Source organism: Amia ocellicauda, chromosome 5 (genome assembly GCF_036373705.1).
Source record: "Amia ocellicauda isolate fAmiCal2 chromosome 5, fAmiCal2.hap1, whole genome shotgun sequence".
Taxonomy (NCBI): domain Eukaryota; kingdom Metazoa; phylum Chordata; class Actinopteri; order Amiiformes; family Amiidae; genus Amia; species Amia ocellicauda.
In genome coordinates, this window is record NC_089854.1 from 35,307,677 (window position 1) to 35,411,944 (window position 104,268).

The window sequence follows — 104,268 nt, forward strand, 5'->3', positions numbered from 1 at the left end:
AGGATATCGGTCGATTGAAATAAATAAATCAATGTATGGATTTCAAGTCTCATGTTTTGAGGGACGTGCGATTGGCTGCTGACTGCAGGAAAGTCCACCAGAGCTGCAGTCGGGTCCAGACCCTGGAGAGGACGCCGAGCCGCAGAGGAGCTTCCCTGAGACGCTTTCTGACAGTTTGTGCAGAAGCTCTTTGGTTGTGTCAACCCCCAGTGTCATCAGCTTCTTTAGATTTCTATTAATTATAAAATGTTTCTTCAACCTGAACATGGAGAATACATACAAAGTACAAGACAGTAAACAGAAGACATGCATATATTGTCAATTGTAATTGTTTATTTTAGAATCTAGACTCGTTTACACTGAAGAGGCCGGCCCTGGGCAGCCTCAAATTTAGTCCTGCTTCTTCCCTGACCCAGTTCACATTTGAGGATTTAGGAGACCTAAGTGCGTTCACATCCGCAGCTCAAAAGAAGACAAACTAAATGCATTTTCAGTTCCCTGGAAAAACTACCAATTCTCTAGACTGCACTTTTCTCTGGACAAAGAACATCTTGATCGCTTCCTTTCAGATCCGTTGTGGTGGCGTACAGAGCCAGAATGATCACAATTGTGTTACTGTCCACATATTTAAGGACCTAACTTTATATCCTTACAGACAGTGGCGATCGAGTACTTCCTGTGCCTTTTTATTTTACCTTATCTTCCATCCGAATTATAAACATTTCTGCATCGTCCCAGTAGATAAAAAAAAACAATAGAAAGTTTACCAGCTACACAATTTATGTTTTCTTTCTCCTACCAAATATGATTGAACTCTTAACTTTACCTTAGTGGACAGCACTATGCAATTTCAGGTGCAAATGCAGTGTGATACAGTGAGGGAAAAAAGTATTTGATCCCCTGCTGATTTTGTACGTTTGCCCACTGACAAAGAAATGATCAGTCTATAATTTTAATGGTAGGTGTATTTTAACAGTGAGAGACAGAATAACAACAAAAAAATGCAGAAAAAAACGCATTTCAAGAAAGTTACAAATTGATTTGCATGTTAATGAGGGAAATAAGTATTTGACCCCTTCGACTTAGTACTTGGTGGCAAAACCCTTGTTGGCAATCACAGAGGTCAGACGTTTCTTGTAGTTGGCCACCAGGTTTGCACACATCTCAGGAGGGATTTTGTCCCACTCCTCTTTGCAGATCCTCTCCAAGTCATTAAGGTTTCGAGGCTGACGTTTGGCAACTCGAACCTTCAGCTCCCTCCACAGATTTTCTATGGGATTAAGGTCTGGAGACTGGCTAGGCCACTCCAGGACCTTAATATGCTTCTTCTTGAGCCACTCCTTTGTTGCCTTGGCTGTGTGTTTTGGGTCATTGTCATGCTGGAATACCCATCCACGACCCATTTTCAATGCCCTGGCTGAGGGAAGGAGGTTCTCACCCAAGATTTGACGGTACATGGCCCCGTCCATCGTCCCTTTGATGCGGTGCAGTTGTCCTGTCCCCTTAGCAGAAAAACACCCCCAAAGCATAATGTTTCCACCTCCATGTTTGACGGTGGGGATGGTGTTCTTGGGGTCATTCCTCCTCCTTCAAACACGGCGAGTTGAGTTGATGCCAAAGAGCTCGATTTTGGTCTCGTCTGACCACAACACTTTCACCCAGTTCTCCTCTGAATCATTCAGATGTTGGCAAACTTCAGACGGGCCTGTACATGTGCTTTCTTGAGCAGGGGGACCTTGCGGGCGCTGCAGGATTTCAGTCCTTCACGGCGTAGTGTGTGACCAATTGTTTTCTTGGTGACTATGGTCCCAGCTGCCTTGAGATCATTAACAAGATCCTCCCGTGTAGTTCTGGGCTGATTCCTCACCGTTCTCATGACCATTGAAACTCCACGAGGTGAGATCTTGCATGGAGCCCCAGACCGAGGGAGACTGACAGTTATTTTGTGTTTCTTCCATTTGCGAATAATCGCACCAACTGTTGTCACCTTCTCACCAAGCTGCTTGGCGATGGTCTTGTAGTCCATTCCAGCCTTGTGTAGGTCTACAATTTTGTCCCTGACATCCTTGGACAGCTCTTTGGTCTCCACCATGGCCAAGACCAAAGAGCTGTCCAAGGATGTCAGGGACAAAATTGTAGACCAATTGGTCTGCCTACACAAGGCTGGAATGGGCTACAAGACCATCGCCAAGCAGCTTGATGAAAAGGTGACAACAGTTGGAGCGATTATTCGCAAATGGAAGAAACACAAAATAACTGTCAGTCTCCCTCGGTCTGGGGCTCCATGCAAGATCTCACCTCGTGGAGTTTCAATGATCATGAGAACGGTGAGGAATCAGCCCAGAACTACACGGGAGGATCTTGTTAATGATCTCAAGGCAGCTGGGACCATAGTCACCATGAAAACAATTGGTAACACACTACGCCGTGAAGGACTGAAATCCTGCAGTGCCCGCAAGGTCCCACTGCTCAAGAAAGCACATGTACAGGCCCGTCTGAAGTTTGCCAACATCTGAATGATTCAGAGGAGAACTGGGTGAAAGTGATGTGGTCAGATGAGACCAAAATCGAGCTCTTTGGCATCAACTCAACTCGCCGTGTTTGGAGGAGGAGGAATGCTGCCTATGACCCCAAGAACACCATCCCCACCGTCAAACATGGAGGTGGAAACATTATGCTTTGGGGGTGTTTTTCTGCTAAGGGGACAGGACAACTGCACCGCAGCAAAGGGACGATGGACGGGGCCATGTACCGTCAAATCTTGGGTGAGAACCTCCTTCCCTCAGCCAGGGCATTGAAAATGGGTCGTGGATGGGTATTCCAGCATGACAATGACCCAAAACACACAGCCAAGGCAACAAAGGAGTGGCTCAAGAAGAAGCACATTAAGGTCCTGGAGTGGCCTAGCCAGTCTCCAGACCTTAATCCCATAGAAAATCTGTGGAGGGAGCTGAAGGTTCGAGTTGCCAAACGTCAGCCTCGAAACCTTAATGACTTGGAGAGGATCTGCAAAGAGGAGTGGGACAAAATCCCTCCTGAGATGTGTGCAAACCTGGTGGCCAACTACAAGAAACGTCTGACCTCTGTGATTGCCAACAAGGGTTTTGCCACCAAGTACTAAGTCGAAGGGGTCAAATACTTATTTCCCTCATTAACATGCAAATCAATTTATAACTTTATTGAAATGCGTATTTTTCTCCATTTTTTTGTTGTTATTCTGTCTCTCACTGTTAAAATACACCTACCATTAAAATTATAGACTGATCATTTCTTTGTCAGTGGGCAAACGTACAAAATCAGCAGGGGATCAAATACTTTTTTCCCTCACTGTATCACACTGCATTTGCACCTGAAATTGCATAGTGCTGTCACACTAAGGTAGTTCAGAGTTCAATCATAGTTGGTAGGAGAAAGAAAACATAAATTGTGTAGCTGGTAAACTTTCTATTGTTTTTTTTTATCTACTGGGACGATGCAGAAATGTTTATAATTCGGATGGAAGATAAGGTAAAATAAAAAGGCACAGGAAGTACTCGATCGCCACTGTCTGTAAGGATATAAAGTTAGGTCCTTAAATATGTGGACAGTAACACAATTGTGATCATTCTGGCTCTGTACGCCACCACAACGGATCTGAAAGGAAGCGATCAAGATGTTCTTTGTCCAGAGAAAAGTGCAGTCTAGAGAATTGGTAGTTTTTCCAGGGAACTGTGAACACCAGGACTAAATCTGAGGGGGTCAGGGCCGGCCTAGTAAGTGTGAACGAGGTCTTTGATGACGTTTGATCAGGGCACCAATCAGTTCAATTGAAATATGAATCAGGGCAGCAGTGGACTCTATAGCCTCCAGTGCACTCCAGTACACTAGTCCAGATCACGCTCTCTCGTCCCTCGCCCTGAACAGGTGGGAGACGAAGTCTCGGACCCGCGTCCACTGGGAGGGTGTTGTGGTTGGGGCTGGTGTCTCCGCAGCCCCCGGCACAGAAAGAGGATCTGTCCCCCCCCCCAGCAATAACTGATGGGACGTCCGCAGACTCCTCTCCTCTCAGCTCATGGTCCGTCGTCTCAGGAAAATCGCACTGCCCACACTGGAGAGGAAGGTACGGGCGCGCTTCCATATGGAGGGGGTTGTGGCCGGGGCCGCTGCTCCTGGCTGCGTGGCCGGGTCCTGTGTGCAGACAGGGCAGAGTCTCTCAGTACGAACGCCACAGAGCAGAGGAAGAGGATCATAATCCATCCATTGGCTCAATCAGTGTGTCCTTGTTTATGCAGCTCCAGGGCTGGACTGCTCCACTGTACGTACCACAGCGGGTGCCGCATGCAGGCTGGCGGGCGACACAACCAGGCAGGCGGGCGTCACATCCAGGCAGGCGGGCGTCACATCCAGGCCGGCAGGAATCTGCTCCTCATCCTCCATGGTGTTGTGTAGTAACGTGTACCTGGCCTGAGAGAGAGAGAGAGGGGAGTTAATCCAGTACAGCAGAGACACTCTGACTGACCGGACACTGCAGTACATGAACACCGCAGAGAGAGAGAGAGAGCACTGGATGCCCAATACAGAGGCCCCTACCATAGGGGTTAGTTAGTTCAGTTTGATTCATAATAATTAAAAAGTAAATGTTTATGTATACTACGATTGTATTTATTCTGTAATACACTTTATAAAACATTGTGATTCATTTATTGTTTCCCATATATATATATATATATATATATATATATATATATATATATATATGTCATGTTTAATTGCTGTAATTGCTGGATATCTGTCAGTCACGACAATAAAGCAGCTTAAATATGAGAGAGGGACAGACAGTACAATGTACCTCTGTGTGGGTCTTCCTTCTCCAGCCTGGCACCGTGAGCGCCTCTCTGGCCCGGTGCAGAAACGTCTTCTTGAGGATGACCTCGGTGCCCGAGATATAGAATTGCCTCCAGGCATCGTCCCACTCCGGATCCACCTGCATGTGGATTCACACTTATTAGCACGGAGCTGTGTAGTAGTCCTTGCAGCGCATCAAGTCGTATTTGGAAATCGGTTCGCATTGCGGTTGCGCACAAGCAGCGAAAACCTGCGCAAACCTCAGCAACACGCAGATAAGAGCCACTGACTCTGTGAAGCGACTTCAGAGACTTTTTCTCTAAGATGGGGTTTTTGCCAGAGACTGGCAGCTACAGACAGCAAACTCCACTGTAATGAGATCTCAGTGACTGAGGCAGCGCACACGGCGCATGCTCAGTGTCAGCCTCTCAATCTGTGCTCGTACAAGCGAGCTGCCCGGGCTGCCGGAGGAGGAGCTTCACTCGGGCCGAAGTGCAGTCTCACCTCGGAGGGGATGGGAAGCGTCGCGGCCACTTTCTCCAGGGCCAAGTTCCTGATGGGGACCTCAAGAGAGCCCTCACAGGCCGGGCAGCGGCGCAGCTTCGGCCGACACTGCTGGCAGATCAGATGCCCGGCCTGGCACTGCACGATCGGCGGCATCACGAAGTGGAAACAGGCCGGACACTCCAGCAGGTCCGTCACTTCCGCCGCCTGGGCCGACAGGGCAGCGGCGGCTGAAACGCTGCAGCGCTAATGCAATGCAGGAAAAACACATCAGTCATTAGTGAAGGAAACGGAGCACAAATAGCGCCACATCCAAGCAGCTGTTTTTCCACAATAAATCAACAGGAGTCAGAAAGCGCAGAGCAACATCCACGAGTAAGACAGAGACAGAGCGATGTTTTCCGGATGACGAAGCTGCAATCAGAGGCTGAAGCCCGGACTCACCTCCTCACAAGGCAGGCCGAGCACCGCAGCCAGCTTGTCCATGGCCAGGTTGCGGGCGCTGCTCTTCAGGCGGCTCCAGCAGCCCGGGCAGCGGCGCAGCTTAGGCCGGCACTGGCGGCAGATCAGGTGCCCGGCCCGGCACTGCAGGATGGGCGGCTGCACGAAGCCGCCGCACTCCGCGCAGGAGAACAAGTCCGCGACGGGCAGGGCGGCAGAGGCGCTGCGTAGCGTAGCGTAGTACTGCAACAGCAACAAACACCGCACACATGAGTATCATCGTCATCATCATCATCATCATTTCTTGGCAGACGCCCTTATCCAGGGCGACTTACAACATAAGTGCAAAACAAAGTGCACAAATACAGTTAAGTAAAAGGCATCAGTCAACACAAATTCAAAATAATACCGTTTTCAAATTGCAATGTCCAATGTACACAGGTGAGTGCAGTAAGTGAGGTCCTACATCCTGGACGGTAACAGTGCTGCGGAGATGTAGCTCACAGTCAAGGGCTCCGGGAAAGGGAGCAAGGAGGAACCGTATCGAAACACAAGAAGCATAATAAAACTGCAGCGCCATCTAGCGGGGATAAAAGCACTAATACACCCAGCACTTCATTAGCAACACAGCGACACACCAGTGAAGGACAAACTCACAGCTTTCTCTCTTTTTCTGTAATTCATGGATGAACCAGAGGATGGCAGTCTTTACGCTTCTTCCTTCGTCCGCAGGTTTAATCCGAATGAGCAATAGAGTCTTCAGCGCGCTATAAGCCGGTTCACCATGGAGATACCATTGTGACGTTGCCTGCACACTACAGAGGGGCGTGGATAACTACACAGGACGTTGCCGGCAGCTCGAGGTCATGACCCCTGGCCTTGGCCACGCCCATCTTTTACCCTTGGGCAAAGGTAATGGAGGCCATCGATCTTTAAATATCTGCTTACAGATCATTATAATGTCCATACAACTATTTACAGGCTGACCAGTCGCCCCAGTCCTGTCCAGCAGGGTCCATTTCCCTGCAGGGGGCGCTCACCCCATGCCTCTGTCCCGTTATGCAAATACCGGTAGAAGCCCCTCTGTGCAGCTGTGTGGCCAGGAGACAGAGAGGACACTGCACTGACAATGGCTTCTGCCAGCATTTTCATATATATATATCGGTTTGTTATTGGATCCATTCATTTCTTTTTCTATGTCTTCTGGTAAAAAATAATGGCATAATTGAAAGAGTGAACATGTTAAACTATGGGGCGCCAAATCTAAAACAGTGCACACTTTTTTTCCAAGTGTCTTTTTTCACACATTTAGTAAATACTTAAGCCGTTTTTTTCCACATTTATAAATATTTCGTTTATTTACATAAATACTTAAATAAATGCTATAAATCTCCATTTTTGAAAAATAAATATTTATCGTTTGATTAAATATTTAACTAAATCCTAAATCTCTGAGTCACAAAATAAATATATAGTTTTAAAATAAATATTTAGTCTAAATATAAATGAAAATGTTAAATATAAATATAAATGTTAATTGTAAAAGTTAACGAAGTACAGTAAGAGTTACTAACATTTAGGACAGAAAGTACCCAGTCACCGCTGGGGAGACAGAATGGGATTTTAACTCATATTAACCAGTACTTCGTTTAAAAAATATTTCAGTTCAAAGGCAACTTTAAAATGTTGTCCAATCTCACCGGTTACTAAGGAAACTGTGGAAAGCCTACTAATAAGCAATGGGTATTATGCCTGCAAATTATGTCAAATGGGGCAATGAAACCTGCAAAGCTTTTGTAAATGGAGAGCGTGGATACAACTCAAGAGACAAGCAGACCCCCTCTTTCATGAGGTTTACAAATCGTGCAAGGAGACCTTGAGCCCCCGAGATGCACCCACACGCTTTGAGCAGCCAAGTTATTTTTGTTGACTTCTGTGTTGACTTGAACTGTGCGAGTTGACCGGCTTGCAGCTTTTGCCTACCTCCCCCTGGGATCCTCCCAACAGGATTACTACAAATCAGACCTTAGGACTGTATGAGAGAACCGTGCGTTTTATATTGCAAGCATCTTCCACTTGACTGTAGTTCCCTTGGAGCCTGGGTGGGTTGAAGACTCATTCGGATACCATATATTGAAGGAGAGATTGAACTGTAACTGTCACTATCCTCCTTACTTGCAGCCTGCAGGTTTTCTGACAAAAGTTTGGTCCCTATTAGGAAGGGAAAACTCAACGATAAAGTCACACCTACCTGTAGTGGCTGTGCGCTGACTGTATCTGTAAAGGGGAATTGTGTAAATGCTTTTCTTATATTTCTTATATTAAAGGAAGTTAGGTTAAACTAATTTATCTAACACAGTGTTCGTGCCCTGACTGGAGCTAAACGACGTCCCCTCTTTATATAAAAAATAATAATACAAAAATAGGGGCAACACACTACACCACCTATCGCCCACTAGGTGGCGACAGCAGTGCAAGAACAGCTCCACGCTTTTGTCGTGCCGTGTGAGCTGGACGCTGCGCTCTTGCTTTGTGACGCAAGATAACGCATGTATTTCAATAGAAGGGCCTGTCTCCCTCTGCACCAGAGGAAGAACTAATTAACTTCATTGTTAATTTGAATAGGCACATGTTTTTAATAGTTTCTTTTGCACAAGTCTGCATTCATGTTTTGAAATGAAACCAAGTACACTAAGCTGGGGTCATACTACACGATTTTGTGACCCGATTTTGCGGACGATGGGCAGCTCACACTTCACGGATGATTTGCACCGAATTTGTCTAGTGCACACTGCGCGATCACAGTGTCAAACTCTACAACTGATCTGAAATCCTTTGTCATGGGGAGCTCCGACACTGAGGGGCCGTTCAATTCAAAACTAACACAATCAATCGTATACCAAAGTGGATATATTGTATACCAGATACAAAATCATAAACCAAAATGTATATATCATGACAAAAAATATAAATCTTACACTGAAGTGGATATTTCGCATACCAGAAATAATTGCACGTTGCACAAAAATATATACTAAAGTCACATGGGGGAGGCCCTGAACTATGAGACGCACACGCGAATCTAATAGACAAGCTGTGTACACGCTTTATTAATCCCATTATAATTGTTCGTTCTACTCTGATACTGTTAAACACAGGGAAATGTGTGTGTGTGTATATATGTATATATATATATATATATATATATATATATATATATATATATATATTCAAAAATGTAATACAAAAAATCAGTAATAGGTAATAACATCCACACATCAGGAACCCAACTCGAACCACCGCGCCAACAGGAGGATTCATTTGAAACTTGATTTAAGTAGCTTACAGCAGACAGGTGTCCTGATTAGTTGTATTTTGAATTATTGGAATCTCTAATTAATGCATTAATTAGGAAAAAACAATGTGTCATATTTATATAGCTTATCTATATGCATATGTACTCTATACACAGCTGGATAGTTACTTCAATCTAGACTATAGCTAACACACAATGTTGCCACAACATTGCAGCAACGTAATTTGTTTGTTTGGGTGATATAGTTAATATAATATAAAACGAAAAATAACTAACATTCTGTATATGCATAAATGTTGTGACAGACAATTAATTGGCAGTTTGATCAATATATATATATATATATATATATATATATATATTTGTGCAACGTGACATATTTTTTCTGATATATATATATATTTTGCAGAATTACATTTTTTCTGTTACATGAATTATCAATTTTGGTATATTTTGTCTGCTATATGATATATCAATTTTGGTATACGATTTCCATTTTCTGCTATAGGACATATCCACTTTGGTATATTAATTATTTTTTCTGTTAGTTTTTAATTGAACGGCTCCTCATACTGACACAGCCTCTAGAATCACACCTGATCCATCGAGTGAAAAGGTAAACATGGACGTGGACATTTACAGAGCACGTTTGTGTAGGCCAGATGTGTGCTGCTCCACCAATGGGATCAGGGGATTTCTGCAGATCTGTGCAGAACTGCTGAAATCTGCACAACAAGAACGCGACTCCAAGCCACTGTTGCTGTTTGTGTGCGTCTGTGCAGACAAACACAAACAGAGAAAAGATGTGTGTGAAGACATGCCTGGAGAGGCGAGAGCAATATCCTGTATCTCTGTGTGAGAGCTGGAGGGAGCAACAGTCACAGTCTATATGATATGCACTTATCAGCTTTTACAATCTAGGATGTAGGACCTCATATGGTTTACTGTATATATTGTATACACTTGTGTAAATTGAAATTTGTAAAATGTATTATGCCTTGAATTGTACTGTATTATTGCAATTATATTTTGCAATTCGTCCTGGACAAGAGCGCCTGCTAAAAAATAAATAAATAATAATCATCATGGCATTGTAGGTATCGATAAATTACAGAAACTAATTGGTATTTGAAAATATTTTCCCTTTTTTATACTATTTGTAAATAACCTGCCCGGAAACAACCATTGTTCTTTTAATAAATACGTATGAAAATGTAATTCTCCTGTCATGTTTAGTCTTGTTTATTTTCTTCTTCAATCAACTCAACTCTCATTGGCTGCTACCGGTCTCGGTGTGACGCTGATCACGTCACCCTACAACGATCGGTGGCGATCGAGTCGTAAATATTAAACATGTTTAATAAAATCGTAGCGGCTCCGACCAGCTTATGATCGGATCGGAGGGCGAGCGATGCATCAGCATCATCACTACACGACCATCAGTGGCGGGGACACGCTTGGACCAGGCTGCCTGTCGCGAAGATCTGTGCCGATTTGTCAGGAGGACCAAGTTGGGCTTACAATCATGTAGTGTGACATAGGCATTATGCTAGGTGTACACTACACGATTTTAGTTCTGATTTGCCTGTTTCAGACTGTTTTGAGGTCTGCGACAAAAACCCCAGATTGGAGCCAAATTGGCGCTCATTCCCGTCACCGACGATTGTTCAGTATGAGCAGTTCAGAGACGCGTCCTGAGCAGTCTTGAGCCATCCCGGATGCCCCCATATTTCCCAGCGTGTTTGAAATGCCCGGGACACGATCAGGGTGAGTGCTGTGCAGGGAGCTCGGCGGCAGGCTGCAGCCAATGAGAGAGCAGGGACAGTGGTGAGGTGGCGGCCATGGGCTGCTCTCAGCATTTCATAGTGAAAAATCAAGTGTAAAGTTTCTAACAGTGGTATCTGTATAATTTCATGTGTAGGTTGCAGTGTTATATATATATATATATATATATATATATATACACTCACCTAAAGGATTATTAGGAACACCTGTTCAATTTCTCATTAATGCAATTATCTAACCAACCAATCACATGGCAGTTGCTTCAATGCATTTAGGGGTGTGGTCCTGGTCAAGACAATCTCCTGAACTCCAAACTGAATGTCTGAATGGGAAAGAAAGGTGATTTAAGCAATTCTGAGCGTGGCATGGTTGTTGGTGCCAGACGGGCCAGTCTGAGTATTTCACAATCTGCTCAGTTACTGGGATTTTCACGCACAACCATTTCTAGGGTTTACAAAGAATGGTGTGAAAAGGGAAAAACATCCAGTATGCGGCAGTCCTGTGGGCGAAAATGCCTTGTTGATGCTAGAGGTCAGAGGAGAATGGGCCGACTGATTCAAGCTGATAGAAGAGCAACTTTGACTGAAATAACCACTCGTTACAACCGAGGTATGCAGCAAAGCATTTGTGAAGCCACAACACGTACAACCTTGAGGCGGATGGGCTACAACAGCAGAAGACCCCACCGGTTACCACTCATCTCCACTACAAATAGGAAAAAGAGGCTACAATTTGCACAAGCTCACCAAAATTGGACAGTTGAAGACTGGAAAAATGTTGCCTGGTCTGATGAGTCTGGATTTCTGTTGAGACATTCAGATGGTAGAGTCAGAATTTGGCGTAAACAGAATGAGAACATGGATCCATCATGCCTTTTTACCACTGTGCAGGCTGCTGGTGGTGGTGTAATGGTGTGGGGGATGTTTTCTTGGCACACTTTAGGCCCCTTAGTGCCAATTGGGCATCGTTTAAATGCCACGGCCTACCTGAGCATTGTTTCTGACCATGTCCATCCCTTTATGACCACCATGTACCCATCCTCTGATGGCTACTTCCAGCAGGATAATGCACCATGTCACAAAGGTCGAATCATTTCAAATTGGTTTCTTGAACATGACAATGAGTTCACTGTACTAAACTGGCCCCCACAGTCACCAGATCTCAACCCAATAGAGCATCTTTGGGATGTGGTGGAACGGGAGCTTCGTGCCCTGGATGTGCATCCCACAAATCTCCATCAACTGCAAGATGCTATCCTATCAATATGGGCCAACATTTCTAAAGAATGCTTTCAGCACCTTGTTGAATCAATGCCACGTAGAATTAAGGCAGTTCTGAAGGCGAAAGGGGGTCAAACACAGTATTAGTATGGTGTTCCTAATAATCCTTTAGGTGAGTGTATATATATATATATATATATATATATATATATATTTAAATTTGTAAACAAGCTAACTAGTTAAAATCAATTAAATGAAATTCTGTACCATGTTACTTCCCTATAATGATATTCAACAATGGAAATAAATAAATCATTTGATGATAATACAAAATTATAAACTATGCCACAGCAGGCATTACTCAAGCTTTTTAACATAGTTTTAAATTAATATTATTATTACGGCATTAGCGACAATGTAGTGTCTGAGCCAAGTTAAGTATACAGTGAGCAGCTGTCTACAAAGTTAATACACGGGTTCACATACACACAAAGTTCATGTAAAGCTTCTTTAAAACTGAACATACAAATCAAACTGATTCCACTTATGTAATTATAGTCAAATTATACTAAACGGAAAGATTACAGGATATTAGTGGTAACTGTTTACTAAAAGTGAAAGCACTGCAGCTCAACTACATTATTATTCAATGCAATTATGAATATTAGCAAAGTAACATTTTAATAAAATACTATCGCAGCATTTACTATTCATAGCAGAATACTTAAAAAAATAACTTACCTGCCTTTTAATTGTTTGAAAGTCGCTGGATGCGTTTTTTGAGCTTGTTTTATTTGAAATGTGCTTGGTTGGGCTTTAATTACACCATGTAACAATTTATGTATTTATTTTGTTCCTGGGTAGTAAGTGTTATTTCCTAATTGCTTATGCCTCAAAAGTATGAAAAATGGCTATTATTCCCCACAAACTTTGCTTTTGTGACCAGGACAGTGATATTTTGAAATATACCTATTTTCCAGAACATTCCAGACAGATTCAGTGCTGAGTAAACTTGGAGTAACTTCTAGAACTTTCTAGAACTTTCCAGTAATATAAATAGTAGTATAAATACAGGGGCCTTAAGCCCACCAGTTCAGTTTAGTTCCAGCTGCCTAAGTGGATACATATCTGCATTTTTCTGAAAAGGCATCAAGAGGCTACAAGCAGACGCATTTTGCTATGTCTGCAGCCAATTTATCAAGACAAGAGTGAAAAAGCACTCAGTGGAAGCATATATATATATATATATATATATATATATATATAAATTCATTTTAATTCTTTAAGCTTGGTCCAGATTAGAATGTATATTTGAAAGTCCAGTGTCCATTCAGTATTCTAAGGCAAACCTAGAAAAGTGTTATATACCTGTATATTTCTATTGACATAATAAATAATTATTGTTGCAATAAATCTTTGCTGATTTCACATGCTTGAGTGTATATCTATTTTAATCTGACCTTGGTATGGTTTATAGTTATTGCATTAGACTACTCAATAAACACAGTTTATTAACTTACTAGTTATTCATTTTTAGGTTTATTGATGAACTACGGTATTGTTAAATATGAAAGCTGTGAAATAGTGTGGTGAATTAAAGACTTAAGACGTGTTTGTCCATAATGTAATTAGAAACAACATCAGATTGTCTTTAATCCACCAATACAGTCAGGTCAGACAATTAGCTTTACAGCCCCACACTATATATTTATCATTAAAATAAAAATATGCCCTGTTTAAAATATTATTATTATAATATTTGTATTCAGATTTTTACATGAAAATAGTACTGGTCTCAAACAACATAAAATTACTTATGAAAATTAGAACCATTTATGCATTTAATTCAGGTTTATCTTTCAGCAGGTTCTCATTGCTATGGGAAACCATGATTATATTTTCTGTCAAATTTATAAGACATTTGAAAATGCTTAAAGAATCTCCCAGCAGCATTTTCATAAGGGGTGCCAAGGAAGGAGGTGATTCCAGTTCCTTTTATCTAATCTCTGTTCTACTAAAATACATTTTATTTTACTGTAATTGCAGTTAAAGCAATGTGTATTTACAACATGCAACATTATATACTGTTTATTTGTACCCCTGTACAGTTCATAATGAATAAAGTATGTAGTTCCTCAGAAACTAATTCCAGTTTGCACTTCAGTTTGCACACAAGATTCACTTTTACTCTCTTCCTCTTCTGCAAATAGCTATCACAACATGCTGAAGATTATGTAATGATGTGTTATTACATCAGAAGTTTTATTACTGGAAAGAATTAAATGGGAGGTCTTAGACATTGTGTCCTTGCCAAGTTATCTTACAGATCTACGCTTATCTACAGTTAATACAAACCTTTGCTGAATATTACCAAAATTAGAAGAAACATGTCAGATGCATGTGAGCTGACAGGCAAGTGGGCACTGCTATGTCAAATAATTAATCTGTGGACGAAGGCATAAGAAACTTGGAAAGTCAAGTAAAGGTGCTCTACAATATTTAAACAGATACTGTAAATTCATTAAATAAAATATTGAATTTCTTTTAATATATTATTTAATTTAAATATATTTATTATTATTGAGAACATATACTGTGTGTATGTGTATGTGTGTGTGTATATATATATATATATATATATATATATATATATATATATATATATATATATACACACACACACTACCGGTCAAGAGTTTTAGAACACCTCAATATTTCCAGTTTTTATTGAAATTTACACAGTTTAATGTCTCTATGTCTCAATGAACAAATAAACAGTTGGAGATAAAGAAATCATGGAATCGTTTTGTTTAACAAAATGTAACCCCTTAAGCTGATGTCATGCCTCCCGCATGAATTTCCCCAAGTTCATGCCAGATGTCACTTTTTCTCCCTTTTTTGTCTTTTTCTCCTGGCCCTTTGTTCTCCGTTTCCCCTGTTATTGGTTAATTGATACTGATTATCCCATTACCCTCCACACCTGTCTTCTGCCTTCCTGGCTCATTAACTAAAGGTATTTTAACGCTCCTTTGTCCCAGTACCCTTCCAAAGTCTTGCCTTCTCTTGTGAGGTAGTATTTCCAAGCATTTGTTCCTAGTTTAGCTTGCTATGTTACTGACCTTTTGCCTCCTCTCTTTGACCATTGTAGTTTGGATATCCCAGGTTGTACTGTTTGCCTGATCCTACGACACCACGCCTGTATTAACAACCTTGATTCCTGTCTCTGTCTACATTGCCCAGTTAATGAGCCCTTGAGCTCTTGCATGTCTGAGTAGACTTTCTTGCCCCACACCTGGATTCACAACCCTGGCCTCAGAAAACATTACAGCTGACAGACCCCCCTGGTACCCTTAAAAGGGTGCCAAATCCATGTGCTTCTCTTTAATCCCACGTGTACTCTTCACTGTTGTTTGCCAAGTGGCTGAGACTCTCAGCTTTCTAACAATGTGAAGCATTCTCTGAAGTGAAATTTTTGTTTTTATATACAAATGGGGGGTGGAGGTATACATGGTCTGAGTAGGAATACAAAATCTCAGAAAATATTGACAATTATGAAATATTCTGGAACCAGATAGTCTACTGATCAAAACAAGACCTTCCACGTTTTGGTAGAAGCAACACACACCTGTAGAGAGCTCATAATGTCAAGATGGAAAACTCTGTTTACAGTGTACTAATTCACAACGATTTCACATAATTGGATCTGAACTTCTCTGTGTTTGATAGAATGACAGCGGGCTCCATGGAAACTGTAAATCAGATGTGTTTGAGAATGAAATGCGCTGGCAACCAAGAGAATAAGCTTTCAAACGATGTGTGCATTGTAGGAATACAGTGTAACTTCTATGCACAGGAGCTGCACGTAACACTGCCAAATAATGCTTAAGAGGGTGTAGTAACACAGTATATAACTCTGAAATGTACATTATTTTTCAATGTTTGGTAACCTAATCTTTTTTTCTTTTTAACCTCTTGCAGTTTACCGCTTACCTTTGTACCATTTCAGGTTATTCACTGGACTCGAACTGCTTAAATTTCAATAAAACTGGAAAAATGGGGGTGTTCTAAAACTTTTGACTGGGTGTGTGTATATATATATACACCAATCAGCCATAACATTATGACCACCTGCCTAATATTGTGTAGGTCCCCCTTTTGCCGCCAAAACAGCCCTGACCCGTCGAGGCATGGACTCCACTAGACCTCTGAAGGTGTGCTGTGGTATCTGGCACCAAGACGTTAGCAGCAGATCCTTTAAGTCCTGTAAGTTGTGAGGTGGGGCCTCCATGGATTGGACTTGTTTGTCCAGCACATCCCACAGATGCTCGATTGGATTGAGATCTGGGGAATTTAAGCACATATATATACACAGACGTGCTCACATTTTTTGGTACCCCTCCATAAAAAATGAAAAATGCACAATTTCCTCCGAAATAACTTGAAACTATTGGCATCCACCATTGTTTATTCCATATTTATTAGACATCAGACTTTGCTTTTGATTTAGTTTTTCAACATAATATTGTAAATAATCAAACAAATGAAAATGGCATGGACAAAAAATGATGGGACGCTCAACTTAATTTTGTTGCACTACCTTTAGAGACAATCACTGCAATCAAACATTTTCTGTAGCTCTCAATGAGGAATAATTAATCTCTTTTTAAAGCTTCTTTGCTTTATTTTATGACATACCAAAGGCATGCAAGTATACATGATGCAATAGCTTTTAATTTCATCACTTTTCAGGAGGAATGAAGCATTATTCAATGAGCTGTAAGGGTACCAACAAATCTGAGCACATCTGTATATATGTATACATGTATATATATATACATACACATACATACTTTGTTAAACTTGTTCCTAGTCAGATGGACCGAGAGTAGCCTTGAAGGCTCTTTTCCTGCATGATTGATAAGAATGAGTAGAAACAGCAGTAGCGGTAAACTGTAAATAAGTCCAGTAAATAGATAATCCGCTTGATTCAATACTTTGAACTAATATATATATATATATATATATATATATATATATATATATATATATATATATATATATTGTTGTTGTCAGTTGTTCGCAGACTTTTCAAATGTGCAAAGAACACCTGGCCATAGTGTCAAATTGTTTCGGGAGTCCTGAATTGTTCTTGATGGGGAAACCAATGGGGAAAAACACAACACCCTGGCAGAAATGGTCCTCTAGCCCTTACCCCCCTTGCACCTCCTGAGATGGTTTTATATATTTTTTTACCGGGCTGTCTGTCACTGAGTGAATCAATGACTGCTAGATCCACTGACCGCAGGACAAAAACACAGTGAGACAACTCAATGACCCAGTCAACGCATGAAAACACAGTAGATCTCATCCACATCCCAGGCCTCAATTGGGCAGAGAAGGCTGGCATGCAACAGATGGGTGGGACTCATTAGCATATTAGCAAAATATTTATTTAGCAAAACCCAGAAAATTTTTTTGTATTCAAAGCTAAATATTTCGTGTGTGAGCTCGAGATATAAGAATTAAGTTATAAATTTAATTAATGGCTAAATATTTTGTTTGCAAAACCCAAGAATTAGATTTTAGATGAATATTTATTTATACTGCAAAAGTTTATTTTTCAAAACAGAAATTAGCATTAATTTCAGTATTTAAAAAATACATAAATATTTATAAATGAAGAAGAAAAAGCTTAATTATTTCTTAAATGTGGAAAAAACTTAAAATCTTAAGCAATTCATGAATAAGCATGAAAAAATAAGAGAATTGTATTTTTCTTTTTCATTTTTCTTTTACATATACACTAATCTTTTTGTGGTGTAAATTATAGGTGAATTGGTTCAGTGGTGGTTTTTCAGATAAGTGTGTTTGGTTGGGGAAACAAATCGAATCCAATTAATTTAGTATAGTCAGAACCTTTGTATCTCACATTATAGATCTATATAAGGGAAACTGGTACTGATTTTGTTAAGGTGTGAAAACTTGCTAAATGTCTGGTTTCACAATGACTGCAACACCTTAGATGTATATGTCTTTATACTTGTACAAATTCTGTTACTTTTTAATTGTGTTCAGTCTGTTTAATAGAAAGTTGTACCAAGCCAAATGTTTATCTCAAAGAACACTGGTCAAGGATAAAAAAATAAATCTCCAGATTCTTGTAAAGAAAGTATCTAAATTTCTGTTAATTATTAAAGATGAGATAAGTTCCAAGACTGGATTTATGGATGGGAGTGATCAACACAGCTTTAGAGTTTCTTAGGACAACCTACAGAGTACATCTCAAAGAGGCAGGACAGTCAGTCTAGAATCTCTGAAAGGACTCTCCGTGGCCACAACCCAAGCAGCAGGTAGGAAATCAGAAATGGAAATGGGTTTTGTACTTATTGAATATTACTGAAGTTCACACAATTGTATTAGAACAATGTTATTGTGCAGTAGATTTAATTAAATTCATATTATTAGTTGGACTGTATTTTTTGAAGTTTGGTGAATGCCAATTCAGTTAACATAGGGGGGTGTCTACTTTTGTCATCCAGTGTTTTCTATCCATTGATTTTAGTAAAGAGACTGAAAGGTTGTGCTTTAAACAAAATTCACTGTTTTTCAGAACCAGGTACTAAAAATACATTCTAGCTGTAGTAGTCTTATACTCTCTGTTTGATTAATGCTTCAGACAAGGACAATTTGAGTTTGGGATTAAGAAGTTTAAGAAGTTTAAGAAGACTTGATGTTGTGTATGAACCCAGATGCTCGGGCTGACATCGTTCTTTCTCCACTCCTGCTCAGTTTCAGAGGCAAGATTCAGCACTTCAGCACTGCGGAGACATCCTCTCCTTCCACAGCACTACCATGATGAGGAATCCCCCCAGCCAGTACATTGTGGCCCGGCCACTGTATTCAGAGGACTCCTTCAAGGAAGACAATGAGAGAGTGCAAAGACGACACAAATCCTTACTGAATCACGTGAAGGAGTATTTTAGGCAAGACCACTTATTAATATTTTACTTTAGAATGCCATTATGGTAGAAAAAAATGAAAAAACTTGGGAATTGTACAGTCATTTGACATCTGTACTCTTCAGTAGATGTTGCCAAACTGAGGGAGGACGTCTTCAGTTTTGCTTCTGAAGGTTTTGTCTAAGGCTATGGAATACTGATTAAAACTTTTTAAAATAACTGGACCTTAAAATTAGTAAAGTTTTGTCTTAAACTGTCCCAGTACCACTGTATATCACAAATCGTCAATCCAGGCCTTGAACCTCAGTCACTTAACAATTACTAGCACACAATATTCTGTGTATTGATTGAGGGGTTTTAAGTTTCTGTGTTAACCTCATGAAAGCAGAATGTTTTATTGAGTATGTGATCTTTAGAGACTGAAAAGCCCATCTTTTTAATATTTTAGCTGTTCTTCAAAAAGAGCAAAAAATGCAGGTTTGTCCCTGTTGCCTATCATTGGCTGGATCAGGATTTATCGCATCAAGGAGTGGCTTTTGAGTGACATAGTGTCCGGCCTGAGCACTGGACTTGTGGCTGTTCTGCAAGGTAAACAAGATGAATGTGCAGATTATATTTTTGCTTTTATTAATGTATAGCTTAATTTCCCTTATCTCCTATCTCCTGTTTGAAGTGTAGTCCTCCTTTGTCTGTGGTTTACAGAACAAAACTCTTCAGCATAGGAAACTGTTTCCTTTTTTTGTATATAATTAGAGATTCCTCCACCACACTAAGATATATATATCAAAAATGCTCACTCCTTTCTGAAACCATGTATTCTCTCATCTTCAATATGACTATAGTCAGTTGTGGCCATTGCAAAGTAACTAAACCCCACTTTCTGAATGCATGTTTAGGTCTGGCTTTTGCGTTGCTGGCTTCTGTTCCTGCTGGTTATGGGCTGTATACAGCTTTCTTCCCAGTTTTGACTTACTTCTTCTTGGGCACTTCAAGGCATATATCAGTAGGTAAATATACATCCTTTGCTGTTTTGTATGAATTGTATTGCCAGTGAAAATAGCAAGGTTGTTTCAACTCAGTTCAGTGAAAAGCATATTACATTCACATCCTGGGGAACATTTATGTGAATCATAGTGGGACAGTTTAAATGTTAAGTTCACATGCTGAGAAAGGATGAGGAACAGCCCAGACTTCTAGTGTTTTATTTAAATAGCCTAACAAAGATTAAAGTCAAAAATTAGTTCTAATAAAGGAAATATAAATAGACTTTCCTATAAAATGTCACGGAGCTCACGAATTGTCCATAGTGTACTGAGCCTGTCTGCCCTTTCAACATTAGATATACTATGTGCAGAGAGGGTCTGGAACAGCTCAGGCCTAGGGTTTCCTTCAACTAACCACAACAAGATAAAGGCAACATGGCTGTATTAAAGGAGACATGAAACACGTTTTCAGAGGGTATCTTGAGGCTGTTGTCAACAGAGTCGGACTGTACTGAGGAGGCTGTTTCCTTAACACAGGCCCCTTCCCAGTGCTGAGTTTAATGGTGGGCTCAGTCGTCATGAGGATAGTGCCAGAAAATGGGACCCAAGCCAACATCACCGCCTTCGAGGGACTGTCTCTTCAAGATAAGCAAGTGATGGTGGCAGCCTCTGTGACTTTTCTAGTAGGAATCTTTCAGGTAAAACTGATTTACCACTCACCTGACACGTCCCGTCCAACCCAATTATAGACTATCCCTTGTAAATTCTATGCAGCCTATGTTGATGAAGGCTACAAATGCATCTGCCATATAAAAATCCATGATTTCTGCTAAAAACGTACTTTCTCTTAATTAGGCTGCAGGCAGAACCCGTGCCCAGAGCCTGTCAAACACCATGATTTCATACACAATAATAAAATCATATTAATAATGAGTCATAATTGTGCCAGCACAGCTCAGCCTTCTCCTCCTCTGTTTCAGCTGGCACTGGGTCTGCTCCAGATTGGGTTTATTGTCATCTACATGTCTGACACCCTGGTGTCCGGATTCACCACGGCAGCCGCTGTTCACATTCTGGTTTCCCAGTTGAAATTCATATTAGGATTAACTGTTCGTGGGGAAAATGGAGCCTTTGCTATCATTAGAGTAAGTACAATGTGTTGGTGGCCTTGTCTGTGCAGAGTGTCATATATTTCTTCATGTAGTGTTGAATGACTAGATTTAATACCAGGGCAGAAATGACAATAACATTAAGTATAAAATTATACATTTTAATTTAAGGTATTTAAAGGTATATATGACCAAAAACAAAATATATAGTTTGTGTAGGGCATGGTTTTCAAGTAATCAGATATTGTCCGGTCACCGTGACATTAGTTTTCTTATTCGACACAGTGTTCCTTAAAAAAATATTGATTGCCCTGAAATAGTTTCTGAAAGGTTTCAATGTGCTGAGCTATGGTCTGGTCTGGTCTGGACTTCATCATAATTCTTATAGCGTGGTTTTGGAGATTGTAGTACCCTTACAGTCTACAATCTAAAATTAATTAAGTTAATACGTAGGTTTGACACTGGTCAATCAAAACCTCCTCCTGATTGCTTGGCCAAGGGCTGATTGATTTAGGTATTGATAATATTGATAATAGTGGGGGGGGGGGGTGCTCTGTCGTCACATGCTGCTTTGCTATAAAGTGTCTTTCTGTCTGATATTCTTTGTCAGACCTTGGAGAGCATATTCTCTCAGATCACCAAGACAAACATCCCAGACCTGGTTACCTCCATAATCATCATGGTTGTTGTCTTCATTGTGAAGGAGCTTAATGACAGATTCAAAGCCAAGTTGCCAGTCCCCATCCCCATTGAAGTGATCATGGTGAGTGTTTGTGTTGGCTTGACCATTGGGAGCCTCTGGTCAGGGAGAAATACTACACAGTGTAGTGCAGACTAAAACAGTATAACAAGTGTTACTATGAACTGTGGAGTGTATTTTTGCTATGCATTATTATAGAAATGTCACATACGTCTCTTTCTGTTGTTGTTGTTGACTAAGAATCAATTACATTTTTCAGACTGTCATAGCTTGTGGGGTGTCCTACGCATTTGACTTCCAGACCCTATATGGGGTTAGTGTTGTTGGCAAGCTAAAAGAAGGGTAAGCAGGTTAAGAAATACAACTATTGAAAACAAAAATCTAAAGACAAAGGAATATTTTAATAATGCTGTACATTCTCTTCTCTTTTAAGGTATGAGTCCCCAATGGCCCCAAATTTAGAAATCTTACAGCTCAGTGTCATGGATGCCTTTTCCATGGCAATTGTGGCATTTGCAATTGCCTTTTCTGTTGCAAAAGTTTACTCTGTTAAACATGATTATCTTATCGATGGCAACCAGGTAAGCTTTACTGCAGTGTTTGAAACCAGACTTAAGAAAATGAAACTAAACAAACGAATCTGTTATATATTTAGAAAACAGTAACCCAAAGTAATTAATGTTAGTATGTGGCTTCAACTCTAAAAATAAAACCCCACCACTGTTAACATGTCCCTGTATTACATACATACTGCATATTTAACCTCACTGGTAACCTGAAGGCTTCTGTAGGAACACTCAAAGAAACAACACAAATCTCTCTTCCTGCCGATTCTGTCAGTGACTTTGCCTTCTGAATCAAGTCATCACCCTGAGTTCAGGTTTCTCACAACCCACATTGTGGGTTTAGCTTTACCACTTGTGCCTCTGGCTGCCCCTGAAAGACCTTCACATTTAGTTATATGACCCAAGAATGTTTTTTTGATCATAAGTTTCAAATTGCATGCATCATAAAACAATACGTAGTAAAACACAATGATCCAAATTATGCCCTGTAATGACTAACCCAGCTATAAAGGCAGAAATACAGTAAAGGTAAATTATTATAAAAGAAAAGGTTAAAACACTGTGGTTGTTTTGAATTATGCAACACAGAAAATCAAGCTTCCTGACCTCGGTTTTCTTTTAATTGTTTTGCATTTTTCTTGTACTGCCTCACTCTTACGCAGATGTTTCAAATCCTGGCACCCACACCGCACACTTGATTGCTTTAGTGTTTACTTAACATACTTTAGAATACTATTAAAAAACATTGTATTACCTTACTATGCATTCATTGTGTGTTCATTTTGTTTCACAGGAATTAATCGCTTTTGGTGTCAGTAATATATTCGGTGCAAGTTTCAGAAGTTTTGCAGCTTGTACATCTCTTTCAAGGAGTGCTGTGCAGGAAAGCACCGGCGGCAAAACTCAGGTATAATACATTCGCTATAGACATCTTGAAACTTGAGTTACCTGCTTCCCACCCCCATAATGCACTAGCTTAATTCAACAACATGGTCAGCAAGAACAGTTATTTAGATGATTAAGAGAGGACTTGATAGAAATAAGATCTGACAATGGAACTGATAAAGGCCATTGTAGCTGACTTCACCATTTTCAACCATGGCTGTGGACAAGAGGACAAGAGTGGAAATTAGGAGGAAAGGAGAAAATTAGGAGGACGACTGAAGACAGAAAGCGCTTCTTTACACAGAGAATTGTAGGAGTCTTGAACCAATTTCCCAGCTGTGTCGTCGAAGCAGAGACCCTGAGATCACCTTAAAAATACATCATGATTAGATCCTTGGTTCCGTTCAAAACTGGTGTGTAATTAAATGAGCCTGGAGGATGAAAAGGCCTCCTCAGCTTTATAACCTTTGTATATGTTCTTATTTCGCAAAGGACACAATCCAGTTAAAAACAACACAACAAGAAAATGTTTCTCTTCCTACGCTGCTGTCACTGGGCAGCTCTCTCTCAGGACATCTTTCAGTACTTCAACACTGACGCAAAGTAGATATCTCCAGATCAGGACTACAAGCCTGTGGAGAGGAGGCCAACCAAGAGGTCTTCACCCCTGTGATATCACCACAGTCACCCAGGGCCATCTCTGGAAGGAGACAGATTGTTGTCAGAATGGTTGGTGGCTTTGGAGTGTTTTTTTCCTGACCCTTGCTCTGGTGACCCCCTGAAGACTGACGTTTCAAAGTACAGGTCTGCCCTTCTGCTGCCTTTGGTTTTCTGGTTCCTGGCCCTGGCAGTGGTGGTATTCCTGTGGTGATTGTAAGATGGGGCAATGGTGGGGTATTTGGCATGGGCTGGTACAGGAGATGTTTCCCCCCCATCTCACTCGTGGGCCAGGCTGAGACAGTCCTTTTGTACCGGTTCTGTAATCTTCTGACATACACTGCTGTGTTTTGAGCTATTGTAACAGACACACAAAACATGAATTCTAAAAACATTATTTTCTTCCTGTTTCTGCAACTCAAAGACCACAAAATGGAATTGGACAAAAACTGGGAAAAACAATGCAAACAGAAAGAATATTCTTTGACACTCCAATCCGTTTGGAAATGGCAAGCTTCGCCCCCCCTCCTGCAAATCAAATGTAAACTCTGCCAGGAACCCTAACCTGCAGCTATAACATTTATGAGATATATGAAATCAGCCTTTGGAGGATACACTTGTCTTTTACTATAACATTTAAAAATGTTAATATTTTATGGGAATTTTACAAGAGATGAGTAAGTCACGGAAGCAAAAAAAGGAAGATATGAGAAATTATATCAGTTTATGGTGTCATTTTTTCAAATGTTTCACATCAAATAAAACACCAATATAAAACATTGACATTTTATTTTCACAGATTGCTGGTCTCCTCTCTGCTATGGTGGCAATGATTGTCACAGTGGGAATTGGCTTCCTTCTAGAGCCACTTCAGACGGTAATCTGACATTCCCACACTATAAATACATAAATATATTTCTGAAAACTTTATATATATATATATATATATATATATATATAAAGTGTGTGTGTATGTGACTATGTGTGTATTATGTTATGTCTGAACAGATTTTCACCTGTGTAGTGCTGTCTGGAATGTGTGTGTATGTGTTTTGTCTTATATTTGAAGTACAGTTTAGCTCTGTCTGTATTTAGTTTAGTTATTTGTTTAGACTTAGCTGCTCAGACTTTAACTGCTTATAACTGTGTGATTGCAGTCTGTGCTGGGAGCGTTGGTGGTTGTCAACTTGAAGGGGATGCTGATGCAAGTCAGAGAGATCCCTTATCTTTGGAAAAAGGACAAGCCTGACTGTGTGAGTATTTACAGCACCTGCAACGCCAGTGTGCTGAACAACGAGATCCCACACCCCCAGAAATATAACACAGCAAATTAAGCATCAGTATCCGCATATTTTATCTCAGGCTGTGGACTCAAGACCATTAGAGCACAATGCAACAATTCACAGAAAATTAACAATTCACAGATTTCTATAATGCTGCAGGAGAGCAGAACATCTGATTTTCTTTCCTGCTCTTTCCTCATTCAGTTTTACGTTATTTAAAAAAAAAGATTATGTATGCATAGGATTCAAAAGTGTGACCCAGAAACTATTCTTCTTGCTCGCAGATTGTCTGGGTGGTTACTTTTGTTGCTTCCATCTTCCTTGGGCTCGACCTTGGACTGGCTGTTGGGCTGGGAATTGAACTTCTTACTGTTGTCTTCAGGACACAGTTGTAAGTATGAATTCTTAAAAATAATATTATACATTTTATTTATATAGCATTCATTTAAATCAGTGAGTCAGTATGACATGCCATTTAAATACCAATACTGAACAAAACAGAGATAACCGTGAATGAACTGTTACATACCTGAGAGATAAGTGTTTGCCACCTGACTGTTTTACAGCCCACGCTGTTCCGTACTGGCCAACATCAAGGGAACAGATATCTACAGGGACAGGAAAGATTACCTGAGTGTAAGTTCCTCTGAGTCTCCTCTGTGTATCTCCATCTTACCATTCAACCACCTAGTGATGTGCAATCAATTACAACTGTACAATGCTGAATTATCACCAACTTGCATGTACGTCATGGATTAAATAAAAGTGATAAGCACTTCACAGACCATGTCATTTTGCAACTCCTTGTGCTATTAGTGAGCATAATCACACTTAAGCAAGAGGGCGTAACTTGAAGAGCAGAATCTTTTAAAAATAACTAGGCCTACAATTCAAAAAGAAAGCAATTCTGTCTTCAGGCATAGATAGAACTAATATGGTGAATGTTTTCTTAAAACCTACATGATAGAATATAGTTTTGTTGAAGTATGCAAAGCCTAATGTAGAAGGTGACAATAGAGAGCTTCGTCGATGCAACTACCTTGCTGTGTATATTTAGACAGCCAAATCACAGTGCTACAGTTCATTTTGTTCTTGCTTTATATTCCTTATATAGAAGCAGCATAAACAGGTCAAATGCTAAAGAATCCCCAACCCAGACAAAAAACAAACAATAAATCAATAAAATAAAAAAAACGATATTTGATTTGAGGATTTTCAGCCTCTAACCTGGAACACCAGCAACAGAGAAGCGGCTGTGGTCCTGATGCTTTCCCTTCTGATTTCTGTCTTTCAGATTTATGAACCAGACGGCGTGAAGATCTTCAGAATCCCTTCACCGATCTTCTTTGCCAACATCGAGTTCTTTAGGGACAAACTCAATGCTGCGGTAAGATTGTCTGATTATTAATCCTCAGTGAACTGATTAGTGATCCAACAGCCATAATACGTTTTCTGTGATGTTGCTTCAGGTGGGATTTAATCCACTCCGGATCTTGCGCAAGAGGAACAAGGCCCTGAGGAAAATAAAGAAACTTTTGAAGAATGGAGAGCTGCAGATAACACCAGTGAGTTCTTAATTGCATCTCTATAACCTAAACCTTGAACTCCAGCATAGTGACTGTAAAACTGTTGGATGGAAACACAAGTCCTTATCCATAGCTAGTACAAGTCACAGTTCTGCATTAGGTCGCAACATAGGTTATATTGTTTATTACTCTTTTAAGAGCCTTTCTGGAGTATTGAGAAATATCAATTTAATAAAGCTTATCAGCTAGAGAGATAACAGTGCAATAAAGCCCTAACTATTTGTTTCTTTCCTGATATTAAACTCCTTTAATAGGAGCAACTAGATGTTCCATTGGTTGAGATGCCTGATAATATTTAATTGGCCAGAAACTATATTTATTTTCAGAATCTCCTATACAAAGAAATGTCTTTCCACAAAGACAATAATCTCATAAAACACAATCAGATTAGAATACATGGTTCGTCTGCAGCTCTGCTTTGCTCACATTTTGTTGAAATTGTTGAAGTCAAAGAAGATATAAAAGGAATTGATTGTTATTATTAATGTGTTCACTTCACACAGTGGAATCTCAAAATGAAGTACATTTTTTGACCTAAGGGTGGGCTGACTAAAATGTGAATTAAAATTGGAAGAGCTGCTGTTAAATCTGCTTAATGAAAGCTGGATATAGCACGCAGAGGTGCTATGTATATATGTATATGTATAAATACCAACAAGATGGGCAGTGAGAAAAATGTACTTTCCCTCCCCTGCAGAAAGGTCTGCTATACACTGGATCAGCTCCCATTGAAGAGTCTGAAGACGAAAGCAACATGGAAGATCTGGACCAGCCCACAGACTTTGCCGGCCTGCCTGTTCAGATCAACTGGAACACTGATCTCCCCGGCAACATCACAGTCCCCAGGATTGACATACACAGCATCATCCTCGACTTCGCAGCAGTTTCGTTCCTTGACATGTCTGGAATTAATGGCCTTAAAATGGTAAAATGAGCTATGACAATAACTGAACTGAAACAATGAGGTTTAAGGACTGTAAGAGCCATGGTGTTTGGCAGCATGCTTGTCACTGCAATGGGTCCAATGGTGAGGAAGGTTGGTAGAGAAAATGATGAAAATGAATATGAACAGAGGTTCGGGCAACAGTTTGCGCTTGTGTTACAGTGAGGGAAAAAAGTATTTGATCCACTGCTGATTTTGTACGTTTGCCCACTGACAAAGAAATTATCATTCTGTAATTTTAATGGTAGGTGTATTTTAACAGTGAGAGACAGAATAACAACAAAAAAATCCAGAAAAACGCATTTCAAAAAAGTTATAAATTGATTTGCATGTTAATGAGGGAAATAAGTATTTGACCCCTTCGACTTAGTACTTGGTGGCAAAACCCTTGTTGGCAATCACAGAGGTCAGACGTTTCTTGTAGTTGGCCACCAGGTTTGCACACATCTCAGGAGGGATTTTGTCCCACTCCTCTTTGCAGATCCTCTCCAAGTCATTAAGGTTTCGAGGCTGACGTTTGGCAACTCGAACCTTCAGCTCCCTCCACAGATTTTCTATGGGATTAAGGTCTGGAGACTGGCTAGGCCACTCCAGGACCTTAATATGCTTCTTCTTGAGCCACTCCTTTGTTGCCTTGGCTGTGTGTTTTGGGTCATTGTCATGCTGGAATACCCATCCATGACCCATTTTCAATGCCCTGGCTGAGAAAAGGAGGTTCTCATCCAAGATTTGACGGTACATGGCCCCGTCCATCGTCCCTTTGATGCGGTGTAGTTGTCCTGTCCCCTTAGCAGAAAAACACCCCCAAAGCATAATGTTTCCACCTCCATGTTTGACGGTGGGGATGGTGTTCTTGGGGTCATAGGCAGCATTCCTCCTCCTCCAAACACGGCGAGTTGAGTTGATGCCAAAGAGCTTGATTTTGGTCTCATCTGACCACAACACTTTCACCCAGTTCTCCTCTGAATCATTCAGATGTTCATTGGCAAACTTCAGACGGGCCTGTACATGTGCTTTCCTGAGCAGGGGGACCTTGCGGGCGCTGCAGGATTTCAGTCCTTCACGGCATAGTGTGTTACCAATTGTTTTCTTGGTGACTATGGTCTCAGCTGTCTTGAGATCATTAACAAGATCCTCCCGTGTAGTTCTGGGCTGATTCCTCACCGTTCTCATGATCATTGAAACTCCATGAGGTGAGATCTTGCATGGAGCCCCAGACCGAGGGAGACTGACAGTTATTTTGTGTTTCTTCCATTTGCGAATAATCGCAGCAACTGTTGTCACCTTCTCACCAAGCTGCTTGGCGATGGTCTTGTAATCCATTCCAGCCTTGTGTAGGTCTACAATCTTGTCCCTGACATACTTGGAAAGCTCTTTGGTCTTGGCCATGGTGGAGAGTTTGGAATCTGATTGATTGATTGCTTCTGTGGACAGGTGTCTTTTATACAGGTAACGAGCTGAGATTAGGAGCACTCCCTTTAAGAGAGTGCTCCTAATCTCAGCTCGTTACCTGTATAAAAGACACCTGGGAGCCAGAAATCTTGCTGATTGATAGGGGATCAAATACTTATTTCCCTCATTAACATGCAAATCAATTTATAACTTTCTTGAAATGCGTTTTTGTTGTTATTCTGTCTCTCACTGTTAAAATACACCTACCATTAAAATGATAGACTGATCATTTCTTTGTCAGTGGGCAAACGTACAAAATCAGCAGGGGATCAAATACTTTTTTCCCTCACTGTATATGATTACATGAAAAGAGCAGTAAATATATTACATTACCTAATTTAAGAGATAAAAACTGCTTTCGCCACAAATATGATAATATCAATAGGAGGTCATAGAGCAATGTTCAGTGTTTTACTTCAGTTTTGTGTTTCAAGTCATACAAAAGTGTTGACTGGAAAAACATTTGGTGTGAATTCTAATTGAAAGTGTTGTGTATTTTACAGACATTGAAGGAATTTACACGAGTTGAGGTGGATGTCTACATTGTAGCATGCGACTGTAAGTTTCTATAAATGAGGGTGTGACAGATTATGTTCTGTTTTAATTTTCCGACAGAAATATCAAGTTATATGTGATTATATAACAAATTACAACAATCCTGCAACATGTATTACCATTGCTTAAACTTTCATATTTGGAGCATACATTCAATTATTGCAAAATAAAACATTTGTCGGCTATGATTTATCCTTCAGAATTAAACTTACAGAATTAATTTAAAACATTTTAATAGCAATCTTAGATGTTTAAGCCTTCTAATTTCTGATGGTGCAATAATCAGTCGTGTCATTGTGAAGCTGTTTGATTGTCGAAAATGAACTCTTCTCTTCTTGGATGTAGGTTATATTTTGGACAAACTACATGAATGTGGATTTTTTGACAATGAGATCAAGACCTCAATCTTCTTCTTGACCCTCCATGACGCCATGCTGTGCATCCTGGAGAAACATCCGGACCACACAGAGGATCTGAAGGCATCGAAGGTATGGCACCCAATAGTACTGAGTCATGTGATATGCTTTGCTGTGCTGTTTTAGGATATATTAAAACAGTGCCAGTGATTTAATTTTAAATCCCTCATTTTTTTTCTTTCAGAATAATTATCACAGCTTCAAAGTCAGTCAGGGCAGTGGCAGCTTGAGAAAGAGAGAGAGTGAAGTAAGTCACTGTTTTTTTTTTTTTTTTTGCTTTCAGGGGGGTGTATTTGTTAACTAACATACAGTACTGTGCAAACGTTTTAGGCAGGTGTGAACAAATGCTGTAAAGTAAGAATGCTTTCAAAAATAGACATGTTAATAGAATATATTTATCAATTAACTAAATGCAAAGTGAGTGAACAGAAGAAAAATCTAAATCAAATCCATATTTGGTGTGACCACCCTTTGCCATAAAAACAGCATCAATTCTTCTAGGTACACTTGCACAAAGCCAGGGATTTTGTAGGCATATAGTCAGGTGTATGATTAAACAATTAAACCAGACAGGTGCTAATGATCATCAATTCAAAATGTAGGTTGAAACACAATCATAAACTGAAACAGAAACAGCTGTGTAGGACAAATAAAACTGGGTGAGGAACAGCTAAACTCAGCTAACAAGGTGTTAGACAACTGAAGACAGTTTAGTGTCAAAAGTCATACACCATGGCAAGACTGAGCACAGCAACAAGACACAAGTTAGTTCTACTGCATCAGCAAGGTCTCTCCCAGGCAACGTTGATGACCGTAGACGCAGTGGTCGGCCAAGGAAACTTACTGCAGCAGATGAGACGCATCATGCTTACTGAAATATCTGGCTGTAGCAGAAGGCAGTTTTTCGAAGGGCTGGAGAGCAGTACACGAATGAGTGTCTGCAGGTAACAGTGAAGCATGGTGGAGGTTCATTGTAAGTTTGGAGCTGCATTTCTGCAAATGGAGTTGGGGATTTGGTCAGAATGAATGGTCTCCTCAATGCTGAGAAGTACAGGCAGACACTTCTCCATCATGCAATACCATCAGGGAGGCATCTGATTGGCCCCAAATTTATACTGCAGCATGACAATGACCCCAAACATACAGCAACAGTCATTAAGAACTATCTTCAGCGTAAAGAAGGACAAGCAACTGAGGCTGCCTAAATCCACAGATGAGCTGTGGTTAGTTCTCCAAGATGTTTGGGACAACTTACCTGCCGAGTTCCTTCAAAAACTGTGTGCAAGTGTACCTAGAAGAACTGATGCTGTTTTGAAGGCAAAGCGTGGTCACACCAAATATGGATTTGATGTAGATGTTTCTTCTGTTCACTCACTTTGCATTTAGTTAATTGATAAATATAATATGTTAATATGTTAACATGTCTATTTTTGAAAGCATTCTTACTTTACACCTGCCTAAAACTTCTGCACAGTACTGTATAAACATACTAATATTTGTGTTTTCTTCTGTTCACAGGTTCCAGACCCTGAGACGAAATTTTAAAATTCTGACAGAGATCCCAGCACTAGAAAATAAACATTTGGACAATCCTTCCTGTTCTCCTATCAATGAAAAGGCAGTATGAGTTCTAGGGACACTACAGTTTGAACAGCTTATTGATGTGAGTGCTACTTCGCATTACTCAGTTTCACCTTTCTTCAAAAAAGGAGACCATTAGGGAAGCTGAGCTTGATTTTGAGTGCTGACTAATTATATTATTGAGACTTCATACCTTTACAAACAATTGGCAAAAACAAAAACTTATTACAACTTATTCTTGGCAAAAGTTTTACATAATATAAACTGGAAATTGCAAGGTAGAGCAAACCTGATTTGAACTAGATAAACTAGGGTCAGAGAAAAAAAGCTTCAGGTCACACCTCAAATATTCTTCAACCAAGATGAGATGTATTTCATTTTCATTGTCCTATTAAATAGCATTTTGTCTGAAAATGTTTTGTAAATAGGGAAGATTTATTTTAAATACTCTTTTTTTTAAAGTGCATGATTCAATTTTATCTGTGTATCACAAGGTTTAAAAAAATAATAATTGTACATTTCAAATTATAGTGCTGAAGATTAATGTATAATGCTGTTATGGTAAAGATGATAAGAAGCCACATACAGCTGATATCCACTGTCACTGGCATGATCTTGCTGAGATCTTTCAAAGAGGACGGCCCCATTTGTCAATTGTATTTTATGTGAGCACCAGACTTCAGGGCAGGGAACAGAAGCAGGTATACCGCAATGCAGACTGGAACCTGGCAGCAGTATTGTGTTTTTAAATGGCAGGGGGTTGTACAGTGTTCTGGTGTGGTTTCTATCGGGTGCCAGACAGTCCACAGTGAAACACCCACTCAGATCAGCTCTCCAGAACCTCTCCAGGTCAGGGTTCAGCAAAATCTGAACGGATGTAGCTAAGTATAGTGTAATGATTAATATGTATTAAGCATTAAATTAAGCATTACATTAAATGAGTCCCAGAATTACTGTTTCAAGTGAAGGGTTTGAATACTTCCAGCTGCAGCAGGCTTTGTCATGATGGCATAGTCCAACAATAAACACAAGTACATGTGCAGAGAAATACAAAACAATCTCACACACACTGCATTTCCATTCTGAGATTTCCTTACAACATAACATAACACAACCCGGTTAACATCATATATTGGTACTTTGCTATTGCAAGTAATTCTGTCGTTTGATTTTACAGTTAGAATTTTGTATAGCATATTCCAATGTATATACTGTTCTGAGTAGAAGTACTTAGTCGTACAATAAAGCAATAGCAATTCAAACTAAAGGTCTATTTTGATTATTTGGGAGGAAGATCAGACTATAATCAGTGAGAATGATGTGGTGTGACCCAAGACTTTGCAAAGCAATGTCACTGACATGCTAAATATTACATGAATAAGAAAAAATAAGAATAAGAAATAAAAATAGTTTTGCTGGCTTGATTTCTTGTTTTTGTAAATTATTTACCTAGGTGAAAAGAATAACCCTCTTAGAACACACAGCAAGGTCCATAGCAAGGTCACAGAAAGGTAGTGTAGTCTGTTTAAATTATTTTTTGAATAAGTAACTCTAACCCAAATCATAGTCAAAGCCAGTGACTCAAACAATATAATTCTGAATTTGTCTGGGAATCTACCCTAACGCCCTACTCAGGTAACGGTGCAATGTAGATACACCTGTCTGTCTTATATAGAAGTGTCTTTCTGTTATTTTCTCCATGGCAGTGGAGTAAGTATTCCAGCAGAGGGAGCCATTCCTTCCTTATATACCTGCCATTCACAACTCACTCTAAATATAAGCATACATACATGCACTTAATTTTGATTGTGTTCTTGTAGTTAAAGTAAAACTTTTATCCACATGTCACCAACCCATTATGTTTACCAATTGACAACATTATTGGAGATAACCCTGTACGTACTACTCACTAAATCCAAATGGAGGACAATTAAACAAACGGGATCAACTGGCTATAAATGTTAATAAATAAACTATTCAGAAAGCTACGTCGGCTCAATCAAGAGACCTTTCACTGAATTCCTGAAAACATTCACGTGGAGTCATTAGGAAAATTCCCATCCTTCCACAACCGTACCCAATCTGTTCATATGAATATCCCTTTTTGCCACTGCTTATAATGCTTCACCCAGGATTTTAACTTTCCACACTAAATCATTTATATAAGTTACAAGACCCCACCCATGCAATAGTGTAATGCTGTAAAAACCCTATTTCAACAGTCCAATGACACACACTCACAGTATAAGACACACCCCTATATTTGGAGTTGAACATATACACAGGTTTCATTGGTAAAAATGTATTTTATATCTATAAATATTTATATCTACAAATATTATAGATATAAATATATTCATTAATATTATTTTAAGCTATGTGTACAGGTGTAAACATTTGACTTCCACTCCACAGGAATCAAATTAATGAGAACATTTCATACAAATGGACACGGAATCACATAGTCGCATGGAATAAAAACATTTTCAGTGCACAATCACTTTTTAAAATTTATTTATATGTGGTAACAAAACAGACTCTGATGTAGCTAAATCCTGAACACAATATGTAAGAAAATCAGATACAGTGCGTTTTAAAAATTCTCTCCACTTGTATATACAGCTTGTCTAGGAAGTAATGTCAATAATGTTAAACCCTTAAACAACCTTCTGAACAGGAAAATCATTCTTTTTTACAGAAACAAAGATATCCATAGTTACACGCAAGTCCTTATTGTGACCATGTTTTTCTGTTTTTGTTTAACAGCTGATTAACTTAAACAGCCAAACCTAAATACAAATTAAGACCTGTTCATTAACATTGTTCAATTTATAGCGAATGATTGCAAGAGGGGCACACAAACAGTGATGCACTAACGCCTCATTCACCACGGGTCTACTGGTAGTAGGGGCGATAGCGTGACTGGTCAGGGTGGTGGGGTCCTGGGATTTGGCCCTGAGGTGGGGGCCCCTGCATCCTTGGTGGAGGGGGGCCCCTTGGTGCCGGCCATATCCCTGGACTCAGTCCTCCCGGCTGGGTGAAAGGAGGACTAAGTGTCCCTTGGTCTTCAGAAAACTGCTGCATGGAGCCGGGGTTATAATGGTGAGGTGGGGGCGCGCTGACGGGGGGGCCGCCATGCTGCGGTGGGGGGGGGCCCGGCGGAGGGTGATTCATGTAGGGCGGCATCTGGTTTATGATGTGTCCTGGGGGCGGGGTGATGGGGGGCGGGGCGGACGACATGGGCGGTGGGGGCGCCTGGTTGTACACCATGTGCGGAGTCCCGGAGCCCTGGGGCGGGTGCTGCATGGGGTGGCTGATGGGTGGGGGCGGGGGCGGCGGTGGGCCGTAGTGCTGCTGCGGTGCCATCATGTGGTGCGGGTGGGACACCACCTGCTGGCTGCCGTATTCGTTGGGGTGGTGGTGGGGAGGCACGGGACCGGGGGCCGGCTGGGGGGGCTCGCGGGAGGGGTTGGTGCCAGAGCTGGCGGAGTCGTCCTGGATGGGCACGGTGATGAGGTTACTGTGCTTGCGGGTTGTGACGGTAGAGATGCGGAAGGTCTCCTGCGCCACGGAGCGCGGCGGGCCCAGCGCGGCCAGGTCGGAGGAGGAGGGCGGGGCCTGGGCCGCACGCAGGTCCTCGTGAGGCTGGCTGTAGTGCTCGTGACTCACGTGCTGCAGGGGCGGCGGCGCGATCAGGACGTGAGGCTTGGGCAGGTGAGGGAGGTGGTGCTTGTCCGGCGGCAGCAGGAAGCGCTCGGGCAGCTCCGAGGCAGTGGGTCCAGCCATGGGGGGCAGGAGCAGACCATCGCCCTGGGCACGGGGCACCGCTGGCTTGCCGGCCCTCATGTGGCGGTGGTTGATGTGGGCCTGCAGGTCCCTCTGAGATAGGTAGGTCCGCTTGCAGCCCTGCACGATGCTGCACATGAAGAGGGAGCCCCGCAGGCACTGCTCGATGCGCTGGACGGGGTCGTTGCAGCTGTAGAGAGAGAACCTGCTCTTAGATTTAGTAAGGGGAAATGAACTCATTGGCATTACATCACAGTTCAGCCCAGACTATCTTCTGCAGTAGACTTTTATACTCTTTAATATTTTATAATATTCATTCCAAGTGTAACTACAGGACTATTGAAATGTTAGTCTTATTTGTACACGATAACATTTTGCTCAGTTATTTTAAATATAGCATTAACTTTAATATAGTTATATAACATAAAACTAGTAATGTGGCCTATTGCACTGATACAGCAATACATTTTAGTGGTGTAACAGACTTTCAAAGGTTGTGTAAGATTGTAACGCTGCAGTACAAAATGTAATTGTAATCAGGGCTGTAATCAAAGGTCATTTGCTTTTATTCTTTATCAGCCACTTACTTCAAGGGGAATCTAAAACTGATATTTCTGCCAAGTGGAGATCGGATCTGTCCAATTTTGTTTCTCTGATTGAGCAGAATCCTTTTGCCAGCGTTTGAATACTAAATCACACACAGATCGCTGATAGAGCTGCTTTCCCAGACCTTGATTAGCACTAGTCTTGGACTACTCTACCTACAATAACATGAGATAATCCAGGACGTGTCTGGGTCTGTGAAACCAGCCCTATGCATCACTCACTTGGTCTCCTGACTGTGCATATTAACACTGCCTCCAGAATAACGTCTAGTTATGTGAAAATAAGAATTATCCTGCTTGAAACAGTGATGCACACAATCAGGAATGTACCAAAATACATCAGGAATCTACTGGGAAAAAATATAATGCAAACTCACCCTGGACACATCTTGTCACACTTCTTCTCATGTATAACAGCACACTCATAGCAGAACACATGCTTGCAAGGAATCTGTTTATAAAAAAACAAATGAAATAAAAAAAAGTCTGTAATCAGCTGTCATTATTTAGCTTTTTCTATAATGAGATTCAATGCACTTTTAACAAATATGGAAAATAAACATGCTCTTGAAGAATTAAATGAATGAATGAAATATTTCCCTTACCATCCGTCCATATATCTTGATAGGGAGGCCACACTTATCACAAAAATGAATGGGCGTGTCATCCTTCTCACCAATCAAATTAACCTGTGGAAACAAAAGGACAAATAGAAAGAACATGAATAACACATTACAACCTTCTCTCAAAACAATCAATGCATGCAACAGCTCAGGTGTATCGGTTAATAAGTAATAATGAGAAGGAGAAATAAAACGATGAACAGAAGGAATTATACCTTAAAATCCCAAAACATCTGCTGCGGAAATCTACGCTGACTTCCAAATATTTCTGCAGCTTTGCATTCATACCTCTCTTCTTCACCGTAGCCAAAACTGTCTGTAAAAACATGAGAAATTGAACGCATTATTAATGGACAGGAAAAGATTGTGTAATAATGCAGTACACATGCTTCTACTGTAATGAACTTTGTTGTCTTCAAAATACAGGCTACAATTCCAGAGAAACAACTGAAACGTATACATTGTTTCAAGTCATATTTAACAACACATTTCATTTTTTAATGATTGCTTCTGGCAACAACAACAACAACAAAAAAATCTGGAGAAAGTCTGCTGTTTGTGGAAACGGACATTCCCATGTGTCAGGCAAACGTGTAGCCTTCCTTCTCACTCACTTACTTATTGACTGTCAAATTGCGGGGATTTAACTAATAGAGATTCAATGTTTTTTCATTTCTACTTTCTCAAATGTGCACAAGCGGAGGAGAGAGGAGTTGTGGCGTTACCTTCATCCCCGGCCTGCGGTTTGGAGGGTATCCTGTTCATTATTCTCTGCGGCCGGACCACTGGCTTGTTCCTGATGGCTGGTTTGGAGATCAGCTTTATGGGAATCCGTCGCCGCACATCAGGACCCCCCAGACTGCCAGATCCATCTGTGCCTTGCAAGTCATTGTCTAGGAGCAAACAGATTCCTGCATGTTTATATTGGAAATATTGACAGTACATTTTTGTAAAATTAGTTTTGTTATTGATTAAAATGTTGCTTTTTATTAATATTAAGAAATGCATTGTGTCCCTTGGTACAATCCACTGGCAAAGAAAGTCTATCCCATTCCTTTTGCTAAGGTTCATGTAGTATAGTAAATACTGTTAATGGTACACGTCTTTAATTAAAACGTAATAGTGTACAGAATATAAGCGCATCACATCAGCACTCGGAATGAGATTGATCGGTAAATTAATAAAACAGATTTTGCTGAAGGGCTACTTTAGTGGTATAAAACTAGAGAAAACCGTATATTAAAAAAGGCGTTTTCAATCAAGTTTCTTTCTGCCTTATCCCACCCGAAATATATAATCAGAGATGTGTAAGTGTCACCTACAAGGAAGTTATAAGAGATAAAAGATCGTGTGAGGCAGATTAATTAGAAGGTTGTAAAGGCAAATGTACATTCTCCCGTTCAGAGCTGTGCGATCGTAAACAGTGACCAGTCTGCATGTTGTGACGGGTGAATCAGGGCGATACGAGGTGCGCACACCGCAGACAGACAACTCAGATTTCCAATATGAGCAGCCCTGGACATCCTCTATCGACTGTCAGACTCTAATTTTAACTTCTCATCAGAAACGCACATCAGGTCAGGGGGAGAAACCCACAGAAGACAACAGGTGACTGTCGCCGCATCACTCAGTGACGTTAAACTACTAATTTACAACACTCGTGGTTTACAATCGGATACTTCGCATTTATAAACATTGATTTAATTCCTTAAAACAAAATCACCCAAAAGTAATGCGGAAAGAATCCCAGCACAACATGCACTTCTGGCAAAACACTTCCTCTCTTTCAATGGATGTTGGGAAAGGCTTCACAAGGCCGCAATATTTAGATTACTACTATGCTAGGGTTTCGGTCAGATAACTGGCTAAAAATATATATCTAATTTGTCCGTAACCTCAATGTGTATTCGTGCATCTAAATAAAATGACTTAAGAAAGAGTAAAGATAAAATAGAAAACGGACAAACTCCCTCCTTACCATTCTGATCCATGGTTCGGAGCGCTGCACGATGGGAGCGGAAGTGACGGTGGATGGGGCGTGGCTTTCAGCGGAAGTGGAGAATGACGAGGGAGGTGTGATTTTCCAAAAAAAAATACCCCGAGCTTTGTGCAACATGACGACAATACAAATACAAAACACGTGATATATTTTTAATGTGTTTACAACAATAATAATAATACAAACATTTGAAAGTGAGTCTTACGTTGTTTCATTCATTCATATAATTTTATGAAGTAGACCTATGCAAAATAGAAAATGTTTCATGCAAAAGCATACATCAAATCTCCAATTTGTCTTTGCTATCAAGGTTTATACTAACGATTGAATAGTACATGTACTGCTAATTTTGATTAGGATGATTATTATTACATATATAGACTACATTAAATAATACTAATAAAATAATAAATATATATGAAGTGCCTATAGACTACAAGTAATTTGCGAGCTAATAACGTTGTTTTTATGCAATTCAAACGTTTGAAATAAATGAAGCACGCAATATGTCACCTGAGACATGATTAATGCTTTCTCAGCCTTTCTAGAAGCAGCAAGTGGGTATTTGCATACTATTTTGACAATGAAATAGCCTCCACCTACTGCACTGCTGCCTAGGTGCGAGGCTCGGCAGGCACTAAGTGAAAGCAGCCTCAGCCTGGGAGCCGCTGTTACTTCCTCGTCGGGCTGCGAAGATGACTTCGACGCTCTGGGTCCTGGCCGTCTGCTTCCCACTACTTGCAGGTGTATCGGCTGGATTCGCGCCGTACGCCGATCGGACACAGACGTTTTCCAGGACACTGGTAACACGGGAAATAAACCCCAGATTCAGAAGGGATGCTGGAGTCAGAAGTTCCAGCTTCACCCCCAGTGAAGTCACACTGAGCGCAGAAGAGCTGCCCAAACTGGAAGACAACACTCACGAGGTAATGATGCTGGTCGTGGTGCCAGTTTCTATTTCATGGTTTAGCTGGTAACTTACTCACTATATTCAGCCTGCATTCCTGGGACATGGATGCACACTAAGTTATTTACACCAACTGAGAGGTGAGAAGTCTATGCTGTTCACAGGCTAAATTACGCAGGGCTATAACTATATATATATATATATATATATATATATATATATATATATATATATATATATATATATATATATAGCACAGTATTAACAGATGTTTAGCTAGATGTCATAAACTGACACGCCTAACCTTAATTAACATATTTTCTGTTGTGTTCATCCTGAGCGAATGTAACAGGAATGTGTATGACTGAGAGTTGCTTGGAAATTCTATTTTGAATTTATTTGAGCAGGTGCCTACTGTGTATTATTATTATTATTATTATTATTATTATTATTATTATTATTATTATTATTATTATTTAATACATGTTAGATTATATGGCAGACAATTTGTCCCATAATATTTATGATAGGCTACTAAGTTTAAAACAATTTGCACAATGTAAAAACGAAACTATGTGCTAGTGTGTGTTATTATGCAGTTTCTCCTTGCATATAAATTAGGCAGGCAGCGGTTTTCTGAAGACTTACAGCCTCATTCTTAAACACATTCTACATGAAAGTGATCTAATCTTGAAGTGCTGTATCCTTCAGGTGTGCTATTTTCGGGTATGCTGGCATGTGCTTTTGTAGGTCTTGTTACAATGTGCTGTTGCTTTATAGCACTCTTAGAATATATTTGCTGACATTCTGCAGGGAAAAAAGTGACAATGTCAAAGAGCTTGTAAGACAAGGTCAGGAATAGAAGATGTAAATATGTTTTAGAATAACATTTTCTATCTCCTTTGTGTATTTTTCAGATCACATTTCTTGATGACGATGGTTCCAGTTTTATTCTGACCTGGGTTGGTGATGGAACTGGTGTAAGTCTTTCCTTAATGAACCCTGAAATCAACTGGAGCAATTTTAAACAATACACAGTCAGCAAAGCCTAAAACTTACAGAAATAGAGTTACTACCTCTTTTGTACTTTGTGTTTTTAGCCATTATGAAAACAAAAGCAACAGAACATAATATAAATGCTTTGTGATTGAAGGAAGTTGAGTGTGTGAAAAATTAAGTATATTACTCATTAGACTTATGAACAGTAAGTTTTAATATACCAATTACTAAATACCAATTCCTACAGTAAGCTTCATAATACAAACAAAAATCTATAAAATACGTTTTAGCACCTGAGGGATGAGTTCAAATGCAGTGACACATTTTTTCTAGTGTAAACACATTTATAAGTAATAAATATACATATAAATTGTAAATAATTATTTGTCAAGAAATACAGATCAGTTGACCTGTGAGTTTTAAATGTAGAATACAGTTTAGATACAGCTCTCAGATAAGTGACTTTTACAGAAACATTGTGGCTAAACTGTTTTCAGTCTTATGCAATTCTTTGCTTCAGTTGCTGCCTTTTCTGAGACCATGCTAGTTTTGCAACAGCCCCTTGCAAATCTTGATGATAGTAAAAAAATGTCCTGTCAGTGAAAGTTAACCATCAAGTTTGGGAAATTACTTGCAAGTTGAAAGATCTGCAAATAAATAACGTATCAACTACTTTCTTTGGAATCTGGTAAACTGCGATAAGTCTGGGTCTCTTATAGTAATAAAATAACATTTTCTATGATCATGCCACTATAGTTTGGGTTGAGAAGACTTGAACGCTATGGAAGAAATTGTGCATCTGGGGAGGTTTGCCCTCATGTTAAATTGAGTTGTGATTGGTGTGGATTTAGTTTGGATTATGTAATCTAGAAGGGTATAAAAGTGTTAATGCTTAATGCTTTCACTGTTTTGACAAAAAATATGTGAATCTGCAATGAAAGGTGTTTGAGCACCTCACTTTCATTACAAATTTACAGACAACCAATATTCAGTGTCTGCAAAGTAGGTTTCAGCCAGACCATATGCATTTACAGCCTTAAGCATTGTGCAATCATAATCCAAATGGTTAAAATAAGCAACCTACTGCTAAGGATTGTGTAGTTAGTAACAATGTAAACTGCAAGTCAGATGTTTTGCATAGTTTTTCAGGTCTTTATCAGGTAAGTAATTGAAAGTGGCTAAAAATACTATTTGAATTAGAAACAGTAATGCAAAAATTTAAATAATGTTGTCTGTATCAGTGCATTAATTGCAATGGTTTTCTTCAGGTTATCCTTGTCTTGTCCACCTACAATCTTCCTGAAGGCTGGTACTTAGGAGTAAGCTCCTCACGCCTATACAGAAGGTGAGATCACTGCATTGTGACTGGATATGTGATGATGGACACTGTCTTGCTGTCGTTTTGATTAGTATTCATCAGTGCTCTATGTTTGCAGTTTAAAGGGGAATTATTTAGCTGAAAAGAGCGATTTAATCTTTGCTACAGTGCATGTTAATACTGGGCAGTGTTTCTCTTGAGCATGGATCACGAAACTGGAAATGAAACAAACAAACAAACAAGAATCTTTCACTCTACTGGGATGTTTTGAACAGCAGTGTTTCAAATAAAGGAACCAACCTATCACATTTCACACATGGCTGCATATTTGACTGTTTAAAAGAAAAAGAAAATGTCATGGATTCTGTGAAACATTTACACAAATGTGGAAATTAATGTGTGCTTATTATTTAAGTTCTGACTCTAGACAAATTCTTAGTAATGCTACTTAGGAGCAATCATCTATTAATCTCTCTGTTCCCAACTAAACCTTCCTTAACTAAGTGGATGGTATTTTTCCTTCTGCAGAAATCTGTCTTGTAATTGTATTGGTGTCTCAGATATTACTTAGACAGTTGAAATGGAAACTGAAAATTTATTGTCTTTATTACCCACCTCAGCACACGAAAAAGAGCATTATTTTGCATTTTGCAGACCAGCAATACAGATTGGGTACACCCCTGAGGTAGGACTGAAAATGTTCTGTGCATAAATGCTCAGTGAGTCATTAAATGTTGTTATAATCCATATTTGTTTCCTGTTGCAGTGAGGACTCTGGGAAAAACTTTCATGATATCTCACATGTCATCAATAACACCTACATACGGAAAGAATTTGGAATCATTGTGGGTCCCGGCAATTCTGGGAGGGTAAACAATATTACTCTCTTGTACTCTTTTTTGGTCTGCGTATGTAGATTAGAGAACAGTACTAACAGAGCAAATAATAAATAAATTGTTTTCCTGACTCATTCCTCCCTGTATGAAGGCAGGAGTAATTTCAGTGAATATAAAACTTGTTTGTGAACACTGTTTAGAACTTTTTTGCCACATGCAAAGCAACATCATGGGCCATGACATGTATATAAGCTAAGGAATATTTTACATTTATTTCTGCTGTATCCACCTATATTCAGAGCTGTAATTAACATATTTAATCCAATAATGTTTCTCATTTAAGACAGAGAAACATCACAGATGATGAATCACTCATTTATTTATAATTGCTTTCCATTACAAATATACTCTTATACTGTAGTCAGGAGATACAGAGCAATACAGAGCATTAAAGGTAGTTAGGGGCAGAAGAAATAAACCAAATCTCTGCCAAGACTGCATAGAGAGGAATACAAATTATGTATTGGAAATCACAATGCTGATAGTATTCATAATATCCACTTGAAACGATAATTTATTCAGTAATACATTTTGTTTATTACGTATTGTTCATTTGGCTGCCATTCCCAAGCAGTTAGTCCCCTATGTCTTAACTGAGCAAACTCTTAAATGATTCAGCTGATATGTGTGTGTAGTTATATTGAACAATATTGTATTTAAATAAATTAGTTTCTGATTAGTATTTATTTAAATGTGGGGTATGAATACTTCAGCAAAAACTGCATGTGTGAGTGCTGCGTCCTGTGGCTGCAGAGGATAGCAACTGTGAGTGTCTCAAATAAATGTTGTTAAAACCACAGGATAGCACTCCTAGTTTGTTTAAACTTGTGGTGAGAATCGTTACTGATACTTGTAAAAAATATCGCATCAGACATGTAAAGCAATAAATAAACGAACAACCGAACAAAAAACTCAAAAAATAAATACATGTTTTCAGGTAATAGGTATCAAGTTTGCAGTTTAGCCTGTTTTCTTTCTTTCCCATTGCCATATGACCTTCGATGATAAAAACTACAAGTTACAAGGTTTCAGATATATATTGAAATGAGCTTTGACATTTTTTGTTGATATTCATATGATATCTTGAAGAATTTAAATTATTTAACATCCTCTTTCCAATCCAGGTTATTCTCACAGCGGATGGTGAAGGAGTCAAAAGTGGTGTGATATTTACATCTCGTGATTCTGGGAAAACATTCACACGAATTGATCTTCCTTTCTACCCATTCAAGCCTATAACTTACCACTTGTCGAACCCAGACTATTTGTTGGTTAGCAGCATTGATGTGAGTATTAAAATACAGTTAAGGTTAAATTGTTATACTGTCATTAAAAAACATGTGAGTGGCTGCTTTATTTCCTTGTCAGAGTATGTAAAGTGAAAATATGACAAGATGGCTAGACACTCCTACCTCAGAAGACACAACTGTGTCACATTATGAAAATGATTCGAATACCTTATGAATAACACAAATTATAGACACATGTTGCAGCACCCTGCATTGCAAAGATGTCTTTTAATTTAAGCACAGAATGAATGACTTTAAAATATTCTACTAGCAAACCGTTTGCATTTTACAACATCGTCTGAGAATAACACATTAAATAAGTGTTAAGTATGCATTTTTGGTAACTGGAAGAATCAAGGGTTTTACTGTTGTAGATTACTAATATTGTTTTTATAATTTATAGAAATGTTTGTGGCTGTCTAAGGACTTTGGGAATACATGGATTAAAGTGCATGATAATATACAGACTTACACATGGTAAGATTATGCTCAATCAATCAATTTATATTTTATATGGCACCCTTCGCAAGGTTGCCATAGTGAACTTCACAAAACACATGACCAATGTAACATAGTATATTGTTAAAACATTTCATTTTGGTTTAGCTATGTCAAAACCCAAGTCTGACCGAAATAAGTTTTTGAATTGAGAAAGAACAAAAAGAACAACATTGAATTTGAACTTCAAACTACAAGATATCAATCAAGCTACGTGGATGATTATGATCTGCCAGCAGTCAATTAACCAAGATGTCAAAACACTGGCTGAATTGAAAACCTCCTGATAATGAGGTGCTATTACTGATGTTCTGTATCAGGGGCTAAAACTTATTTTAATTTAATCTAAGATCAATACTTACTGCACCCAAAACCAAGACAGAAAAAGCTGTAATTTAATTTATATATTTAATTGATATGAGCAGATCACCGTAAAATGTTGAAATGGTCTCTCTCTATATATATTGATAAGAAATAACATTTTATTAAATTTTTTCCTAGGGGACAAGGTGACACTTTGTTTTTCAGCACAAGCCTTAAACTCACAGGTGAGTGAAACCTTTCTCATATTGTATTTGCTTTTCTGAACTGTGCAGAAGGCTTTGGTTGCTGACAGTATAAGATGTATGCAGTGTGCCCCAGTTTCAGAGATTTTGATGCCTTTCTTTCCCTGTGACTGTAATGTTCTCGTACAGTTGATGCTGACCGCAGGGGAGAGTTGCTTTTGATGAGAACTGAGGATCTGGGGAACACTTTCACCACTGTTGCCAGCAAGATTTTCTCATTTGGATATTTAGGAGGCTTCCTCTTCACTTCTGTTGTGAAAAATGCAGTAAGTAATAATAATCATCATCAGATTAATCATCGTAATAATTGTAATAATAATCTGTCTCCCTCAGGAAGTATTTTGGAAATTCCCCAGAGAGGAACAGTACAGAAACAATAGCCTTATGTACACAATGGCATTTTGTTGTACTGAACCAATTGTCTGTGTCTTCACTATAGTGAATTATGAATCCAGAAACAAATATAATAATAAAATATGTAGCTGTCCAACCTGTCTAAAAATAAACTGAAACATTTATCTACAAAGCTGAGATCTTGATTGTTGTGGTTACATTGGGAACACAAAGCACAGGTCACTCGGTTGCTAAAATGGATATACAGTTATGATTGTTTTTCTGTTTAATTTAATTTTTCTATTATTCTAGGGAGATCCTAGAGTAATTTACATCTCCACCGATCAGGGTGACAGCTTTAATCAAGCACAATTACCATCGGCCACAATGGAACAGGTACGTGACTTATCAACCTTTGCAACTTTACTGAACTTTTTATGTAAGATAATTTTTAGTTTTTTGGTGAAGACATGGAATGGTTTGGTATTGAGAAACTGTTGTAATTTTAATACACAAAAAAAACATGTTTTAGCATTAAGATGTTCTATTTTATACATATTCAAATTCTGAAATGACTGAAACAGAAACAAGAGCTTTGGCAGGCATACTGGGTCACAATACAAGCTGTTGAAACATGTAGCTTACACCTTTGTTATGATGAGTTGTTAATTGAGTTGTTTTATTTCTACCCATGTGTCTGCATCCTTCAAAATATATGCTTCTGCTGTGTAAATATATACTACAGTCAATGATGAAAAAGTCTCATGAGTGAAAAGCATGTGTGTGTGTGTGTTTGCCTGATCAAAGGGAAGAAGCTCATTAAACATGGTGGATTCTCTGATCAGATAATTTCCTGATTTTAATAATTACCTCAAAATATAATATTTTACCAAAATTGAAGCATTTGGTTAAATGTGACGCACCTGATTCCATTTCAGTCTTCCACCCCAAAAGGAGTTTCCATGAGTTCTGAATCAATCTGAATATTTATTGTACCCTGAGCTGACTTACCAGTCAACACACATGCCCTCCCCTCTTTCACAGCTTGCTTAATAAGAGGAACACACATTGAGCTGTTATGGCACTTATGAGAGAACTTCCTCACCAATGGCTGAGGTATATATTTTAATTTTAAAAAGTAGGTTCAAAGAGGAGAGTCTTTTATGTTTTAGAGAGAAAAAACTTTGAAATATGTATGTGAATATCAGCAGATCTCCCTGATTTAACTTTGTCTTAAGGTTATAATATGTTGTATATGAAAATGTGCAATTTGATTTGTAGATCTGTGTAGTCTGAAGGGTATTGGCTTATTTACAATATAAGATATCGGTGGGTGATTTTGCCAAAATATGTCACCAGTATGGGCCATCCTCCACCCCTCTTTCTGCTCTTTTGCTGATAAATCAGAAAAACAGCAAATCTCCCAGGAAGATTATAGAACCAGAAAGACGAGATTAGGACAGAAACATCATGTGTCTGAAAGATGAGAGTCAAAGCACATACTCATTCACACAACAAACACACCCTTTCCTGGAATGCATCTCAGGGCTGAGCTTAAATCTCATGATGGAGCTCTCTCTCTCCCTCTCTCTCTCTCTCTCTCTCTCACACACACAAACACATTTGTATGAAGTGAATACAATTTCCCCGTAAAATAAATACAAAGCTAACCACTTAAACATGTCAGATGTGAAAACATTCTATTATTGGAAAGTTACACAGCCATAAAATTTAACTCTACTCTGCATATCCTCCAAGAAAGGGCTGCTTGACATAATTAAAACTAACTTCAAAGATCAATCATGGGTCAAATTGCCAACCATAGTTTGTCACCTTTCTTATTTTATTCCTGTTTTTAAAGTATCTGTGAATATTTACATTTGGAGCAAAGATCTGTAGTTGCACGCGGTACAATTGTGTGGTGACTTTAAAATTATGTCATGATTTTGAAATTACAAAATAGCATTCAAGAAAAGAGAACTATATTGCTTGTATGTTTCACTGTCTGGTGGTTTATGAGAATGTATATTGTAGTAAAGGAAGAAAACTGATGGTTTCATTTGTATATATTTTCAGTTCTATTCTGTGCTGGAAGCAGACAATGAGATGATATTTATGCATGTGGATGAGCCAGGAGGTGGGTACAGCATGAGGGGAAATGTATGCTCAGTGTTTCTCTATTCAAAGATCAGGATTGGCCCTTTAATGTATTTTCTTCAGAGCTCAGAATTAAAAACCTTGCTCAGTATGATTACAACTTTTAAATGGCTGATCTGATGTGCTTGCTTTTAGCAGTGCTGCTTGTTCATGGCAGTTATATGGGTCTGTTTGTTGACACAGCTGAATGAAGCATCGAAAGATAAGGAAATGCATGGCCTACTAACAGGAAAAACCTGCTATATACCAGCAGTCTAAATCTGCAACATTCACAAAGCTTTTCTGCCGTCCTTCCATGTTCCCTGATAATATGTGTGCATTTGTAGTTGATGTTTGAACAAGAAAATGCAGATGTGTCTATTTTTTACAGATATCCCAATGATGCATATATATTCAAAGTATTCACCCCCCTTGAACATGAAATCAGAATGGATTTAATCAGGAGGTTTGCTGTGGTGAAACCAATTGTCTTTAGAAGTCATGTAATTAGTTGAATGGAGTCCACCTCTGTGTAATTAAGGTGTGTCACATGAGTAGGGCACAAGTCAGGGAGGTCACCAAGAGGCCTATGGCAACTCTAAAGGAGTTACGGCTCCCACAGCTGAGCTGGGAGACACAGTGCATAGGCAGGGTCTTGGTGGTGCCATACACCTTCTATGTTTTAATAATCATCATGGCCATGCTCCAAGGAATATTCAAGGCCTTTGATTTTATTTTTATACCCATCCCATGATCTGTGCCTTTCAACAAATTTGTACCAGAGTTTTTTTTTTTAAATGCTCCTTGATGCTCATGGTTCAGTCCTTGGTTTGAAATGCACTACCCAGCAGAGGAAACCTACAGGAACTGCAAAATTTAACCTGAAATAATGTTAATTACTATAGTTATCTTTCAAGTCAGAAGCACTGCCCAAGGGGGAGGGGTTTCTGCACACTTCCATAGCTACGCTTGTCGAAACGTCACTCTATCAAAGCTGCCATTGGCCGCTGCGCACGTCACTCAGAACAGGTCCTTTCCACTTCCTGTTCTATAAAACGTGACGTCCTCTTTTGGTATTTCGCCTGGACTCGAGAATATGGGCTCTCTCTGTCTTGTATGTGCATTAGACCCTTTATTGTTATTTAACAATTATTATTCGGTTGGTTGGCTTCACGGCTGTGTTATTCACCACCGTTTACTTTGTCTGTGTCTCTACTTGTACTGCATTAGTTATCTTGATAGCTAATACGACTCTGTTCCGTCCGTGCTCCGGGGCTCCTTTGCGCTTTTGTTTTCAGTTTCGTCTGCAAATAGAACACTTTAAAAATAATAGTCGTGTTTATAGTACAATCCGAGGTCTGGCTGCCTGGCCTGAGCCTCGGTGTGTCATAAGAGATCTCGCCTGTATGGGGTGCTCCTCCGCCGGCTTGCGCCCACACTACAGACCGCGCCTGCGGCTGTAGGAGATCTCGCTCTCTCAGTTCGCTGAGAACAAGCTCTGTTACCCTCCTTGTCCGTGTGTGCAGGCCTCGGTTTTAGATCCCGCTTCTACCCTCGGCCCCCTCGGACTCCGGACTCCGTGTCACCCAGTGTCCCTGGAAACCCCGGCACATACGGTGTGGTTAAGCCTACGGGCCTACGTGGTGCTTATATCCATAACCTGGTGCTCGGCATACACAGTGTTCAGTCCGTGTACATAAACGTTTCCGAGTGGAGACACACTTACAGTGGTGAGCCCGCTAGGCGCTCCACGTGTCGCGGCGGCGTTTCAGTTGTTGTGTGCCCCTGGTGCAAACGTTTCCCTGTTCATGCACGTGTGCGCTCAGCAATGAGCTCTTCTCACCCCCGCCATTGTGCCGCTTGCGGCCGACGCACCTTGTCCACCTGTAGTGGGGAGGTCCTATGCCGTCTGTCTGGGCACCGACAGATTTGGCCGCGACTTCGAGGGTCCGCTACGGCACGCCCGGAGGTCCGCCATTCCAGGGAGTGACGGGGAGGTCTCGGGGACGATGGATCTCTGCCTCACCAAGAGCCTCTCCATCTCCTCCTCCAGCCTCCTGCGCTTGTGTCTCCGCCTGTACCTGCTGCTGCGCTGGCTGTCATTCCTGCACCTGCCACGGCAGCTGCCCCCCCACAACAGCCACGCCACCCCTGCCTGACGTTCCCGTGGTGCGCGCCACTACAGCCGCTATGGCCACGTGCGCCCCCGCGCTTGTAAATGAACGACAGGGATGTTGGGCTCCCTCCCCCTATTCTGAGTCGTTGCTTGCCGTCGGCGACAGAGGTCAGGCTCCGCTGACAGGGAGCGCGATGAGGCATCCATGCTCTAAACAGCAGGATGGACAAAATCTGCGCTCTGCTGGCCATGCAGGCAGCACAGGCACAAGCAGCGCAACAGGTGCACTGCAGGCTCACACTGCGCTGCTGGAGTCTGAGGGGAGTCTATCTGCTCTATGTCAGGATGATAGCAGTAGACAGGCCACCTGGGAGGAGGACCGCCTGTCTCTGGGTCCACATGCATCTCTGGGTCTCACCCACCCCTCTTCCTCCGTTGAGCAAGGACATGCCTCCTGTTCCTATGGGACAGGACCAGGAGTTCTGGGTGGTGATTCAGAGGACTGTGGAGTCTCTCCAGCTCCCCTGGCCCTCTGATCCTGCCCTGCCACGCTCCAGGTTCGAGAGAGGACAGTGCTTGCAGCAGCCCACACGGGCCCTCCTTCTGCTCCCTGACCTCTTGGAGGAACTGAGGCCCACCTGGGACCATCCAGCAACAGCCCCTGCCCTGGCCAGGAGAGGGGAGGCTTATGCCAGGACCCAGGGCACGGCAGAAGCGAGCCTGGTGAATTTCCTGTGGGTTAATTCCACCATAGCCACGCTTGTCTCCCCTACCTCCGCTGTTCGCGGAGCCACACTACCTGGCCTGCCCCAACAGGTGGAGGCGCTGCTCCGAAAGGCGTATGAGGCAGGAGCCCAAGTGGCCCGCCTCAAAAACACAGAGAGCCTGCTGGTCCTCTATTTGGCCCAGCTGGCATAGCCCTCAGAGCATGATGGCACATCACCAACCCAGCCCCCTATCTCGGAGATAGCGGCAGCGGCCGAACAACTGGTGACGGTGATGTGTCATGGGGCAAGGGCAACTGGGTGATCCTGTCCCAGGCACGACGGGTGACCCCGTCATGGACGCCCCTATCTCGCCGGGCTTCACCTTCGGCCTTTCTGTGGAGGAGATGCTGTCACGCACCCTCCAAGAGAGAGAGCAGTCCCTGCAGCTGGCCCAGGTTTACCCTATTGCACCCCAGGCCCAGCAGCGCAGGCAGCCTGTGGCAGCTCGCCGACAGGGAGGCCCCCAATCGCGGCTCCCAGGCCACAGCCCAGGCCACAGCCCTGCCCACCTGCCGATCTCCGACAGTGTCTCACTGGTAGGCAGGCGCCCACCCAGACTCTCTGCCTCTGGCCACCCACGGCAGCTCGTGGTAGGAGGAGGCCTGGCCTGGCTCAGACTGTGCCTCGATTCAGTTGCCATGCTTGCCATGCTGGCACCAGAGAGAGTTGCCTCCATACATACGCGTCTCTCCCTCTTCTGACTGAGAGGCTGCTGGGCCTCCTAGCGGCTGCATCACAGGCCCTCCCCCTCGGCCTCCTCCAATTGAGGCCGCTGCAGTGGTGGTTCAGGTCTCTCAAGATGCACGGCATGGTCATGGGCGGCCAAGGCTCATTGATGCACGTGGGGAGTGAAGGCTGGCCCGTGTGGTCCGATCCAACAGATGAGCTACTGTAGCTCAAACTGCTGAAAAAGTTAATGCTGGTTCTGATAGAAAGGTGTCAGAACACACAGTGCATCGCAGTTTGTTGAGTATGGGGCTGCGTAGCTGCAGACCAGTCAGGGTGCCCATGCTGACCCCTGTCCACTGCCGAAAGCGCCTACAATGAGCATGTGACCATCAGAACTGGACCACAGAGCAATGAAGAAGGTGGCCTGGTCTGATGAATCACGAGTTCAAGGCCTCCAACTTCCCCAGATCTCAATCCAATCAAGCATCTGTGGGATGTGCTAGAAAAACAAGTCCGATCCATGGAGGCCCCACCTCGCAACTTACAGGACTAAAGGATCTGCTGCTAACGTCTTGGTGCCAGATACCACAGCACACCTTCAGAGGTCTAGTGGAGTCTATGCCTCGACGGGTCAGGGCTGTTTTGGCGGCAAAAGGGGGACCTACACAATATTAGGCAGGTGGTCATAATGTATATATGGTGTATATATATATATATATATATATATATATATATATATATATAATAGGGCTGTGCGATATGACGATATATATCGTATGACGATAGAAAAACGTCTATCGTTTCATATTATGCTTTATCGTTTATATCGTGGTGTCGCAAATTGCAATCTTTACGGCAGTATTTTTCAACATTAGGACGCTATGCGTTCTTCCCGGTTCTTCCACACGTGTCGGATGCGGCAAGAAATGTCCATCAGAAACACAGACAGACATGAGGAGAGTGAACTGACACACAATAACCAACATAACCAAGATACTTTAATGCACAAGCGCACACGGTCCGCCCCGCTCTTATTATATACTATTATTATAACTATTTTGTATTAAAAACGTGCTGTACTTGTAAGTAGAATCGAGACGCCACAGTCAGAAAGAAATGTCCCTGTCTAGCAGATGTTAATGCGCCACTATAAACCCGGCTGTGGTAAATCTATACCATTTTACAGCGCATGTGTTGCGTGATTACTATTACTTGTGTTATTGTTTTTATGTGACAATAAATCATAATGTGTATATGTATATATGTGCTCTGAGGAAGATAAGTCAAAACGCGTAAGCATTATGATGTTCACTTTTTCTCTAATAAATAATTTTTGAGACATCGGTGAATATGGACTGTTTTTAGACGGGAGCTGCTGTCCATCCTTCCTTGACCGGATAATTGTTCTATATAAAATCCCTGGGATAAGGCACCCCGCATTTAAGATTTATTAAAACTATTGTAACGCCAGCTATTTTTAAACTTATATATATATATATATATATATATATATATATATATATATATGTGTGTGTGTGTGTGTATATATATATGTGTGTGTATATATATCCCATAACAACATAACAAATGTAATAGTAATCACACAACACTTGCACTGTAATGTGTTGCATTCTGCATATATTTACCATGACAGCCTGCATGTAGTATTTGTTAGTTTTGCTTATTGGAGGATTAACGAAATACTTGTAGTTTGAATGTCTTTGGTCTTATTTTGTGGCTTGATTGGATAAAAACGAGAAATATCGAGATATATACCGTGTATCGCCCAAACTTCTAAAAATATTGAGATATTATTTTAAAGTCATACCGCCCAGCCCTAATATATAATATGTGTTAAACAGCAGGACTGTGGTCTGTTCTGAAAATGTATGGAATGGAGCTCACTGCCGCTGTTCCCAGCTGATGGCGCTTGAGTTTCGATGTGTATATAGTTAATTTGTCAGCACAGTAGAGCTAATGTTGCCCTGCATTAGCCGGTGTAACCAGCCCATGCCAGATATTGTGCATGTAGATATACGGCCTCGCTCTTAGCTACACTATCTGCTATTGTAAGCGGAGGGCGCAAGAGTTTACCTCTGTAGCCCCGCTTTTTATAAGCTGATTCTAGACAGTTCCTGGTAGGAGCATGACTATGGTCCTCGCTCCTGGGTGGCTCAGGTGCAGCCCTATGGGGCCCCTGATATTACTGTCTGGAATTGTGATGCCAAGGACCCCTAGCGGTACACCTCAGGGCAGGCTCCCTTATCAGCTGCCTCCTCCCTTTGTATAACGGTTTTGTTATACAGTAACCCCTCCCCCTTGGGCAGTGCTTCCAACTTGAAAGATAACAATAGGTTGCGAATGCAACCCCGGTTATCTGAAAAAGGAAGCACTGCCCAAGGGTTGCAAGGTCGCACGGGAGTCCTAGCTCCCGGCAAAAGAGGAAGAACCTGTGCTGACATCACGTTTTATAGAACAGGAAGGGGGAAGGGACCTGTTCTGATTGACGAGCGCAGAGGCCAATGGCAGTTTTGATAGAGTGACGTTTCGATCGGGTTTCTATGGAAGTGCACAGAAACCCCTCCCCCTTGGGCAGTGCTTGCTTTTAACACCACCGCAACACACTTATCCAACCAAGCTATTTGATTTTAATACATTTTCTACAAATTTCTAGAATATTTGTTTCACATGGAAGTTGTGGAGTAGGATGTGTAGATACATTAAAAAAAAAAGAAAAAAAAAAAGATTTTACTGCATACCAGGCTATAAGGCATCAAAAGGGGAAACATTTGATTGGGGGTGCAGACTTTCTATAGGCACTGTGTACATATATCCTTATATAATTACAACCCCAATTCCAGTTGGGACAGTATGGAAAATGCACAAAAACTAACAAAAAGAGTCATTTGAAAACTCAATTCACCCTGTACTTTATTGAAAGCACATTATTAACACATTATTTGATGTTTTACTTTGTGAATTTAATTTATTTTTGAAAATATACACTCATTTCAAATCTGATGACTGCAACACACTCCAAAAAAGTTGGGACAGTCGACAGTTTACCACTGTGTAACTTCACCTTTTCTTTTAATAACACTTACTAAGCGTTTGGGCACTGAAGACCTCATTCATCCATTATGCATTTCTTCAGCTGCGCAACTGTACGGGGCCTTCGTTGCCTTATTTTGCGCTTCATAATGCACCACACATTCTCAAACGGAGACAGGTCAGGACTGCAGGCAGGCCATGCTAGCACCCGCACTCTGTTTATGCAACCTTGTAATCCAGGCAGAATGTGGTTTGGTGTTGTCCTGCTGGAAAATGCAGGGACGTCCCTGGAAAAGACAACGTCTGGATGGCAGCATGTGTTGCTCCAAAATGAGTACATATCTTTCTGCATTAATGGTGCCCTCACAGATGTGCAAGTTACCCATACCATGGGCACTGACACACCCCCATACCATGACAGACACTGACTTTTGGACCTGACGGTGATAACAGTTTGCATGGTCCATTTCCTCTTTGGCCCAGAGAACACGACGGCCGTTTTGTCCAAAAACTATTTGAAATGTTGAATCATCAGAACACAAAACACGATTCCACTGTGCTACTATCCATCTCAGATGAGACTGAGCCCAAAGAAGTCGGTGGCGCTTCTGGACAGTGTTGATGTTTGGCTTCTGCTTTGCATAGTAAAGCCTTAATTTGCATCTGTGGATGTAGCGGCGAATGGTGTTGACTGACAAAGGTTTACCAAAGTATTCCCAAGCCCATGTCAGGATATCCATTACAGACTCGGTTTTTAAGACAGTGACGTCTGAGGGATTGGAGATCACGCACATTCAGAAGTGGTTTTCGGCCTTGCCCTTTACGGATCGAGATTTGACCGGATTCCTTGAATCTTTTAATTCTATTGTGCACTGTAGAAGGTGAAATGCCCAAAATCCTAACGATTAGTCTTTGGGGAATGTTGTTCTCAAAGTGTTGGATTATTCGCTTATTGCCCTGTTGGCGAGCTTCGACCCATCCTTGCTCTTGAAGGACTAGGCCTTTTTTGGAGGCTCCTTATATACTATGATTACACGATTGCCTCACCTGTTTCACTTCACTTTCTTATTTCAACTTGTCACCTCGCTATTAGTCCTAAATTGCCCATGTCACAACTTTTTTGGAACGTGTTGCATGCATAAATTTCAAAATAAACGTTTACCTTAAAAAAACTATGCAGTTGATTAGGTAAAACATCAAATACCTTGTCTTTATACGTTTTTTGTTTATTATTGTAATAATAATAATAATAATAATAATAATAATAATAATAATTATTATTATTATTATTATTATTATTATTATTTTTATTTCTTGGCAGACGCCCTTATCCAGGGCGACTTACAACATAAGTTCAATACAAAGTGCAAGAATACAGTTAAGTACAAGGCATCAAACATTACAAATTCAAATTTACATTAAACAGAGCAATTCAAAATATAATACATTCCAATTTACACAGGTAAGTAAAGTAAGTCAGGTCATACATCCTAGAAAGTACAAGCTAAGTGCTGTCAAGATGTAGGGTCACAGTCAAGGGCTACGGGAAAGGGAGCAAGGAGGAAAACAAGCAATAACGCAAGAAGCATAATAAAACTGTGAAGTGCTATCTAACAGGGATTAAAAGGACTAAATACAAGTCAAAGCACATTTACAAATCACTCCTCTTTGTTTTTATTAGCATTTTCCATACTGTCCCAACTTTTTCAGAATTGGGGTATATAATTTATATGTTCTATTTTTTATTTCGTATTAGAAAAGGAGGATTTTGTACAATAATGTTCTGTTTATTTGACTATTTTAGATACGAATTTTGGAACTGTCTACACATCAGATGCGCAGGGCATCCTGTTCTCCAAATCTCTGGAGCACCACCTGTTTACAATGCTAGGAAAAAGTGACTTCACGAACATCACCTCGCTGCGCGGGGTCTACCTGACCAATGTCATTACAGAAGGTGGGGCACTTAAAGTATTAAATATTTTCTACTCCTTTTTTCACTAAGCACCCCTTAGGAGACCTCTGAGATTTGAGGTGAATGTAGTGCAGATATGACCGGTCTGAGTTCTGTTTCAATGTTGTTCCAGATGGATATATTCAGTCAGTCATCTCCTATGACAGCGGAGGAGAATGGATATCCTTAAATAAACCAGAAAATGAGGAGTGTGACACATCGGCTCAGAATGTAAGTAGTTAATTATTATTTGTTTTCTAATAAAACAAAATAACACAGGAGCTCTAAAGAATATTCAAGACATTTGTAATATATATATTTTGCTGTAAGTAGCAGGTTTAATAAAATATGTATTTTCCATCATGCAGCTAACAGATAGCATATGTGCATTGCTCTTCACATCCTGGCAGCTTTTCAAACATTTCACAGCCCATGGTCAAGCTGTCACACATGGAGCTGCCCTTCAATACACAACTGTATCCCTGCAGCTGGCACTCATCTGAGACCTGCTCCAAGCTGCTCCTCTCAGAGAATAACAATGTTTCTGTATTTCTGTAGTGCAATCTGCATATTCACGGGGAGTACAGCGTGTTTAATAACAAGGCTCCCATGACGCCGCTCTCGGACCCAAGTGCTGTTGGCATTATCATTGCTCATGGTGAGTAACTGCGGAGCACAGGCATTCCAGCTTTCCAAATGGAACTGCTGTGGACGCCAGTATTCTGACACACAGTATTTACCCTGTCCAGGGAGTGTCGGAGATTCTCTGACCAGACCTGATGTGTTTGTTTCTGACGACGGAGGGTACAGCTGGAATAAGACCTTGAAGGGCCCTCATCATTATGCCCTCCTAGATTCTGGAGGGATCATTGTAGCTGTGGAATACTACCCAGAGAAGCCCATCAAAACCATGAAGTACAGTTTTTTTTCCTTTTCTTTTTGAACTGACTCCTTTAAGCATGTGTGTGTACCTTATGTATTACAATCTCAAGCTTGTTGGTCTGTAATGAAGTGTTTTTGGTTAAAAAATCCACAAAACTACTTAAAATAAATAAAATAAGACTTTGTGGGCTGTTGGGAGTATAATATTTTGAAGTCATAATTTTATTTTTATTTGCAGGTTACAGTCAAATACATCAAATGTAAAGCAGGTTTCAGGCTTTTTCAGTACTGGAAAATGTGTAAATGAGACACAGCAGCAGTAATGTACAGTATTTCTGTTTCACCATCTGTCGGTGAGTTACACACTTCTCCCTTTTGCGCTTCTAGGTTCTCCACTGACGAGGGCCAGTCCTGGAAGTCCTACAATTTTACAGATCTCCCAATCATCTTTGTTGGTCTAGCATCTGAGCCAGGCACCAAGACCATGAACATCAGCATATGGGGTTACAGGCCTGAGGATGAGTACAAAGCAACCTGGGTCTCAGTCACCATTGACTTTGAGGCGCTCCTCAACAGAGACTGTAAGTTCACGTTCTGGTGTGTTCTTCACAGGGACAGTCTCTCTTTCCTGCTCTGTGCTTGTGCATGATAATTCCTCCTCTTGTTTGACCTTTCACTTGAAACATTATTTTGAATTCTCACGTCACGATCTGTTTCTTATAGTGCTGCATTTTTTATTTCCAGCATATTGGGGTGCAGCAATGAACCCATAATGATATGGATTCTCAGGGGGCAGCATTTATTTATGTATTTAACCAAAGTGTTCTCTTGTATGCCAGCTGACATAGTAAAATCCCCTTCAGTGATTTAAATATTAAAATTATATCAGGCTTTTGGTATTTAAAGTTTTCATTATTGGAATAATTACTGTATATATATATATATATATATATTGTTTTAGTACTTACTTGCAATGTTTTCACCCAGGTGAAGAGAAGGACTACGTGGAGTGGGTCGCCCATTCCACTACTGAACAAAACAAGGGCAATGAAGGATGTGTGCTCGGATACAAGGAGAAATTCAGGAGGCTCAGGAAGCTGTCCGTGTGCAGAAATGGACGAGATTACATCATTATCCGAGAGCAGAGCCCCTGCCTATGCACAAAAGAGGATTACATGTGGTGAGTCCATCCATCCATCCATCCATTCATGTTGAATAAATGCTTCATCCAGCACGGGGGTTGCAGAGAGCCTGAGCTCAATGCATGGTAATAATGATGATAAAATTAATAATAATCCATCCACTTTCAATAACCCATTCATCCAGTACAGGGTTATGCTACGCTACTACTACTAATAATAATAATCATCATCATCATCAGACACACAAACACCTCTGGGCAGGAAGACATTTATGCTAGAAATAATTCCTGTTTCCTCCACAGCGATTATGGTTACTATCGACATGAAAACAGTTCGGAGTGTGTTAAGCAGGCCGATTTCAAGGATCAGGATCTGGAGCTGTGTTTAAATGGCGAGGAAGAGGTGCTCCAGACCACTGGGTAAGATACACTAAGACTGGCATTGCAGCAGAACTGTGAGCGACTGGCAAAACTTCAAACATGTACTAGGCTTAATTTATGTAACACACACACACACTTCTACCACTCTTAAGTACAGGGCAAAGTAAAAAGTAAAAATCACCATGCTTTAAAATATCAATATTAGAAATATATATCTTTATATATACTAGGACACCATGCAGGGTGTGGGACAGGTGTGTCTGTGGATCTGGGTTGAAAAGCACAGACTCTCTGGTCAGGAAGCTGGACTCTGGCATCCTAACTCCGGGATTACAAAAGAATGAAACAAACACCTAGCCCATGTATGGGCACCTACTGACACTGTCCTTCGGATTTCCTTACCTGTTCTCCGGCCACTCCTCGGTTCCAATAGCGACCTATACAGGGTGTTAGTCTAGCTCGTTGTCATGATTCAAACAGCAAAGGGTCACAGTTCCTGCTTGTGGTCAGGGTACGGTCTTGGTCGCTGTCTCATTCGGGTTCATATACAGTCAGTGTCAAAAGCCAGAAAGTCGGAAATAATTCAGCACCCACCGTTTAGTTGCTAGATGCACTCCTCACCACCTCCTGCATTTCCCCAATGCAATGAATCGCTGTGTGTGTTATATACACCTGGTTGATGAGCTCCAGTATTTTTCCATGTCCTTGCAGGCAGAAGAAGGAGGTGCTTCTCCCGTATATATCAGCCGTCCTGGACTCTAACCCGCTGGGTGACACGATATATATATAAATAAATATACAGTGCTATAGGAATTATTCACCCTCCTTGGATTTTTTCACATGTTGTTGTGAAACAACCTGAGATTCTGATACATTTAAATGGGATTTTTGTCCCTTTGATTTACACAACCTATTCAACACTTTAAAGAGGCAACAGAACTTTGCTTGTGAAACAACAGTTACTGAAAAATTAAAAAACTGAAGACTGAGTCAGTACCACCTTTGGCAGCAAATACAGCTGTGAGTCTTGTGGGGTAAGTCTCTAGCAAGTTTGCACATCTGGATTGTGCAATATTCGCCCATTCCTCCCATTTTCAAGATCTGTCAAGTTCGATGGGGAATTATTGGTGAACAGAAATCTTCAGGTCTTAACTTAAGACATAACTGCCCCCCCACATCTATGTAATTTTCTTAAGTGAAACTGAAAACTGCATTACACTTACAACATGTGTACATGCTGTTTATTAACAATGGTGCTGTTGCTAGGTACAATAAGTTACATTTTTACATTTAACAATTTTGTAAGTAGTCAGCTATATTCAAAAGGTTTAATAGCTGCTAATATAAATTATTCTGTATTTATGAAGTGAAACTGAAAATTGCATCGTTACTAACGAAAACAACCTGACTCTCTGCCAACAACATACAAGGTGTACAATATGAAGTAATTGAGAGTATCAATCATAGCTTATTGTAATTTGTGATTGTTTCATAGACTTACTTTCATTAGAATAATGAAACTGTAATTTTGAAGTTTAAACATGAGTTTTGGAACTTCAAGACATGCATTACAAATAAAATAAAAAGTATATATAGTACAGTCTTATCGATGTTTTACATTATTACAAATATCGTGAAATAATTTAGAATGTATTGAAGGCTGTGCTGTAATCATTATTATTTGATATATCACAGCTCTGGCAACATTAGGTTTGGTTTTCATAGTATGAAAATTTAATTTGCTGAAAATTGTGTTTTAATTATACATGTAATGTGTTAGCTATAAAAATGAAAAAGAAAAGTCAGATGTTTCTTTTTTTAACATAGGCCTATGTTTATTTGTTATAGAAAACCATTTGGCTAGGGGGGAAAAAAACGTAAGAATGGTTTTACTTTGGGAAAAAATGAAAAGCAAGATATGTATAGGCTATTTACTTTGAAGTATAATGACAATCAGTGATTTAACATATGCTCAGTTTTGCTAAATATTTAATTGCAGTGTAATAAAAAGTGACATCTAGTCTCTGTCCCACCATGTTATTTTCAGTAAGGTTATTGTTACACTTGAGAACAGGATTATGACACATACAAACTTTTATGTTTTCATTATTATTATTATTATTTTTTTTATTATTATTATTATTATTATTATTATTTTATTTTTTTTTATTTCTTGGCAGACGCCCTTATCCAGGGCGACTTACAACATAAGTGCAAAAATACAGAGAAGTACAAGGCATAAATAATTACAAATTCAACTTAGCTAAAACATAGCAATTCAAAATAATACATTTTACAAATTCCAATTACAATTTACACAAGTACAGTAAGAGACTTCCTACATCCTGGACGGTGAAAGCTAAGTGCTGTCAAGATGTAGGGTTACAGACGAGGGCTATGGGAAAGGGAGCAAGGAGGAAAACAATCAAGAACGCAAGGAGCATAATAAGCTGAAGTGCTATCTAGCAGGGATAAAAGGACTAATATTACAAGTGCTGTCGGAAGAGATGTGTCTTGAGTAAGCGCCGGAATGAGGTCAAGGACTCTGCTGTTTTGACTTCAGTGGGCAGGTCGTTCCACCACTTAGGGGCCAGGGATGAGAAGGAGCAGCTCTGGAGGAAGGAGAGTGGAGAAGAGATAGAGTTAGCCTTCTGGCACTGGAGGAGCGCAGTGGTCTGGAGGGGATGTTTGGAGAGACGAGTGACTGAAGGTAGCTTGGTGCAGTGTGGTCGAGACAGTGGTAGGTGAGGGTCAAAGTCTTGAACTGAATGCGTGCCGCTATCGAGAGCCAGTGGAGGGAGCGGAGCAGTGGAGTAGCGTGTGCGAATCGTGGCAGAGAGAATACCAGACGAGCCGCAGAGTTCTGGATGAGCTGGAGCGGCGGGTAGTGGATGCAGGCAGGCCGGCCAGGAGGGAGTTGCAGTAGTGCAGGCGGGAGAGGACCAGTGACTGGACGAGTAGCTGAATCAAGTAGTCGGTTAGGAAGGGACGGATCCGGCGTATGTTGCTCAGGAAGAATCTGCAGGTGCGTGTCAGCGTGGTGATGTGCTGGGAGAAGGAGAGCGCAGGATCGAGGGTGACTCCTAGATTTTTAGCGGAAGAAGAAGGAGAGAGTGTGGTGGATTCCAAGGGGATCGAGATGGGGAGGTCAGCAGAAGGGAGGAAGAGTGGGGGAAAAAGAGGAGATCTGAATTGGAGAGGTTGAGCTTGAGGTGGTGCGAGTGCATTCAGGTGGAAATGGCAGACAAGCAGGAAGAGATGTGTTAGGGGATGAGAGGGTCAGAAGAGGGAACAGACAGGAAGATCTGGGCATCATCAGCGTAGAAGTGCTAGGAGAAACCATGGGAAGTGATGAGGGGGCCCAGGGAGCGAGTGTAGAGAGAGAACAGGAGCAGGCCCAGGACAGAGCCTTGGGGAACGCCTGTGAGGAGAGGTTGGGGGGTGGATGAGGAGCCTTGCCATGTCACTTGGTAGGACCGGTCGCTGAGGTAGGAGGAGAACCAGGTGAGAGCAGTCCCAGAGATCCCATGGTCAGCGATGCAGGAGAGGAGGATGGAGTGATCGACGGTGTCAAATGCTGCAGAGAGGTCAATGAAGATGAGGACTGCGGCTGAGGGAGTCAGTGACAGCCAGGAGAGCTGTTTCAGTGGAGTGAGCTGTGCGGAAGCCGGATTGCAGAGGATCAAGGAGTGAGTGTTGGGACAGAAAGTCCGAGAGCTGACGGTGGACCGCCCGCTCGAGAGTCTTGGAGAGGAAGGGAAGTAGGGAGACAGGGCGGTAGTTCTGAGGAGAGGTGGCATCAAGGGTTGGTTTCTTGAGCAGTGGGATGACAGCAGCTTGTTTAAATGCAGAGGGGAAACAGCCAGAGAGGAGTGAGGAGTTGAGGAGGGAGGAGATGAAGGGGAGAAGATCAGGAGCGGTTGCTTGGAAGAGACGAGAAGGGAGAGGGTCCAGGTCGCATGTTGTGGGTTTGTGACGTAGGAGGAGAGCAGAAACTTCAGCATCTGAGAGAGGTGAGAATGAAGAAAAGGAAGTTAAGTCGGTGGGAGGTTTCGGTGTGATGGGAGATGAGGGTGGAGTATTGAAGAGCCTGCGGATGTCTGCAATCTTGGAGGAGAAGAAGGAGGCAAAATCATCAGCAGTGAGAGATGAGGGAGGAGGGGGGGGGGGGGCAAGGAGGGAGGAGAAGGTGGAGAAGAGTTTGCGAGGGTTGTTGATAGTGGATTCGAACAGAGATTGGAAGTAAGACTTCTTGGCTGAGGTGAGAGAGGACGAGAATGTGGACAGTAGGGAGGTAGAATTCGAGGCCGGCTGGGAGTTTGGTCCTTTTCCACTTTTGTTTGGCGGCACGCAGACTAGTTCGTGTTGCACGGAGAACAGCAGAGAGAGAAGGCGGAGGAGGTGAGGGACGGGCAGGATGAGACATGAGAGGACAGAGAGAGTCAAGGGAGGAGGTGAGGGAGGAGAAGAAAGAGGAGGTAGCACAGTTGACAGATAGATTTGAAAAACAGTCAATGGAAGGCAAGAGAGTGAGGGCAGTGGAGGCAAGGGTGAAGGGGGAGACAGAGCGGAGATTACGGCGGAAGGTGACAGGGAGTGGGTGGAGAGGGGAGGGAGGGAAGGAAAAGGGAGAAGGAAATTAAGTTGTGGTCCGAGATGTCCATGGGTGTCACGGAGAGTGTCGAAGGGGAGCAGCCTCTTGAGAAGATGAGGTCTAGCTGGCGGCCAGCCCTGTGAGTGGAGGGAGATGGGGAGAGAGAGAAGTTAAAGGAGTGAAGGAGAGGAAGAAATCCGGCACAGTGGGAAGGGTTGGAGAGGTGGATGTTGAAGTCTCCCAGGAGTATGGTAGGTGAGGACAGCGAGGGGAGGGAGGAGAGAAGAAAGTCGAGTTCATCCAGGAAGGAGGTGAGTGGACCAGGTGGACGGTAGAGAATTAGAAGGAAGAGGTGAGAGGGGGAGGTGATTTCCACTGCATGGAATTCAAAGCTGTGGGTCGAGATAGAGGAGAGAGAGGGGGGGACAGAGAAGAGGAGAGAAGGGGAGAGCAGGAGCCCTGTTCCTCCTCCCCGCCCAGTAAGACGAGGGGAGTGGGACAGGACAAAGAGAGAGGATAAGGCAGCAGGGGTGGTAGAGTTGTCTGGGGAGATCCATGTCTCGGTGAGAGCGAGGAAATCCAGAGACTGGTGGGAGGCGAAGGCAGAGATGAAGTCGGCCTTGTTGGAAGCTGAGTGGCAGTTCCACAGGCCTCCAGAGAGTGGAGTAGAGGAGAGGGAGGAGGAGGGGAGAGGCAAAGAGATGAGGTTAGAGGGATTAGGGAAACAATGGCGCACAGCTGCACGCCGAGAGGAAGGAGAGAGCAGGACAGGAATTGGAGAGATCGTCATGGTTGCCTGTTGTTGCTGTGCGGCGTCTCCTCGCAGGAGTCCCCGCAGCTAGAGTCCCTGCCCTTTGTAATTGGGGCCCTTCAGAAGGGGGGCACTGAAGGCTGCTGGCACAGAGGGGTGGGGGCTGTTAAATACGTCACCTGTAACTAATGAGGACAGTGCACACCTGTGTTGCGTTGAATGACACAAGGCTGGTCAGGATGGCCCTCCCTCCCACGCAGGACTGCTAATAGCACAATTACTGGCCGCTTAATATCTGAATACGGACAAAGACAGTGCCAGATACATGCAGTTACTTTGAACAATAGCTCGTAGTAATGTTAAACAAATGCTAAATAATCACAGCCTACAGTGTAACGCTTCTGATTGCAGACAGGGCGTGTCGAGTGCGCTGGGTTACTGGCTAAATTCACTAACAAACTAACAAACAGTCGCTGCTTTTCCGACAATACAGGTGCAAGATATACAATTCGTAGCTAAACAACAAACCACGTAAACAGTCTATATAACTAAACGAGGAAACGCGAGAGAAAGCGATACTTAGCTGCGGCAACTTAATGAAGGATGCAGTGTTAGATCCCAGAAATTATAAGAAAATTGTGGAGCCAGGTTTTGTATTTCAGCCTGAAAGTCTGGAAGGTATTGCCACCATGACTAATGTTGATGTCCAAGGTTTGAGGAATGATTTGCTTGCTTTTGCTGGCAGTTATAGCTGCAATCTGCAGAGCAAAGCATAACAAGTTGAATGTCACAATGTCAGAGTTAAGAGATACTGTTGACTCTGAACCAGATGAGAACAGAGATGAGCAGGACTCGTTACACTGCAGTGTAACATCAGAAAGTCAATGTGGAAAATGCATTTCATCTACATATGTTGCTCATTTGCTCATCACTCATTTGCAACCCATTCTGCAAGTTATGGATCTTTAGTCTGTGCACTGAAACTTCTTTTAACTTTGTCATTCATCTATGTGTCTTGTGAATTCAACTTCTCAATTCTGAAATTAATTTAAACCAGACTGCGCTCTGTGTTGAGGGATAACCATCTTGTGCTCTTATGCTTCTGAAGATTGACAGATGTTAATCATCACTCATCTGATGACTGAAATACTCATAGTCTGACTCAAAGACAGCAGTAGCAGTCATAGTCAACTCAACTCAGCAGCATTCAGTTTAATGCAACAGAAGCAACAGTAAAGAGAAGTGATTACTGTATTATTTTATTTTTTGTAAATAATTACACATTCGTACATGATAGAAAAAATATTTCTAACTGTTGGCAACAAATATGGGTGTGTTGTGTAATACCTAAGCAAAACATTTTCTATAAAAGACTTTGGGAGTTGCAGGTATTCTTATGGGTTTTGTTTTATGGTGGTTGTTGTGGGCTATGTGGTTTTAATTTTCAATAGTCTAGAGATTATTTCCGAAAAGTGGCCTGTCCTTCTATACTAGCATCCTGCCCTGTGTCCTCCCCTGGCTCCAAGGAATATCCAGTGCCTTTGAAATATTTGTATACCCCTCCCCTTATTTGTGTCTTTCCACATCTTTATCTCAGAGTTGATTTGAAAGCTCCATGGACTTTGTGATAGTATCCAAACTTTGAATGCTCTACCCAACTGTGGAACCTTACAGAGAAAGCTGTATTTTATCTGGAATCATGTGAACCACTTTTATTGCACACAGATCGACTCCATCAACTTAATGTGTGAATTCTGAAGACACTTTGTTGGACCTGAACTTATTTAGGAGTGTCATAGCAAAGGGGGTGAAAATGTTAAGGTTTTTATTACTTTTTTATAGTTTTTTTCACCCCCCATTTTTTTCCAATATTGAAAGTGTGGAGATCAGAAGAAAAATCGCCCATTTAAAAACATCAAGACTTCAGGTTATAACACCACACACACGATGTGAATAAGTCTAACAGGGGTGAATTGAATACTTTCCATAGGCACTGTGTGTGTGTGTGTGTGTGTGTGTATGTATATATATATATATATAACTACATTTACTTTTTTATACTTAATAATACTTATTTAGATCTTCTCCATTGGAGTGGCTTGATTGACTATGGCTTCTGACTGCAAAAATGATCTTCAATGAATAACATGTCCTATGTTGTAGTAAAAGTATGATGTTTATATATGACAGTGGTAGTGTATGAGTCATAAATTTCCTGCTTGGAGAGCTCCATTCGCAGTAGACTGGTGACATTTCATTTTCTGTTTTACCCGTTTTTATTATCCACAACTTTATTTTTGTTTTTCTTATGTACAATTATCGTTATCCCCCTAGATATCGAAAAGTGCCTGGTGACAAGTGTGAAGGAGGCTTCACTCCAAAGCGAACAGAGAAGGACATCCATAAGCTGTGTGGGCAGCAGTCTCAGTCTGTGAGTAGCCTCCTGAAGTAGTGAGCGCTCCATCATCTGTTTTATTGCACTGCAGCTTGACAGGAACACTTTCCTTTCTGTTTACAGCAAGAGAGAACTGCTGTGACTGCTGTGAGCATCTGCGTGCTGGTACTCGCATTGAGTGTCGGTGTGTTTCTCATTGTCAGGAAATATGTGTGTGGAGGAAGGTAAGAAAAATTGAAATTGTGCTAAACTAAGAACCTATTACAATGTGTATATCAAATGGATTTGTGTGTATATATTTACACACACACATACATATGTAGCATTAGTAGTAGTAGTAGTAGTAGTAGTAGTAGTAGTAGTCTTTAAATCATAAATAAAAAGTTTACTTACAAAATGAAAAGTCTTAGTTTTCTTGTATTATGTTTCAAAATTTAAGAAAGTAATTTCAAGACCATGTGTTTTTTCCATGTGTAATTGCTACATTAGTACTATTTTTCACAAGTTTTGTCACACTCACAAATTCTATAAGCTATAACCCACTGGCTGTTGAACACTATCCTTATCTGATACATATTTTTCCATGAACCCAAACTTATGATCAAAATGTACTCTTTTATTTGTATTTTAAAATCTTGTGTGACAACGAAGACTGTGATCTGTTATTGTCAAGTACAATGTGTAAATGAAGTATAAGAGAAGTTTTTGTTATTCCTGTTCTTCCTTTCTGAAGGATGATAGCATACCGTTTTTCTGCTCTACAACTGCAAGACGATGATCTGTGCATAGCTGGAGAATCTGAGCAGAGTGCCGTCATTAATGAAGGAGGCTTCCACGATGACTCTGATGAGGTGAGCACTTCAGGATCTGTGTCAAAGCATGGTTCTTGTTTTAGTGTATGACGTTATTATTCATTATTACACATATTTTATAGTTTAGTTACATCATAAAGATACCAATTAGCTCCTTAATTGAAGGGTCATTTGAGAGAGGACAATGTTTTTAGGTTTCCCCTGAACTTAACTGTAGTAAGATGTTAATGAAGCACTGAGCATTTGCTTAATGTTTATGGTCGCTTAGATATAGAGGCAGCATGAAAATGCAGTATTATTAGTAGTACTCTTTTAAGGAATAAGTATTATGGGATTTACTTGTTTGTGCTTTCAATTATCTCCATTTGAAAAACAAAATTAATCTGTTAATCATAAGTAAATAAATTAATAAATTGCACGGCGTTTGCACTGACTCTTCTGATAAGCATTAGCATTTCATGTGGTTTCATATATACAGTTCAGTTTACATTGAACATATTGTTTAGCCTAAAGATAAATAAATGACCCCTAATGACAGGGCATGTTGTCCCCAAATATACATTCTTTGTAAATGTATAATTTAGTGTTAATAGATTTATACATTAAAAAACGAAACACATTTTGCTCCACAAGATGCACACCAGAGAGGAGTTTACCAATTAGTCTGCTTTGTTCTAGGGCAGTCTTTGAAGGTTCGTCACGTCACGATCACATCAATGTTTCTCTGTCCTGTTAATAGAAATTGACAGTGTTTGAATACTGTAGCGCCACCGCAGCCAGTGCAGGGGTAATGGGGTGACGGCGGTGCGGTGGGGAGGAGCGCAGGGAGGCGGCAAGACAGGTGACGGGGGGCGGAATAATGAGTAGTGACGGCAGCTCGATTGTTTCAGGGACTCGATTCACTAGATTCAGTTCGTTCATTTCTTCCGCTGATTCAGTGACTGAACCAAAGCAGCCCGAATCAGGACGGGTTACATAGACTTGAACCGGAAAGAACGAGTCGTTCACTGCACACCGCAAAAGCTCGGAAAAGTCTGTATTTGACTGGCTGAATTCAATACAGTTGTGACAAATATACATTTAAAATCCATTATTTAACCAACACGATTAATCTAATTAAATGTAATATATTGTTTGGACAAGGGCGTCTGCTAATAAATAAATAATAATAATAATAATAATAATATCGTTAACTAAATGTCTTACGCATAGGTGTATCTCAATTATTATTAATATTAATAGTAACTATTATTATTGGTCATTTTGGTGATTTCACTCAACATGACTTGCAAGTATTAATAATGTGTGCAAAATGTTTTATGTGTATAAAACATTACAGACATACCTCAGTTACATAACAGACCTCATAGTGATTTATTGTATTTGTTTGGCAGACGTACACAATGAATACGAACTGTAATACACACACACACACACACATTTTGTACAGTATATAATATTGCATAAACGTCTAATCTCATTTTCTGACAGTAGTCTATACTCGGTCTGGATGATGTAACTGACGCCATTTTGGCTCATACAGATTTCTTTCTTATGCACTAAGTAAGAGGGAATTTGGAACCAACATGGCACCTATGCTCTTCAGTCTCATAGCTATCAGGACGAATCAAGCAGACTCGAGTCAGGGCGCAGGGCGCGCAGTTAGGCGCCGCTGCTGCTTACAGGGGATCGAGAGAGCCGGTCCAGTGCGTCCCTGATCCGAGTCCCATCGGCCTCCACAGTGCCTGTGTGAGCTGCAGTGATAATAAACACGACGACTTGTTGGACCCGCAATGATGGGATCGGTCTCCTCCTTGGAAACCACCGCAATCATTAAAATATTAAACCGCACTTCAGATGCCGCACATAGAAGTTAATGCATTAGATTTGTATACTGCACATTACTTAAATAAACGTTGATGGAAATAACAAAGTTCAAAACCGTCATTAAAAGCCCCTCAATGTCCACGTTCATGTCAGCAGACATTGGACCAGATTCAATTTAAACAATGTATTTTGAAACTATACGATTACACTGATATTTTTTATTTTTATTTTTCTGAAAGCTTTATTGTGCGTTATTATGCTTTATTGTTTCTTTATCCGCCATCTTTACAGCAAAATGTTTTGCTGTAAAATATAATGGAAACGTAAAACAAAACAAAAACGATTTTTTTTTTTTTTGCTAAATGCACAGAGGACCCCCAGATAGCTTAATTTAAGCTGTGCAACTGACAATTGGTCCAGGATCTAAACTCCAGGATCATTTAGCAACGCAAGTTTAAATTATGATGCGTTATTTTTTCGGCTTAATGGTCAATTGCATAGATTTGAAAGCAGCATACTAGCTGGAGATGATGCCGTGTTTAATACTTCGTACTAATTCTGCAAGTTCATTGTTAATTGACCCATTATTATTATGATTATTATTATTATTATTATTATATACCGAACAATATATAATGTTGACACAAACTCTGAACTGTAGAAGTGAGTCTTTTTACTATAGTTAACCCAAATGTCAAGGTTACTGTGTTCCGGTGTCTTTAGTATTTACTAATTTCAGTATAGTTGTGTTATTGAACACAGGTGTATATAGGCTTTTCATCGAAGGGTTTACATCGAATCGCAATTTCAGACACTTATTGTGTATTGTATTAAATACAAATTAAAGATAACATACATACAACTCAGAAAAAAATTGAGACCACTGCAATTTTTTCTTAAATCTGCATCTCTGCATGTATGGCAGCCAATCCAAAACAGGCACAGCTCATTCTACTGAATGAGGTACTGATTAGGTGATCACCTGAACCACGTCCTATTAACAAGGAAAACTATAAAAAACACTGCTGTGGTCATCACTATCCTCTTGCAATAGGACCAGCCGGGTGGCAAAAACAGTGCTAGTAGTACCTCAAAAGTAATTGGAATCAAAAAACAACTATTGACCATGACAAAAAACTTGAAAAGGAAAGTTTTGAGTGAGGAAAAGAAGGGTTCAATTCTGACTTTACTGGCAGAGGGATACAATGAACGGTTCATAAGAACAAGGTCAAGTAGCAGACATTGGGGATAACAAACCTGCAGACCGGCAGAGGGCAAAAACGACTCTCCACTGACCGGGATGACCACCAACTCATTCGAATTTCACTCAACAACCGTAGGATGACATCAAGTGACCTACAAAAAGAATGGCAAATGGCAGCTGGAGTGAAGTGCATGGCGAGGATGGTTTGAAACAGACTCCTAGGGGCAGGGCTGGAGTCATGAAGAGCCAGGCTGAGGTTTGCAAAAGACCATAAGGATTGGACCGTAGAGGACTGGAGTAAGGTCATCTTCTCTGAGTCCAATTTTCATCTAATGGTTAGACGGAGACCTGGAGAAGCCTACAAGCCACAGTGTCTCGCACCCACTGTGAAATTTGGTGGAGGATCAGTGATGATCTTTGTGAAGGATGCATTAATCAAGCCACGTACAAGGTTGTCCTAGAAGAAAACTTGCTTCCTTCTGCTCTGACAGTGTTCCCCAACTCTGAGGTTTTTCCAGCAGGACAATGCTCCATGCCACACAGCCAGGTCAATCAAGGTGTGGATGGAGGACCACCAGATCAAGATCCTGTCATGGCCAGTGCAATCTCCAGACCTGAACTCCATTGAAAACCTCTGGAATGTGATCAAGAGGAAGATGGATGGTCACAAGCCATCAAACAAAGCTGAGCTGCTTGAATTGTTGCACCAGGAGTGGCATAAAGTCACCCAACATCAATGTGAAAGACTGGCGGAGAGCATGCCAAGACGCATGAAAGCTTTGATTGAAAACCAGGGTTATTCCACCAAATACTGATTTCTGAACTCTTCCTAAGTTTAAACATTAGTATTGTGTTGTTTAAAAATGAATATGAACTTATTTTCTTTGCATTATTCGAGGTCTGACAACACTGCATCTTTTTTGTTATTTTGACCAGTTGTCATTTTCTGCAAATAAATGCTCTAAATGACAATATTTTTATTTGGAATTTGTGAGAAATGTTGTCAGTAGTTTATAGAATAAAACAAAAATGTAAATTTTACCCAAACATATACCTATAAATAGTAAAACCAGAGAAACTGATAATTTTGCAGTGGTCTCTTAATTTTTTCCAGAGCTGTATGTCACCGCGCCTACAATTTATTATGAGTAGTGCTTTTACAGGAAGGTAACATGCAAGTAAAATCAATGTATTTACATAAACTGTAATACATGATTACTGTTTGGGATAAAACATTCCTTTGAAGTTTAAAATAAGTGATCTTCATATGGGTTACCTATAAAAACAAAGAAAGTACCATCATGTATCGATGACGTCACATTATGCAAATGACCACCCACGAAGCTTCGATCCTTCGTTCGGTGATGTGTTCCAAACCTTCGAAGTTAAAAATTGACCCTTCGGGACAGCCCTAGTTTTTTCTATAAGGTGTGTGCTAGGTCAATACTTTCCAACTTACAAACAAAATGTTGTGTCTTTATGTTGCTTGACGTTTTTTGAATCAAATGGCATAACACTAATGTTATATATGTTTTTATGTTATTTGTATTTAGGATCTCATTGCATGACCCTGCTGTACCCTGGAGTGCAATGTCCAGAAAAGTTTCCAGCCACACTGAACTCAATGACTCAAATATGTTTTCTGACAGGATTGACCCATTGGCCTGTGAATTCTATTTCCAAAGATCAACTCTAGCTTTTCCTTCTTTTTCTTGTTGTGTGTTATTATTGCAAGCTGAAAATATTATTTAATTTATGCTTGTTCTTCCCTATCTTCAGAGCACTACTTGACCTATGACCATGGGCTTTTATGAGATTTGTAAATATGCTCTATACACTAGTGGATATGGCCATAATATTTATTGAACATTGAAGAGTTAATGGTTAGAAAGAACATGTATTTCATTAATTTATTCCTCAGGGGAAAGAGAGTTCTCTAAAAAATACAAAATCTTCTATAGAATTATTTTGCGATTGATTCAAATGTTTGCACCGGTTTTGAAAAACTTACTTAATATTGTGCAGGTTTACATTCAATTTTGGTGTATGATGCTTTCATAGAAGTATACGCAGAGGAGAGCAATGAATATAATGTAAAAAAGGTTCAGAATTGTCACTGAAGGGGAAGATGGTAAGAACTTAACTATGTAACACTGCTGTTGTAATTCAGGCTGACTCTTTTAAATTTGTCACTTAAAGCACCACGTGGCACAGGCAAAACTCATGTTGACGCAGCCAAGTTTAATAGATTAAGTTGGAATATCAGTTACCAAAAGCAGACAAATGCATTCCTACAGAAAAAATATCTCCCAGTGAATAGTTTTCTGTGGTGGCAATACAAGTATTGTGTGTGAATGTTGATCTCACGTACAAAGGAGATCGGTTTTGTTATAAGATGTATTTGTTAAAAAAGGGTTCATACTGATAAGGGAAATATGATGAAAATGTATTGTGTAATATAATGGCACAGTAATGTAGGCCAAAACTTTGGAAGTACGCATTACTTTCTTCCAGAGGCTGGAATAACTCACAACTGTGACCCACCCTCTAATAGAAAACTAGACACCTGTACTCAGCATCGACTTCATTTATTTTTTCATCAGATCCTTCTTTCTTCCACTCATAATTTTAAAGCTATAAAGTTCAGGTTTATGGTGGCTATAAACGGTGAGTCAAAGTTTGATTTAATCCGGTCCTAATATGACTTTAACCCTCCCCCCACCAATTAAAAACACCAAAACTTTCTCAGCACTTTGCATCCAACACGCATATGAACACTGCTTAAAACAAAGTGTAACACATTTCTGTAACACATTTAGAATTTACATGTGGTAGCTGGGTCAAAACTCTGATTCAATTAAACTCTATTTAATCTCTGAAAACCTAATTACAGTGACAAAAGATCACAATAACTCTTTTCAAACAAACATATACTCACTCTTTAATGCTGTATGAAGGTATACACTGTTACAAATGTTTGTTTTTGTATTGTTTTCTCTGTCAAACTTTAATCGGAACTAATTTACTTATGGGTTCATGATTTTTTTTTTAAAGATGTTTAGAATGTTAAAATAAATCCTTAATAAAACTGAGCCATACTGAATTCTTAACCCTTTTGTCTGGTTCTTTTTTTCATGGTTTCAATGTAGCTGTGTTGATTGTGCAGTTAGCAGGTGTGAAGTACTTGGTAGGCCACAGGATGACATTGTGTCTTTGGAAGCACTGTGTTGAAAACATGAATTCTTAATGCACTGTAGCTAATTATATATAACATATGAACTGTATTAGTGTTGTACTTGCAGTACTTCTTAGGGTACCCAATAAGGGAACTGTACTAGAAAGCACTTTGTGTACATTAATATGTGAATGTATATTCCGTGAAGGTATAATATAATTAATATATAAATGTATTTTCATTCGTCATAAGGAACAGCTTTTTTGGCTATGGTGTTTGTGGTGTTGTCAACTACATCCTCAGCAGGCTCCTCGGAACTGAAAAACTGAATATTAAAAACAGGAGTCAGTGTTTTAAAAACAAAATACTTTTTTTAAGGAAACAAGACAAAAGTGGTGCTTATCATGAATATTATGAAACATATAATAAGAGTTATTTAGTTTTCATACATTTTAACTTTTCTCTCCTAAAAAATATGGGAGATGTTTATTGTCCTGGTAAATCCTCCACGCTAGGGGGCAGCAATACGTCATACGTAACTAAGTCATACAGGGTTTACCCTCTTGACGATGAAGGACATCCTGAGTATTTCCTCATAAAAACAATAAAAGGAAGAAACGAAGCTATTTGAAAAGGAAAAGAGCAGTGTACCTGTCTCCGTGGCACAGACCAGACCAGGTAAGGTAACATTTCCGCATATTTTTAATATCTAAACGAGAACTGAACTCAAGTGCTCTTACGGTGAGTGGGTTGTTGTGTACAAACTGTTCTCGTTAAGCTGCCGGAGTGACATGAATGTACAGAATGGTTTCGTTGACGAGCTTCCAGTGACCTGAAGTTGTCAACCGACGAGTAACGTTAGACAGTTAAAACCAACACTAGCTAAGGATATATTTTCGGATATTAAGTTTTACTGTTTTATCTTTACGGAAGTAGAATTTCAATAGCGGTCTACCACAAATTAAGTTAACTAGTTTTGGACTCGCTGAAATGTAGGAGCAAGACAACAGGTTCAGTTGACTAAAGTTTCACACTTCACCCTTGGCAATCATTTATAATGTAGTTGATAATCGTACTGGAGATTCCGTCATACACTGAATACAGTACATTACGGGGAGAATGACAATGCTTGGACTGACGGTTCAAAGAAATGAATACCAGAATATCCAGTTTGGGGAGTTTTTTCCCCGTCTTTTCCTTATTCATTTCCTCTGAATCCGAACACCACGACTTGTAAGTACGGCTGGGCGTATTGTTTTAGTGATCTATTGTTTTAGTGATCTATTGTTTTAGTGATCTATTGTTTTAGTGATCTATTGTTTTAGTGATCTATTGGTAAATATTCCAGAATGCAATAATCGAATGACTGCTCTAGATGTTGGTCGCGTTTTTAAAAGCGTGAGCTCAGGTGAGTGGTGTTCAACAGGTAAAAGACATTGCAAAAACCACAAACCGAAAACATCTGATCTTTATCCGAAACCGCAATCAAACCCATTGAAGTCTGTAAAGGAGTGCCTCGCTACACTTATGTACTAATACAAAGAATGTTATTAGAGGTATTGTCAATAGTTTTTATATGTAGGTAAAGAATAAGTAATGATGTGCTGTTTTCCTTGTCAGTTGTGTAACTTTCGTTTCAGACTTGATGGGTGGACTTTCTATTCATGCTTCTAATAAATCAATAATATATAGCCTAATTAAGCATTACTTAATTACATCCCCAATCTTCCACGTCTGCCTAGCGCTGAAGAGTGTCTTGTAGTTCACCACACCCACTCGTTTTGTTTTATCTGTTAATTTATCAATTTGACAGACAGTCGTGGATTATGCCAAGAGCTGCGCCCAACGGGAACAAACGCATACTAAAAATATTGACCTTACAAACGGTATTAATGTACTGCTTGAAAGCATGGCATGCCTGGACATTTCCTTAACAGTTTGTTTTGCATTGATTCAGGTGTCCTTGTTCCTTGTAGTGGACTCAGACCACAGCTTAAAGCATGAGAGCGGGAGGTAAGGGACCTTTTTCAGCTCTCTTGTAGCTTCTACTTGGCATTCAGTTTTTACTTTTTTTTTTTCTCTCCACTCTCCCTCTTAGGGGGGGGTGTTCTACTGTTTTGGATCTATAAACGTTATGCTGTAGATAAGGGTCCCATTCATTAAATGGGTAAAATGACTACTGAGGGAAGCCACAGTGTGAACAGGAAATTAAGCACCGCTCTGTGTCAGTTTGTTTATGATAATTATGGGCCCAGATAGAGCTTGTGAAATCGCCCATTAGCCAGCTGTCACCAAGCCTCCGCAGAATAATTCAGAAGGCCTACCCATAGATATAGATATGCACAGGGCAGTGTGGCAGGTTGTTGCACAGGGAAAGCAGCACTTTTGCACTACCATGTAAGGAATATTTTACAGCTTTGCTCCAGTTATTGTACAGCTTTTGATTTAATGTGTATAATCCATACAAACCAGCCAATACTATGAACACTGTTGTAAACCCTTGTCTGATAAATAATGAAAATGTTTGAATATGAAGTGTCTGAGCTCTGGATCAGCCAGGTAATTGTACTTGATTTGAATACATGTTTAAAAATAGGTGGTGTAAATATTAATATAAAGTGGCATTAAATGAAGGCATGCATGCAGACCGGAAGGGAAACCAAAGAAAAATGATAATGTATTAGAGTTTCATTTTATTGCATGTATTAGAGCAATTTTTTTTTTTTTTTATGATGAGGTTACTGTTCATTATATGTCAGATGTAAGTTCATCCTCGGAAACCTAGTCATACTCTACATAGTATAGCTAGACTACCTGGTCAAAAGTGGGCATGACCACAACAGGTTTTGTTTCATTAAAGTAACATTATTTTTCTTCACAGCCTTTGTTAAGCTAGCTCTGCTGGTTTTTGTGGTTTTATTGGCTGTTTATGCTGCATCACAGCTTTTGGAGTTTGATTTGGACTCCAGTATAGCAAACCTCTTTGGTAAGTTTTCAAAATGTAACCATATCAATTTAGGTCTCCTCTCATGGATTCTCAATCATCTCTGTTCTGGTGAAGCCCAGATTTTCCTCTTTCCTTCTTTAAGCCTGTTACTTCCTCTGGCATCTCCCCCTGACTGCCTGCCTTTCAGCTATCCAATCCTGGTTGGATTGGCAGCACCTGAAGACTTGCCTCTCTAAACCTCTCCTGTCAATTCTGCTGCCTGCCTTGTTTTCTGCCTTGCTCTTCTTTCACACTGCACTGGCTTACTATAAATTAAAGACCCTTGTCCTTGCCCACCACTCTGCTTGCCTAGCTGCTCCATCCTGCCCCCACTCTCCTGTCTCTCACCATATCCCCCCTCACACTCTCTACCTTCCCCTCCTACCAGTCGTTCAGCCATGTGACTGCCAGGGTTCGCTCCCTCCATTCCTGTGGCATCATTTCTACAATTATTTATTTTAGCGGTTTACCAAAGATTCTATTCTAAGTTCTATCCTCTTTCTCTCATTTATCACATTTATCACATTTCTAGTTCCTTGTATGCAAAACTATATCATTAAAGGATATGCATATATGTATTCCTGCCAGAGGAACTTTCTAACCTCTTCTCTCTCTCTCTCTCTCCTTTAACAGTGAAGTCCACCTCTTCAGATGAACACCGTAAGTGTTGGTTCCCAATTTTTCTTTTTTTGTACAAGGCACATTTCAGAGATCAGATGTCTCAATGTTTGTTTGAAAAGTCTATTTCATGTTCAGTACTTTAAAATGTATTACTTGTCAGTGGAACAGCAGGGTGGTATGGTGACCTCTAAGGCCTCATCTAGAAAGCCCTAGTGGGACTTACAGGACTTACACAAAGGCATCTCCATTAAGTGATGAGCACAGCATACAGTTGTATGGTTTAAGATTAGTTTACAATTCCCCCCCCATTGTGACTCTATCTGACTTTATAGCACATAAGCAAAGTGCTATATTGCAGGATTGCAAATGTGATCTAAGCGTCTTCAGACACAAGAGGGCAATGTTGTGCTTTTGTGGCCTTTTGGAACATTCTTTCAACCTTTATCTGCCTGGAGTTTCTGCAGTCTTGGGTCCTCGAGGCCAGTTTTCTGGGTCTCGTCCTTGGCCTCGCTCTGAGGACTTGGTGTTTAAAATTGCTCGTGTGTAATTTCTCATACTGCAAACTGATTGTGAATTTTACTTTTTAAATTAATCTGTTTTCTAAAAATGTTATTGTGTTGAGTTAAATTGGATGTAGTTTATCAGTTTTGTTGCAACGTGCAAACTTTAGCTGGTCAGTACACGGGAAGGAAAAAAAAAAAATCAAAACGACAAAAAGAGAAACTGCGATTTACTTGTTTTATTTGTGCTACAGTCCGTTATAACTGTTTTCCCAGTCTGGAAATATCACACTGTAGTCATGGACACAAATTCTCACTACTTTGTAATTTCTTATTTTTTGTATAACGGCAAACAAAACAAATACAGTGTAGACATTTGTTAATGTTGTAAATGACTATTGTAGCTGGAAACTGCTGATTCATAATGGAATATCTATATAGCCGTACAGAGGCCCATTATCCGCAACCATCAGTGTTCCAATGGCACGTTGTTTGCTAATCCAAATAATTTTAAACGGCTAATTGATCATTAGAAAACCCTTTTGTAATTATGTTAGCACAGCTTAAAATTGTTGTGCTGATTAAAGAAGGCCAGTCTTAATAGTTCTTTAGACTAGTTGAGTATCTGGAGCATCAGCAATTGTGGGTTAATTTACAGGCTCATAATGGCCAGAAACAAAGAACTTTCTTCTGAAACTTGTCAGTCTATTCTTGTTCTGAGAAATGAAGGCTATTCCATGCGAGAAATTGCCAAGAAACTGAAGATCTCGTACAACGCTGTGTACTACTCCCATCAAACGGCACAAACTGGCTCTAACCAGAATAGAAAGAGGAGTGGGAGGCCCCAGCGCACAACTGAGCAAGAGGACAAATACATTAGAGTGTCTAGTTTGAGAAACGGACGCCTCACAGGTCCTCAACTGGCAGCTTCATTAAATAGTCCCCGCAAAACACCAGTCTCAACGTCAACGGTGAAGAGGCGACTCCGGGACAGAGTTGCAAAGAAAGCCATATCTCAGACTGGCCAATAAAATGAAAAGCTTAAGATGGGCAAAATAACAGACACTGGACAGAGGAAGATTGGGGGGGAAAAAAGTGTTATGGCAGACGAATCAAAGTTTCGGGTGTTCGGATCACAAAGAAGAACATTCGTGAGACGCAGACCAAATGAAAAGATGCTGGAGGAGTGCTTGACACCATCTGTCAAGCATGGTGGAGGCAATGTGATGGTCTGGGGGTGCTTTGGTGGTGGTAAATTGGGAGATTTGTACAGGGTAAAAGGGATCTTGAAGAAGGAAGGCTATCACTCCACTTTGCAACGCCATGCCATGCCCTGTGGACGGCGCTTGATTGGAGACAATTTCCTCCTACAACAGGACAGTGACCCAAAGCACAGCTCCAAAGTATGCAAGGGAAGAAGCAGTCCGCTGGTATTCTGTCTATAATGGAGTGCCCAGCACAGTCACCGGATCTCAACCCTATTGAGCTGTTGTGGGAGGAGCTTGACCGTATGGTTCGTAAGAAGTGCCCATCAAGCCAATTCAACTTGTGGGAGGTGCTTCAGGAAGCATGGGGTGAAATCTCTTCAGATTACCTCAACAAATTGACAACTAGAATGCCAAAGGTCTGCAAGGCTGTAATTGCTGCAAGTGGAGGATTCTTTGACAAAAGCAAAGTTTGAAGGACACAATTATTTCAATTAAAAATCATTATTTCTAATCTTGTCAATGACTATTTCCTTTTAATTTTGCTATATTTCCTATTCAAACTAATTTCATGTATGTTTTCATGGAAAACGAAGAAATTAAGTGACCCCAAATGTTTGAATGGTAGTGTAAATATGAATGACTTAAATTAATACAAACCCAGATGTTCCCTACATTCACATTTGAATGGTATAGTGCACTTTGCTAAAAGATTCCGACGTGTGGTAATCCTAATATAATGGGGATGTTTTACAGTTTACAGACAATTTAAAATTTTAATGTCCACTAAAACCTGAGCATATAATTTAAATATCTGATATTTCTGAAAATAAATATGAAAGGAGAGATGGGAATGAAATCCCAAATATTACTCATTATAACTGGAATAGATTTTTTTTACAATCTATTGTTTGGAATTTACCCAGTATTTTGCATTGATTTTAGCTACTTTAATTAATTTTGCTACAACATATGCAAGCATTCTAACTATTGCTTAAATGTGAGCATCCAGAGCAAGAATGGGAGAAGCTTTTCTCAGAGTGCAACTATGTAAAATGCAAGTATATCTTGTGAACAGTGTGGTTCTGAATTAATGACTATCTGGTCAACATTTAATTTGCTGAGATTTACTGTACTTTACATTTTGGAAAAGGGCTCTTTTACAGTTGTAGACAGTTTTAAATCAAATTTGTACATCTAACCCAATTGATTAAACTGCATGAGTGTGGCCTTTACCTTTTAAAATTCTTATCATTGGCCTTGACCGGCCTTGCCCTAAAGGCTCCCGGCCTCGACCTTGGCCTTTTGTGTCCTGGACTTGAATCCAAGACTGAGTTTCTGATCATGTATTTAGACCTCTTTGCCTGTTCCCAGGTTTACTACAATATGTTAAAATTGTTAAAATCGGTTTAAATTGACATGTCTCAAAAATGCAGAAATGGTGTAAATGTATTTAAAGATGTGAATGTCACTATTGGCTCTCAACAGAACAAATGCATTGAAATCTGCAATATCAAGCTAATGTATAGTTGGGTTTATTCTGTGAGGTACTCTGCAGCAACCTTTGGGAGGGGCCTTATACCAAAGGTATACAAACTGAACAGATTGATAATTAAGATGATTTGATGGGTTCCTTACTCAAATGTTTTTCAGTACATGCATGTAACCATTTATTTTCCCCCTACAGCCACAAAGCCACCCCGCTTTAAATGTGGGGTTTCAAAACCTTGTCCTGAAGGGCACTATGCATTCAAAATGGCAAGTGGAGCAGCAAGCGTTGTGGGTCCCAAGATCTGTTTGGAAGACTCAATGTAAGGCGTGTGCATGATCACAAACTATTCCAGGGTATCTAGTAAGAATCCACAAAATGTTTGTACATACGAGTTATAAAACTAAATGGATTAGTGGTACCAAAGTATGTCACTTATATTTTAAATATTAGTGGGTTTGTTTTCTTTTTTTAGCAGTGTCATAGTGTAATTTTATTTTATTTTTTGTAAAGTAATAAAGCATCTTGGTTTCTTTCAGATTGATGAGTGGAGTCAAGAACAACGTTGGAAGAGGAATAAATATAGCCTTAGTAAATGGTAATTACAGTTATAGAAAGTGTGGTGTCTTGTTACACACAAAATCCCATAATATGGTAAAGAGGAATGGATGTTTAACCTGTTTTTAATATTGTGATAATCATTACACGTCATGGCTATACATGTGCATGCTGAGTGTACACTGGCCTCTGTAGTCTGGCGATCAATGTTTCTGATTTGAACATTTTAAAGAAATGTGAAGATTCGCTTCTTTTATATTTTCAAGCACAGAGACGGCACCTTGCCATTCTTGAACATGAAACCTTAGTAGTTGGAGAGAGAAGATCCTGAGACTGAGAAAGCAAAGTGGTTCTTGACCAGCTGACTGTTGGGGCAGTTGCAGATGTCTGAGCCACTCCATGTTTGTTTCCACGAAAAATGTATATGTGGGGGTGGAGGATTATTTAATGACTTTATCGACCGTGTTCACTCTTTTTGCACAGGTAAAACCGGACAAGTGATTAAAACGGAGTATTTTGACATGTGGGCTGGAGGTGAGTAATGCGCCGTTGCCACTGGCGGACAAGTCCGGATGTGTCCAGGTTTTGTGGCCGGTTAACTATCTGCTGCCTGACTTGGCTGTAAGCCCACCAATTACATCGCTTTCAGCAGTGGAGATGTGTGCTTGACTTGTAGAGAGACAGGGAAGAGATCAGCTACATTCAAATTTAAATTCAAAAAGAGCTTTATTGGCATGATGAGGTAACACCCGTTTTGCCAAAGCAAGTACAGGGGGTTCCAATGCAAAACCTAGAACAGTGCAGTGGACAATAATACTGTATACATACAATACACACATTTAGACATTACATACATTAATATACATCAAACACAACATTTACAATTCTGCTGGAAGATATAATCTCAAGTGCTGTGTGGGATCACAAAAATTACAGCATGGAGAAATTATTAGCAGCATAGTGAAAACCACGTACAGAAACAATTACTGCTTACTGTTAATATCCAAGTGTTTTAAAAACTTGGATTTCACAGGACCCCGGTGCAGAGCCATGACTAGTAAACTAGTAAATAAACTGAAGGATAATAATCGGATCGGTAGTTGCCGATTTTATTAATATTTTATGAACAACTGGACGGTATTTCAGGCTGTCGTTTTGTGAATGGTGTGCAGGTCTGTTGTATAACAGCTCAGCAGAGACAATCAGTATGAAGGCGAACACAATTTATTTAATGTTTGCCCATTTACAAGTTAAATGTATAAATAAATGCAGCAGATCTGGGATTCCCTCTAAAACATGCGTCCATAAATGCCAAGACTGAAACATGCACACTTTAGTTCAATTATAATCTGCTATATTGTTGCTGTATGATTTCATCGTGAAACGTGTGTATTTTGTTTCGACTGTAAGAGTAATGACTCCCTTAACTTAAGTTTAAAATACATCTACTAGCACATATCTTGATGATTACAATAATAAATGGCAAATATCAAATATGGACGGACGCGTCCAGCACGGCAAGGCATGGCACAGATGCTTAAGACCTAGGCTTAATTTTGTCACAAATTATGCCACCATTTGTGAAGAAGCATTTCTCACACTTTTTTTTACTGTATTTGTATTGACGTCTAACATATTTTTTTAGATGTAAATACCATAATCCAATTTCTTAAGACCATAGAAGATGGGACAATTGTGATGATGGCGACTTTTGATGACGGTGCAACAAAGTAGGTTTAAGTTTTGTTTCTGGTGCTTTATCAATACACCTAGATTTTAAAAAGTTAGAAAATGCTATTGTTGATTGATACTTCATTGTCACACATGCACACAAACCCGGACCTATAACTAAGTGTGTGTGTGAGATTATATATAATATATATGGAATTTGTATTTTTGAAATTGCCATTTGTGCATTTTGTACATTTACACAAATTCATAAGCAGAAGTCCAACGTGTTTGTGCGGTTATATTTACAGACTAAATGACGAGGCAAGAAAACTTATAAGTGATTTGGGCAGCACTAGTATTAGCAGTCTTGGTTTTCGGGATAACTGGATCTTCGTTGGAGGCAAAGGAATCAAAACCAAGAGTCCCTTTGAGCAGGTGAGGGGGGGATTCTGGGCCTGGAAACATGGTATTCCTTCAATAATGAATCTGCTGCACCAGAAAATCCACACCCAAATTGTAATCCGGTGAACTAGAGCGATTAAGTGCAGCTGCTTCACATTATGTTGTGAGCAAAGCAGGTGCTAAACCAGCTACGCTGAAGTATTTCATAGGCCTTTCACAAATCCATTGCATTATTTTCATTAATTTAACAAACAGTCCTAATAAAACACAAGAAAACATTCTCTGAATATTTGGTTAACTTGCCTTCGGAGCAGGAACAGATGAGTGTTCTTGTTTTTCATTTACCTGCTGGATTTAATCTCAGTGCTGTAGGAAAATTTACTTTTTAGAATTACACATTAATAATACTGAATCTGAAAGCAGTTAAAATTGATGATTCTGTATGATTATTTTGATCATTAAACCCAGACATACTTTTTTGATTTCCTTCCAGCACATTAAGAACAATGCTGAGGCCAATAAGTACGAGGGCTGGCCCGAGGTTTTGGAAATGGAAGGCTGCATCCCTCATAAACAGGAATAGGTTTTGGGACACTATCCTTCTGTACATTTTGTATAATCCTGAATAATGGCCTAGTGGTGTCCATGTCTAGCAATCCTTGTGGAAATCATTCCTGCGACCAGCAAACCAAATGCATGATGAGCACTGTGAAATCTCGAAGTGTCTTTGTAAATATTAAGGGGAAATCTATCTCTTCATTTGTGAGAGGTATCTTCATTTAATCAGGTTTTATGATTTTTAAATTTTGCTCATAATATTTGGGTAATGGGTTTCTCTTTGTAAAATTATATATATATATATATATATGAGAGAGCTGTTTATTGCTACTAAGTTTAGCTTTCATGTAGTTTTGCAAATTTCATTTTTTTTTTTTTCCTTAAGTGCAAGGTATCCCTTGGTTATTTTAAATTATCTAGCCGTTTTGTATCTTTGGTATGTGGATACAATAACCTTGGTTTATAACAGCTGATGAACAAATCTCTGTTTTATACCCAGAATTGTTCCACACTGATTAACCTAGAAACAAGTAAGGATGCCGGTTTCTAGTACATTGTCTTGTTTCTTTTGTAAGGTCGTATTGCATCATTTCAGCACAACTTCTAAATTGTCAGGATATTGGACTCAAGCTGACAAGTCTTTCTTGCACACAGTGACAGTCTGGACATTACGGGAGGGTTTTAAATGGGCACCCTGGAGAAACCGCAGTTTGCTTGGAAACAGCAGTCCTTAAATGTATAACTGTTATTGGTTTACTGCAGCCTCCTCTTCAAGGAATTTAGAATTAAAATGAGGAAGAAAGGCTAAAACAAAATGGGGGGAACAGAAGCAATTAAAGTGTGCCTTTCTTCAAGGTTTTCTTTGGCAAATTTGAGGACCAAAAAAACAGTGGCCAAAATATCGAGAGAAAATGTTGTATAGCGTATACAAAAGCGATCAAGATTAAATAAAATACAAAGCCTGTTGAACTGCACAGAGATCCTAAGAAAGGGATCAGGAAAGCAATGAGGGAAAGAGAGAAACATAGCTCTTGGAGCTAAAGCTAACGCAAAGAGTTTTTTCAATACTACAACAGCAAGAGGTCAATAAAGGAGGAAGTGAAACCGATAAAGGGCAAAAATTGAAGAATCTTGGAAAACAAACAAGATGTGGCAAATGTACTAAATTAGTATTTCACAGAGGTTTTTACAAAAGAAAAAAAAAGATAACATGCCGCAGGTTACCAACCAGTTCAGTCAAACTCAGAATTAGTCACCTGGGCCACATGGGATATTTCCAACACTACTTGAAGAACTGAGGGAAATTATGTATAGGCCGCTAACTCAAATATTCCAAATGACACTTCGAACGGGATGTGCCAACTGACTGGAAGACGGCAAATGTCATACCAATCCACAAGAAACTGAGCCAGGAAATTACAGACCAATCAGTCTCACCTGCATCACCTGTAAAATGTTGGAAAAAATGATTAGACAGAAAATAGAGGAGCATCTTAATGAAAACCATATTCTTAGAGATCGTCAACATGGGTTTAGACGAGGCAGATCATGTCTTACTAATTTATTAGAATTTGTTGAAATGCAACTGCAGCTGTAGATCACGTGAGAGCATATGATATGATCGATTTTCAAAAACTTTCGATAAGGTTCAACACCAAAGACTGATCCTCAAATTGGAAGCTGTAGGCCTTCAGGGTAAGTAGATGGATTATGAACTGGTTGATGTATAGGAAACAGAGGGTGTCGATTAGAGGAGTCGCTTCTAACTGGAGTGAGGTTGTTAGTGGAGTTCCACAGGGATCAGTACTAGGGCCTTTGCTTTTTCTCAACTATATTAATGATCTGGACTCTGGGATAGTTAGCAAACTTGTCACATTTGCAGATGATACTAAAATAGGTGGCTCGGCAGATACAATCTCGGCAGCACAGGCTAGTCAAAGGGACATAGATAATATTCAGTTGTGGGTTGACACCTGGCAGATGAAATTCAAGTGCAAGGTAACAAAAATGTCCACTATAATTACACTATGGGAGGAATAGAACTAGATGAAGTAACGCATGAGAAAGACATAGGAGTCTACGTGGACTTCTCACTTTCTCCATCCAAGTAATGTGGGGAAGCAATAAAAAAGGAAAACAGGATGCTAGGGTATATTGTCAAAAGTGTAGAATTTAAAACAAGGGCAGTAATGTTAAGACTATACAATGCGCTAGTTAGAGCTCATCTGGATACTGTGGACAGTTCTGGGCTCCACACTTCAAGAAAGATATCGCTGCTCTAGAGGCAGTTCAGAGGAGAGCAACCAGACTTATTCCAGGTCTGAAGGGAATGTCCTACTGAGAGACTGAGGGAACTGAACCTTTTCACCCTGGAACAGAGGAAACTACATGGGGACTTGATTCAAGTTTTCAAAATCATGAAAGGCATCGACCACATCAAACCAGAGGAGCTTTTCTAGATAAGCAGGTACACGACTGGATATTGGGCTTCAAGGCATTCAAGACCGAAAACAGGAGACACTTCTTCACACAGAGCATTGTCACAATCTGGAACAATGTGGTTGAAGCTGAAAATTTGGGAACATTTAAAAATAGACTGAATAGGATCCTTGGATCACTTTGCTACTAATGGACACAAAACAAGCACGATGGGTCGAATGGCCTGCTCTCATTTGTAAACTTTATGTTCTTAAGGTATTATACTTTTACTGATTTGTTTTTGTGGAAGAACTCCAATTTGTTGAAGGATTTAGTTGTTACTTTTGTTCTTTACTGTGAATTGCCCTTAACTTATCTAGGATCTTTTTTTTTTTAATATTTACCCATTTATACAGCTGGGCATTTACTGGCGCAATCTAGGTAAAGTACCTTGCTTAAGGGTACAACAGCAGTATCCCCACCTGGGATTGAACCCAGAGCTCTGCCCACTACTCCACGTTGGAGCATATTGGATATGCTGGATAGTCTGGTACTAAAAAACTGGTATGAGAAATACCCAGGCTCTGTGGGATTAAAATAATACAAATTCTCCCAAACTTATTTTGGTCCTCAATATAAAGGTGAAGAGTTATATGGTTCACATGTTTCCCACCATTGTGCCCTATGACTTCTGTAGGCTTTGAAGGCCTAATGATGAATGCTTTAAGCTGAAGGAAACTCAGTTTAAAAAAATATATATATATTTTATGATTTAAGTCTGTACTGGCCATATTCTGCAGTGTTGTTTTTTTTTGTTTTTTTTTTTACTCTCAAATAACATGTTGGTTTGGACTGCTTAGGCAGTGACGTACCCCTTTTTTGTGTGTTTATTACTATAGCTTGTATATCTACTTGAAAAGTAATAGTTTATTTAAATAGTGTATTTATAACTCTTACACCTGTTCCCTAGCAGCAGACATTGACAACTGCATTGTTCTGATAATTTCTGCATTTGATCTGAAACCGCCACACAGTTGATACCCAGGTAATGATGCATTCTGGATTTGGGTGGCTGTGCCGGCCTCTAATGGATGTATAGTGTAAGACTGCAGTTACTATACAGTGTGCTCTTTAATCATTTGAATTGTTTAATGGTTGAATAGTGGAAGTAGAACTGTACAAATTGTAAAATTATATAGAAGTACTTCTCTCCAATGCAAGACAACTTAGAAATGTATGTTTATGCCAAAACCAAATAATCACGTACTACTGTCAGATGTACAGAGACCAGCAATATTTGTTTTGTTTCTTCAATGTTGAGTTCAATATTGGCCTTTTGAATGTGCTATCCCAGGGGTCTCCAACCTTTGGGCCTTTATTCTAGCCAAGATTTTTATCACATCACTGAACCTATTATAGGCCTTAATTTGTATAGATTAATCCCTGGAAAAAATCATTTAAAGAGACCAATACAGCCAGAGGGACTGCTGTATCACATATGCATTCCTACAAAACACTGCGTCAAAACTGTGCCCTGTTTTTTTTTTAATCTCGTGACATACAATTAACAAAAAAACTGCTTTTTAATAACCTCAGGCTTGCACAAGCACCTTTAAATGTTGTCTGGTTGAAAGAGGATAGTTATTTAATTGTTTGTACTTTAATATGGAAATAGGTTATCTTGAAAATTGTATTTGTTTATAATCAATTTAATGCCAATTAAGTGACTAGATGTGTGAGCAAAGTGAAGCGTCCCAATGCCCTAGCAGTGGTCCCACCCCCTGGTCCTGCAGGACTCCCTGCATCTGCTGACTGGTTTTCATTCCAGCCCAGTTTTTAACCTACTAACCTGACTGAACTCCACCTGAATAAGAGCGAGAACCATTGAAAAGGTAGAAACAAGACAATTATCAGTGATTCAGTGATCAGCTTGTGGGGAATGGGAACCAGCAGGGAGAGGACTCCTCCAGGACAGGGCTGGGAAGAAAGGCCCTCCGTTGCCTTTTTAAGTGAAAATTAGTTAATGGATTAATTACACCAGATTGCCTTTCCATGTATCATTTTGTACTTGTATCAAAATAAAACCTGCTCTGTGACAGTGAAAATACACATTATATTTCCGTCCACATTAAACTTGAAACCTGAGCTTGAAAGATTGGTTTTGATTATCAAAAAAACTTCCATCGATTACCTTTTTGAATATTTTCTACTTTTTAGGTCGGTTTCTCACTGTACATAAATCTTCAGATTGTATTAATCTGCCCTGTTTCACTCTTTTCTATTGTTGCAGATTTATATTTGAATGAATCTGTTCCTTATTGTTAAATGTGCAAGAGCATTACTAGGCTTATTTTGGAACCACAATTTTTTTTTTTTCTTTGTCTTTTACTAAAGCCTGGTAATTTTGCATATTGGTAAAAGGAATAGCAATAAGCAACAAAACCAATTTTAAAAACATTTTTGTGTTTTTTGTTTGTTTGGATGATTGAATCTCGTATCTGTACTGAAATATCTCTCCCTGTATTTTAAGGCCGGTGTGGAACAATGGATGTTACACTGGCTTCTGGAAGCTCCTGTTCTGCACAATAATGCAATGGGAGAGCTCGCACAAACCAACCCCATAAAACATAGAAGAAAAATTTTCACTTTTCACAGATGTGACATCTGCATGCTACCATGATTTATTCATATGTACCGTGGAAACCCAGAATAAGCCTTATAGGAAGCAAAACATCAATGTATACAAGTCCTAACCAAGCACTGAGAGCATGGCACAACCTCTTGCCAACTGGGGAATGCACCAGGGTGTCTGACAAAGTAAAGCATATAAAACAAGTGAAAGGTTAAATTATGAACGATGGGCCCGTGCACAGAGCTGAAACTGTGCATCAATGGTGCTTGGAGGTGTGGTGTCAACTGCTTAGTCTCCTGTGGAACGCACTGAATTAAATGGTTTTAAGAATTGTGTGCGCCTTTGGGTTTGTGGAATGCAATATCATTATAGATATGTTTAACAGTGGTGTGTGTGGACTACGTGAACTCGCCCCTTTAGGCAGGCCTGTAGGTGTTCCCTCCAGCGGGGCCACCGGTGTTTTGATTACCTTTCCACCTCTGTGAATCATTCTGCAGTTGAGAGCCTGTGAAAAATTGCTTTGCCTCTTCAACCCATTTCCTGCTGCATGTTTTACCACATAGTCTGTCTTCCCAAACACCCTTCAAAGGCACTGTGAACTTCCCAGGAGTTTTACATTGTAGAGTTTGGATCTGCTGCCCAGTTTAGCTGCCAGCACATTAAGACCAAGTTCAAGAACAACACTACTGCTGTAGTGTGTTTTTTTGTTTTTTTTGCTAACAGACCACCAGTGTGAGATTTTCTTATAAACTGGGCCAATATTTTGTAAACTCAGTAAAACCAAACTCATGCATTAATGCTTTTTGAAGCATAGCCTTGCAAAATGCAAAAGCTGTCTTGTTAATGATGACAAATGTGGGTGCTTTCTATAACTTGGAAATCAAACTATTCAGTGATCATCATACATTTAACGACCGTTTAAGTCTTTGGCCTTTTCTGGCTTTTACAGGTACTATTGAACTCATTCTCCACAAGGAAGAAACTTAGACATAACCACCACTACTTGTAAGCGATCTCGGTCCCCAGAGTTCTGTGGTTGGCCAGAGCACTCGAAGCATCAGGGCTATACAGCTGAATTGCATGTATCCCTGCTCTAATAATGGATGAATGATATATTAATCTAGTTAAATTTCCCTTTCATCTGTCCTAATTATGAATTGTCTTTACAAGGAAAATTAGTTTTTGGTACAAGACTCTTCTGTAGGATGGGGATAGCCATTGCTTAGAGAGGATGTGGAAGCAAAATGGGCTGTCTGTGGTGTACCGGCTCTGTGCCTTCAGTCAAAAACGAGAAAGACATTTTTCAAGACCGAAACATTCACAGGGAGTTCTGTAATGTCTGGTTTGGCAATCATTCCCTTCTAAGAGCGCTGGATTGTGCCAAACACACTGAAAGACTTGCATTGCATAATGACTGCAGCCCTGGGACCGGAGGTGTACCAGGGGGCGAGGGGTCATGTTGCCCAATGAATCCGGGTTGGCGCCAGAGCACATGGACACAGCGACCCTTCGTGAGTGACATGCTGGTCAGCTACTGCCAGGGGAATGACCATGTGGAGTTTGTTTAACTTGAATACATTTGGCCTTCAGGTCCCACTCCCTCTGTCACCTTCTGCCGTAATCTCCATTCCATCTCCCCCTCCACCCTTGCCTCCACTGCTCTCACTCTCTTACCTTCCATTGACCTTCCGTTTCATTGTTTTTTCCCCATCTGTCTGTCAACTGTGCTACCTCCTCTTTGTTCTCCTCCCTCACCTCCTCCCTTGATTCTCTCTGTCCTCTCACATCTCGTCCTGTCCGTCCCTCCCCTCCTCAGCCTTGGAACTCTTCCGTTCTTCGCCCAACCCGATCCAGTCTGCGTGCCGCTGAACAGAAGTGGAAAAGGACCAAACACCCAGCTGCCCTTGAACTCTACCGCTCTCTACTGTCCACATTCTGCTCCTCACTCACCTCAGCCAAGAAGTCTTAAATCCAATCACTCTTTAAATCCACTGTCAACAACCCCCACAAACTCAACTCCACCTTCTCCTCCCTCTTTGCCCCCCCTCCTCCCTCGTCTTTCTCTATAGATGATTTTCCCTCCTTCTTCTCCTCCAAGATCACAAACATCTGCAAGCTCTTCAACAGTCCCCCCTCATCTCCCATCACACCCAAGCCTCCCACCGACCAAGCTTCCTTTTCTTCATTCTCACCTCTCTCAGACTCTGAACTTTCCTCTCTCCTCCTAGGTCACAAACCTACAACGTGTGCCCTGAACCCTCTCCCCACTTGCCAACTCCAAGTGACTGCTCCTGATCTACTCCCCTTCATCTCCTCCCTCCTCAACTCCTCACTCCTCTCTGGCTGTTTCCCCACTGTGTTTAAACAAGCTGCTGTCATCCCACTCCTCAAGAAACCAACCCTTGACCCTACCTCTCCTCAGAATTACCGCCCTGTCTCCCTACTCCTCTTCCTCTCAAAGACCCTTGAGCGTGCTGTCCACCGTCAGCTTTCTGCATTTCTGTCCCATCACTCACTCCTGGATCCTCTGCAATCTGGCTTCCGCACAGCTCACTCCACTGAGACGGCTCTCCTGGCAGTCACTGACTCCCTCAGCTGTGCTCAGGCGGCCTCCCTCTCCTCAGTCTTCATCCACCTTGATCTCTCTGCAGCATGTGACACCGTTGATCACTCCATCCACCTCTCCTGCCTCACTGACCTTGGAATCTCTGGAACTGCTCTCACCTGGTTCTCCTCCTACCTCAACAACCGGACCTACCAAGTGACATGGCGAGGTTCCTCATCCACCCCACAACCTCTCCTCACAGGTGTACCCCAAGGCTCCGTCCTGGGCCCCTCCTGTTCCCTACACTCGCTCCCTGGGCCCCCTCATCGCATCCCATGGATTCTCTGACCACTTCTATGCGGATATCTTCCTGTTGTTTCCCTCTTCTGACCCGCTCATCCCCTCTTGCATCTCTTCCTGTTTGTCTGCTATCTCTGCTTGGATGCACTGACACCACCTCCAGCTCAACCTCTCCAAATCCTCACTCTTCCTTACCTTCTGCTCTTAATCTCGATCCCCTTGGAATCCACCACACTCTCTCCTTCTTCCGCTAAAAACCTAGGAGTCACCCTCGATCCTGTGCTCTCCTACACCCAGCACATCACCACGCTGACACGCACCTGTAGATTCTTCCTGAGCAACATACACCGGATCCGTCCCTTCCTCACCGACTACTCGACTCAGCTGCTCGTCCAGTCACTGGTCCTCTCCTGCCTGGACTACTGCAACTCCCTCCTGGCCGGCCTGCCTGCATCCACTACCCGCCGCTCCAGCTCATCCAGAACTCTGCGGCTCGTCTGGTATTCTCTCTGCCATGATTCGCACACGCTACTCCACTGCTCCGCTCCCTCCACTGGCTCCCGATAGCTGCACGCATTCAGTTCAAGACTTTGACCCTCACCTACCACTGTCTCGACCACACTGCACCAAGCTACCTTCAGACACTCGTCTCTCCATACATCCCCTGCAGACCACTGTGGTCTTCCAGTGCCAGAAGACTAACTCTGCCTCCTCTCCACTCTCCTTCCTCCAGAGCTGCTCCTTCTCATCCCCGGCCCCTAAGTGGTGGAACGACCTTCCCACTGAAGTCAAAATAGCAGAGTCCTTGACCTCCTTCTGGCACTTACTCAAAACACATCTTTTCAGACAGTACTTGTAATTTAGTAATTTACTCTCCTGTAAGATAGCACTTATACAACGTTTTATCATACTACTTACCTTGCATTACTAGTACTCGTATTGTTTATTTTAAGAACATATGAAAGTTTACAAACGAGAGGAGGCCATTCAACCCATCGTGCTCATTTGGTGTCCATTAATAACTAAGTGATCCAAGGATCCTATCCAGTCTATTTTTAAATGTTCCCAAATTTTCAGCTTCAACCACATCACTGAGGAGTTTGTTTCAGATTGTGATGTCTCTTTGTGTGAAGAAGTGTCTCCTGTTTTTCGTCTTGAATGCCTTGAAGCCCAATTTCCATATGTGTCCCCGGGTGCGTGTGTCCCTGCTGATTTTGATTTCCCCTATGCTCCCTTTCCCTTGGTTAATTGATTAACCTAACATCTTGTCTGCACTCATCGACTTTTACAATCCATGATGTAAGGACCCCATATATTGTATACACTTGTGTAAATTGGAATGTGTAATATGTTTTATGCCTTGAACTGCACTGTATTTTTGCACTGGATAAGGGCATCTGCTAATAAATAAATATTATTATTATTATTAAGTGTCACCAACAGTGATTCATTCCTACCACAACGGAGATGGCTGCTCTCTGGAGGACAGTGCTGCTGTTCATCATCCACAGTGTGTGCACAGAACACCCCCGCCCCCAACCACCCGCCTGGGGTAATGTTTGCAGAAAAATGCCGTCAGAAAATGTCCTCTTTCATTTGGCTAATTTATTTTAATTTAAATCAGTATTGCTTTCTTGTTCTTCCTTCCTGTCAGTTGCATTGCAGTGAGATTGTCCATGTCTCTTCACAATGTAGACTACCCTCGCAGGATGTCTACGGCGGTGTATTCTGGACATGTTATAAAGAAAGGGACCAGTTACTTTGATTGTGTAGCATAAACTAGCACACAACCAAATGAGCCAGGTGTTCTTTGAGGCTAAACTCAATTGTTGTATCAGTATCAAAACTATTTCACAATCACTTCAAGCTCAGTGTATAGAAGGGAAATCCTGTCATTTAAATACAATTACTGTTCACTTGAAAGAAAGTATGTTAAAAATATTTTATTCAGCAACTCACTGAAAACAAAAATCAGTTAACATGCTGATTTCAGAAACATTGTACTGAAACTGTATTGTGAAAAACTGTATTACCCATCTTCAGTAAAATACAAGATAGATGTCTGTGAATCAGCAATAAAGCTACCAATCCACCAGGAACACCAATTATAATAAATAAATAAATACACTGAAAAGAAAATAATATGATATAATGCTTTTCAGAGTGCTACATTCCAACTATATTTTTTTTCTATGAGACCAGCGCAGTACTGAAAACAGTGTGCGCTGTGTTAAATCTGCAGGACTGGGACCTATGACACACATGGGAAAAGCCATCTAGAACATATTTTCAAGGCTTTATTTAGTCTCAGTATCTTTTTAAGCAAAACTGTAATGATGGAGCATTATCTCTGCTCGTCTTTGCTTAAATCCAATAAATCATCTTCCACCTTAAAGCTCCAAGTGTTTCACTAAAATATAGGGTCCAAGTTAACCTTAAGCCCCCTTTTAAGGAAAAGACTTGTGGTATTTTGCACAGCTTTGCTACTTTTCACAAATCAATGCTTCACATTCACTGAAAAGAGACCGATTTGGTCAAAGGGACAGAGGAAGTGCCTCCGCTTAATTAAGCAGGATGCATTTAAAACCAAACACCCACAATTCTCCAAGGGTTGTTATATATCTGTCTGTCCATATGCATGCGTGTGTGTGAGCATGTGTACAGTTGTAGTCAAAAGTACACAACACCTCCTCGGAAAAAAAGCTTATTTTGTGATTGATTTCAACACAGAAACCATTATTGAAATATTCCAGTGCGAAGCTATGTTAAAAAAGAGAGCCTCTGATAAATAAGAACAATATTAATTAAATTAAATGAATAATAATTACATTTGTTTCAAATAAAGTGTGTTGAATACTATTCACTAAAACTATATAATTTCCCCAAAGCAATGTGGAATATTACTTATTTTAAAAAGATACAATTAATTCATTTGGTGTTGACAGAAAAGAATAAACATAGGAAATAAATAGCAATAATAAAACAGTAATTATTTCAACAAAATTAAAAGAAATAATCCCATGATAAATGTCATAAACAAAAGCCAGGTTTATAACAATTAAAAGCCGGGCTTTACTTTGTGCATAGCATAGTTGACTTCTTTTTAATGTTTTACATGAGCATAATTAAAATATTTACAAAATATGAACAATGTCATGGAGTTAAATAATATTAGCTTCTTTTTATACATATTCTTCATTTTCTTGCTTCCATATGCTGTACAGTTTAAACTTTCTCAAACATTGTTTGAAGAGCAGCTTTTAAAGTAACTTTTTATACAAAAATGCTTAGTATTTGCATTCCTGATTAAAAGAACCAAAACATGTATGTATTATTTATTTGGGTTTGTGTATGTGTGTGTTTTTGTTACGAAATGTATTTATTCATTTGTAAAATCATTGGTACATTATAAAACACAAAGAGATCAATCAGAAATATAATGCAATAGATGGAAGAATACTTTGAATAAATTCTATACCAAATTATTAATCGGAATATGAATAATTATAGTCAATTTATTAACTATAAAGGCTATATTGGATTTGTTTATGTGAAAGACCTGTGTACAGATATAGTTGAAAGTATTTAATGAAACAATACTTATCTATTATACATTTCCACAGCGTGTTGAGCACTGACTCTAAGGATTCAACTGGTTTAACTGAGTTCAGACTGTAGGCAGCCTATACAAACATTTGACTCCGTTTCTATTTCTGTGTTCAACAAACTCTCGAAACACATCGCTGACAAACAATTAGTCTAATGTACATTATTTAATATACCGAATTAATCCGTAAATAACATAGTTTCAAATTAAGCTTGTGGGTACATGTCATGCATTGATTATGTACCTTTCACATTACACACATTCGCCCTACTTTTTCTCCCTTTGTGGTTTGCAAAGGACGCGTTGTTTTGAGGGGGCTTTCTGTTAGTGTGCGAGATCATGTTCCCTTTACATCCCTTTCTGCATATCTTCACATGTGCTTAATGCGTTACATATGTCAGTATTAGTTGGTTGTTAATCACCAATTTGGAAGCTGCTTTTTATGTTCGTTTGTTTTCTCCAACTATGCAAACCAGTTTATCACACTGAGTGCAAACATCGCGCAGCTCCGGCTGTGCGGCGGCGCTACTTGCAGGTGTGCGCGTCGCTCATGCTCTCGCAGCGGCGGCAGCGCACGTAGCAGCACCACACGAAGCGGCACCCGCAGCGCCGCACCTGCCGCTCCACGCGTGTGTTGTAGCCGCGCCCGCAGCACAGCAGGTTGCAGCCGCCCGGCCCCGCCGACGTGCGGTTGCACTTCCTCCCTCTCGTACCCACGATGCCCACGCTCCTGTCCTCCAGGCAGTAATTGGGGGACTTGTTCACGTAGACCAGGTCTTCCCTGCCGACGGGCCATCGCCGCTGCTCCTTCTCTTTCCGCCGCACTTTCTTGCTCGGCCGGTCCAGCACCTGCACGCTGTTCTCGTACCTGTCCTTCAGGAAGACGCCCACCTTCTCAAACGCGCCCATGCTCTTCCAGCAGGTCTTGACGGCGCAGGAGCCGGACACGCCGTGGCAGCGGCAGTCCGTGGACATCATCCTGGACACAGCCTGGGGGACGAGATACGGGTCAGAGCAACTGAGATGAAGCCGGTCTTAAGCGCTGCACCAGACACCTTCTGCTGTCCGGCCCCATAGAGGCGCGGATGACTGGTCATTGCTATGGACTGATGTCCACAAGAGTAACAGCATTAAAACATTTTATAATTCTCTCAGATACAGCATTTGTAAGACAATCGTTTAAAAATAATTTGAAATGTATGCTTCCTTTTTCTCACATACACATCAATTTGTTATTAGAACAGTATGTAGCTCACACCATCTAAACACTTTAGAGTAAGCCATTTTTAATAATAACAATAATAGTGGTGGTAGTAATAGTAGAAAACCACACAGTAACATGAAGGGTATGTAGGGTTTGAAAATACCTAAACAGTACACAGTACACATTTTCCCGGAACAGTAAATACAGAAGACACTACAGATCTTTTTAACCACAGACTGTAACAAGGGAATAAATAATGAACCTACAGCCTTGCCAGCTGTGTCCAACTAGCATGCCTGTGTAACAATAAACAAACAGCGCTGGGTGGAAAGGTGACCTCTCTTCTCATGTCCCACCAGGGCTGTGTTGTTATATTTGGGTGACTGTGCATTTTTCTCTCTCTTCAGATTGTGAACATTTCATTAAATAAATACATTCATACCAATGTTTACCCATAGAAAGTGTTTTTGCTTCAGATTTCTGCGATTCTTCATCCGTGAAAGTTCTTTCCAAATACCTTTAGTCTAAATCCCTGCTTTATCAATTCACAGAGGAAATGTATGTCATCAGTTTCTCTTTCTGGAATGATGCAGACCAAATAATCATTTAGTTACCAGTACATAATAATAATAATATAATAATCATCATTGTATATCAATTAAAAAACAGATCCCCCTCTTCATTTGTGAACAGAGGTGATTGTGAGTGTGGGAAATAACTACTTTTATTTTATGGTATTGACAGATTATGTTTTGCATATTTATATATTTTGGGTCAAAACTTCCCCCATATTGCATTTTACTATCAATGGAAAAATACGGTTATTCTGTTTTCCTTTCCCAGGAAAAATCTCTCCTGTCAAAAAGTGGGCATCCAGCACCTGATGCCTGGGGCAGAATACACTTCTGTTATTCATCCCAGACTATTCAGTTGTGGTTAAATGAATCATGACCCCTGTTGTCACAATATTTTGGCACACACAGAGAGAGAGATAGACACACCCACTCACACACATAATACACATCAAAAGGTTCATTTTGTATAGTCTGTAAACACAGTATGTGTGTGGAAACCTATTTGAGTGCACAGGAAAAGCAACATGGACTGTTGTATGTGGGACAATGCAATAATAATAATTAAACATCTAGATAAAAGTTATCTGATTGCATGTATATTTTTTTATTTTTTTGTGTGTGTGTGTGTGCATGTGACAGTGAGTGTGTGTTGTGTGTTTAGCAAAAGTGAAGGTAAGCAATTTGCAATTGTATTTTCGATTGACAGTAAAAGTTGTTTAGACTAGCAATTCATTTGCCAGATCTAGACTGTGTATTGAAAAAAACATACACGTGGAAACATATTTATTCAATTTATTTTGATTAGTAAAGTGCTTACAATAATAATTCATTTAATTAAGAAAAGCGTGATTATCACTGATCTAATTAGAATGGCAAAACATCTGTTTAAAAAATACTTTGAGTCGAGATTTGTAGAAGAAACACCTGACGGGTTTATTCGTTATATTTGACTACTGGTAGGGAAATTTGACAAGGCAGAAAAAATGGCATTACACACATAAGAAATGAAAGGAGTGGGAAACCGGACCGCATCTAATAAAACAAGATGAGTCGAGGACAATTCCTGATTTCGTTTGCATGGTATCTAAGTGGTTTAAATGTGAAACCAATTGCACTTCAATACGCGCCGTCTCAGTGATGTGCTTCTTGGGGGATAGCAAAGTAATACTGGCGTCACGGGATTACAAACATCAAAAGCCTCAATCCTTTGATTATCCCCACCACACACACACACACACACAACGTACAAATAAAATGCAAGCAGAAATGAGAGGTGCAGCAGAACAAAAGGGCTCATGGTTGTCTCTTTGTGATTTAAAGGTCTAGTGATACCTTAATTTAAGTGTGGCAATAACAGATAACTAATATAGAAAAATAATAATATACATATTAAATTGACAGGTGGATGCCCTGACAATGATGAATACACAATATTATGAATACACAATACATCATAATAGATCATTTCACAGTTTTACATAATAAGTCAATTCTTATTAATCCTGTCTTGCTGAATTTCTTGCACATTTCAGAACTTTGTACACTTCTGAACACCCAGAAACAAGCATACGAAGAGCAGTTCAGTGGACAGCTCCTTTTGCTCTTTAGTACCATGTGACATAATTTTGATTTGTTTTCAGACATATATCTGTACTCCCTGATGCAGTGTGTACCAAGCTGGCTTCATGGGAGGACCAAGCTCTCAATCAGTCTGTTTTTGTTGTAAATTTTACATTAAGAATTCACAAAGTGGCAGAAATGACTTTCAGCTCAGTGTAATGGTCTTGAAAATTTGATGTTTTGTCTTTGGGATTGCTTTTACTGACACAGACATGCCTTTCCTGCGTCACTCTAGATGACAAAATGCCTCCAGTAATGTATATGGCAGAAAAGCATGCAATTAACTTTTCTTTTTGCAGATTGAAATGTCAATGTAGCACTGCAGTCTGTTTCACTATTGCCTGAGACTGGAGTGTCAGGTAGAATTGTTCAGATTATAACACTTGAATTTGCATGTGGTACAAGTAAATCACCTTACAGGACTGTGTGAATCTCATACCGCTTCTGCAAAAGCACACCTTTTGCTCAGGCATAGTCAAGCCAACCCGGGTGCAAGAGCATACTCTAGCCAAGATGGTCCAGTAGGACCCAGTATGTTTTCCCACTGCAGGTCACTGGAGAACCAAATGTCAATGTAATGCGCTGAAAAAGCTGATGGTTTCACTGGTGGCAAACTGTAAAACGACATACAGCACTGCTTCTCAGCTTTGAATCCCAATACAGTAGCCAGGCTTCTGCTTTTTCACAGTATAACAACCCAGCCCTTGTTCAGCTCTGAGCTGCCAGTGAAAAGGGGAGTCATGGCCCAACAGAAGCCGATCTCCTTCTTGTCATATATAATAACCAGGGTCTCCTTTCCCATGTCCTAATGCCTTATAACAAATACATACTTATTTATTTTACAAGCAATGTTCTTTTTCCTCTGGTAATAAAGGAATTAATCCAAAATGTAACACTGTCCTGACTGTCCTTCCAAACAGAAAAATAAATCCTCAACAAAATGCATCCACTATTAGTCTATTAGAGACCTTACTGTAAGAATGCACAGGATTTACACTCTCACTGTCTTTTTGCCATGTTTGAAGTACCAATAAATTGAAGAGAAAACCAATGCAACTCCTTATTCTCGCCTCTTTGTCCATCCCCATAAAATTACATCACAATGGAGTGTTGCTGTATAAGGAAATGCTTAAAAATGTATTTAAGAGAAAAAGTATCATCAATCAGGTCCATCATTACGTCTTCCCAGTCAGACTTCTGCTACAATGTCTCCTGTGTTTCAGTTCCTTACCTGCCTGCCGAGCTCGCTGTTGTGCTGGTTCATGGTGAAGAGCCCGTCCGTCCCTCTTGCAGAGACGTTCCTCGCGGCATTATCGATGAACTTCCTGCTGAACCACATGCCGTACTGGATGTCATCAGAGCAGCCGCCCCAGTGCCAGCCCTCGCTGGGAGAGCCGCCACCCTGCAGGCTGGTGTCACAAGAGCACTCCGTCATGTTCCCGGCGCTGCAGGAGCGCGTCACAGCCTGCACCAGACCTGCTGCCATCACAGCGTAGATGAATGCTGTCTCCTTGGTTCCTGGCAATCAATCAATCAGTCAGGGTCATGGTCTGGCCTCTGTACGTTAGGGCCCATGTTGAAGACATTTGAAGCATTGTGCTAAATCAATACCTGTTATTTTTTCATATGATGTTGCAACACACACACACACACACACACACACACACACACAAATAAGTGCACAAGTACCAAGTTAATCAGTCTAACCTAAGCGCTCAAAAGCAAAATAAATGCTTATTGTTTATTTTGCACCACTGGGTGTTTCTCTTCCATGTTTTTAAAAAGGAGATGATGTGTCCTTAACATTTTATTACATGGACCTCCACCAACAACAAGGCTACATTTAATTAAATAACCATGTTGTGAATTGGGAATACAGATGTAAAAAAATGATTCAGAAGCACATCACATGGAGAATCCTGAACAGTGCTGAAGGTCACGAAACAAAAACATTCAGATGATACAATGGTGGAAAAACCTGCATAAACTGTATCCCATACTTACATTAAAAATAAGTACAAAGTAAAAGAATAAAGGTATTCCTGGACAAGAACATGATAGAAAATGTAATATACATCTAACAGATTTTAATTTCTCAAAATAAAGAGAATAATTTGTATCATATTGTTTATGGTGCCTGCCAATAAACAAATAACCAACTAAATAAATCATGTATAATAAAGTAACCCTGATTAAAAAATGTCTGCTGTTAATTTAGTTCAACAATTCAACAAATCCTGGCATGTATATTACAGAAAGCACATTATTCTATGAAACAGCTCTCAGGACATGGGAACCACAGTGCTTTCTGGGACACGCACAGGCAGACTGAACTGCACTGCACAAGATAATTAATGTGTCTAATATTTAATCCAAGGACACAGTTCACACACCCTCCATTGGAAAAAATGTTCAATTTAGTTTTTAAACTGTTTTTATTGTATCGTTTTCATAGTCTGTTGAGCACTGATACAGCCCCCACCCACCCCCAAAAAGATTCCTGGTGATGGAAATTAATTTTATAGAGGGTGTATAACTTTTTGATGGATACTTCACTAATTTAACTCAGTTCAATCAACTTTATTCTTTAAATATCTTCCTATATAGGAAGAGTTCTTTGTTTGTTTGTTTTTAATGAGGGAAAATCATGTATAAACATAATTTAAGGATTTTTGTTTTTAATCACAAAATCACATTTCTTTTTTTTTTTTTGAAGGTTAAGAGTATTTCCAGATACTACTGCAGTCTTTTACAGTTTACAAATGTATTTTATAAGGACTTCAAACCCACAGGATTAAACCTGGCACAATGGACAAGACCCTTGTTCAAAGGAGTCACTTGGCCATAGCTAACTGCGAACTTCGTTGAGACAGATGAATCACAGCAGATGTTTGTAATTGTGTCCTACAGCTGTTGTGTCGATCAAATACACTGTTTAAATGCCCCAAACTCAAACTGTGAAATAAGCACACACACATATTTATAAATGTATATATGCATATGATTTCGAATGTGTAAAGCACAAAATGAAAACGTGAAATATATATTTCCCCATTATTATTGAATATGCGACGTTAGATCTAAGTGAAGGATCACTTCTGCTTAAAGAAAAAATAGTGAAGCGGTGATCTATTCTTTCAGCAGACTGTTAACCCATGAATGCTGACTCAGACATCCAAATAACTTGTGATTCCTTTATATACCTGTAATCAAACCCAAACGCGGCCCGCAGAATAAAGCCCCCCGGACCCCTCGCGTGCGCCACTCACCGCTCGTGAGCTCGAATCCGAACACAGCCGGGTCCGCGCGCGTCGAGCAGTTCCAGCGCTCGTGGCGGAACTGAGTCTGACACTCGCGCAGCGCGAGCGCGGCTCCGTCGCGGACACTGGCCAGCACGAGCGGCTTCCCCCGGCACAGCGCCTTCTGTGCGCCGCTCAGAGGCAGCTTTGCGCATCCCATTTTTTCGGCTACTCCCAAGGGTGTAATCCCCAGCCACCTAAAGGTTTATGCAAGCACATACATCAATATTTCCAGAAATCAAGAACCACACACACACCTACAGTATGTCTCTATCTATCTATAGCTAGATCTGTACCTATCTATTTCTCTCTATTGCATATGTGCATCCATCTATCTATATATCTCCATCAAGACAGACTGCTAACGTTATAACTTATGTATAGGTATAATTATGTATAAAAGTGTCATACTGTTAACGCAAGTGAAAAGGTTTGTTCTCTGCACAGGCTAAACAAAACGACTTACATCCAGTTCCCTTGGGAATGGAAAGGGAGTAAAGAAAAAATGAAGATCAAGAAAATGCAAAGTCGAAATATTCCGAAAGTAGCCCCTCTCTCCATCACCGGGCGCGTCTGACTGCAGTGAGGCAGGAACGGATCGTGCGAGCAGGTCCGCCTGGTTGTAGCCGGACTACATAGTCGAGTCCAGGCTGTTCGGTCTACAAGCGATGCCAAGTTTGAGAAATACTCCACTTGCACTCATTAAATGAGGAACACTTTGTGAAACTTGCCTACTAATAAAAAACAGCCAAACAAACCCAGATCCCCGATAAGGCGGTCGTGCATTGACGCGCTCCAGGATGGAAACAGCGCACTGAATCCGCGGCTCTCCGAGCTCCCGAGTGCTTTCCTCCCAAGTTCACACCCAGACTCTGATTGGCTCCATTGATCATTAATATTCAGCAGCCATGAAATTCTTGCAAGCTGATTGGACAACTCGGCAGAGGACGCTGAGGTGTCTCTGATGTATCGGTGTTGTCTCGGCTGATGCACGAAGAAAACGTGTTTAATGTAAAATATATAACGCCTCAAGTCAAACACCTTCATTGTGTTGTATTTAATTCGATCTAGTCTAGTTATTGAAGTTTTGAAAAGACAGTTACCGATTTAAAAGTTTCACATTTTAATGTATTATTATTATTATTATTATTATTATTATTATTATAAATGCCACATTAATAATAATAAAAAAACCCATATGTTTTTAACTAAATTCAATAGGCAATAAAAAACAACAACAATAATACTTTTTTGTACGTTTTGGTAGCCTAGTAGTTATGGTTTATTATGTACGCAGTGGTAGTGACAGTTGCCTAGTTAACTCATTGTCTTTACTAATATAGATACATCTAAAATGTAATCTATCTGCAAATAAACAATCGAAGACAGAGTAATGTAAAATAAAACAGACATTTATTTTATTTTATTGGATTTTATTTTTTACCGTTTTTAATTTTCAGGGCGACAAAATGTTGAGTTGGTGCAGTTGGTCACGTTAATGTGAAATGATATCAACCGACTCGTCTCAATATACAAGCTTCCAGACTGGAAAGGAAAGCTCATTCCGTCAATTCCTTAAAATTGTGCATCAACATGTTTACCCGAAGATGATCTTATTCTTATTATTTTCTCCATCAAATCGCCAATAAAGAATGCAACCAGCACATTAATATTATTATCATAAAATCATACTAATATTATAATATTATAGTCTCTTAAAATAGTTTGTTTGCATGTAACAGTAGCCTAATAGGCTATAGATAATTTGCATAATATGTTTTTAATATGTAGGAGAGACAGTGAGAATCTTTTTCATCAATCAACGTTCTTATTCATTTATTTATTTTACTGATCATAGCAGCTACTCATAATAACTATAGCCTCCAAGACCAATTATGCTGTTTTTACATCACGACAACCAAAAGGTGTCCAGGGAATATAGAGAATCTGCTTCATCCATTATGATTATGACGATGATGAAGATGATTATTATTATTGATCATTATGATAATCAACAACATACTACTACCACTACTACTATTATTATTATTATTATTATTATTATTATTATTATTAATAATAACAAATTAAAAACTTAAATAATAATAATTATAAATATTGTCGAATCATCTGTGTTGCGTCTGTCAGCGTTTGTCAGTGTGTTGGGCTTTGTGAACTGTCAGTGGGTTATAACTTTATAAATCAGTTTTTCTGGTTTAGTACAAAAAAAGTACAAAAGCATTAACCGTCTGTGTATGAGCTGGAACGGGAAAATAGGCAAATAATAATAATAATAATAATAATAATAATAATAATAATAATAATAATTAATCTCTTGCAAGATCGTTATTTTTCTGCATGTAAGACTAATAATAATTGACGATGATGATAATAACAATAATAACTAACAATAATACAAATCATGCGAAATAAAATTAGTACATAGTACTTTAATACCGATTATTATTATTATTATTATTAGTAGTAGTAGTAGTAGTAGTAGTAGTAGTAGTATTGCGTTATTGGAATTATTATTATTGGAATATACAATTCCTGAAACAGATTTACAGCTAGACAGACGAAACATATTCAAGTGATTCTAAATCATAGATCGGTGGTGGTGTGCGTTTTGAACAATT

At 40.2% G+C, this 104,268-nt stretch overlaps 6 protein-coding genes across 9 annotated transcripts; 3 read left to right on the forward strand and 3 right to left on the reverse strand.

The window, feature by feature from the left end:
* Nucleotides 1-3,705: 3,705 nt before the first annotated feature.
* Nucleotides 3,706-6,514, reverse strand: LOC136750134 (uncharacterized). The gene is made up of 6 exons (XM_066704941.1): nt 6,427-6,514; nt 5,773-6,012; nt 5,329-5,574; nt 4,829-4,963; nt 4,303-4,443; nt 3,706-4,167 (listed from the first exon to the last, which is right to left on the reverse strand). Exons 1-6 carry the CDS (start codon nt 6,451-6,453, stop codon nt 4,045-4,047), a joined length of 912 nt encoding a protein of 303 aa, XP_066561038.1. The 5' UTR covers nt 6,454-6,514; the 3' UTR covers nt 3,706-4,044.
* Nucleotides 6,515-18,343: 11,829 nt separating this feature from the next.
* On the forward strand, nt 18,344-33,189 carry LOC136750133 (chloride anion exchanger). Its single transcript, XM_066704940.1, has 21 exons — nt 18,344-18,440; nt 18,880-19,073; nt 19,498-19,637; nt 19,946-20,056; nt 20,570-20,730; nt 21,013-21,177; nt 21,752-21,904; nt 22,101-22,183; nt 22,275-22,422; nt 23,201-23,314; nt 24,749-24,826; nt 25,107-25,202; nt 25,517-25,623; nt 25,799-25,868; nt 26,527-26,619; nt 26,702-26,797; nt 27,516-27,743; nt 29,717-29,771; nt 30,114-30,256; nt 30,369-30,431; nt 31,703-33,189. Exons 2-21 carry the CDS (start codon nt 18,943-18,945, stop codon nt 31,727-31,729), a joined length of 2,262 nt encoding a protein of 753 aa, XP_066561037.1. The 5' UTR covers nt 18,344-18,440; nt 18,880-18,942; the 3' UTR covers nt 31,730-33,189.
* Nucleotides 33,190-34,262: 1,073 nt separating this feature from the next.
* Nucleotides 34,263-38,800, reverse strand: cbll1 (Cbl proto-oncogene-like 1, E3 ubiquitin protein ligase). Of its 2 annotated transcripts, none has more exons than XM_066704945.1 (6): nt 38,758-38,800; nt 37,505-37,672; nt 36,995-37,095; nt 36,762-36,845; nt 36,534-36,607; nt 34,263-35,741 (listed from the first exon to the last, which is right to left on the reverse strand). In XM_066704945.1, exons 1-6 carry the CDS (start codon nt 38,768-38,770, stop codon nt 34,661-34,663), a joined length of 1,521 nt encoding a protein of 506 aa, XP_066561042.1. In that variant the 5' UTR covers nt 38,771-38,800; the 3' UTR covers nt 34,263-34,660. The 2 variants fall into 2 exon arrangements, with proteins under 2 accessions (XP_066561042.1, XP_066561041.1); XM_066704944.1 differs by having other exon boundaries at nt 34,263-35,756.
* A 464-nt stretch (nt 38,801-39,264) lies between these two features.
* On the forward strand, nt 39,265-73,374 carry LOC136750138 (sortilin). Its single transcript, XM_066704946.1, has 21 exons — nt 39,265-39,704; nt 40,603-40,665; nt 41,953-42,029; nt 42,769-42,871; nt 44,023-44,184; nt 44,591-44,664; nt 45,187-45,233; nt 45,381-45,517; nt 45,897-45,980; nt 47,661-47,721; nt 56,128-56,280; nt 56,411-56,508; nt 56,836-56,935; nt 57,027-57,192; nt 57,547-57,740; nt 58,147-58,339; nt 58,604-58,720; nt 66,361-66,457; nt 66,545-66,645; nt 67,155-67,272; nt 71,818-73,374. Exons 1-21 carry the CDS (start codon nt 39,474-39,476, stop codon nt 71,830-71,832), a joined length of 2,391 nt encoding a protein of 796 aa, XP_066561043.1. The 5' UTR covers nt 39,265-39,473; the 3' UTR covers nt 71,833-73,374.
* Nucleotides 73,375-74,010: 636 nt separating this feature from the next.
* Nucleotides 74,011-88,812, forward strand: fam3c (FAM3 metabolism regulating signaling molecule C). 3 transcript variants are annotated; one of them, XM_066704952.1, is made up of 10 exons: nt 74,011-74,117; nt 75,397-75,452; nt 76,321-76,425; nt 77,059-77,085; nt 80,439-80,562; nt 80,780-80,838; nt 81,282-81,332; nt 82,444-82,528; nt 82,778-82,904; nt 88,378-88,812. In XM_066704952.1, exons 2-10 carry the CDS (start codon nt 75,440-75,442, stop codon nt 88,525-88,527), a joined length of 741 nt encoding a protein of 246 aa, XP_066561049.1. In that variant the 5' UTR covers nt 74,011-74,117; nt 75,397-75,439; the 3' UTR covers nt 88,528-88,812. The 3 variants fall into 3 exon arrangements, with proteins under 3 accessions (XP_066561049.1, XP_066561051.1, XP_066561050.1); XM_066704954.1 differs by lacking the exon at nt 88,378-88,812 and adding an exon at nt 83,365-87,992 and having other exon boundaries at nt 74,012-74,117; XM_066704953.1 differs by lacking the exon at nt 74,011-74,117 and adding an exon at nt 74,587-74,672.
* Nucleotides 88,813-93,253: 4,441 nt separating this feature from the next.
* Nucleotides 93,254-102,450, reverse strand: wnt16 (wingless-type MMTV integration site family, member 16). Its single transcript, XM_066704947.1, has 4 exons — nt 102,096-102,450; nt 101,600-101,826; nt 99,562-99,848; nt 93,254-95,921 (listed from the first exon to the last, which is right to left on the reverse strand). The coding sequence occupies exons 1-4, from the start codon at nt 102,188-102,190 to the stop codon at nt 95,457-95,459; spliced, it is 1,074 nt and encodes a 357-aa protein (XP_066561044.1). The 5' UTR covers nt 102,191-102,450; the 3' UTR covers nt 93,254-95,456.
* Between the last annotated feature and the right edge of the window lie 1,818 nt (nt 102,451-104,268).

Bases quoted from the DNA above. Each gene is read 5' to 3' on its own strand.
- LOC136750134 (XM_066704941.1), bottom strand. From the start codon at position 6,453: ATGAATTACAGAAAAAGAGAGAAAGCT. The intron at 6,013-6,426 runs GTGAGTTTGTCC...TTGCTGTTGCAG, and splicing joins ACAGAAAAAGAGAGAAAGCT to TACTACGCTACGCTACGCAG. The intron at 4,964-5,328 runs GTGAGACTGCAC...ATCCACATGCAG, and splicing joins CGCTTCCCATCCCCTCCGAG to GTGGATCCGGAGTGGGACGA.
- fam3c (XM_066704952.1), top strand. The intron at 76,426-77,058 runs GTAAGTTTTCAA...CTCCTTTAACAG, and splicing joins CAGTATAGCAAACCTCTTTG to TGAAGTCCACCTCTTCAGAT. The intron at 80,839-81,281 runs GTAATTACAGTT...CTTTTTGCACAG, and splicing joins AAATATAGCCTTAGTAAATG to GTAAAACCGGACAAGTGATT.
- LOC136750133 (XM_066704940.1), top strand. From the start codon at position 18,943: ATGATGAGGAATCCCCCCAGCCAGTACATTGTGGCCCGGCCACTGTAT. The intron at 21,178-21,751 runs GTAAGTACAATG...ATTCTTTGTCAG, and splicing joins GAGCCTTTGCTATCATTAGA to ACCTTGGAGAGCATATTCTC. The intron at 25,624-25,798 runs GTAAGTATGAAT...ACTGTTTTACAG, and splicing joins GTTGTCTTCAGGACACAGTT to CCCACGCTGTTCCGTACTGG.
- cbll1 (XM_066704944.1), bottom strand. The intron at 37,096-37,504 runs GTAACGCCACAA...ATGTTTTTACAG, and splicing joins ACCGCAGGCCGGGGATGAAG to ACAGTTTTGGCTACGGTGAA. The intron at 35,757-36,533 runs GTGAGTTTGCAT...ATCTAAGAGCAG, and splicing joins TGTGACAAGATGTGTCCAGG to GTTCTCTCTCTACAGCTGCA.
- LOC136750138 (XM_066704946.1), top strand. From the start codon at position 39,474: ATGACTTCGACGCTCTGGGTCCTGGCCGTCTGCTTCCCACTACTTGCA. The intron at 42,872-44,022 runs GTAAACAATATT...TTTCCAATCCAG, and splicing joins GTCCCGGCAATTCTGGGAGG to GTTATTCTCACAGCGGATGG. The intron at 56,509-56,835 runs GTAAGTAGTTAA...GTATTTCTGTAG, and splicing joins GTGACACATCGGCTCAGAAT to TGCAATCTGCATATTCACGG.
- wnt16 (XM_066704947.1), bottom strand. From the start codon at position 102,190: ATGGAGAGAGGGGCTACTTTCGGAATATTTCGACTTTGCATTTTCTTG. The intron at 101,827-102,095 runs GTAAGTCGTTTT...ATAAACCTTTAG, and splicing joins CATTCCCAAGGGAACTGGAT to GTGGCTGGGGATTACACCCT. The intron at 95,922-99,561 runs GTAAGGAACTGA...CTCGTCCCCCAG, and splicing joins ACAGCGAGCTCGGCAGGCAG to GCTGTGTCCAGGATGATGTC.